Source organism: Leucopleurus acutus, assembly GCF_964270905.1.
Source record: "Leucopleurus acutus genome assembly, chromosome: 5".
NCBI lineage: Eukaryota > Metazoa > Chordata > Mammalia > Artiodactyla > Delphinidae > Leucopleurus > Leucopleurus acutus.
In genome coordinates, this window is record NC_139147.1 from 5,841,109 (window position 1) to 5,972,942 (window position 131,834).

The 131,834-nt window shown below is 41.6% G+C and overlaps 1 protein-coding gene and 1 pseudogene across 2 annotated transcripts; one reads left to right on the forward strand and one right to left on the reverse strand.

The window, feature by feature from the left end:
* Positions 1-47,015: 47,015 nt before the first annotated feature.
* On the reverse strand, positions 47,016-110,953 carry LOC309962183 (SH3 domain-binding glutamic acid-rich protein-like; the record flags this gene model as incomplete). The annotated part of the gene is made up of 8 exons (XM_082839821.1): positions 47,016-47,033; positions 51,086-51,253; positions 59,530-59,559; positions 67,820-67,912; positions 68,411-68,485; positions 88,004-88,084; positions 103,004-103,189; positions 110,909-110,953. 7 exons carry the CDS (start codon positions 110,951-110,953, stop codon positions 51,119-51,121), a joined length of 645 nt encoding a protein of 214 aa, XP_082695947.1. The 3' UTR covers positions 47,016-47,033; positions 51,086-51,118.
* Positions 54,951-56,284, forward strand: LOC309962247 (dihydrolipoyllysine-residue succinyltransferase component of 2-oxoglutarate dehydrogenase complex, mitochondrial-like; annotated as a pseudogene). Its single transcript has one exon. The product of its transcript is annotated as a dihydrolipoyllysine-residue succinyltransferase component of 2-oxoglutarate dehydrogenase complex, mitochondrial-like (transcript).
* Positions 110,954-131,834: the final 20,881 nt, after the last annotated feature.

Genomic DNA, 131,834 nt, shown 5'->3' on the forward strand with positions numbered 1-131,834 from the left:
CCCGGCTAGCCGTGGCGCACTAGCCCCCTTCAGGCTGTGTTCACACCCCCAACCCCAGTCCTCTCCCTGCGCTCCGACCGAAGCCCGAGCCTCAGCTCCCAGACCCGCCCGCCCCAGCGGGTGAGCAGACAAGCCTCTCGGGCTGGTGAGTGCTGGTCGGCACCAATCCTCTGTGCGGGAATCTCTCCGCTTTGCCCTCCGCACCTCTGTGGCTGTGCTCTCCTCCGCGGCCTCGAAGCTTCCCCCCTCCGCCAACCGCCGTCTCCGCCCGCGATCGGGCTTCCTAGCGTGTGGAAACCTTTCCTCCTTCACAGCTCCCTCCCACTGGTGCAGGTCCCGTCCCTATCCTTTTGTCTCTGTTTTTTCTTTTTTCTTTTGCCCTACCCAGGTACGTGGGGGGTTTCTTCCTTTTGGGAGGTCTGAGGTCTTCTGCCAGCGCTCAGTAGGTGTTCTGTAGGAGCTGTTCCACGTGTAGATATATTTCTGATGTATTTGTGGGTAGGAAGGTGATTTCCGCGTCTTACTCTTCTGCCATCTTGAAGGTCTCTCCCCAGGAAAAGTGTTTTGAACTGTACCTGCCTGGCACCTCGCAAGCCCTCAGGACATGGCAGCTCTGGTGGCCGGGTCACTGACCCACGAACACATCTCTAGGAGGTGGGGGGCTGAGCACCAAGACTGAAGCCTCCGAGTCCCCCCTTGAACGGCCTCCCTAGTCCTGCTATTCCAGGGCCCTTTGTGTGGTTGTTTGAGGCCGCACAGAAGCACTTCTGGTCTCCAAAAGAAAGTAAAAAGTGTTAGCATTTATTTATTGGTGAATGAATGAACAACACTGTGATGTGAAGGCTCTGTTATCCAGAATTTTTAATTGTTGATTTCATTGAGTGAAGCCTGGGAGAAAGAATTAATCATAGTCAGTGTGACTAACTCACTGTTATTTTTTGGAGGTAAAATTATTATTAACTATTATCAAATCTCCATGCCAATCATTACGCTAAATGTTTTATAAGCATTAACTTGTTTCTTTCTCTCACTACAGTTGTGTGAGGTAAGTGCTGTTTTATCCCCATTTTACAGATGAGGAGACTGAACCACAGAGAGGTCAAATAATTGGACCCCAGAAAACAGTCTCTGGCCAACTAGAAATAACCTAAAGTAATCATGTATGTGCATCACTTTTAACCTGATGTGAATGGAAGGCTGGCAGGAGTTAGCAGAGATTTGTTTCAAAAGAAGAAACCCCAGAATCCATCATTAGTGCCTGGGCTGCAAGCAGGATCAGAAACCTTTAAACAAGAGATAGGAAGCCAATTACCCTGCTTCCCTCTGAGGCAAAACATCCAGGAATAGGGTGGAGAGCAATAAGAAAAATTAATTAGAGACAAGGTAAAAACTGGAAAAGGAAGAGCCATGCGACAAATGATAAGACCCTCTTTAGTTGTCCAGGACCAGCCCTGCATTCCATTACCCATGGTTTTCCCATTTTTCTTCCTTTTTCATGGACTTAAGAACACGACTTTTAAGGTTCTCGTGGTTTGTGTGTCCTAGGGCAGCATTTACAAAAGTCCGTCCCCTGGGCGTTAAAAGTGTATTTTAAAAAATTGAAAACAGTGTCTAAAGTCTCATGTACTAACAACCTGGTCCATACAGTTTTTTAGTGCAGGACTTCTCAGAGCCTTTATGGTGAATTGTGAGTGTTCAAGAGGGGCATGAGGAATGCAGGCTTTTCCAAATGTATCTAATAATGTAACCCATTTTTCAAAGAGCCCGTTGTAGAACTGTTGTTCCAAGGTCCTCACTTTGGAGAATGATGTTCTAAAGCAAAATAAATCAAAGGGAAATAAATAATGGTGAGATACGTCCTTTCTGTCTATTACACGATGTCCATTTGACAACACATCCTTACAGCTGTGTCCCTGCCAGGGCCAGAAGCCAGCCTGAGCTCTCCGTTCCCCCACATTGTCTGGGAACCCCACCTGCCCAGCCCTGGACTGACTTAATCCACGCAGTGCTCGGCCAGAAACAGAGCAAGCAAAAATTTAGATAAAGATCTGTTGAGTAGAGAAAGGAGATTAAATAGAAATACGTACAAATAAAATGAGACAGCCCTATACAGTGAATCTAAAGGCAAGGCCCTTCCGTATACAAGCTCATAACCTTGGGCAAGCCTCTTACACGTTGTCAGACCTCAGGGCTGTCCAGATTCAGTAACAATGGGGCCTGGCATACGGTGACCCCAGCAAGTGCTAGATGAAAGAGGGAGGGAGGGAGGGAGGGAGGGAGGGAGGGAGTGAATGAGTGTAGGATGGGCTGAGTCCAGAGCAGAAGGTGTTAAAAAAAAAAAGGTAAAATTTTATTTAAATCTTTTATTGCTAACTAAAATTGTATGAAGGCTGGCCAAGACCCGTAGAGTTAAAACCAAAAGGACTATATGTTTTTCTGGCAGGAAAGCAGTGAACTCTCCACACCCCTGAAAGCAGGATCAATGTGGATGTGGAAGACACCCCTTTCAGTGCAGTGCACTGAGGTCTTGGAGCGTCTTGCGTGGAAAGCCAAGTTCAGAGATTCCCACATATTTAGTAAGCGAACTGCTTGTTTGGGGTTTTTTTTTTTTCCTGACATAAAAAAGACATCCTGCATTCCTGACATCTGTTGCCTGGGAAGGTAAACACTGTTTTAAAAGCCTCATAAATTTTAAATGATTTTGCACCTTCTGTTTCACAAGTGTCTCTACACATAGTTGAACAACAGAGAACACGTAGGAGGAAAACTTTTTCTGGGACATGCACGATGCTAATGGCACACACATGGGTTTAAACTCCCTTTACAAAGCTCTCTGCTCCTCAGGAGCTTGGAAACCCTAATGAGGGGAAAACATCCTGGCCTCTGAGTCAGAGTGACATGTTTAAAGTTATATCTGACCTCATAAAAGCTGTGTGATTGTGAGCAAGTTAAGAAAGCTCTCTGAGTGAGCCTTGGCTTCTGTATCTGGAAATCGGGGGTGATACTCATTCCCTTGTAGGCGTCCTCTGATGATGAACTCAGACAACGTAAGCCAAAGAGCTGGCATACAGCAGGCACTCAGCAAAGGCCTGTGTCCTCCGTCTCAACAGGGGAGTCACGTTTAAATTCACATCCAATAATAAAACCCCAAGAGAAGAGGCTCAATATGATTTTGAATATTTTATATCAAAGTAATTATTCGATAAATCAAGTTTTCTCTCTATACATTTGGAAATTATGCCTTCCCCTTTCTATTCTTTGGGTGGTTATCCTTAAAATTAGACTAGACATACATGGCAGATGCCCAAAATTAATCCACTCTCTCATCCCACCGGGCAGCGCAGACCTTACAATGTGGGGTCTCCAGCCCTCTTCCTGCTGTATCTCCCTGCCTTGTTGTCCTGCATTCTCATTCCCTTTATTTACAGCCCCAAACTAGTCATCATTATTTTTGTTATTTTATATAGTCCATGCTTTTTTATTTTTTGCTAATAGCTGTTCTCTTCAGTGAATTCAGTGGAGGTCTACTGGTTTCCGTCTGGTTTCCATTTTATTTGTCTGAAAATGCCCTTGCACACTCACGCTTTAATGATCCCCCCAGGTATAGAATTCTAAGTTGAAGCTATTTTCTCTCAGCTATTTGAAAATGTTCCTGTGTGGTGTGAGAGTTATAGGCACAGGCTCTGCCTGGCTTCGCCAACTACTAGCTGTAGGAACTTGGCACGTGACTCAGAGAGTCTGGGCCTAGCGTCCTCACTGGCAACACCCGGATAATATAGGTCCTACCTTGTAGGATTGTTGTAAAGACATAGTACATGTAAAACCCTGAGAACATAACAATGCCTGCCGTAGGGTTAGCTGTTCTTTTTATCATCACTTTACTGTCTTCTGACTTTTACTGCTGCTGTTGAGAAGTCTGATGACGTCTAATTTTTGTTCTTTTTATTTAGGTAACCTGACTTTGCTCCCTGCTTCCATGTAGGATCTTCGTTTTAGGTGTTTTACAATTTCGTTCCCATGTATCTGTCTGTTGTTTATTTTTATTTATTTAGGTCTCACCGAACTTCCCGAATCGAAGAACTTGTTTTCTTCCTTGAGATTGGAAAATTCTCAGCCATTATTTCTTTGAATATTACCTCTATCTCTTGCAAGCCCAACCTTGCATTTAGAAGGATCTTTTTTTATGTCATCCAGTATTTCTAGGGTTTTCTTTAATAGCAGGAAGGTTTTCCGTGTATGTGGATCACCTCATTGACAGAAAGAAAAGTCCTAATCTGTGCACTTTTCAAGTTCTTTAAATTTAGCATTAAATTCAAATATAATACCAAAGAACTCTTTAGAGCCCCAAATTACTTATTGAAATGGGAAAATCTGTATACACTGCATACAATGACATTATTCTTATAAGAGTGCTAAGCTGATCATTGAAAGCAAGGGAATGTTTGAACTTAAATTTCCTCTGACTGACGCTCAAAGGATGTTCAAAAACCTTATTGTGCCAACACCTTTTTCCCAAAAACTTATCTGCCTGCAGAGACCTCTTACCAAGGCCAGTGAGTAAAAGAAGATACACCATGCGTTTCTTTTTTCAGGTCACCAACCTGCCCATTTCTATTCTCTTGTCTGTGGGCTAATTAAGCATCATGATTTCATTCCATTAAACATACCAACATTAAATTTATATTTTTTCAGAATACTTGATAGCATTTTATATACTTGCCAGCTTTTTTTTCTTTTTGCCTAAATTCACACTCAAAATCAAATTTCCCTATTTCTTTTCTTTCAACTTAACTCTGCTGAGAAAAAGAGAATATGTTCATTTCTAAGTTAAATGTTTCGCTGCATAATTACATGCCTTCGGTTTTTCCATCTCCTGCGTTGGCATTCTTTAAGTCTAGACTTTGTTGAAATCATTAAATCATAAAATGGAGCTCCAAAAGGGCAGGGACTCGTTCTTATTCAGCCCTATATTCTCAGCCCTGTAGGATGCACTCAACAAATATCTGTTGAATGAATGAAAGAAACTTTAAGCTTTTTCAAATGAACTTCCCTCCCAAAGCTGGAATCCCTTTTAGTGGCATCAGAGTAATCCAAACTCTACCTAAATATCTCCAGTGGCAAAGAGCTCTCAACAGCATACAGAAATCTATTCCACTCACCCCTAGACCTGTCCCCCACTAGACCCAGTTGTTTGGTTGGTTTGGGCTTTTTTATTTGAGTCACTCTACTTCCTACACCTAGTCCATCTGGGTCCCAGTTGATTCTTCTGCAGTAATGCTTCCTAGGATTATACTTGATTCTGCATGATAACCTATCTTAAAAAACCTCTCCCTTGTCTTGTACTAGATTCTTAGAGTTGGACAGGATCTGAGGTTGGGTCAGTTTTTGGAATTTCCCCAGTGGCTTTGGATGCAATTAGTTCATGGGCCAGCACTAATTTGGTCACTATTCTGGCAACAAATTCTCCTCCAAATTTCTCCTCTCTTCAGTGAAACAGTCCTCATCCTTTTACCTGGGTCTGTAAAGTGATGTTCTCCAGTTGCCTTCGTCTGTATTCAGTCTAATCTGGACATTGCTTCAAAAACTATGTCACACATATAAATGGATTCAATACTCTATGTATGATCTGCCCACCACAGGCCATAATGAGACCAGATGGACACCATTTTTCTATCAGTGTGGACTGAGCTTTTCCATGGCCCCAAGTTTTGTCCCATTTTTAACTCATTGTCAGTTAATTCACAGCCCACTTTTTTCTCATAAGCATAGCACCTGTAGTTGGAAGGGGTGGGGGAGACAATAAACTCAATGCAGAAATTTATGTTCACTCTTTTAAAATCTTATATTGGCTTTTGTCAAATGTTCCAGGAATTGGAGAAATATTTTAATCTTGAATATCCAATAGGAATTTCCATTCAGCTTTTTGTGATTTGCAAATTTAATTCACATGCATTCTGTTTCTTCATTTATTCACTCAACAAACACTGATAACCCACCATGTGCAAGTCATTAGCTAAACCCTCATGTGGGACATGAATTTCTACAAGACACAATGACTGTTTGCAGGGACCCTGCACTCTAACAAACACATCTAAGTCTTCATTTGTATGACTGACAACAAAAGCCCCCCCGGGGCAGAGACCTGTGGCCCAAGATTACAACTCTTTACCTCCAGACTCTGTCCTTCATCAACGCTATTTGAAGACAGTCCTTCATCAGGTCAGAATCCACCTCCTGGACCTTAGCCCATATTTCCTTACTTCTCCACCGTATCAGAGAACATTTCTATAAGAAACTTCATCAAGTATTTTAAGGAGATGAAAACATGCATACAGTACTCCTAAATTCACTAATTAAAAGCAAGAAGAAAATGAGGCTAATGGTGATGGTTTTGTTCATCAGGAACCTCAGCTGGCACCCAGTGTTTGTTATCTCCCCTTGTACATATTCAGACGCCATCTGTTTCATGCACCATTCCCAAGGCTACCAGGGACTGACTTGAAGTTCACCAGTTCAGAGTCTCCATTTTCCCATTTTTCTGAAGGGACTCACATGAGTCCAGTGTCTGGAGCCCCTTCCCAGGACTGTGACTCCTCAAAGTTACCTGGTGGGAGCTTTGAGAAATTCTCTGGGATGTGACTGGTCTGAAGCTGTAGCATCTACTTGCCATTTAAATGCTCGACCAATTTTCTGACTATCTTTTCACTTCTCCTATGTCTACCTCCCTTTCTATGTTGTTCTATGCTTTCTAACCAGAAGACCCCCTTTGGAAGAGCATAGATTGAGTGAGTCTGTTGGCCTTCCTCCATCTAGGGACAAGAGCATCTTCCTCATAGAAAGGTCTTACACTTCTTGGTCACCTGACCCTCTTCTTACAGGTCCCTGCCAAAGAGTTTTATTCTATTTATATAGAGCACCTCCCCCTCCATCCTTTGTACATTATTTCATAAAGTTGATCTCAAAGACCTTCTTATGCAGCCTTTTGTCTTCTCTAGATGTCTTTCCCTTTAATATTATTTGTGAGTTCTAAATCATTATTTTATTTTTTTCCAAAGCTTCTATTCCTTACAGATGAATATCCCTTTTAAGAGTCTATAGTCACAGCCATAAAAAGAAATGAAATTGAGCTATTTGTAATGAGGTGGATAGACCTAGAGTCTGTCATACAGAATGAAGTAAGTCGGAAAGAGAGAGACAAATACCGTATGCTAACACATATATATGGAATTTAAGGGGAAAAAAGTGTTATGAAGAACCTAGGGGTAAGACAGGAATAAAGACACAGACCTACTAGAGAATGGACGTGAGGATATGGGGAGGGGGAAGGGTGAGCTGTGACAAAGCGAGAGAGTGGCATGGACATATATACACTACCAAACGTAAGGTAGATAGCTAGTGGGAAGCAGCCGCATAGCACAGGGAGATCAGCTCGGTGCTTTGTGATCGCCTGGAGGGGTGGGATAGGGAGGGTGGGAGGGAGGGAGAGGCAAGAGGGAAGAGATATGGGAACATATGTATATGTATAACTGATTCATTTTGTTGTAAAGCAGAAACTAACACACCATAGTAAAGCAATTATACTCCAATAAAGATGTTTAAAAAAAAAAAAGAATCTGTAGTCAGATCACTGAATCTTAACATCCTTTTAAAATAAATAGAAAAATCCAGAAAGTAGGGAAAGTTGTGTAGAAGCAAGAGATTAAGTCGAGAGGATGCCAAGAAAATAATTTGAGAAGTTTGTAGCTGATGAAAAAAGCTCACATTCAAAATTTCAAATACAAGAATGTCAAAAGTAGGAAGGCACTTTAGTTATTATCGGAACACAAAAGCGATATATGGGAATGAAAGCAAAGAAGCACATGATTTTTCCCATACTTGCACTAAAAACATCGAAAGTACACGTGCTTGCTGTAGAAGAACCCAGACATTCCAGAGCTGCACTGAGTTCTACTAATGCCATGATCACTACCCAGTTACAAACCACAGTAAACAATTCTGTATGTCTCTTCCTAAGATGTAGGATTTCTTTGAGACAGTCTTTATTGAACCTGAAGATTCAAATGAGGTTTCATGGCAGAGAGATCAGAAGCATCAGACTTAGTAATGTTTAGCAAGCAGGATGTTCTAAACCCAAACTGACAAAATCATTTCTAAATAAGTCATTCAGTCTTCAGGGCACCTACCCAAGGTGAAATTCTAAAGCAGCCACTCATAATGTTGCTGTAGAACTCACCCTCCCTGGAGGACAGAGGGTGGCAGCTTAGCCCCCAGCCAAATACACTTACTGAAGAGTTTGCATATTTTCCTATTTAAAAGGATGCCCCATTCCTCATACATAAATAAAATGAGACTATACAAACATATGTATCTTCATCTGTATCTGTATACATATGTACATATACATCCCTCTTTCTTGCCATCATACTTCTCTTGAACATGAGGTTTCCTAAATAGCTCTGAATCTGTCAGTCACCCCGTTTTAATGTTCTCAGGCTGCCATAACAAAGTATCCCAGATGGGGTGGCTTAACCAACAGAAATGTGTTGTCTCACATTTCTGGAGACTAGCGGTCTGAAATCAAGGTGTTGGCAGGGTTGGTTCCCTCTGAGGGCTGTGAGGAGAAGATCTGTTCCGGGCCTCTCTCCTTGGCTTGTTCATGGCTCTTTTCATGCTCACATGGCACTATCCCCATCTGCAAGCCTGTCTCCAAATTTCCCCTTTTTATAAGGACGCCAGTCATATTAGATTAGGGGCCACCATAATGACCTCATTTTAACTTGGTAAAAACCCGTCTCCAAAAACAGCCACTCTGTGAGGCACTAAGGGTCAGGACGTCACCATATGGTTAGGAGGGTTACACAATTCAGCCCGTAAAACACTCCCACCTCCAGCCTTTGCCCTGAAAGTCACTTTAATCTAAAAGAAGCAGCTCTTCAGCAACAAACAACAAAATCAGCTGAGAAGAACCAAGCCTCCAAAGACTATGCCCAGTTCTTGTAGAAATCCATGTTCTAGCTGGCTGAGTATCTATGGAAAACCAGCCTTTCCCAGGAGAGTAAGAAACACAGGAGACATAAGAAAGGAAAAAAAATATGAAAGGAAAGAAAAGTACAGCAGAGAAAAGTCCCCCAAGCAGGGTGAGCGTTGCAGAGGGAGCTGCTGATTATCTGTTTGTTTAGCCCATCCATGCAATCCCTCTCTGGGAAACAAAGTCAGCCGTGCCTGTGGCTGGAAGCCCCGGGCCCTGACAGCAGACAAGAAGGATTCCACACGCCCGCCATCCAGACCTGTACAGGCACTCGGGGTCGTTAGCTGCCATGTTTCACACCTACAAGGTCACAGTCGTAGCCGACCAACTAGATTGTTGTGTAGATCATTCATTGTCACTGAGATCCCTTCCACACTGTAGATGTGGGTGAGGGTGTTGCAGGATATGGGAGTGAATCTACATGCAACCCAAGCGTTGGTCCACTACCTGCCAACATGTATTTATTGAGCTCCTGCTCTGGACCAGGCACTGTGCTAAATATTGTATTTCAGTGTAACTGGGAGTCTAAGTGGAGATCGAGTATTGATGGGGTGTAGGACTCTGGTCCCTTCCACCCCACCCAGGCATCCATTTTCATAAGCTGTTTGGGGGTGGGGAATGGCATTGGAGTTAATGAAGGAGGGGAGAGATGGTGCTTGGGGCCTGGGGAAGAGGCTTGGAGGGAACCTGGAGAAGTTTGTGGGAGGATGTGGGGAACCCAGCCCCTCCCCTACTTGCCCTTCAGAAAGTAGGGTTGTAAGTCAAGGGCAAAGAGAATGTTTTGATTAAGACTTTGTGACTTTGGGGCTCAGGGACAATTTTCTCCTCCTTCCTGTGTGGACCCTGTAGCCACGGCCAGTTGGGGCCTGAGAAGGTCAGCAGAGCAGACTGCTCTTCCCTTAGGATCTTCTAAAATGGCAAATTTTCCCATACTTTGGTCAACAGTTTATTTTGCAGGTATTTACTGAACCAGTTTTTCTTTCATATCCTCAAAATATTTTGTTTCCATGAACAAAGTTCTGAGACTTGTAAATAATTGCAAATGTTTTGACTTAACTGTGAATTATTGAATCACATACATTCTTAAATTACTTAGGTAGCCATTACAAGAGAAGCATCTCTATGCTGAGTCTAGTCACTGGGGGAGTTTTTCAGTGATGCCCTTTGAGAGCTTATAACCACACCTGTTTAAGAAGGAACCGCAGGACTTCCCTGGTGGCACAGTGGTTAAGAATCCGCCTGCCAGTACTGGTGACATGGGTTCGATCACTGGTTCCAGGAAGATCCCAGATGCCACAGAGCAGCTAAACCCGTGTGCCACAACTACTCAAACCTGCATGCCTAGAGCCTGTGAGCCACAACTACTGAAACCTGTGCACCTAGAGCCCGCGCTCTGCAGCAAGAGAAGCCAGCGCAATGAGAAGCCCACGCACCGCAATGAGAAGTAGCCCCCGCTCACTGCAACTAGAGAAAGCCCGTGCTCAGCAACAAAGACCCAACACAGCCAAAAATAAATTAAAGAAAGAAAGAAAGAAATTTATTTAAAAAAAAAAAAGAAGGGACAGCTACATTGTAAAAGAAAGCATATTAAATTCTTGGTTTTGTTTTAATATTCACAATACTGTTTTAGAATTTGCCTCTCCACATTTTAAAAATCCATCTCTATCCCACTTAAATAGCCATGATCTACTCTGGGCTTGTAACCTGCAAGGGTATTTCAGGCTTAAGAACACCATATTGTCTTCTGTGCATTATTCCGATAAGGCTACTAAGTCATTAATTTTGCTTTTCTTCTCCAAGAAAAAGGCTATTTCCTAAAGTATAATTTCTCGAGCAGCAGTTTATGGTTCTCTTTCCTCCACCAGTATATAAAGGTTTCTGTTATGATTTGCATAAACTTGCCAAGTGAATTAAATCAGTGTGCAAAATGCAAATGTTACCATGCAAATGTAGAACCCTGTCTGAGTGTGAGGGAAACCCACCCACCCTCATGCCACAGAGCCAGGGAGCTGCCCAAACACAAGAGAAGTTTGGCTGATGGCATAAAACAGTCGTTTTATAATCCATTTATTGGGTTCCAGAACAGTTCATAATTCAATTTCCTGTAGTCTCAACTCAAGACTTTCTTTGTTAGTGGACTGATGCTCTGTGCCATCTGCAGATGGGCCAGCCACTCGCCCAAGGACTGGTTTCTATATGCTTCCAGCTATTCCCTGGTGAGTTCTTCTGATCTTTCACCCAAAATTAAAATAGACATGGCCATCAACTGGTTTTAAAGTTTGTACATATTTTTTCAGGATACATTTATAAACAATAAATATAAACCACACTTCAAAAAATTCTAAATTTAGCCAAAATCGTCATTCCTTCCTTTCTCACCAATATTTAAATTTCTTCTCCCCATCTTCTTCTCTCTCATCCCACCCCACAACCGTCCATCCTCTCCTCCTGGTCTGTAACATTTCCAAGATAGAAATGGAGAGCAAAGAAGCAGTGCTGAGAGGAGAGGCAAGCTACCGTCTTTAGCTCCTCTCCCTACAAGATGTGCACCTATGGTACCCAGCTTCTGAGGGACTTTGGAGGAACTCAGTTGCTTGAAAGGAAATTACAGCAATGTACTGAGGGAGCATTTTTCCTCACTCATCTTTGTCTTTTGTCAAATTCCAAGTGCTGTCTTCTTCCCTGAATCCCTGATTAGAGCTGTGAGATGCTCTCCCTAAGGAGAAGGCATTTATTCTTTCTGTGTCTTCCTTAGTTCCTTTTTTTATCCTTCCAGTTTTATGGACATATAGTTATATAATAATTATATAATCTTATAATCACTGTATTATATAATAATAATTATTATTATATAATAATTATATAATCATAATCACTGTATAAGATTAAGGTGTACAGCATAATGATTTGACTTACATACATCATGAAATGATGACCACAGTAAATTCAGTGAACATCCATCCTCTCATATGGATACAAAATTAAACAAAGAGAAAAAGATTTTTTTCCTTGTGTGAGAACTCTTAGGATTTCCTCTCTCAACACCTTTCATATATAACGTACAGCAGTATTACTTATATTTATCATGTTGTATGTTACATCCCTAGTAGTTAATTATAACTCAAAGTTTGTACCTCTTGACCACTGTCCCCCAACCCCCTCCCCCCAACCTCTGATAACCACAAATCTCATCTCTTTTTCTATGCATTTGTTTCTTTTTGAAGTATAACTGACCTGCAACACTATGTTAGTTCCTGTTACCCAACATAGTGATTTGATATTTTTATACATTTAAAAATGATCACCAAGATAACCTAAATGGGAAGGAAATCCAGAAAAGAGGGGATATATGTATACGTATAGCTGATTCACTTTGCTGTACAGTAGAAACTAATGCAACATTGTAAAGCAACTATACTCCAATAAAACTTTTTTAAGAAAAGAAAATTAACAAAAATGATCACCATGATAACCCTAGTTGCGATATATCACCATACGAAGATATTATAGTTATTGGCTATAGTCCCCACACTGTACATTTCATACTTGTGACTCATTTATTTTGTAACTGGAAGTTTATACCCCTTAATCTCCCTCACCTATTTCTCTCCTCCCCCAACCCCCCTCTCCTCTGGCAACCACTTGTTTGTTCTCCGTATCTATGACTGTCTTTCATTATGTTTGTTATTTGTTTTGTTTTCTAGATTCCACATATAAGTGAAATCATACAGTATTTGTCCTTCTCTGTCTGACTTATTGCACTTAACATAATATGCTCTAAATCCATCCATGTTGTTGCAAACGGCAGGGTTTCATTTTTTATAACATATATATTTTTATATATCACTATGTCACATCTTCTTTATCCATTCACTTATTGATGGGCACTTAGATTGCTTCCATATCTTGTCTATTGTAAATAGTGCTGCAATGAACATAGTGGTGCATATATCTTTTTGAATTAGTGTTTTCATTTTTTTCAGATAAATACGAAGAGTGGAATTGCTGGACCATATGGTAGTTTTAGTTTTAATTTTTTGAAGTCTCTCCCTACTGTTTTCCATAGTGGCTCCACCAATTTACATTCCCACCAAAGTGCACAAGAGCTCCCTTTTCTCCATATCCTCACCAACACTTGTTACTGGTTGTCTTTTTGATAATAGCCATTCTGACAGGTGTGAGGTGATATCTCATTGTGGTTTTGATTTGCATTTCCCTGATGATGAGTGACATTGAGCATATTTTCATGTGCCTGTTACCAAAATCTTCACATTATTTACTTTCAAGGAGCAAAATTGTATATTCTGCTGTTGTAAAACTTGAGAGTGCTTAGGAAACTGAGTACTTAGCAGACCACAGATTCAAGCAATGAAGGTCCATACAACAAGAGGAATGAACTATCTACAACAACATGCAAAAATGTAGATGAAATCTCACACACATAATGTTGAGAAAAGCCAGACAGCAAAGAAGACCTACAGTAAGTTTCTAATGACGCAAAATTTTTAAAAAAAAGGCAATATTAACCTCCAGTGTTAGAGGTCAGGAGAGCGGTCACCCTGGTGGCATGGGAGTGAATAGAAGGGGGCCTGAGGGGCACACCTGGGGTTCTGGTTATGCTCTCATTCTTAATCTGAGCTCATACATAGGTGTGCTTCGTCTATGAAAATTCATTGACTTGAGCACTTAGGATAACTTCTCTTCTCTGAATGTACATTATATGCCAATATTTTTTTTCAAGTGTGTGCCTTTTTTTGGTCCATTTCCTACTTTGGCCCTCACTAACACTTTTTTTCCTCAACTTTGAATTTCAACACAGATTTTCAGAGACAGAATCCAAGTCCCACTCTACCGTGAATGTAGTTCAGCATTTGTGCTATCTCATTGTCTGAGTACTAAGCTGCACAGATGGAGAGGTGAGCTCTAGGAAACCAGGCTTTAAAACAAAACACACAAAAAAATCTTTTAAAGAAAGCATATTCAACAGCAGCTGGATACCACAGGGCAAAAATGTCGATTTGCAGATTTAACCAAAATAAGTCACTAAACAAAGAAACAAGGGAGAAAAAACAATAAAAACATTTGGGGGAAAATCAGAATTGAGAGTTGATACAATATACAACCTCTGAGATCAAGTTTTCAACAAAAAATTACAAGATGTAAATAAAACAGTGACCCATACTCCAGAAAAACAAAAATTCAATCAACACTGTCACTGAGTGTTCCCAAATGTTGGGTTTAGCTGACAAAGACTCCAAAGTAGCTATTATAAATATATTCAAGGAACTAAAGAAAACCACGTGTAAAAACTTTAAAGGAAATTATGAGAACAATGAATCAGCAAATGGAGATTTTCAATAAGGAGATAGAAAAATTATAAATTCTGAGGGTGAAAACTCCAATAACTGAAATGAAACTTTCACCAAGAGGACTCAGCAACAGATCTGAGAGAGCAGAAGAAAGTTTCTATGGAGTTGAAGGTAGATCAATAGAAATTTCCAATCTGAAGAATAGAGAGAAAAACGATTAAGTAAAAATGAACAGAGCCTCAGAAACCTATGAAAAAACATGAAGTATAATATCTGCATGCAATGAGAGTCTCAGGGTGAATAGAGAAAAAGAAGCAGGAAAAAATTGAAGGAATAATGGCCAAAATTTATGAAAAAGCATTAATCTACCATCTTAATTCAGTCTGCTAAAGCAATTACCATAAACTGGGTAACTTAAACGTCAAGCATTTACTTCTCACAGTTCTGGAGGATAGCATCCAAATCAGTATGCCAGCAAGGTTGGGTTCTGATGAGATACAACTTCTTGTTGTATCCTCAGATGGCAGAAAAAGATCATGCTAGCTCTCTGGCCTCCTCTAATAAGGGCACTAATCACCTAATTACCTCCAAAAGACCATCCCACCTCCAAATACCATCACACTAGAAATTAGAATTCAAAATATGAATTCAGTCAATATTCAACAAATATACAGTCAATAACATCTATATGTCCAAGAAGTCCAATGAATACTGAATAGGATACATTCAAACACTGCATAGTCAAATTGTAGAAAGACAAAGAGAAAATCTTGAAAGTATCAAGAGAAAAACAATTCATGTACAGAGAGGCATCAGTATGATTGATGGGTATCTTTTCATCTGACAAGTGGAAACCAGAAAGCTGGAGAATGACATATTCAATGTGCTTAAAATTGAAAAAAAAAATTATCAATCAAGAATTCTACTTATTGTAGTAATCATTTTGCAATATATCGATACATCAAATCACCATGTACACTTAAAACTAATACAACTGTTAGATGTCAATTATATCTCAGTAAAACTGGTGGTGAACTCAGGGACATCAGCCCAGTGCTGTGTGACCATCTAGAGGAGTGGGATAGGGAGGGTAGGAGGGAGACGCAAGAGGGTGGAGATATGGGGATATATGTATATGTATAGCTGATTCACTTTGTTATAAAGCAGAAACTAACACACCATTGTAAAGCAATTATACTCTAATAGAGATGTTAAAAAAAAAAAACTGGTGGGGGGAAAAGAATTCTATATCCACCAAATCTGTTCTTTGAAAATGAAAGCAGCATAAAGATATTTCCAGATGAACGAAGAGTAGGAGAATTCGTTGCTAGCAAAACTTCATTACATGAAATACTAAAGGAAGTCCTTCAGGGTACCAGATGATTAAAAACAATCCAGGGAAAGAAATTAATAGTTCAGGAAATGGTAAATATGGAGGTTAAAGTCTATAAATATATTTTTTTCTCACTTATCCTCTTAACTTCTTCAATAGACATAGATTCTACAAAGCCATAACTCCAACACTGTATTGTTGGATTTCTAACATCTACAGATTGAATATTTAAGACAACAACAGTACAACTGGAGGACGGCATAAAAGAAGAGGGGAATGGAACTATATTGGAGCAAAATTTCTACATTTTTGCCAGAATTAAGTTAGTATTAGTCTGAAGTGGGTTATGATAAATTAACAGTCATTTATAATCCCTAGCTCAACCACGAAGATAAAAAACTCAAAAGAGATATAATTTTTTTACATCAGCAGGAATTTAAATATGTTTTAATATACTTATTTAAAACAAAAAGTCAATTTTTTAAAAAGAATAGAACATTTATATTCATAATATGATTCTAAGCATTGTAAGCAGCATTATTGTTTTCAGAACTTTTTTCTCATCTCAAGCAGTTTGGTTGGAAGGAACATCAGATCCAGTAAAAAGGTGGTTTAGAAACATGCCTGGGCCTCCCAGGCACTGAGGACATCCCAGGAGCCACTCCCTTTCTGAGACCCCAAGGATTTTGGTCTGTGCTCCTTTCCGCACGTCTGCCTCCTTCACCGTCCAGCTTCGGTGTTGGTTTATCAGCACATACAGAGCTCCCAGTGGTCACCAGACCCTGGGCTATGTGACCTTACAGACCTGGCTCTCCTGTCTGACCAGGTGCATTCCTTTTCTCAAATGGGCTCAGAAGAGGTTCTGGTTGGATGCTGGTAGGCAGTGGATAGGCAGGCACATGTCAACCCACGGGGATCATCTTTCCTTCTTGGTGGTGGGAGAGGCAGGGCAGGAGAATCTCAGCAAGGGCTCAGAAGGGGGCAGCAAAATGACTCATGTGGCTACACTACTTCCTTTTACTGAAAAAGGAGCATCACTTCACTTTTTTTCCCGTATGCTGACTTGTTTGATGGACACGTTTGGTTCCATGCATTCCTTTTTAGTCAGAAATCTTAACAAACGGTCAGAACCTAAGCAGTGGTTGGTGGCCCACAGAGGGGCCTCCCCTGGGAGGAGCAGTGAGTGTGAGCTGCAGCTGGGGGGCTGGGGGCGGGGCCCCAAGGAACCTGGAGGAGGGCAGACAGACCCTGGCAGTCGGCCTCAGCCCTAGATGCACAGCAGAAGCACTGGGGGAGCTGTTAGTTCCAGGAGATGCCAGGGCTGCATCCAAGATGGACTGAATGGAAATCTCTGGGCAGGGAGGTCCCAGGTTGACTTTAATGTGCTCCTAATGCTAAGAACCACCTCTGTAAAGGAAAACCTTGTCAAAATAGTGATGTCAGGAATTTTAAACGACCTCAGAAAAACTCAGGTGATATGGGGAGGAGTGTGTGAGAATATAGCCAGGGAAAGAAACATACTCCAAAGGATTGTATATCATATCCTGGACATTGTGAGCCTTGTGTTTCGGAGACTGAGTCCTCTGAAGGATGTGGATGTTTGTTTGTGGAGCAGGTCATTCATTTCTTTGGACTCAGACTGCACACTCTGTCTCTCCAGCAGGAGCTCGTTTCTCAGTTGACGTCCTTTCCCTTAGCTGGGCTCTGTCCCATCTCTGCTCAGTTCAGGGAATCAGGCAGGATGGTGAAGCTTCCACCCAGAACTGGGGACACCCTCCCTCTAGTCCCCTCCTTCCCAGGATCACCCCTCACTCTCCAGTGCCTGTAGTTTCACCAAACTCTGTCCTCTGACCCTTCAGGAAAGAAAGAACAGGGGGTTTTACTGGGGTTTTGTCTTCTCCACAGGGCTTGGCCTGCTGCCAGACTAAACGCCATGGAAATGGGGAGCTCGTCCCAGGCCACTCTCATCTTTCAAGGGTCAAGGCTGAATTGTGTGCTTTTTCTCATTCTCGTGTGTTGCTGTTGTGTTTTTGTCCAGAGTTTTACTTGTCATCTGTTGTGTGATCGGAATGAGGGGGGCAGGAACAAGCTGCGGTTCCAGGGCACCTGGCAGTGACTGACACAAATAAACTAAAAGACACACAGACATGAGTCACAGGGAACACAGGCCAGTGCCTGTTGAGGCTGTGGGTGTTGGAGGTGAAAGAGGTACAAGATCCAGGTTCCCTCCACCCCAAGGTGGAGGCAAGGATTCTGGGAGAGAACAGCATCTGAGGCTCCCGCTGGGGCCTGTTAAACCCGTTTTGGTGGATTATACAGACCAAGAGAGCCGTGCTCCTCTTCCGGGGCAGGGATGCCCCTAACACTGTGGACCAGATCAAGGGAGCAGGTAGGACAGCAGGCTCACAACCTGTGCCCCTTCCCTTCTCCTTGTAACTCTGTCCCTTACCAGCTCCCACATCCAAGCAACCTCCCAGCCCCCCTCAGGTCTAAGGTGGACACATTGGCAGTGTAGTCTACCTTCAAGAGAATGGACCCATGGGACTTCCCTGTGATCCGTGGTTAAGACTCTGTGCTTCCACTGCAGGGGGCACGGATTCAATCCCTGGCCAGAGAACTAAGATCTCTCATGTCCCGTGGTGCAACCAAAAAATAAAAAGAAACAAAGAAAGAAGGAAAAAGAAAGCACTGGGAAAATAATCTAGAAAGGAGTGGATATATGTATATGTGTAACTAATTCACTTTGCTGTGCAGCAGAAGCTAATACAACATTGTAAATCACCTATACGCCAATAAAAATTTTTAAAAAAGAAAGAAGATGGACCCAGGAAGCACTCACGCTGGCCCTAGAAGTGGCCTGGGACACTGGGGTTGAGGTGTGCTCAGTGGTGATGCCCCAAATTTCCCAAACTCAAGATGTAGAAGTTGAATCACCCACCAGCTACCCTGATTCAGAGATAGTTCCTGCTAAACCACCACATCTTCTGGAAACTGTCTTCTGGAAACCTCTGGATAAACAAATGGATGGGAATATGGGCACTAAACTTACACAGGAAAGAATCAAGTGATATTGAATCCAGTCCCAGTCCAACCCACCCTGTAGGTAAATAGGGGTAGGTCAGGGGCTGGAATGCAGGAAGCGGAAATGAACCAGTACTGCCCAGGTGCCACCCAGTGAGACAGCTGCTTTTCGAGGCGCCAGAAACTAATCCTTTAGTCCCTGGATTGCTGCACTCCAGGAAGTTACAACAGGTCACATCCTTGGCAATGGGCGATTTTGATTACTCACGTGACAGTAAGCCCAGAGTTGTATCTTTCCAGAGGACCCAGGAGGAGCTGCCTAGGGTTATGGAAGTGTCTGCAGCCATTCCTAAAGTGATATTTCCCACATTCTTTCATCCTTTGCCAGAGGTGGCAGAATCCATAAGCCCCTCGGTGAAGGTCTGGTGCTATTACCAGAAGCTATGCCAATGTGTGGTCATTATAGATGATGCTAAGCCACCATCTGTCTCTTATTCAAGAGAATATTCTTGAATATTATTCTACAGAGAGGATGTGCCACAATCTGACCAAGAGCCCAAACGATAAAGAGAGTGAGTCAGGTACCTTTCAATGTGCCTCTCAAGACCCGCTCCCCAGACTTCTCCGCCATGGCTTTCATGGGGATTGGGTTGACCGCACACACAGCCCTGGTGATCAACAAGCCCTGTGCTCTCTGGCTTCAAAGTTGATTCAGCAAAGGGGAGCCCCACAGGAGATTGGAGGGAGGAAGAGCAGTACTTTCTTGGCATTAATTCTCTTGACTGCCTCCTGCAAGGTGACTTGGTCACTGCTCTCCTTAAGGCAGGATTAATCATTCTAGGAGAGAGACTCTCCCCTTATTCATTCTTTGGATCACTTCCTCTTTCTCATTCTTTGGTCCTAGTGCAGTAACAGCTATTACACCTTCCTCCTGCTCTTACTACTGCACTCACCCTAATGGTTTCCCTATACCCTGCCTCCACACCATCGTACCTGGTGCTTTTATTAAGTCCTTCTTGGCTTTGCCCTGTGTGATGTACCTCCTGCAGGGACTCGGACTGATACTGATACCCTATCGTTATGATAAGATCCAGCTCTCTGTAACTGAGGGCCTGGACCCTCACATGGGCTTATTTAATGACTTGCTTTTAAGAAACACATATATCACCAATCATTTTCATTGTGTATGCTTTGCTGGAGTCTTTTCTCAGTTCTTTAGAGTTTTAAAGATGTCCTATATTGAACCTTTACGATATTCCAACTAAGCACCTAAACACTCCAAATACATTTTTCCTTTTTAGCTCACACAACTCCAATAAATAAAGCACATCGTCATCCATTTTATTAGTGAGGGCTCTAAGGCTCTTGTCAAAATCACCCAGTCAATAAGGATTATACTTATCTATGGGACGTTACCAAGAATCTTTGATCAAGATCTTTACTGATTTTGCATTATCATTTTGTGGAAAATTTTGCTGGAGATAAGCTTCTTCTCAAAATGGCTCGGCTTGTAATACTCTCAGATTTCCATCAACAACTGTCAGTTCTGTACCAGTTACTTGGAGTTCTCAGATGATTAGCATATTGAAAATGAGTCTACATTTACCTAAAGTTTTAAGATTATTTGCCTCAATTAATATAATGGACTAAATAGTGATGTAGTGAACCAAATGGACTAAATCCCCAAAATTCATGTCTACCTGGATCTTCAGAATGTTGTTTTATATGGAAATAGAGTCTTTGCAACTATAATTAAGTTAGAGATCTCAAGATGAGATGATTCTAGATTTAGAGTGGATCCTAAATCCAATGGCTAGTCTCCTTATCAGAGGAGGGGAGACACAGAGACATGGGGGTTTTAGGGTGACTACATGAAAATGCAGACAAAGATTAAGGTGATGTGGCCACAAGCCAGAGAATACTGGAAGCCACCAGAAGCTGGAAGAAGCCAAGAAGAATGCTCCCTAGAGCCCCTAATGACTCCTTGATTTTGGACTTCTGGCCCCCAGATCTATGAGAGAATTGAGAGAATACATTTTTGCTGCTTTAAATCACCAAGTTATCACCAACAAGTGATAACTTGTTGCCTAGGAAACTAATACAGTTAAATTAAATGTGGAGACATGAACCTTATTTGAATCATGGAAATATTTCATAAGCAAACAATCTGAAAGAATGATAAAAAATAATGCAAAATTGGAAAACTTTGGTGATTGTGGTTTGCTAACCTATCATTCCATGTCTGCAAGAGAGAGTCTGACCGAGTCGCTAACTGGACTAATGTCTCTGGATTTGTCTCAATTGACATCCCTTGGGTTTTCCCTGGAAAACCCAAGGAATGTCTACAAGGGAAATGGAAGATATTTAGGTTGCCACATACCCTGCACCTATTCTTTGGGATTTTCACCCAAGCAGCTGTCTCAGCAGAAAACTCAGGAGCTGGACCAAGCAGAGCTTACTCTATGAACTGGGACCAAAGGCCCACATCCCATGACATTCAGTAAATCAGGCAGAGCAAGATCTCATTCCCATAGGAGACATCTACGGAGGTGTGCCCCCACAGTGGGCTGCTAACCGCAGACCCAGAAGCATTCCTGGGAGCAGTAGGGTGGAGATATTTTGGTTAGACTTCCTGAAATTTCCTCAGGGTCACAAAGTAAGGAAAGCAGCCATTGTTCTACAATGACTCAGCTGCTTCTCCAACCTCAAGACCTTCAATAAATAAAGCACCGCCACCGCTCTAGCACAAGGTCAACCTCAAGAAAGGGTCCTCCTTGGCTAGTTAAAGACTGCTGGTCCCAGCAGCCATAAAAGATGATGGTAATTTAACTCCGTAACCCTTCTGAACTTCTGTGTGAAGAAAAAAGAAAAAAAATCCTAACCAAGACAAATGACAAATGATTAAGCTGTTCTCAATAAGCATGGTGTATATACACAAGAGCCTGTTCCTTCACTTTCCAAAGAGGTCTTACAAATCAGTAAAGAGCCACCCAATAGCAGAAAAAATGGAATTTAAATAGGTAGTTCACATAAAAGTATAGGAAAATAGTCTCAAACTGGCACATAATTACAGAAACTAAGACAAAAATAATAAAAATGATTTCCTTTCAATGTTGGCAAAAATTTAAAGGTTAGGTATGGGAAACAAGCATTCTTATACAGCATGGGCTGGAGTGTAAGTACAATATCTGGGGAGGAATTTGGCAATATGTATTTAAAATGTACAAACTAACACAGTTTAGATTCTTAAAATACTCTTTAAGAATTTAGCTTATGTGGGCTTCCCTGGTGGCGCAGTGGTTGAGAGTCCGCCTTCCGATGCAGGCGGGTTCATGCCCCGGTCCGGGAAGATCCCACATGCCGCGGAGCGGCTGGGCCCGTGAGCCATGGCCGCTGAGCCTGCGCGTCCGAAGGCTGTGCTCCGCAACGGAAGAGGCCACAACAGTGAGAGGCCCGCGTACCGCAAAAAAAAAAAAAAAGAATTTAGCTTATGCAAAGAAGACATACAGATGACCAATGGGTACATGGAAAGATGCTCAGCATCACTAATTATCAGAGAAATGCAAATCAAAACTACAATGAGGTACCACCTCACACCAGTTAGAATGGCCATCATTAAAAAGTCTATAAATAACAAATGCTGGAGAGAGTGTGGAGATAAGGGACCCCTCCTACACTGTTGGTGGGAATGTAAGTTGGTGCAGCCACTATGGAAAGCAGTATGAAGGTTCCTTAAAAAACTAAAAATAGAGTTGCCATATGATCCAGCAATCTCAATCCTAGGCATATATCCAGAGAAAACTATAATTCCAAAAGATACATTCACCCCAATGTTCATTGCAGCACTATTTACAATAGCCAAGACATGGAAGTAACCTAAATGTCCATCGACAGAGGAATAGATAAAGAAGATGTGGCACATATATACAGCGGAGTATCAGCCATCAAAAAGAATGAAGTAACGCCTTTTGCAGAAACATGGATGGACCTAGAGACTGTCATATGAGTGAAGTAAGTCAGACAGAGAAAGACAAATATCATATGCTATCGCTTATATGTGGATACAAATGAACAAAAAAATGGTACAAATGAACTTATTTACAAAACAGAAATAGGGTCACAGATGTAGAAAACAAACATATGGTTACCGGAGGAGAAGGCTGCGCGGGGGGAGGGATATATTGGGAGATTGGGATCAACATACACACACTACTATATACAAAATAGATAACTAATAAGGACCTACTATACAGCACAGGGAACTCTACTCAATACTTCATAAGGACCTATATGAGAAAAGAATCTTAAAAAGAGTGGATATATGTATATGTATAACTGATTCATTTTGCTGTACACCTGAAACTAACACAACATTGTAAATCAACTATACGCCAATAAAAATTTTAAAATAATATAAATTAGATAAACAACAAGGTCCTACTGTATAGCACAGGGAACTATATTCAATATCCCGTAATAAAACATAATGAAAAAGAATATGAAAAAGAATATGTATGTGTATATATATATATATATATATATATATATATATATATATATATCTGAATCACTATGCTGTACACCAGAAACTACCATAACATTGTAAATCAACTAGATGTCAATTAATTTTTTTAATTTAAAAATTAAAAAAGAGAATTTAGCCTATGGATAGTTGCATAAATATATAAAATGATGGCTCAAAAATGTTCATAATAGCACAATTTGATAGAGCAAATAAGTAGAAGCTACCCCCAAATTCTACAGTGTATGTCTGGTTAAGTCACTGTAGTAATATTATATGGTTTTTCAAAAAAATAAGAAAAATTTACATATGCTGATATGGAAAGATTGCCAGAATATTTTAAGTAGAAAGAAAAAAGTCAGAAAAGAAGGTAAATCCCATAATATACTATATTTACTATACTATACATAGTCTTCTTAACCCTTCTACAACTTGGTTTTTCACGTATAGAAAATATATATTTGAATTCCAGAAGAATATACAAAAACCATATTAATAGTTTTTATTCATTATGAATAAATTACTAATATTAGCCATTATTAAATGGTTACTTCTAAAGACTGGGAAAAGGATCAGCAAGACAAAGGGAATTTTGACTTTCTCTTCTGTTTGAACTTTTTTTTTTTACCATGAACGTGTATTCTATTCATAATTTTTTAAAACTGACGCTAATGTTGAAGGGGATCCCGATAGTGGAGGATTGCCTTGTAGGTCAAGGGCACTTGGTGCAAAGTTCTAGGCTTTGTTCCTATAAGTCCTTGTTTGTTGATATCCCAACATATTTTATACCCACACTTTGGAGACTTTACCCCTTCAAGAAAGTTCTTGACTTTCCTTGGGTTGTTACTCTACATGTGTACAGTTAATTTGGTCTTCTGGAGTGTGGTAGGGTTTGCCCCGCCCTGTAGCTTCTATTGCTGCCTTACTGAGAGCGACAGAGGCAGAGACAGAGACAGGGACAGAGAGAACTACCTCTCTACTCCCAGCCAGCTTTGCAGAGGTGTTGGGTCCTGCCACAGAGATCTCTGAAGGCTCTAGGAGCCAACAGCCTTTGGCAAGCTGGTTACTTTTCCCAAACATGTTGCCCAGGGGGACTCCATGAATTGTTGCAGCCCAAGGTGGTAGGGCAGGCAGAACGCTTGTGTCTACAGCCCAGAGTCCCACAAGTCCCTGCCCACCCGATGCCAGCCCCACAGGGAACTCACCTAATTTGCAGCTACAGGGGGAAGTTGCAGGGAAGCCCTTGCATTAAGGCAGTTAGAAGTCCCTACACCTAATAGGAAGCCCTTATGCCTAATTTGAGCTGAGGGCTTTGGAGGCACCATGAGTTATGCTGGACACTTGGAGTATATGCATATGATCAACACATCACCCCTGTGGGTTAGGTTCTAGTATTCTTCACAGCTCTCCTGATGAACCAAGGCTTCTCGAGGCCACACAGCCACAAAACAGAAGAGCCGGTAGGCCTGCCCTTCCCCCCCCCCCCAGAGCCATAGACTCATGACCTCACACACAGGCTCCTGGCAGATCCCATTCTTGGGACCTTATGAATTGAGGAACCAAAACCCAAGACACCTACTGGAAGACACAGTCCGACTTCCAACTGTTTTCATGTTTGAATTTAAGATCCACAGCATACTCTGCTGTCAGGGATTTGTACCCACAATTCAAGCCTCCAGGGATGGAAATGGGCTGGACCCTCGTCTATGATTCTTTGTCCTTAGAATTCCCCTTAGCGCTCCCTTTTCCTTGCTCTAGACCCCAGGCCAGCAGTTGTCCAAGGAGCACAGTGCATTTCTAACCCTTGCCTGTTGGAAAAAGAACTTCCTTCCTGTTACCAGGGCAGGATGTTGCACAAGGAGCAGAATGGTTTTCCAATCCCATAGTGAATCCTATGGTGAGCTGTCAAGTCCAGAAGTTGAAGCTAACGTCTTGAATAACTTCCAATCCAAGGCAAGAGATCGGCTAACTTTTACTGTACCCTTCCACCACCACATTCTCTACTGTATAATAGTTGCCAAAGAAATGTACACATGATCTGATGAATGTACCCATAATTGGTCCATTAAGCATGTACCAATTTTAGAAAGCAGTGCTGAACTCTTGCTGCCACAGAACTAAGCACATCACATCGATTATCTCGTTTAATGCTCACAATATTCTGAAGGGTAGTGTTATTTTTATCCCCATTTTAGAACTCAACAATCTGAAACATATAAAGAGCTCATACAACTCAACAACAAAAAACCAAACAAACAATTTAAAAAATGGCCAAGGGCTTCCCTGGTGGCGCAGTGGTTGAGAGTCCGCCTGCCGATGCAGGAGACGCGGGTTCGTACCCCGATCTGGGAAGATCCCACATGCCGCGGAGCGGCTGGGCCCGTGAGCCATGGCCGCTGAGCCTGCGCGTCCGGAGCCTGTGCTCCGCAACGGGAGAGGCCACAGCATTGAGAGGCCCGCGTACCGCAAAAAAAAAAAAAAAAATGGCCAAAAATCCTTGAATAGACATTTTTCCAAAGGAGACACACAGATGGCCAACAGGCACTTGAAAAGATGCTCAACATCACTGATTGTTGGGAAATGCAAATCAAAATCACAGTGAGGTATCACCTCACACCAGTCAAAATGGCTGTCATAAAAAAGACAACAAATAAGTGTTGGCAAGGATGTGGAGAAAAGGGAAACCTGCACTGTTGGTGGGAATGTAGATTGGTGCAGCCACTGTGGAAGCCATTATGGAGATTCCTCAAAAAATTAAGAATTGAACAAAAACACTAATTTGAAAAGATGTATGCACCTCCATGTTCATTGCAGCATTATTTACAATAGCCAAGGTATGGAAACAACTTAAGGGTCCATTGATGGATGAATGGATAAAGAGGATGTGGGGGATATATATATACACACACACACAATGGAAAACTATTCAGCCATAAAAAGGAATGAAATCTTGCTATTTGTGACAATGAAGATTGTCACAAAGGACCTCGGGGGTATTACGTTATGTGAAATAAGTCAGACAGAGAAAGACAGATACCGTATGATTTTACTCATACTTTTTTTACTCTAAAAAAAAATGAACAAACAAAACAAAAAAGAAACAAACTCATAGATACACAGAGCAGTTTGGTGGTTACCAAAGGGGAAGGAGATTGCAGGTGGGCGAAATGGGTGAAGGGTGTCAGTTGTATGGTGACGGATGACAGCTGGACTTATTGTGCTGATCACTGTGTAGTGTACACAGATGTCAAATTATAATGTTGTATACCTGAAAGATAATAATGTTATATACCAAGTTTGCCTCAATTTTTTAAAAAAAGAAATCACCTAAAAAGAGGTTAAGTAATTAATCCAAAATCTTACACATAGAAGATTAAAAAAACAAGATCAAACCACAAAGCCTAGGATTTACCGTTGTAACTTCCAACATAGCTGTTGTCATTGACCAAAATGAACTGGAATTCAGACACATTTTCACTGTCACTAAAACTTCCAAACTTAACAATTCTCTTTCTTTAAAATTCAAAATTAAACCTTTTTTCAGGCTCAATACTTCCCATCCCAAACATTTTATTAACTTGAGATCTATTTTTATCTTGAATTTGTAACACACTGATTATCTGTTAGTTGACAATAAACTCCCTAAACAATGAGACTAAAGTAGAGAACTTTGGGAATCACACATCATGAAAAAGGCGCTACTTTGTTTTTAATTTTTATCGGAGTATAGTTGATTTACGATGCTGTGTTAGTCTCAGGTGTACAGCAAAGTGAAAAAGGTGTTACTTTTAATCCTACTTCATTTCTGAGTGGGGAGCGAGCGGCAAAGCCAACTAAAGCAGCACCTAATGGAAGCATAATATTCTAATAGTGGAGGTTATTTTAAAGCAAACTCTGAGAGACGATGGCTTTCACAGGCTTTTCTAGACATTCGAGACAGCTTTGGCTACTGTGCAATTTGTACATAAAATGAAAAATAGTTAAAGAACACATTCAGACTCTGGACCATCAAATGCATTTATGTGGTAACATGTTGAATGAAGCAAAGATAACCTTTTAGGAGAGGAGCCCGAATCAGATGGGCACATTCATCGGGTTTGCTGGCATTTTTCATTCATCTTTTCATAAAATAATTAACGGTGCAACAATTAAGACACGTTTTTCCCTCACGGGTCCTCGGGCTGAAGGTCTGTCATGGCCACTGTCACAGCCTGTGCCTTTCCTGGGTCCACCTGAACACAGAAAAGACTTTGTTGTAGGAATTAGCCTTCCAGCCTGAGCCCCTTGAGCTCTGAGAGCCATTTCATGTGGCAATGCCGTTGCCACAGTTACCAGGCCCTCCTAGGGTGCTTTCCAGATTACAGATATTGCTTGAAAACAAATTGGCTTCTTGGTCTCCATTCACACAGTTTCCACTGTTTTATTCTTGGATGAAAAACCATCGTGACCTTCTGACATCAAAGAAAAATCCATCTCGGTTCCGGTACTCAAGAGCACTGTGAGCTTCATGTGTTTTTATCAACCATGGTGCACGTTGCTTGGTTTGACAAATGGAATTTATGCCTTTATGTAAACGTCCTTACGTTATGTCTATTTCACATCTTGGTGGGGTTTCCTGCCAGGGAATCCTGTGATGAGTTACTTCAATAAGCAAAAGAAAAAAAAAGAAAAACACTCCTCTTCAAACATGTATTACTGATATAATAAAGTAAGAATTGCAGTGACCAGCTAAAAACCATCGTTTATGGCTTGCAGGCATAAATTCTTTCCCAGTGGTCAGAATTACTTAAGGTGAAGCACGGATGGACCATGCTGGGCCCTAGAGGAAAGCAAAGATCTCCGGGACATTGTCTGCATCACTTCAGCAGCCGCAGCTCTAGGAGGGCTCTCTCAGAGAGAACGTGCCGGAAGCTGGCCGCACACACCAGCCAAGGTGAGGGCAGCACATGCCCATATGGGCACCAGGTCCCGACTGTCATTATGAAGTTAAGTCAACCCAATCTACGCTAGTATAAAACAATACCAGGGGCGTTATTACTGACCTTGGAATTTTTTTTAATTTATTTATTTTATTTATTTTACTTTTGGCTGCATTGGGTCTTCGTTGCTGTGCGCAGGCTTTCTCTAGTTGCAGCGAGCGGGGGCTACTCTTTGTTGCGGTGTGCGGTTTTCTCATCGCGGTGGCTTCTCTTGTTGCAGAGCACGGGCTTCAGTAGTTGTGGCTCGTGGGCTTCAGTAGTTGTGGCTCGCAAGCTCCAGGGCATAGGGTCAGTAGTTGTGGCGCACAGGCTTAAGTTGTTCCGCAGCATGTGGGATCTTCCCGGACCAGGGCTCTAACCTGTGTCCCCTGCATTGGCAGGCAGATTCTTAACAACTGCGCCACCAGGGAAGTCCCTGACCTTGGAATTTTACAAAACGTACAAGGCCTGAGTACCACTGAACCCATGCCAAGAGGGAAAGCTATGTGCTTTTTTTTGCACAATTAAGATTTACAGATAAGTGGATATCAAGGCACTGTGCTTCATGATAGTTTAAGAGCACCAGCTATGAAGTCAGGGAAATCTGGGGTCAAATTCCAGCCCCTTGCTAGCCCTGAGAACTTAGGTGAGCCACGTAATGTTTCTGAGTGTCAGTTTCCTCGTGGCAGAATGGGAATGATGACACCAGTTGTATGAGAAAATGTATTGAGATACTGTAGGTGAAATGTTTGATACAATACTCAAGACACAACATAGTAAACATTTGATAAGTGGTGGCTATAATAATAATAATGAGAAGAAAGAAGGCCGGGAGGAGGGGGGGAGGGGGCAGTGGAAGGAGGAGCCCTGGGCGGCAGGAAGAAGCGAGAAAGAGGAAGAAGTTTCAGAAAACGAGTATTTATAATGCTTACAATGTTTACAACATCTGTCATGTATACACAGGGATGGAGATGGTGAGTCATGGCCTTGAGACACGGAGTGATCTGGGTTCAAATCCTGACTCTGATGTGTATCTATTCATGACTCTGGAAACATCTCTATTTGTTTCACCTTCCCTGCAGACCATACAGATTCACTTTTCTGCTTAGAGTTTAACTAAATGAAAGAATCCACCCAACCACCCCCGACTTTAACAAGAACATTATTTAGAGGATAGAACAAGGATCCAGTTTTAAGAAACTCTCAGTTTTACCCACTTTCTCTGCAGAATAGTCATTCTGTCCCAATGTCCATTCTCCAGAGCATAGTTAAGGAGGAAGCCTCAGAGTCTGGGCTGTGACTCAGAATTCGTTGGGGCCACTTAAGCACCGTCCTCATAAAATTGGCCCCTCCAAGTGCCACCAAGCAACAAGGAGCAGTAAAATCAAGTATTGACCGGACTTCAAGGAATAGGAACTAGATGAGGTCATCTGCTGCCTTTTGCAACATTTGTTGGCTTCAGAACTGCGCCTGGGAGGCAGAGAGTAAAGGTTACCAAAGAAACAAGGCTTAGGGAAACAATGCTGTGCTGATTTTCATCTTTCGCTGAGACGTTTCCCCAGCATATTTCAAGCTAAGAAGCAGAGTTATTTCCCTGATTCCAGGAGCAGGGTAGCTGTGTCATTTTAGGAGTTTGGAGTGGCAGATCCAATTGTGTGTGTGCATGCATGCGTGCAAAGTGTGTGCGTGTGTGAGTGTGTGTGTGTGACCTAAGCATTTGAAATACAATTAACAGTTAGAAATTGTTAGACATCAAGTCTCAGTTTTCACACACAACAAACACTTTGATAAAAATACAAGCTGGCCAGAATAATAAAGTATGGTATACATTCTCAACTTCCAACAGAACAACTTGAACAAGTCTAAGGCAGCCCTGGCAATCACAGATCTCCATTATATAGAGTAATAATGTCTGGGTGTTGGCCAAAATTTTAGTGAAGAGCGCATAACTTAGTTCAATTATTTTACAGTGTGCCTGGAACTGATAACATATAAGCCCCTGTGAACATTACAACCACTTTAGGACACAGGTCCCTGGTACCTTCCAGGATCTGTTCAGCATCTTCACAGACTTAAGGTTCACATAGACTTGGCTTGTTCCATCTGGCTGTTATAATTGCTTTTCAGACCCAACTCCTCAATGCTTGGCCATCCCAACTGTTGGAAACCCCTTTATAGATGGCCTCCAATCACATTCCAGTATATACTTGACCCCCAAACCCTTCTGTATTCTCAAAGCAAGACACCTCAGGATTATCTTGGTTTCCAAGATCTAAGATCTAGTGCTATTTACCCTTCCGGTGTATTAACCATGACATTTTCTGTGTCCTGATGCTTTCGCATCCAGGATCTCGCTGACCCTTGAAAGACTGCCCCTCCCAGGGCTAGCCAATTCCTAGAGATAGTCAACAACTCACAAGCTCTCCAAATGCACAGCAACATGTCTAGAACCCACTCTCTGACCACTTCTTCTCACATTCTGGGCTACTATCCCCCTGTCCTAATCAGGGCCAGGTACCAGACAAGTAGGAAGTCCCTAGGCCCCAGAGTCCACTGGAATTATTCAAACTAGCCCATCCTAAGCCTGCTTGCCTGCCTAGGCTGTTCCTTTCCACAAGAACCACAGTCAAGCCTTTTGCCCATATTTCTCCCACTCCCTTTGCTTTCTGACCCACCCTGGTGCTTCCCCGTGTGCCCCCCCTCCCATGGCACAGAAGCACCCCCTCCTTTGGGAACTGTGAGTAACAAACTATCATTTCAATGGCAATCATTTCCTGATCAGTTGGCCTTAAGGAACCTCAAGTTTTCTATTAATACACTATAGGTTTTCCTGGGGGGAGAGAGAGTAAAAGATTGAACGTTAGTCGCTGGGTCCACACAGTTGTAGGCAAATTGACCCCAGAAAGGAGCCTTTAGTTACTCACTGAGAGAAGAGAGTCTTACGTCTTATAAAGTCATAAGTCTGTACTGAGGTTTTCAACCCAAACCTAGTTTCACTAAGTCATTTTCTTACGGTAACCTAACACGAAAGTGTCTCCATGTTTGCTCTCTTTTCCTCATCCAAGCAACAATCTTTTTATCATCTTTTGGAAAGGACATCTGTGCCAGCTTCAACGTATAGACAGTGGACCCTTGAACAACACAGGTTTGAACTGCATGGGTCCACTGATACATGGATTTTTTTCAGTAGTAAATACTACAGCACTACACAATCCAGGGTGGTTGAATCTGTAGATATGGAACCCCAGATACAGAGGACGGCCGTAAGTTATAGTCAGATTTTCAACTGTATGAAGGGTCATCGCCCCTAAACCCCACAGCTGATATTGTTCAAGGATCAACTATATAGTCACACTTATTGAATCAACTAGACAACACATATTTATTGAGCACCTACTGTATGCACTATTCTAGGCTCATGGGATACAACAGTGAACAATACAGACAAAAATCTCTAATCACATGGAGTTTATAACCCAGGGATGTAAGACAGACAATACACAGAATAAATGGTATAGTAAGTTGAGATTACCAGGAAAATAAATCAAGAAAGGGAGATAATGAGTATCAAAAGGACAGGGATTTCACTTTTTTTTTTTAATAACAGCTTTATTGTGATACAGTTCACCCTTTCAAACTGCCCAGTTCTGTGGTTTCTAGAGTATTCACAGAGTTGTGCAACCAAACCCACAATCTACTTTCAGGACATTTTCATACCCAGTCTCCCCACCAAAAAAAAAAAAAAAACATACCCATTAGCAGCCACTCACCTTTACCCCCTCTCCCCAGACCCTGGCAATCACAGATCTCCTTCCTGTCTCTGGATTTTCCTGTTCTGGACATTTCATATAAATGGAGTCCTACAATATGTGGCCTTCTGTGTCTGGCATCTTTCAATCACGTAATGTCTTTAAGGCTTATCTGTGTTGGAGCCTGTGTCAATCCTCCATTCCTTGCTGTGGGTGAATAATACTCCACAGTATGGAGAGACCACCATCTATTTATCTATTTGTCAGTTGATTGAACATCTGGGCTGTTTCCACTTTGTGGTTATTGTGAGTAATGCTGCTGTGAACATTTGTGTACAAGTTCTTACATGGACATATGTTTTCCTGTCTCTTGGGGATAGACCTATGAGTGGAATTGCTGGGCCATATGGTAACCCTATGTTTAATTTTGAGGGAGAGGGCTCCATTTTAAATGGAGTGGTCAGGGGAGGCCTTATTGATAAGATGACATTGAGCAGACATCTGAAGGTGGTGACCTAAGTGAGTCATACATGGAGACGGAGGGAGGACATGCCAGGAAGAGAACAGAAAGAGAGAAGGCAAGAGCACACGTGGTGTGTCCAAGCAATAGCCAAGTACACTTGTGTGGCTGAGATAGAACAAGAAGGAGACCACACATTGACCTACAGGGCCAACCACTGAGTTAGAAATATCACATTTAAGTACAACTTGTTAATACGTTTTTGAGCAAACGGGGCCACATAGTCCAGCCTCATGAACTGAATTTCTTGCCTCAATATATTCACAAGAGTTTCCTTGATTGACTGATTCCCATTTCATCCAGTGTCATCCATGATTCTGTGTTCTCCTGACACGTTTCATAAAGGAATATGCATAATGTTAAGAGCACAATGGTTATAGAACAAAGACTCAGTTACAGAGGTGTCTCTGGCTTCAGGGGTGGCATAGACAGGTACACCACTGCCCCAGCCGGGTAAAGAAAGTGAACTGGAAAGCCCATCACCAAGTTCTGGTAGTGCCCACCATTTCCCAGCCTTGGCAAAGCAAACCAAGTGAAAGTTCAGGAACAGCTGCATGATCACAGACCCCAGCAGGCTGCAACGGTGGTCACTACAGTTCCTCGATCACCTCTCCTTCTGTGCTGGTCAAACAGGAGAACTAAAGAGTGACCTGATGGACTTAACCACTCACTCCTCCTGGAAGTCTTGATTTCTGTGGCTATCACCCAGTTTCCCAGGACAGCCTTGGGTTATGATTTAATAGGGTGATCAGAGTTCTAAACAAATGGAGTGTGTGAACGGCTAGGGGAGGCTCACTGGACACAGAAGAGATGGGGGCAGGGGAGCTGTGGGCAGGTGATGCTGCACTGAGGAAATGATGTCTTGGCTAAGATCTGAACAAAAAGGTTTTTCTAGATATGAGCCAAAGCACTTGAGGAGAAAGAATAGCACAGACAGTGGCTCAGGAGGACCCTTTAAAAAAGCAATGAACTATGGCTCAAGTGTGATGGGGAATGCAGAGAGAAGACCAGCCCTGGAAAGCACAGCCTCATTGTAGAGTGTTTTTAGACACACAGAAGAGTCTGGACTTCATGCTAAAAGCAACAGGCAGGAAAGGGAGGATTTCAAGGAGGGAAGTGACATGATAAGGTTTGATGTGGCTGATGGTTATGGATTGAACATGAGCAAGACCAGAGGAAAGGCACTTAGATAAAATTCACAGTTCTCTCTATGACTTTGGACTGACTGAGTATACCACTTTGGGATGTCATAATATGCAGATTTGAATCCCACCTCTGCCACCAATTTTACTTAATATGAAGAGCATAAATACTCACTGACACAACAAATACACCCCAGTGAGCCAAATCTGACAAGATCAGACCAGTCCAAATTCAGCCACATGAACGCTGTAATTATTTTGAAAAAGACCCATGTTAAGAGGGTTGGTTTGCCTACCTATCCTTGCTGAGTCCTTCTTTTTACCTTAAAAATTATTTTAATTGAGTGAAAGCAACTATAACAGATATGTGTATATATGCATGTTATATGTATACAGAAACATACAATCATTGTAGTTTTTCTCTCCACTAAACTAACATGTCATCAAGATAATCTTTTGCTTTGAAAACTTCCCAATGGGGGATGGGTTTTCTTCTATGAATGAAACAGGGGTTTGAGCCAAATTTAAGTAGATCTTAAAGGACAGCTACTCTTAGCTGACATCGAGATTATACTGGTAAAAGGAAAGAGGACTCTGGGACCTCCATTGTATTACTATTTTTCATAAAACAAAGAAAACTTTATCTGGAATTGCATCTTTGAAAATAATCTCCCATCATCATCACTTACCAGAAAAAATCTTTCCTTTTCTTAGGTATATTTCTAGTTTCTTCCTTTGTCTTCCCCAAGATACATCCAATGAACTTTTAACCAAGAATAGGTGCTCACAAGGGAAGCACTCATGTGAAAATGGTCATAATCTTTTAGAAAACCTTATCTACCATCTATAGCCCTTTCTCCTTGGGTCTGTGTGTGGATGAAGGAAGAAGCGGTGGCTTCATGCACTGCCATCATGAGGACTGTGCATTTGAGCTGGAAGCTCCCTGCTCTCCATTTCTTGCTCAATGCTTCCATTTCTTTGGTGTTATTCTTTTCTGCACACACACACACACACACACACACACACACACACACCACAAAGCCTACCTTTCCATCTTATTTCTTGACACTTTTAGGACGAAAGCTTCTCTATAGTTTTTGCCCTTAAAGCTGTGCCTGTCACATAAGATGGCCAACAGGCACATGAAAGGATGCTCAACATCACTAATCATTAGAGAAATGCAAAGCAACACTACAGTGAGGTACCACCTCACACCGGTCAGAATGGCCAACATCAAAAAGTCTACAAATAACAAATGCTGGAGAGGGTGTGGAGTAAAGGGAACCCTCTTGCGCTGTTGGTATGTAAATTGAATGCAAATTGCTGCAGCTGCTATGGAGAACAGTATAGAGGTTCCTTAAAACACTAAAAATAGAGTTACCATATGATCCAGCAATCCCACTCCTGGGCACATATCCAGAAGAGATGAAAACTCTAATTCGAAAAAATACATACATCCCTATGTTCATAGCAGCACTATTCACAATAGCCAAGATATGGAAACAGCTTAAATGTCCATAAACAGATGAATGGATAAAGAAGATGTGGTACATCTATATAGTGAAATACTACTCAGCCATAAAAAAGAATGAAATAATGCTATTTGCAGCAACATGGATGGACCTAGAGATTATCATACTAAGTGAAGTAAGTCAGAAAGAGAAAGACAAATACCATACGATATCACTTATATGTGGAATCTAAAATCTGACACAAATTAATTTATGTACAAAACAGAAAAAGCCACATGGACATAGAGAACAGACTTGTGGCTGCCAAGGGGAGGGGAGGTGGGAGAGCGATGGATTGGAGTTTGGGATTAGCAGATGCCAACTATTATACATAGAATGGATAAACAACAAGGTATAGCACAATGAACTACATTTAATATCCTGTGATAAACCATAATGGAAAAGAATACAAAAAAATGTGTATATATATGTGTGTGTGTGTGTGTGTGTGTGTGTGTGTGTGTGTGTGTGTGTAACTGAGTCACTTTGCTGTACAGCAGAAATTAGCACAACATTGTAAATCAACTATACTTCAATAAAATAAAAATTTTTTTAAAAGCTGTGCCTGTCATTTCAATTCAGAAATACGGTCTTACCAAGGAAAAGAATGGCTGGGAAGAATAGGAATCTCGATATCTGTCATGAATGATTTAAAATCAAAGATTCAAACCCCAAGGAATTGGCAGGGTTTCTGCCCAGGAAGCCATATACTTCTTTGCTTTCAGTTGATTTTAGATGCAAGGCCCACAGTGATTGCCTGCTTCCCTCCAAATCTATAGGCGAAAAGAATAAAGACCAAAATGCAAAACTCAAGCATTATGTTTGTCTTTCATTTTTAAAGCCTGTTTTCTCTTTACTTTCTACTATTTTGAACCAATTAATCCTTAGCGAAAGAATCTCTGACCAAAAAATGAAGACAGAAAAGCATGGAGGCGAAATCAACTTCAACAAAGTTGGTCTGAAGCCATAATCATAAGCTCTTTTGGAATCCACAGCTGCAGCCTCAACTGTCTGAAAGGAGCGCTCACTGAGCGAATCCACAAGAACTCAATGGAAATACAGTGGCCAACACTTCGGGAACACCTGGTGTGAGGTCTTTGCACCCATTAACTCATTTCTCCCTCACAACAACTGTGAGGTAGATATTACCATAACCATTTTACAGATGAGAAAACTGAGGCATAGAGAAGTTGTGTGACTCTCCATAACTCACCAGAGATCACACCTGCTAGGAAGTAGCAGAACCAAGAATCAAAAGTGAAGCTGTCTAACCCCCAAATCAGGGCTTGTACTGCTGTGTTATAATGTCTGCTTGCGCTTTGGCACAGCCAGAAAAACTTGGAAATAGATTTTAACTAATTGTTTATACCTAAAGCACATGCATGCATCATGAAGGGATAAAACAACAGGTAGCTGGTTTTTTTAATAATGAAAAGTGGGGTAAAAATATGATTGACCCAATGCCTGTACATTTCTGTTTTGAAAATGACTTTTTAGCCAGGAGTTATGTTCTAACTTCTTAACAATTGCATGTCATGGGGCCAACCGGTGGGAATGGACAGTGGCCAAGACATTGGAACAGGGTCCTGGGGGCCCCCTGTGGAGACAGGCGCTAACCCTTTAGTTGCTGGATTGGGGGGCAGTGGAGAGGAGGGTGTCCCAGGAAGGGAGCCAGAGCAGTATGCTATTTACCTATGGCCGCAGAAGTGTTTCAACATCTTGTTCATCGACAGGAGCAAACCAGTGCATCCCAGCAAGGTCAGCCCCACTTCCAGCCCCCCCATCCTTATCCTGGCCCTGTGTGCCACACTGAACTCTGGTAGCAACTGCCCTCCTATATTTCACGCCCACTTGAAGGAGATGGATGGATATAAAATCTTGAACCCTGGATCCCACAAAGGTCTCGTTTTTCCCCCAAAAGATTCCCACGGCTCAAGAAAAAGGCTCCAGAATACAGAACAGCCAATGAACATGGTGGAAGCGTTATCTATTGTGAATCAACACGTGAAGAGCCAGATAAACGTCCACAAGATGGCGATGGAGAATTCGTTGAACAGCCAAACACTGATAACGTGGACACTGCAGGCAAAAATGTTAAACCCACCTGACGATTCTCTTATTTTTAACCGTATATCATTTACAACAGTAGATGATACAGCATCCCAGGGTTATGGGCTCACCCTTAGAGGCCATCACAGCAGGATCTGACTTGTGTCTGTGGCCAGAGAGGCTCTACTGATCCCACAGAGGCTCTCTGGAGAACTTAAAGATTTTCCCACAAATTAAACTGCCTTAGCTGTTTGAGGAGGGACCAAAAATAGTAGGAAGAAATAAACCTGCCCTTTGGAGTCAAAGAGGGTTTGAATCCTAGTTCTACAACTTCCTAGCTGTGTGCTCCAGGGCTGACCACTTAACTTTTCTGAGCCTCCATTTCCCCAGCTGGAAATAAAATTCTGTAAAAATAACACTTAGGTCTTACAGTCATTGGAAGGATTAAGTAAGGCAATCAATGAAAAATCCTTTAAAGAGTATCTGACACCTAGCAAACATTCATTAGGTATTAGTTCTCTTTTCTGACCAAGAAATTCACATAACACTTGGGCTCAAGGCGCTGTGCTCTGGGTCACAGAGGTGAATGACAGATGCCTTCTATAATGCATCTACAACCGAAACCTACAATCGAAACTCCCTTACTTGGTATTTCCTCAAGAGAAATAAAAAACATTTGTGTACAAAAAACACTTGTCTGTAAATGTGCATGGCGGCTTTCTTCAAAATAGCCAGAAACTGGAAAAGACTCAAATGTCCATCAACAAATGTATAAATAAACAAACTCTGGTAATCCCATACTCAGCAGTAGAAGGGTACAAACTGAAGTGAGAGGCAAGGGGGCAGGGCACAACCATCAAAAGGATGACAAAAGGACTTCCCTGGTGGTGCAGTGATTAAGAATCTGCCTGCCAATGCAGGGGACACAGGTTCAATCCCTGGTCTGGGAAGATCCGACATACCACAGAGCAACTAAGCCCGTGCGCCACAACTACTGAGCCTGCGCTCTAGAGCCTGCAAGCCACAACTACTGAGCCCAAGTGCCACAACTACTGAAGCCCATGCACCTAGAGCCCATGCTCTGTGGCAAGAGAAGCCACCACAATGAGAAGCCCGTGCACTGCAATGAAGAGTTGCCGCAACTAGAGAAAGCCCATGCACAGCAATGAAGACCCAACGCAGCCAAAAACAAAAAACAAAAAAGATGACATAGCCATAGGACATGACAAAAACTAGTCAGAACCAGCTAGGTCCAAGATGGCAGAAGTGTTGACTTCCAGGGGACATTGAGCCTCATACACTCACTGTAATACATTAAAATAAGCTAAATGACACACCCACCAGCACCACGACAGTTCTGAGACCAACCATCATAGATCAAAAAGTGGGCGGTGGCCCAATTCCTGGAAGTCTCTGCCCCTCCCCCAAAATAGCTGGAATACTCCTCCCACTCATTAGCCTATGAAGTTACCCAGCCCATAAAAAATAATCACCCCATATTTCGGGGCCTCTCGCCTTCTGAGATGGCCCACCCTCTGTCTGCGGAGGGTGTTTCTCTCTAAATAAATCCACTTCTTACCTATCACATTGTCTCTCACTGAATTCTTTCTGCAACAAGACATCAAGAACCTGAGCTTCATTAAGTCCTAAGACCAGGTGTGTGATCTTAATTAAAAGACGGTGGGACTTCCCTGGTGGTGCAGTGGTTAAGAATCCACCTGCCAATGCAGGGCACATGGGTTCAATCCCTGGTCCGGGAAGATCCCACATGCCGCAGAGCAACTAAGCCCGTGCACCACTACTACTGAGACTGCACCCTAGAGCCCACAAGCCACAACTACTGAGTCCGTGTGCCACAACTACTGAAGCCCTTGTGCCTAGAGCCCGTGCTCTGCAACAAAGAGAAGCCACTGCAATGAGAAGCCTGCGCACCACAACAAAGAGTGGCCCCCGTTCACCGCAACCAGAGAAAGCACGTGTGCAGCAACGAAGACCCAATGCAGCCAAAAATTAATTAATTAAGTAAAATAAAAAAAGAAAAGACCATGGGTTCAAGTCCCAGTCTGGCTTGCACGGTTTCTAAACTACTGATTCAAGCACCAACATGGATGAATCTCTGAAACATTTTAAGGAGGGAAAGAAACCAGACAAAAGAGAGTAAAGAGTTGTTTTACTCATGGATATGAAGTTCTAGAAAGGGAAATCTATAGTGTCAGAGAGCAGTGTCGTGGTTGCCTGGGGATGGGGTGGAAGGGAGGGATTAGCCGCGAAGGAGCACAAGGGAATTTGACCAGGTGATAGAAAGGTTCTGTATCTTGACAGGGGTGTTAGTTACATGGATATGCACATTTGTCAGAACTCATCAAACTGCACCCTTAAAATGGGTGCTGTGCTATAATATGAAATATTTCTGGTCTTTGTCTCCAATTCCTGGCACAAGGCTCCTAAAACCCTTGGAATTTCCTTAGTGATAAAAGTGGATCCAAAAGAGCCCCTTTGAATCATAAGGCGACTCACTGAGGAGTGGGGGGGGTGTCTAGATGGCTTCAGGATGGGAGTTGATGGACAAGAAAACCAACCACATGATTAGAAGGTTAGAACGTTCATCCCTTCCCATCCTACGTCCCAGGAAGCGAGAGGAGATGGAGATTGAATTCAGTCACCAGTGGCAATGGTTTACTCAACTGTGCCTACATAAGGAAACCTTAATTTTTCTATTTTATTTATTTATTTTTAATTTTATTGGAATATAGTTGATTTACAATGTTGTGTTTCAGGTGTACAGCAAAGTGATTCCATTATACATATACATTCTTTTTCAGATTCTTTCCTCATATAGGTTGTCACAGAATATTGAGCAGAGTTCCCTGTGCTGTACAGTAGGTCCTTGTTGGTTCTCTGTCTTATATATAGTAGTGTGTGTATGTTAAGATAAAACAAAAACAACAACTCAGATAAGTTTTGGGAAGCTTCCCGGTTGCTGAACACGGTGAGGTACTTGGAAGTGGTGCTGCCCTACTCCTTAGGGACAGAAGCTCCCGTACTCAGGACCCTTCTGGACCTAGCCCTATGTACAATTTACCGAATAAAGTTTGTGTGCCCAACACACAGTGAGGCCAAATAAACTGAAACATCGGAGTTTGGAGCAGAAAAAGTTTACTGCAGGGCCAAGCAAGGAGAACGCGCGCTCAAAAAAACCCCGAACCCCCGATGGCTTGGGGGGAAAAGTTTTTTTAGGCAAAATTTGGGGTGAGGGCTGCAGGGTGTGTGGCTGTTTTCTGATTGGCTGGTGAGGTAACAGGGCAGTGCTCCAAGAATCTTACCCTGGGCCTGAAGTTACTATCCTCCACCCGGGTGGGAGCTCTGGTTCTACAGAAGAACTCAAAGATATTGTTATTTATATTGTAGCCCTTGAGGGGGAGCCAGGACCCTGCCCCAAGGCTGCACTATTGCTCCTTCACTGCTCCTCCCTTGTCTCTGCATCCCCTCCCTTCCCTGATTAGCAACTGTTTGTATCTAACCCTTTGGAACTCAGGGAAGGTCAAGGAGGCTGAATGAAACCTATTTCCTACAAACAAGAAACAGGGGACACAGAAGGCTTTTGTGACCAGGACCCCCACAGGGTCCTGCTGGGTTTCATACCTGTGTATCTGGCTGTTCCTTTGTATCTTACATAATGGATTATAATTATATGTATAGTGGTTCCCTGAGTTTTATGAGTTATTCTAGCAAATCAAACCTGGGGATGGGGTGGAGAGGAGGGGCCTCTGGATCTGTAGTCCACCAGACAGAAATGCAGAAAGCCTGAGGACCCCATTTTCCGCTGCTGTCTGAAGTTGGGGCAGTCTTATGGGACTGAGCTAACCCCAAGAGACAGTGTCGGAATTGATTTGGAAGATATCCAGTTAGTGTCAGAAAATTGAAACATTGGCTAGTGTTGGAAAAACAGCACAGGTGCATATTATTGTGTAAATTAACCTCAATGAAGTTGACCTAAGAAGAAAAATCTACAACCAAGCAAAGTGTTTTCAAACTGTACTCTGAATTGAGTCCCCTTGGGGGTCAAGGTCCCTGTAATTACATTCAGAGCAGCTCTCCTTCCACCTGATTTTTATGTGGAGATCCGTTTAAACAAAGTGTTCCATGGCTTAAATATATATATATATATATATATATATATATATATATATATATATATATATATATATATATTTGAAAACCACTGGTTCCTTTGTAAAAGTCCATGAGGAGTGATCAACTTTACTGTCCCATACAGGCGCGGGAGAAAGAATTGGGTGTTTCCCAGGATCTAAATGCCTCCTGGCCAAGATTTCTTAAACCCAGCTTCACATCTGAGGAGCTTCTAAAAATACTTTGGTGCCTGACCCCACCAAGAATCTTCACAGTGAGTCGAAGATGCCATCATTGTACTAAAAACATTCCAGGAATTCAATCCAGGTGGATAACCACCAACAGGTGTGTTCAGAAACCACGCACAACTCCCATTTTCGTACCTAGATATTTTGCAGATAATCTCCACATACCATGGAAATCCTCCTGTAACCACTCTGAAACACCATCAGGTACATTTTTAGCGGATTTGACCTACCAGTATTTCAAGGTTTAAATCTCTCTGAATGTAGTTAAAAGCTGGAGAAAGTTATCTATAGAGATATCTATCTAAGGAGTAGCCCTTAGAGAAAAATAAAGCCAGGTTGCATTTCTCTGCTTTATTTTTGCAGGCTCAGGAGAAATTATTCTATGAGTGTGATGTTTTCTAGTAAGAGCTTTATTTTCCTCCCTAGATAACTTTTTGTTTCATTCCAGGGGTAGACCAAGAAGACAAACATTTTTTATAACAGACCACAGAGAAAAGTGACCTGCTACAAAACAAGCAAACTAAAATTCATGTCCTGGGACGAAGGTATACTTTACCTCATTAAGTCATTCTAGGAGCCTGAAGGAACCATCCCCTCAGCTACAACTACCGTGAGGGGTTGGCTGCTACGGGGGCATCACTGGACAGTGGTTGACAGGTCAGCCCCAGAGGACTTCTGGGCACTCCTTCAGTGTACCCAAGGACAACCAGACTGGAAAAGACAGATGACAATTTTTAGCTTTTCTCTCTGCAACCTAAGACTTGGGGTCTAAAGCCACCACCAGTCAATTTCTAGAGTATTGTCAGCTGACAGTGGTTCAAATCCCTCTAAAACTGGGGCTGGCATTTGTGGCCACAGTGAGCAGCCCAAGAACTTGAGAATGAGGGGAATGGAATTACCCTCTAATGTTTTTTTTTTCTGTTTGTTTTTTGGGGGTTTTTGTTTGTTTGTTTGTTCGGACGCTCGGATTGCAGGATCTTATTTACCCGACCAGGGATCGAACCCGGCCCCGGCCGTGAAAGTGCCGAGTCCTAACTACTGGACCACCAGGGAGCTCCCATTTTATCTTATTTTATTTTATTTCTTTGATGGCTTAGCTAAGAAATCAGCACACAGTGGATCACAGCCAACAAGTACGCGTCACCTTACTCCGGGGCCTGGCTCTGAGTCTAAAGACAGAACACGTGGACCAGAGGAGGCCGGGGAAGGAGGCGCTCTGTGGGCAAGGTCCCACTGCCCACCGCCCAGCCAGGCACTGTCCCAGGGGTGTGGCAGTGGTCAAGGGCAGAGAGGAAAGTGTTTGTTGGGAGGCTGGCCCTGGCCTTGGATCAGAACACACATAGACCTCCGTCTCAGCGTGGCCATTTTCAGGCTGTGTAACCTCACACGAGGACTGGACATCCCCGTGCCTCAGCTTCCTCATCCGTGAAATGGGTACCGTGTCCACCTCACCAGGTTACTGCAGGGATCACGTAGAGCCCTCGATACAGAGCCCGACTCACAGCGGGCACCCCATAAATGTCAGCAAGCAAAAGTACTGTGAAACACAATATCCAGCAGCCTGATTTTAATCCTAAGCGGTGAGTTTGCTTCCCGTGAGTCGGTGAGGAAAGGCGTCACCCTCCTGAGCTGACAAGATGCGTCTGCTGGACTTGACCGTGTTCCCCCCGCGTTCTTTCCTGACCCCCGCGCCCTCCGCGCTACTCACACCCACCTGGCGCAGCCCTTCCCTGACTTGAAGCTTCCACCCCTGAGAGCATTACTACATCTGTAAACAAGCTCCAGATGTCTGGTTCTGGAAGACCTGTCTGACCGACTGATGTGTTTTAGGGATTTCACAACTCATTTTTTTCTACTTACGAGAAAGTCCTTCCAAAACAAATAGTCAAAAAGCCGAGTATCTCAGGCACCAGTGAAAAGAAGGCTTTTGCAAGGACCATGAGTCTACTTCCAAACATCTGGAAATATGTTGTATTAGGATTAAAAGGCTTAAAACAGGAGAAGACAATCAGCCATTTGGCTAATCGGGGCTCTGTTTACACTTCAGTGAGGAGCTGGAGCCATTTACAGGCTAAAGGACAATCCTGTATCTTGATCAAAATTGTCGGTAGGCAATCAGTTGTTGACCGACTTTAGACTTCTATGTAACGCAAGGGTGTGAAATTCAAACATCAATGACTGGTTTTAACGGCTTTTAAGAATGCACAACGGGCTTCTCTGGTGGTGCAGTGGTCGAGAGTACGCCTGCCGATGCAGGGGACACGGGTTCGTGCCCCGGTCCGGGAGGATCCCACGTGCCGCGGAGCGGCTGGGCCCGTGAGCCATGGCCGCTGAGCCTGCGCGTCCGGAGCCTGTGCTCCGCAACGGGAGAGGCCACAGCAGTGAGAGGCCCGCGTACCGCAAAAAAAAAAAAAGAATGTACAACATTTTGCCCAAAATTAATTGTCTTGGATAAAAACATTATAAACAATATACTGATTAATTGACCAACGGGTTTGGAGGCGTTTTGTTTGTTTTTCTTCTGTCTGGTGGACAAATACTTTATGCCCACCTTCTTTTGTGTGTGTGTTTGTGTGTGTGTGTTTTTTTTGTTTTGCTATGTTTTGTTTTTGCTTTAATCCAATAACTTTATTCCTTGGCATGTATTATAAGAAAATACTCCATTATCAAATGCTTTACATACAGAGACGTTTGTCATAAAATTATTTGTAAGTGTAATGATGTATGCCCACCTTCTGACCTCAACAGTACCCTAAACAGCACACGTAGCCAGCGGCGCTCCGGGACAGCAATGCTGTATCAAGGAGCTTGTCTTTTATCACCACCTAGTGGTCATTCTCTATTATTACAACTCACTAGGGTCGCCTTACCCTCACCACCCTTGCACAGGTTTGACACTTACGTTGTTTTTTAAAGAAAACTTTTCTAAATATTCCTCAAGGAACTTTGCAGGCAAAACATTCCACTCCCTTTCTACACCTCTCACATTTTAATCTAGAAAAGTCGATGACAACGATAAACCCTCCTTATTGCATATCTTGTATCCTTGTAACAAAGGAATATTACAGCCCAAAGAAATGCAAGGAAACCCCAAAGAGGAAAAGTGGAGAAGGAAGTATTTACTGTTCAGTGGTTTAAAAATGCACTCAAATTTTTGTGTACTTGCTTTTCAAGTTAAAGAATAAAAAACTTTGGATGTTCAGGCCCTCTGTAGACTAATCAACTCTTTGAAACTCTATTAGCTTCAGATCATCATAGAATTGCTCCATGTCTCTGGTCTTTTCTCTTTTTTTGCAGACGGATTTTGCTTATTCACTTGGGTTTTTCTTTTGAGTTATTCTTTTTTGCATATTTATAATGCTGTTTAGTTTCTAGAAACTTCCTATATTGATAAAGCAAGTGGATTTTTTAAAACTATATTTTGATATCACACAGCCCCTATTTGGCACTGTGCCACTGGACCCACTAGCCACTGGAGGTTATAGGTGAAACCAAATCTGAAAGAGAACTGATACTAGCTACATGGTATTATTGACCTAAGTGATTTTTGCATTTTAATAGTATTTAATAGAAAATGAAATGTGAATGACTAAAGAATATTTACGAGAATACTAATTTCCTAACTACAGGAAGACAACATAAGAAAAAATTAATTCAATTTAAATAAGTGGTCTACTCTGCTTATTATTAGCACAAATATTTATCTTCATTTAAAAATATGAGAAATAGGAGGGAAATTGGCACCTGGCTAAATAAATCTATCTCTATCCTACTCTACCACAAGAGCTAAAAGTCAGCCCAAGCAACAGCAAAAACTTAAAGCCTATTTGGGTGTGGAGGTGCTATAAAATTTTGATGCTTTTTAGACGGGACATAATTTAATGCAACGAAGTACAAAATAGGAACTAATTTTTAATTATATGAATTTCCATCCCACTGCAGTCTCTCACCCTATTTTTTTTTTTTTTTTTTTTTCAGTACGCGGGCCTCTCACTGCTGTGGCCTCTCCCGTTGTGGAGCACAGGCTCCGGACGCGCAGGCTCAGCGGCCGTGGCTCACGGGCCCAGCCGCTCCGCGGCATGTGGGATCTTCCCGGACCGGGGCACGAACCCGTGTCCCCTGCATCGGCAGGCGGACTCTCAACCACTGCGCCACCAGGGAAGCCCCTCTCACCTTATTTTTAACTAGGGAGAAATGTCTTCAAAGTAGTCTACTTCAACAATTTGGAATAAAATCATCTTCATTCTCCTCAAAATGCCTCTTTTTGTTACTAAGGTAACAAGAAAAGAGCTGTTTGCCAGAGATCCTGTGAGCCACACGACTTCTGCCACCAGAGACTACATTCCCCAAAGACACCAACAGGCTTAGCTGCAAAATCAATAGGCAGATTCAGAAGGAGGAAAAGCTCATGGCCACTCCAATCCGATGGCCATCATTGTCCTTAATTAGGAAAACAGCAGGGGAAGGGCCCTTCTGAGAGTACAGAAGCAACATTGGCTGCAAGAAAAAGACACGGAGCAGCACATTCACGGGTAGGGGAGAGATGTCAGAAACTTCTTACCATAAAGAAAAACATAGCTATCAGACACTGAGATGGGACAGGTGAGCAGAGAATCACTTCAAACCTACCTGGTGAACAAGTCATGGGGCCGGACCCGCTCTTGCTGAACAGACACTCAGCATCAAGAGGCAAAATTACAGTCACGGGCTTTGCACGTAGCAGCCATGACTGCAAATCAATCAACGCCAACGCGAGAGAAGCAGAAGCAGCCACTCCCTCCAGCATAGAAACGAGCAAAGGGCACTGGGTGGAGAATTTATTTGTCTGCATCCTGACCCCTACACATGTGGACAGCAGTGACATTTAAACAAGGCTTCAGAGACTGTGTATGCAGCGGTGTGTAATATAAATACGACATAACAAGACATGACATTTGAAAACATGGACCGAATAATCAGTGCAACAAAAAGGATCAATCTCAATGGAGACAGAAAAGTTCTGCTGAGCATTCAGGCTCTGCAAGAGACAGATTGAGTTCAGGTTATACACAGAGAGACTAGAAATGAAGAAATCTCCTCCTTAGGACAAGATATTTGCTATTCATCTTTATTAGTATGATTGCTCTCTATAAATCTCTTCATTTTCAAAGCTAATTCTGAGAAAAGTAGCATAAGGCACATACAAAGAAATACTTTTGTCACATCACAAAGAGAAGTTCTATATTTTGAAATTTTTCCAGGGTATTAGAAGGTCTATTCATGCAGAGCAAAAAATTAAGCAAAGGCCACAAATGTCAGGCCCATGAAGGTGTGCATGTGCTATCTTCACATTTGATTTCATGTTGATATGATTAAGCAGGTATATGCATGGACATCTAACCGTGTCGGATCATACAATTCCTCGGTGAACCCTGGATGTACTGACAGACGTGTGCTAGCTTCAGGCCAAAGCATTTTGTTGAATTTGGTTTGTGGGAAGAGAGTTGAAATGGTGCTTCGTGGCTTGGGTTTCCTAAAAGAAAGGGAAAATATTAGGGAGAAGACTGTTAACGAGAGACAGAGAATGTTTATCAAAAACTAAACTCTTCAACAGGCAGTCAAGGGAAGTATTGCTTTTTATTCTAGAAACCACTACTCATCAAGTGCAAAGAAAGGAAATTAATTTTTTCTCATGGAAAACCAAATGATGTTTATATCCTTTCTCTGTGCTAAACTATCAAACATAGAAGGAAGTTGATATCTTCCACAGACGTAGAGAACAAACTTATGGTTACCAAGGAGAGAAGGAGGGGCTGGGACTAATTGGGAGACTGGAATTGACATATATACACCGCTATGTATAAAATAGTTAACTAATGAGAACCTACGGTATAGCACAGGGAACCCTACTCAATGACCTGTGGTGACCTAAATGGGAAGGAAATTCAAAAAAGAGTGGATATATGTATACGCATAGCTGATTCACTTTGCTGTACAGCAGAAACTAACACAACATTGTAAAGCAACTATACTCCAATAAAAATTGATAAAAAATTTTAAATGCAAAAGGAATTGAGAATGATGAACAGGGAAGTGTTAAGTAAATACTAAGCAGATATTATCGTAAAAGGGATGTAGACATTGTCTCCTAATACTGGTAGGGATGTCTGTGGGCCATTTCTCTTATAATTTTGAAATTAAATAGTCATAAAATACCATTGCTTCAGGCAAGAAAATGTAAGAATGTAAAAATAAAGACATAAGAGCCTTTGGAAATAAATTGGATTTCAACATTAAAAAAAAAAGAAGGAAGTTGACACCTTCAATTATAGTTTCCCCACCGCATTTTCATGGAAAATGGAGAGGTGAATTTACAACTTAGTCCTGGGGGAGGAAATTGAAATGGGCCACAGCTAGACTGGAGGACAGTATTAAGCAGCAGCCTGTAAGGAGACAGAACTCAGTCTCAGACTATACACTGTTTCTCCTGGGGCATCAATTTAGCATCAATTTCAAACACAGGAAATGAGAAATGTTTCATAGTTCCATTCATTGCCCAGTCCTAGAATACAGTCCTAGAATCTGCCTGGCAGATCCATGAGCTATGAGATGGGTTTGTCTTTAGACACTGAATGGTCTGCCCAGTGAAATGCCTTATTGCACAGCCATGTTGCATTTTCAAGAAGGACATTGGATCTCTCCGGGGGTCGGGAGTGGGTTTTAGGAAGCTGTCTGATTCCCTCCTTCAGTGTCAGGCATTTTGACCTCATGACAAATATAGTAATTCCAAACTAGAAGCCATCAGAGAAACAGTCAAAATGGGCTGGCCACAGCGATATATGCCTTTTTTTTCCCCCATAATCAGCCTATCAAGCCATCTGGCTACATGAAGGATCCCCTCTCAGCTGTGTCATTTCACATTCAACATTTTTTTATAATTACATTAAAATTGAATAATTTTAAAAGAACTTTACAAACGGAGTGAATGGAAATGAATTTAAACAGTATTTATGAGTCTTTTACTGTTGGGGGAGTTGGTATAATGATAAATATTGGCATATTTTCCTTTCCCATCATTCTTCAGATAAAATTTCTAAAAGTAAAACTCGCCAGTTTTCTTTTTTGCCAAAACTGAGCCCCTATTCATTCCTTAGAAATGGGATTAGGGACACTAATCAGACTGACAACAGACTGCTCAATAGTAATTTTTTATTTTCTTTTATTTAGAAGAAAATAAAAAATAAAGAAAGGAAATGGGATCACTTCCAAAAGGACAATCATTGGCCCTAAAATAGATGTCTATGTGTCCACAACATGAAAGAAACCACCTGGGAAAACATCAAAGGATGGGCTGGATTTGCTTTGTAATTTGAATAAAGGAGTGATGAAACTTTCCTGGTCCGATAATAAAATGTGATGGCTACTCCCACCAGCTCCAAGATTTCCTAAAAAATATATTCATTTTTAATAGTAGTATTTTATGTATAAGTGTAAGTAAATTAAGAGGGGAGATTCTAATATTCAAATCGGTCTTTGGTACATAGAGCAGAGCTGTTTGTTAGCCGATATTTACAAGCACTGGGGATTTCTTTTTCTTTATCCAGCGGAAGCCTTTTGTCCACCCTTCACTAGGCAGGCTCCAAGTGTGACCGCAGACCTTAACTGAAGACCTGCTGTGTGTCCAGCGCTCACTCCATCATCCTCCTCTTCTTCCTGCTCCCCTGATATCAACAGCCCCCAAATCTATCTTACATGTTTCAGCGGAGGCATAATATGGACAGAAAGGAGACTAAAATTTTTTTAATTTAAATTAACAAGAACACTTATGGCACCAGAGCAAACTGTAAGCCTCACTGCCCTAGAGAATAAACAGCTGCCTTGGTTGCAAGGTCAAATAAAAAAGGTCAATAAAAACTAAAATAAATAAATAAATTAAATTAAATTAAAAAATAAAATAAAAAAGGTCAATAAAAACATAACATTTACATGGGCATTTGCTAACTGTCTGTTAAACCAGATATTTTTATAGCTCTTCATGATCTTTTGATGTTTTCATACCTACCGTCTTATCTGTATGGCCCACAATATTTGAGCATTTCCCCTGTGATCTCAATATCCACTATCATTATCTTATTAATATATTTATGTGGCACTCACCAGACTATTAAGAAATACATAATTCTTTTTTAATGGTCAGTATAAGTTTAAAATTACAAGGCAGCACTATGGAGAACAGTATGGAGGTTCCTTAAAAAAGTAAAAATAGAACTACCATACAACCCAGCAATCCCACTACTGGGCATATACCCTGAGAATACCATAATTCAAAAAGAGTCATGTACCACAATGTTCATTGCAGCTCTATTTACAATAGACAGGAAATGGAAGCAACCCAAGTGTCCATCGACTGATAAATGGATAAAGAAGGTGTGGCACATATATACAATGGAATATTACTCAGCAATAAAAGAAACGAAATTGAGTTATTTGTAGTGAGGTGGATGGATCTAGAGTCTGTCATGCAGAGTGAAGCAAGTCAGAAAGAGAAAAACAAATACCGTATGCTAACACATATATATGGAATCTAAAAAAAAAAAAAAGGTTATGAAGAACCTAGGGGCAGGACAGGAATAAACACGCAGATGTAGAGAATGGACTTGAGGACACAGGGAGGGGGAAGGGTAAGCTGGGACGAAGTGAGAGAGTGGCATGGACATATATACATTACCAAATATAAAATAGATAGCTAGTGGGAAGCAGCCGCATAGCACAGGGGGATCAGCTCAGTGCTTTGTGACCACCTAGAGGGGTGGGACAGGGAGGGTGGGAGGGAGATGCAAGAGGGAGGAGATATGAGGATATATGTATATGCATAGCTGATTCACTTTGTTATAAAGCAGAAACTAACACACCATTGTAAAGCAATTATATTCCAATAAAGATGTTAAAAAAAAATTACAAGGCAGCAAGTGTACCTGTCAAAGTTACCTCAAGTGACTTCACCATATTCCAAAGTGTTTCCACATGAGTGTTTGGGCTAATATTGAATAAACAAATATTTTGATATAAATCAATGAATATAATTGAATAAATGTAATATCAAGCACTTATCGTTGAATCTCTAGTAGCAATATCTTTTTTCATGAGCAGCCAGCTCTGTGGTATTTTTAGGTTGTAATTTATTGCCATCGTCATGAACATCGATTGTAAACTCTTCTATGGGTACGTAAGTATGTTGGTCAGTAAAGGAGTCCATGTGATAGAACGCCGATACCACAACACGTCCTGTGCTTTCACCTAAATAAAGAGGAAGAGGAGGGAGCAAGGACAAAACAAACTCTTCCTCACCTCAAAGTTATGCTTTTTCCTAGAAATCATACCAACCACAGGCCTTTCTCGCCCTAGCGCCCAAGAAACGGGTCCGGTAGAGTTCACCAGCCCTGCGGCTCCAGGAAGGGGCAGCCCAGGGCCTCGGGAAGACAGACGAATAGATCGAATTGAAATCCACTTCTATCACCAAGTGAAATGTGCTCTACATGGCAGACTGTAATAAACAGACCTTCAACCCCAGAGCGATGTGGCTACCTGGACAAGTGGAAGAAAAAAGCATGAAAAGGCCTAAGAATCTTCTTCCTCTTCTCCTTCTTCCTCTTCTCCTTCTTCTTCTTCTGGCCCCTCCTCTTCTCCTTTCTCAGCTTCCTCTTCCTCCGCTTCCCCTTCTGCTCCCTCCGCAGTTATTTCTTCCGTCTTATTCTAACAAAAATTACATTATTATTGAAAAGTGTAAGGTCAACAGATACAGTAAGGAAAAGAGTGCAAAACATCAGACTAGAGTTGAGGGCCTCCTACACACCCCACCTGACACACACGCGCACACACACACACACACACACACACACACACACACACACACGCAAAGACATCATCTTCCTAAACACAGACTCCACAGGCTGGGATGGTTCTGCAGGGCAAAGCATTCATTCTAACAGGTTTCATGACTCCCCTTAAGCATATAGTCTTTACTCATATTAACAGACTGCTCTCATCTTGTTGCCTTTAAAAATTCAGAAGGCAGGTGGAAGAATAAAATACAAAAAGAATCTCAGCAGATAGAATTTTGTCAGAAAAGATGAAGGTTTTAAATGTATACGCTGGTTATATTTGTTATAGCAAGCTAATTTCTTGAAGCCAAAGTTATCAGTAACCTACATATATAATCTGAAACTACTTTCAAATTAATAATACATTTGTCTTATTTTTATATATAAAAATGGGATTTTAAATAATGGAAGCTTATCTAGTAAGAGAGAAACTAAAGAAATTATTATTGGAAAGATATATAGAAAATGAAAAGTCACTGTATGGAATAGGCTAAAAATAACTTTTAGGTCTAAGAATAGGGATTAGTTTGATAAAATAATATTAAAAATAATGAAGCAGATCTATATTTACCATCCCCCCAAAAACATATAGATTAATTACATGAACAAAAGTAGATTACAGAGCGTATTCATCCAAGTTTGATAAATATGTGTATGCGTATGTAGCTAGTGGTTGTCTCTGGGTAACGGGGTTATAAGATATTTTTATTTTCTGTTTTTATCTGTATTTTCTAAATTTTCTATAGCGATTATGAATTTTTTGTAATTTCAAAAATCAACAGAAGTTTTGGGAAGGAGTTTCTTCTGACATTTGGGACCTTATTTAATGTTGATGATCTTCCACTGAAATACCTAGACAATACATGTGACCTTTGGTAAATATTCTCTCTGTCCTTGAGTTTTCATTTTTAATTTAGCCCTCTGATTAGCATTTTTAAATGATTAACCCAAAAATGTTCAAAAACATATTCTTAAAAGTCTTGATTACAATAAAGGTCACTGAGATTTAGCTAACATGAGAGGATGGAATAGAAGTAGAGAGAATCCGAGAATGTCACTTTGGACCTGCCCCCAGAATCCACTAACATCCTCGGAAAAGATTCATCCTCACTTTCACATGATGCCATCCTTGTTAGGGGTTAAAGTGAAAACTCCCCAACACCCAGCTAATAAAGTGCAGATTCCACAGGCAAGCGGCAGGGTGAGAATCTCAGTCCTGCTTCACTGTGACACATGTACCTCTTCCCCATTGTCAGCAAAAGGGGAAACAGCATGCTGACCTTGCCATGCTCAATTAATGAAAATTGTCATAAAGTTCCTCACCATGGGGTCCTCCCCCAGTGCCTGTGAGGAAGCAAAACAAAATTTCTCAAACAAAAAAGAGACCATTCTTTGAAGCTTTCACGATAAAACCAGTAGAATTTGAGTGTTTCAACAAGCAGGGAAAGAATGGGAAAGGAGAGGATTCATTTGTGAAAACTTAGATCGCCTTAAAGACTGTCCTCGGTCTTGGCAACCTGCTCTTTCTCTTTGCTCGTTTTCTATTACTCATTTCCATCACCAAAAGAAACTTAAAAGCTCTTTTTCTTTCAACCAACTGCAAGTTCTTAATGTAAAATAAATATGATTGTGTTGGAGATCAGACAGACTTTTTATCATGAGCATCAGAACAGTAGGAGTTCTTGTCTTGACCTCTACTTGGCAACACATGGGTCACCTAGAACCTATGTTCTAATCCAGTGGTTCTCAGCCTTGACGGAGCATCAGAATCGCCTGAAGGGCTTCTCAAAGCAATCTGCTGCCGGGCTCCACCTCAGGATTTCTGATTCAGTAGTTGGGGGCCAACCCTGAAAATGTGTATTTGTAGAGGTTCCCAGGTGAGGCTGCTGCTGCTCTGGGAACCCCACTTTGAGAACCTCTGCTGTAGTCTGTATTCTTTCTCTTAAATCACACTGGTTGATTAAGGCACTGTGAGCCCTGGCAACTAGCAGGTTTGGCATCACCACCCACCAAAGTCTTCACTTACCAGGGTGGGTTATGTTTGTTCCCATGCTGGTGTATCCAAGTTAGTCTTATTGTAATTACACAATTTAAATAAGTATCATGGAAGTCAATGAAATATGAGCATGAAAAGAACTTTTTTCCCTGGGGCTTCCCTGCTGGCACAGTGGTTGACAGCCCGCCTGCCGATGCAGGGGACACGGGTTCGTGCCCCGGTCCGGGAAGATCCCACATGCCGCGGAGCGGCTGGGCCCATGAGCCATGGCCGCTAAGCCTGCCCGTCTGGAGCCTGTGCTCCGCAACGGAAGAGGCCACAGCAGTGAGAGGCCCGCGTACCGCAAAAAAAAAAAAAAAGAAAAGAAAAAGAAAAGAACTTTTTTCCCTATGTAAAATTAATGGAGTACTTTGAAAAGACCCATATATGTAAGTCACCTTAAAAACTTGTCATCAAATGATGTGTCATAAAGCTCGGGTGGCAGGGGGGAATCTGAAATCCAAAGAGCTTTATGCATTTAGAGTACTTTGTGAGTGGCTTTAAATTTCTGCTCTATTTTTAAAGAAATCAAAACTGGAATTTCTAGACAGACCAATGAGTATGTTCGTTAGAAAGACAGTGGGTAGTTCTAATCATGGGACTATTATTTAAAGAAAAGACCTTTGTCCTACATCCAAAAAATTGGCAGTAAATATACATTTACATATTTCAAGTTAAAATAAATGTTTAAGGCCTCTACATTTTTATGATTTATGACTTTAATTGAATTATTCAGCTGGTCAACTAGCCTCCAGTTCCAAACATGGGATATGAGGTCTTCCTGGGAATGTTCGTTATTATTTAAGCATAGACCCTATAAACAAACATGTCAGCCAGCCCCCACATAGCTTAAATTGCATGTTACAGAGGATAAATTTTATCCCTTTAAATTTTATCCTTAATAACACTAATACTGTTTTCTAATTTTTCTTTTAATGTTTTAAATGTACTTTTAAATCTTATATCCTCAGTACTCAATTTTTTCATACTTCTTATTTTGTGCAATTCTTAATCTTTTATCTTTGTGAAACTTGATTCCCTTATATTTCAGTTCCTCTTATTCTACCTTTATTCATTAAGACATGTCTTTCTTAAATTCTTTATCTTAAACTGTATATGTTTCTTTTACATTCCTAATTTTAATTCTTTTTATAATCTTTTTCTTTCTTGTTGTTGTTGTTTCCTCTCACGGGCATAGGAAGGAGAGCAAAGAGGAAGGCTCTGTCCCAAACAGGCGGAGGCTCTTATTATCTCTCTGTTTGTCTCCATGCGCTCTGTCATCCCCTTGGATCCTGGCTCCCCACGATGAAGATTCTCCACCTCAGCTCTACAGGCAAGCTGAAGGCATGGTCAGCCCTGGAGGGTCTTATCCATGGGCTGACAGAGGCAGGCTTCTGAAGGTTCAAACACACCATGGGTGATTCTAACACACACCACCAGATGAGAACCACTGTTCTACTATAACCTCAAGTTGGGGAGGCAGGTTAAAAATCCTTCTCAAGGCTCTGCCATCGCCGCCGCTGCTGCCGCCGCGATGCTGTCCCGGTCCCGCTGCCTGTCCCGGGCGTTCAGCGGCTCGCTCTCTGCCTTCCAGAAGGGGAACTGCCCTCTAGGGAGACGTTCCCTGCCTGGGATCTCCTTATGTCAGGGCCCAGGTTACTCTGACAACAGGAAGATTGTCATTTACAGCAGTAGTGTCTTCAGGGCTCGCTTTTTCGGAGCTACAGCTGTGTGCGAGGACGATGTACTTGCAGAATCTGTCACGGAAGGGAACGTCAGGTGGGAGAAAGCTTCACCTTGCAGAAGGTGAAGTGGTTTGTGAGACTGAAACTGACAAGACATCTGTGCAGGTTCCATCACCAGCAAATGGCACGATTGAAGCTCTTTTGGTACCTGATGGGGGGAAGTAGAAGGAGGCACTCCTCTTTTCACACTCAGGAAAACTGGCACTGCTGCTGCTAAGGCCAAGCCAGCCGGAGCTCCTGCTGCCACAGCCCGAAAAGCAGAACCTGCGGCATCGGCAGTTCCTCCTCCCCCTGCAGCATCCAACCCACTCAGATGCCACCAGTGCCCTCCCTCACAACCTCTCACTAGCAAACCAGTGTCTGCCGTAAAACCCACGGCTGCCCCTCCAGTAGCTGAGCCAGGAGCTGGCACAGGTCTGCGTCCAGAACATCGGGAGAAAATGGATAGGATGCGGCAGCGCATTGCTCAGCATCTAAAGGAGGCTCAGAACACCTGAGCAGCGCTTACCACTTTCAGTGAGATTGACATGAGTAACACCCAGGAGATGAGGGCTCGGCACAAAGATGCTTTTCTGAAGAAACATAACCTCACACTAGGCTTCATGTCGGCACTCGTGAAGGCCTCGGCCTGTGCCTGGAAGCAGCAGCCTGTTGTAAATGCAGCGATCGACGATACAACCGAAGAAGTGGTGTATAGGGATTATATTGACATCAGCGTTGCAGCGGCCACCCCTCGGGGTCTGGTGTTTCCCATCATCAGGAATGTGGAAACTAGGAATTATGCCGATATTGAGCGAACCATCAGTGAACTGGGAGAGAAAGCCCGGAAGAATGAACTTGCCATCGAAGATACGGATGGTGGTACCTTCACCGTCAGCAACGGAGGCGTTTTGGCTCGCTCTTTGGAACGCCCATCATCAACCCCCCTCAGTCTGCCATCCTGGGCATGCACGCCATCTTTGATAGACCAGTGGTCGTGGGAGGCAAGTTGGAGATGCAGCCCATAATGTACGTGACCCTGACGTATGATCACCGGCTGATGGATGGCAGAGAGGCCGTGACTTTCCTCCGCAAAATCAAGGCAGCGGTAGAGGATCCCAGAGACCTCCTATTGGACCTGTAGGAGGAAGCCATGTGCCCTACACATCAACCATGCAGGAGCTGAAAACCAGCCTTCTCCCTGTCCCCTCACGGGCCCCGGGTTAGCCTGGTGACAGACAGGCATATGCTGTTGTTCTGAAGCAAGGAAACCAGGGCACTATGTATCCAGCAGTCACAGCTCTCTCCTTGGTGTTCCTGCCGGGCTCTCTCCCTCTCTGCACCCTTCTCTTGCATTCGAATATCTGATTTCCTCAGGCTTGAGGGAGAGAGGAGCCTTAACGGATGCTCATTAATATTCCTGCCTTTCCTCCATTAGCTCTCCGCAGAGATAATTTTGCTTCTCCCCCATCCAGTATACCACAGGGAAACTGCCGGGGACCACGTGATTAAGTTTCTATCTCTTGAAAGTCTGTCCTCCAGAGACGCCTAGGAGGGTGCTGTGCCTCCCAAGCTCGGAGCAGCCTCTGTCCTGGCTGTGCACGTCCTTACTCGGTTCCACCCGTGTGGAGGTATTGACCAGAGGCCAGGAGGTGCTGCTTTGCTTCTTAAATGGCATCTTCATTCTCAGCTGTCACTGACTTCAAGCTGCCTCTTCTACCTTTTCCAGGAAGCACAGGCTGGGGGATCTGGAGGGGCAGGGGATGGGTAGGCAGTGTTGAGGGGGAGGACAGATTCTGAGGTCAGAGGTTATCAATGAGACTGGAGCAGAGCCCAGGCCTGCCCTCACACTCTCCATCATAGCTCTGTACCAGGAAGACCTATTTTGGCACAAGCACGCCCAGCCGTCGTGGTGCCGACCTTTCCAGACCGCTGGGACCCTTCTACCACATTGTTCTCAACTAGAGCAGATCCTAGCACATCTTGGCAGGGAGACAGTGTGTCCCAACCAAGGGCTGGATGGCACCTGGCAGAGATTGGAGTGAAGGAGGCTTCCTGTGGACTGGCTCACATTGTCTTGAGCTTTTAAATTCCATTGGTTTAAGCCTGTGAGCTGAAGAAGCAGTTCTGTTCCTTCCTTTATCATGGCCCTTAGGGGGCAGAGCCTTAGCTCTTCCGCCACAGAACACAGGTCTGGGAGAGGATGGATTGTGGTGGAAACCAGCCCAAGATGCCAGTACACAGTGGGGAAACGGCCGATGTCAACTCTGAGGTACTGCCTTGGGTCTGGGCACAATCATTGGCGTTCTTCGGAGCATGGTTAAATGCACACATCCTGTCATGAAAGCTACTGGGCTTCATCGCTTCGTATCCAACTGCATCCAGTCCTGAGGCTGCTGACACTTGACACGGGGAGCCATTTATTTAGTGCAGGATGTCCATATGCATTTTGAGCAAAGAAGCAAGGCTTCGGGGTTGGGGTAGGGGGAAGGGGTGGGAGCCAGTACTGATTGCCTGCAGCATCTCCTATGTCTTCATATTCAGAATTTGTAACTAAAATATTTAAAGAAGCTGATTTTAAATGCAAATTAAAGGGCAAATGTTCCCAAACAGGGTTAAAAAAAAAAAAGAATTCTTCTCAAGTCGCTACTGCTCCCCTTGTGGGAAGGGATGAATTAGGAGTTCAGGATCGATATATACACACTACTAGGTAAAAACCAGATAACCAGCAAGGACCTACTGTATAGCAAGGAAACTATACTCAATAGTTCATAATAACCTATAAGGGAAAAGAATCTGAAAAAGAAAATATATATATATATTCTATATATAGAATATATTGAATATAAATATGGATATATATTATATATAGAATATAGATATGGATATATATTTTTTCTATATATAGAATATAGATATGGATATATATTTTCTATGTATAGAATACATAGAATATATATATAGATATATATATTCTATGTCTGGAATACATAGAATATATATGCATATATATATTCTATGTACAGAATACATAGGATATATATGGATATATATTCTATATATAGAATATGTAGAATATATATATTCTATGTGTAGAATATATATGGATATATATATTCTATATATAGAATATATAGAATGTATGGATATATATATTATATAGAATATATAGAATGTATAGAATATATAGAATATATGGATATATATATTATATAGAATATATAGAATGTATAGAATATATAGAATGTATATATGGACATATATATTCTCTGTATAGAATATATATGGATATATAGAGAATACATATATATATATATATATATATATATATATCACTTTGTTGTGCACCTGAAACTAACACAACATTGTAAATCAACTCTACTCCAAAAAAAAAAAAAAGCCCCCCATACACACATACAAATAATAATGCTCCCCCTGGGTAGATCCCCACTAGAAATTCTGGAACCATGTGGTTACCTAATGTCAAATATCTTCCAGATGCTAAGCGATGAGCTGCATGTTTAAACCTCATGGTGTCTAAGATACACACCTGTGGTGCAAGACCTAAAATTAAGACTCAGTACTATCTGCTGCCTTAACGTCTGGTAAAATCGGGAAGACTTCAAATGGCCTGACCACTGGTTCACCTCCCCTTCTGCTCCCACAGATTGGGCCTCCCACCCGAGCAGCCCTCCTTATCAAGGGACCAGACACAGTGCCTGCATCTGGTTATCCCCCAGAACTATGCAAACAGGCCAATCACATCCTCCACGTGGACCAGGGGACACCCCACCCTCTTGATACTACAAAGCCTACCTCCCACTGCCCCCAATTGTTCACTCTGGTCCCACGTGACCCCCCCCCCCCAGTGGGGCCCTGCATGCATGGATAGCCTCATCCCTTGGGCTTGGAGAACATGTGACTACTAAGGCACTGCCCATCTCACCTGTCCAGTGGCAGGTGTTGTGCCATTCCTGTAACCAGAGGGAAAGAATCCCTCCCTCACCAACAAAGTGAATAGGAGGCAATCAAACAACACCAGTAAGCACCATGCAAGCTGCATAAAGTGTGTGCTACTCAAGGGGGTGAGAAGAAAAAATGGAGAAGAGCTCTCCACTGAAGGACTTGGCCCAGCCTGGCCAGACTTCACTGACGACACCTTCATCACAGGAGGCTCAGAAAGCCACACCCTGTTTCACTTTGATAAATGTATCTCCATCTTATTTTATTTCTCTTCTTGGCAGGCTAAAGGAGGACTTTCTGGGAGTGTGCGTTGCATCCGCTTCTCTGTGTCATGGAGAACAAGGAGAATGTAGCTAAAGCTGCAACTCTCTCACCTAAAAGATGCTTTTGTTAAGCACAACACGACTGTGAAATATGCTACCGTACCTCTTCTGTTGCTGTCTCTCCCTCTTCTTCCTTAAGTCCACAAACAGAAATGAAAGAAAAATATAAATTCGCATAAGTTTTTAAGTTGAATCTAAAAATTAAGCACACTGTATAGCCAATATTTTGTAATACTGTAAATGAAAAGTAACCTTTAAAAATTGTATAAAAATAAAAAAATTAAAACACATAAAAATTTTTTTAATTTAAAAAATAAATGAAAATTAAGCAAACTATAATAAAATGCATGTTTATCAAAACAAAAGACATCTATTTATTGAGAAAACATATCAATAGCAAAGATATGATAACTGAGCAATGCCTACGTAGTTCATGCATTAGATTTCAATATTATGAAATTAAAGACATATTTTCATCACTCTTACTCCTGAGAAAATATAACTAATTAGTAATACTGCTTAATTATATGTTTGATCCTGTATCTATATCCAAAGCATATTGCAGACCTATAGAGCTATCAGGGAAAATTCAAACCATATATGTAAGCAATTAGAAAATTTGAACAAAATTATGGTTTTTTGGCTTTTATGTCCTTATAACCATGCCTTTAATTAAGTTTTGAACCAATTAATAAAAACAGATCAAAACCTTTTTCACCATCAGAACAAAATGATAACATTTCTGAACGATGTAATATTTAAACATGGATTTCTGGTTAAGAAAGAAACTTTAAAGTAAGAAAGGGTGAGGCCATCCTGGGCTCAAACAGGTCTCCACTCTGCCAACCCACTGGAATTTCTATTTTCCCCGATCAAAGTGGGAGAACCAGGCGATATCTCCTAAAATTGCAAAGAAATAAGAACCCATCCCTGAGCTCATGGAATTTTGGGCTGAGGGAGTTGAAAGCAATCTCATATTTGCTTATAACCTCTTACCCAGTCCCTTCTATGGACAGATGAGGAGACCGAGACCATAGAGTTAAGTAATTTGCCCAGAATCAGAGCACAAGTAAGTAACATGATCAGGACTCACTTCAAGATTCCTGGTTCCTAATTTAGTCTCTTTCCTACTCTACCACACTGCCTCTCAAGATTCTCGTGGAAGGCAAGTGGTGGAGGAGCTACCACACTGCCACCTTCTCTGGCCCAGCCTCACGTTTTTGGCCAGTTCCAGAACAATACTCTCAGATTTCTGAGACTGGCAAAGAAAATACAAAATGTGAAAACCTGATCCAGCCAGCCAAGACTGAGTCAGCCCAAGACGTTCCCCAGCACTGGGAATCTCCAAATCAATTCTGGCAACACAGCAAGTTTTAAAGCTAAAATAAAGTCCAGGAAAAGAGAGTCCTTCACTTGTTGCAAAATCCGGGTGTTGGTTTTTCGGCGATGTGTTGATTGCACCTCTTTAATATTGTCTCATTCTGCCCATGCCTTGTCCTTCCTTTGCCAGGACCGCCATCTTCTCTCACCAGGGTTACATCACCTCTAGTCTTCCTTATCTCCAACCTGTTCTCCACACAGTAGCCAGAGATACCACTCTAGAAGACAACCCACCTTACCATGCTGCCCTCGTGTTTGAAAACTTTCCATCTTTTCAAGATAAATCCATAATCCTTAGAATGGTTGAAAGGCCACCATGATCTGGCCCCTGCTCACCTCTCTAGCCTCATGATTCTTTATTTCAGCTAACACTCACATACAACTTTCTCACATCAGCGACACCTTCCAGGACACTGCTTAAAACAATCTTTTCAAGGAAGACTTTCCTGACCCATAAGCCTGAGTTAGGGGACTCCCTTATTTGCTACCATAATCATCATTTATTTATCTGTCTCCCTAACTAGCCTGTGTACTCCTTGGGGCACAACTTGTGTCTTTATTCATTTTTGGATCTCCGGGACCCAGCCACTGTCTGGAACCAAGGTATAAGCTCAATAAATGTGTTAAGTGACTAGATAAATGAACCTATAAAGTCTCCTATTAACTCTTTAGATCTCAAAGAACATTCATTTTCTTCTTATCCACATGAGATCAAATTAAAATTCACTATATGCAACACAGAATTGTTAGCTATGTAGAGTTTTACACTTCTCTAAATCCCATTATTTTTATTAATTGTGTACAGCTGAAACAAATGAATTAACAAAAAACACACTATTAAAAATGGGATTATCCTTAGAGCTAGGCTAGAGAGCAGTAGGGGTTCTTACAGGAATAAGTGCTAATCTCAACTTTTACAGGTTAGCTAGCAGCAATTACCGAGGGACCTAGGGCTTTATCAGTATCTGAATTGACCTTAATTTCTTGAAAGAGACATTAAAGAGAGAAAGTAACTGCTCAGAGAATTTATAGCAATACTTAGCCTCAAAAGGTCAGGTAAGCTTTGAAGAACCTTGGCTATGACCATCACCAGCTCCACCAGAATAGAAGCTCATTTTCAGTCCCTGGACTGCCTCGCATATGGCAGCATTCAGTCTGTCAATAAAATGTTGAATGAAGGTATTTATGTATGTCACTCATGCCTCAAATCTTTCTTAGGAGGAGGTGGGATATATTAATAAAATAAACTTAAACATCCATCCTTAGCTCACAGAATTATAAAGTGTCAGAATTAGGTAGATCCTTAAAAGTCATCTATATACAACGCTTGAATTGATTTTTATGGTTGGCAAATAATTGTATTGGCAAAAGGTTATTTTTAAGATAATTATAATCACATGGTCAATTAAGTTGAGATTCTGCAGGATCTTAGGATAGGGTATGAATCATTCACTTGACGAAGCTACAACTTAAAATCATTTTACCTTGTTGTTCTTCTAATAAAGCTAATCAGAGGAAGCCTTCAAAGTCTTAGAACCTCACCAACAGTTATTTCTGTTGGGAACCTGGCCAGGGAGGCAGGCTGCTGATGCGGCACGTGGCCAGGACTAAGGACAGGTGTCAGCCACGGTGAGTGTCAGGCAGTGGCTGGTTAGGACAAGTGGCTGGTGTGGAAGGAGGGTGGGGGCCAGTCCAGAGGGACCTAAGGAGGGCAGCCAGCCTCAGAGCGGCTGAAGGTCAGGGGCAAGAGCAGGGTTCTCTCCATCTGCAGACAGTACAGGGACACAGCCTTAGACTCACGAGCTTGTGGAGGACCTAAACCAATGCCCACCCCTTGGTTGAGCAACTATCCTCAAGATAGATTTTGGAGGAAGCAAAGTGGGAAAGATTTATAGACCATAATCCTGTAGTCAGTCAAGCCAAGGTCTTAGAAGATTTTGGAGAGGACCATTGAGTTAGCAGAGAATACCATGTAAAATACTTTGACCTCGATGGAAACCAAACACCAAGATGAACAAGCTGCGTCTTCTCCATTTCCAGGGTTTCATAATGTTCTCATGACACCCCCAGTCTGTAGTCCCCTTCTCAGTGTGCCCAGAAGCTGAGGTGGCCTGCTTTCCTCCTTTACTCCTCTGGTACTGTTCACAAGTCCCCCTCTCCTCTTTATCCCCTCATCCCTCCCTGGGTCAGCAGGGAAGGGGACCATGAAGTCCCCTCTCTACAGGGGGACGGAAGCTACAGGTGACATCTTCTTAGGCAGGAATGAATGATCTTTTCAGTGTGCACCATCTTGCCTCCCAAACGCTGCCCCAACCTGTCAGCAAGTAGGAAATATACACCTCGGCATCTTGTGTGTAAGAACCCCAGAGGCTTGGGCTGGTGGTCAGGGGAAGTCCATCTCGCTAAAGGAGATAACAGTTTCTGTCCTGATCTCTTTTTATCAAATCAACGTGATATTCTTCGGTAAATATTTTCCCCATTAAAATGGCATCCTTTGAACATTTGCAAGTGTGTACTGAGTAAACATGTGCAATAGTTGAGATCAGATGGACACAACTCAGACACTCACTTAGCTGGTCTGTCACTCGTTTTAACACTGCCAGCTGCTGGAGGGAGCTGTTACCACTGCACACTTGAAAATGGTTCTTAACACACAGAGGAATGACTTTTAACACACAAATGAGAGGTTTGAAAAAAATGGCCAACCCTGAATAAGGTCTGCAAGTCTACTTAACAGAGATGCACCAATGTCATACTCCTGGTTTCCATCTCCTACTGCAGCCATCTGAGATGTCATCATTAGCGGAAGCCCGGCAAAGGGCACACAGGACTCTGTACTATGTCCCTGTGAGTCTGTAATCATTTCAGAATAAGAGGTTAAAATACATTTGTGTTCCTTGTCATGAATAGTATGGCTGTATATACCAGAATAAGAATTCTCATTTTGTTCTCCCTACTACCCAAAATTAGAGGGAGGGAATAGAGTTACTGTCATTCCCCACACTCCAAGAAGACAGCCACATACTTGTTCTGGTTCTCCGCCTCTAGGGAAGAAGTTATAAGCCTTGCTTATCAAAATCCTGGGCTGAAAGAGGCGAGGAAGCTAGATAATCCCTGGAAAAATGAGCTTGGAGCTTAGGGCTTGCAGCTGAGGAGATGAAGCAGATTGAAGACAGAAGGAGGTGGGTGTTCCAGGAGGTGCTACCCAGGCCCTGCTTGATGTAGACGCTGAACCAGCGACCACTGGGGCATCTGGGTAGCACCTGGGCACGATGTACGAGGAAGCATACGACTGGTCACTGTGAGAAGCATGGCCACATCCAGCCAGGGCAGAGGGCCTGAACCAAGCTGAGGAACCAGCGTCAACAGCTGCCAATAGGCAGCAGGAAACCCATGTCAGAAAGTCACCACCACAAAGAACCAGGGCCCTCTCCCCTCCAGTCACCACTGAAGACCCCATGATGACTCTAAGTCCCCAAGAAGGAGTGAGTCTCCGAAACGCTTCACCCAGATTGAATCTCCTGCCAGCCAGGAGGTGGGGGCATAAAGCAGATATTATGGTGTCTAGAGAAATTAGTGATGCTGACGGTCCACGGCCAGAAGTGTTATGAACCAAATCTGAACCCGCAAAGATTATGTTATTTATATCCCTCACGGAATGTTGGTTAGAGAAGGAAGCACAGGAAGCTGCTGTTTAGATGCAATGGGCTGGAGGAGCAAACGGTACAAATCCATGAGATTTCCCCAAGGTGGTTTCAACAGAGCCAGAGATTTTATCTAAAAGCCTTGGATTTATCTGAGAAGAATCTACTGGATGTGACTGGTACTTTAAAAATTCACTTTAACAATTTATTGGGCTGGCCAGAAAGTTCGTCCGGCTTTTTCCCATAACATCTTAGGGAAAAACCCAAAGGAACCTTTTGGCCAACCTAGTACAATAGCCAACACATGGAAACAACCTAAATGTCCATCTGCAGATGAATGGATAAAGACGATGTGGTACATATATACAATGGAATATTACTCGGCCATAAAAAAGAATGAAATAATGCCATTTGCAGCAACATGGATGGACCTAGGGACTATCATACTAAGGGAAGTAAGTCAGAAAGAGAAAGACAAATATCATATGATATCACTTATACGTGGAATTTAAAATACAACACAAACGAACTTCTCTACAATCAAAAACAGACTCACAAGTATAGAGAACAGACTTGTGGTTGCCAAAGGGAAGGGGTGGTGGAGGAGGGAAGGATTGGGAATGTGGGGTTAGCACATGCCAACTATTATATAGAGAATGGATGAACAAGAAGGTCCTACTATACAGCATAGGAAACTATGTTCAATATCCTGTGATAAACCATAATGGAAAAGAATATGAAAAAGGATATATATATAATATGTATAACTGAATCACTGTGCTATACGGCAGAAATTAAACACAACATTGTGAATCAACTATACTTCAATAAAATTTTAAAAATAATAAAATAAAAAATCATGTTAAAGAGGTAAAACACATGATCTAATTGGCCTTTCTGATCATCACAAATAAGCCCATGTAAGCCTGGGTGAACAGCCGGGAAAGATGTGATGTCAAATAGCCAAGACGGCCTTCCCATCTTAACCTTGAAAAACAACCCCCAAACCAGAAAAAGACAGAAGGTTCTTGAAGCACAGAATCCAAGCATCCCAAATATCAGATAGTTTTTGTCTCTTTCTTAAATGTCAATCGAGTTTCCTATATATTCAGTCCCAAAGCTAATCACGTTATGTCATTTTTAATGTTCACTGACCAATCATAGTTTTTTCCTTACTTAACTGAATTACAGCAAGTCAAAGAGCACGTACCACTTGTCAAACGGGAAAAAGTCAAAATCTCTCTTTATGTAGAATAAATATTATTAGAGAGTTGATCATTAATGTTAATACTATATTCATCTAAAATAAAAATGTCTTCTATGTAGTCATTTCTTCATCTCAGCCCAAGCAAAAATAACACAGCCATGTTTTTAATTCCTATTAGGATTCACAAGACTATAATTTACTTTGTAAAGGGCTCACAATTTTTAAAAATATTAGCAAAGAGAATCCCCAAGCTGGATGGCTCATTACTTCACTGAACTAACCAGCCCAGAGGCTGAGACGCTGAAGCCAACCCTGCCCCTGCTGTAGAAGTCAGGGTCTGATTTTAAAAATGCTGTCTTCCTCTTGGTCTCGTGGGAGAAAGGGATTGGGGTGTAATGTTTTTACCTTTGTCTCTCTGTCTTAAAAGGAGCAAACTGAATTTCAACATGTAAATCAATAATGTTGTACCAGTGCATTAGGCAATCCATGGCAAGTTCAAATTATAAAATGTTTTTAAAGATGTTTATAAATTACAGGATAATTAAATTGTCACTCTGTTTCACCTTAAATTGTTTCTGAATTATACAGGCTGCTATGAAAGCCCATCTAACTTCTAGATCAAGACTGAAGATTTCATCTTTCTTCAAAACAGAAACGTCAAAGGGTCTTAAATCATCAACATTTTGAAATAGCAGTATTCAAACATAAGGGAATTTACTGCCTTGGTTCCTCCCAAATTTAAATTCCTTATGATAAAGACAAGCTGATGCCACCCCCATTTTCCACAACGGGGCTGTCAGTCTTGGCCCCTTTCCTAGTCACATTCGATCTGCTGGGAACAAGAATCCAGTGATCTTAAAAGCTGTCCACATCTCTCCTGGAATCAATAAATAGGTACAAATGCAAACCATCGGGGTTTGGTAAATAGTCTTTGCTACAATTGGCCCAAGGCAGAAGCCCACTGAAATTCTCCCAAGAGGAGGCTCCGCCCATTCAGGCTCCCTCGGTGGCTCCAGGGTTTCCCCTTTGCCTGGCTTCCCAACCACATTTTCAGAATTCCTTGAATAAGTAGCCCATCTGATCCACCATTATCTTAGCTTGGTGCTTCCAGAACCACAGTCTCCCCTCGGCCCTTTACCCTGCGGCCCCTGCATTGGAACGCTTTAGAATTAGCTCACGGGCCTTGCATCAGCGGGGCCCCGAGAGTCCCCTGATTGGCTTTGAATTGGTGTCAGTTTCCCTCCCCCGGGGACCCTATTATCCTCAGCTCCCAATGGCTTCCCACAAATCTTCTTGGTGGAATATGCCAACTACAAATGGGCATTTGCCATCTGCCTCTACAAGGATTAAATCATGAGCTGTTGCAGTTGCTGACCTTCAACACCCCTTGAAAGGAGTTCGGGGTGGAGATCAGGAACGAGGCACTCTGTGCTCTGGGAAAAACTCGCAGAACAGGTCTTCAGATAGTTAGATGCTTCCAGGAGAAGATTTTATGAGCCCAATTCTTGCATCTCCTCGTATCTAGAAAAGCACTAAAATCCTTCATGGTGACGTCTGCTCCTCGTGACTAGCAGTAACCTTCACGAGACGAGCAGAACCTTCTGCAAAAAATATGCTCTTGGTTGCGTGGACTCCCTTTTATCAAAATCACATATGTACTGACGTTTCCCGCTACCCCTTAGGAGCAGTTTCTCAGAGCTCTCTGAGGTGCTATCTCCCGGGCTATAGTCCTCATTCTGCCCCAAACAAAACTTAACTCACGACGTTCACGTTGTACATTTTTTTTAAGTCGACAAGTGTGAGAGGAGTCCATCACTACACATGACCAAGGCATAAGGTCCCTTGCTTTAGAAAGAACATGAACCCAACCTAACCGTAACAACACAAAGACAAATCATTAAGGCCTTGCGTAGCCTGTCACTCCAGGCCTGGGTTCAGGGTCCTTCCTCTGGCTTCCTTTCAGCCCTCTACTCACCTTGAACACAGCAGTTAACACATTAAGTGAAAATTACCTGCTGCCTCCTGGCTAAACCCTCAGTTCCTTACTTTCACGCCCACTCTCGTGTGCCCAGAAAGAGTCCTGGCACCTGGCAGAGCTAAATAAATGCTTGTTGAACAGAACTGAATCCAGTGAAACTACAGTGAAAACAGCAAACACTCACATTCTTCTCTGGGGATCCAGTGAGGTCGCCCGCATCTTCACTGCCTTCTTTTTGTGCCTCGTGTTGTCCACTTTCTTCAGCCTTCTCTGTTCCCTGGTCATAAAGGAAACCCATGGTATCACTAACCTTGGATAAGCTTCTAAGGCGACACCAGACCACACGTGCTGTGGTTTCCTTATTTAGATACACAATACATAAACAAAGCAAACGTGGACGTCTGTGTATTAGTCACTTAACCCCTAGAGTATGGGATCACCAACCCTCGACATTGCTGATTGGATCTGTCGGTGTAAGTCCATAGACCCGACTCATGTGCATGGTAGAGTAATAAAGACCCTAATAGGAGTTAATTCACCCATTTAAGTCTTGTGAAGAGAACTCCAAAGGATTCCATATTTAGGGAATATTTATTTTCTATTGCTTTTGTGGAAAGAAGCTTTATAATTTTAGAGATTAAAAAAGAAAGATAGATGATAGATAGATAGATAGATGAGGTAGACAGATAGACAAACAGATATGAAAAGACTAGAACCTAGTAGACATTCTGAGTAAACGGGTCTCCAGGAGATGGTTCAAGATACCAGCTCTTACCTCTGTGTTGCTCTGTGCTTCTCCTGCCACATCACCATTGGGAAGGGAAGATGCTTCCTTGGGCGATTTTGTCACCTGCATCATAGAAATTGAGAATGTCTGAGAATTTTCTTGAGGAGAAATAGCTTGCATTTCGATACCATTTAACTATCCAAATTATATTTGTCTTCATTTTATCTTCACTACGACACTGTAACCTAATTCCATAGGTCAGTCACCACCACTCACACCTTAGAGGCAAGAAAATAAAGGCAAAATATGTCACGTTGCAAGTTAGGGGCGGGGCTAGAATACACCTCCTACTTTATGTTCTCTTGACTTAACCAGTGGTTCCCAGTCTCTTAAAATATTAGGTTATTTTTCTCATCAGAAGGAAAAAAATTGTAACTATGTGAGGTGAGGGATGTTAACTTACTGTGAAGATCATTTCACACCACCTACATATATTAAATCATTACGTTGTACCCCTTAAACTCATACAATGTTATATTTCAATTATATCAGTAAAAATGGGGTGGGGGTAGGATTCGGTGATTTTTATTACAAAGGCACTTCAAGCTCACAGGAAAAAATTAAGCCATATACACAATTTCCAGTTCCAAGCTTCTATGATACTCAATATTAAAAATTTTATATGTACCTACCTCTACCTTAATACATACATAGAGGCTATTTTTGTTTCATTTTTGTGGTTTTTTAAACAGATATGGGAACATACTATGCACAATTTGATGTTTTAGCTTAGTACATCATGTACCTTTGTCCAGATTAATTCATATGGTTGTAACTCACTGTTATTAACATCTGCTTAATATTAAATATATAACAACTTATTCAAATATTTCCCAGTTTATGGTTTTTCAGAAAGTTCACACGTTTGTGCCTGTACAAACAATGCTACATTAAAATGAATAAAATGGTGGGGAGGATTAATTTCTTCCTAAAAAAAAGAAATTGTAGCAATTTACATTCCCATCGTAATATGTGCCTGGCCCCTTTTCCTTTATCTCCATGAGCAATGAAGATGATTGCACTTTTTAATCTTTGCCAACCTGTTGGGAGAAAATGGAATTTCATTTTTGTTTGTTTTGTTTTGTTTGCGGTACACGGGCCTCTCACTGTTGTGGCCTCTCCCGTTGCGGAGCACAGGCTCCTGACGCGCAGGCTCAGCGGCCATGGCTCACAGGCCCAGCCGCTCCGCGGCATGTGGGATCTTCCCGGACCAGGTCACGAACCCATGTCCCCTGCATCGGCAGGTGGACTCTCAACCACTGCGCCACCAGGGAAGCCCTCATTTTTGTTTTAATTTACATTTTCCTCATTACTGGAAAGGAAAGGCATATTTTTCATGAGTTTTAGCCACTTACATTTGCTATTCAGATAAATGCCTTCATATGTTTTGCCCATTTTTACGAGTTGTTTGTGTTTTATTATCAATTTTTATAGGTTCTTTATACAATAGAAATATTAGTCCTTTGTCAGGTTACAAGGTTTTTTCTCCAGTCTATAACTTTTTACAAATTTTGTTGGGTTTTTTTTGTTTTGTTTTGTCGCCCTTTATATACACAAATTTATCTAAGTTTTATTCTCTGAAATGTATTTCTATTATTTTGTATTAATTATTAACATCTAGAGACATAATCCACCTGGAATCTAATTTTGTATATGCTATAAAGTAGGGCTCTGTTTTCTTTCAGATAGATGACAAATTATGCCCGTACCATTATTTTTCCCTTGAATTGAGATGTTATTTTTGTCGTTTATAAAGTTCTATGTATGCATTTGGATCTGTTAACGCACTAGTCTATATATAAATGTATAAACATATCCATGGATGTATTTATCAGTTCCCATGCCAATATACAGCTTTTATCACTGTAGTTTTTAACATAAATTTCAATATTCAGAAAGGCAAGACTTTGCTACACAAAATCTCCTTTTTCAAGATTTTCTTGGCTCTTCTCAGACATGTATTATTCCAATTCATTTTAAGATCATTTTTCCTAGTGTCATAAAATATTAAATAGGCTTTTCATTGAAATAGCACTAAATGTATTTATTTAGGAATTATCACTTCTTATTGTTAGGTCATCCTACTCAGGGCATCATAGGTCTCTCCATTGCTTTAATATTTGTTGGTGTCTTTCAGATAAATCTATTCCTAAACACTTTAGAGATTTTTATCACCATTGTGAGTGAGATATGATTTTTATATTTTAACTTCCTATCCATTATAGTTGATATAAATAAAAGCTACTAATTTTTGCATTTTTTTAATCCAGAAACTTAATTAACTATAATACTAATTCTAATGGATTTTATTGGAGTTTGTTGAGATTTCTAGGCATACAATTACATCATACACAAATAAAGATAATTTTTATATTTCATATATGCTACATATATATGAGATATTTCATTTTCTTACTTTTTTGTAATAACTACAGCTTCTAAAACAATGTTTAATAATATGGTGATGACAGGCATGCCTATCTTTCTTCTGATTTTAATGCTTCAGTATTTCATGGTTCATTAGGATACAGTTTTCTTTTGATAATTGGTTTTTATAATATTTACTCAGTTTCCTTCTACTTATATTTTAATCCATGTTTATTTTAACTAGGAATGTCTGATGAATCATATCAAATATCTTCTTGGTATTTATGGACACAATCTTACAGTTTTTCTCCATCAATAAGTTCATGTAATGAACTACTTTGATAGAAAAAATTCTGCTCTAATTTGGTGTATTACCTTTAATTCATTGCTGGATACAGTTTGCTAATATATTATTTAGACTTCCCTTCTGAATTCGTAACAGAAATTGATCTAGGTATAACTGAAAGTTTTCTAAGTAATATATCAACTGGCCAGGGATTCATCTATTTCATATGTCTGTTCAAGTTATATATAGTCAAATTACATATAAATGTATTCAAGTTGTATATATTCAAATTATATATAAATTGTATTCATATATGCACACACAGAGGCACACAGACACATACTTTCTCTTTTGTATTAAATTAAACTTGTTTTTTCTTTTTATTGATTCACTGCCTACTCTTTTTTTTTCTATTTTCCTAATTTTATAAGTTGAATATTTATTTTACTAAGTTTTTACCTTTCTCCTTTAATTATAAGAATATTTAAAGTTAACAATTTTCCTCTGTATAGAGATTTGGCTGTATATTGGGGTGTATGAAATAATATCTTTTGCTTATTATTTGATGACTTGTAATATCAGTTTTGTTTTCCCTTGGATATGGAGTTATTTGAAATGGCATATATTTATTTCTTAAGTTTTTATGATATTTCTCTTCCAGATTGTAATTCTATACTTGGGATAAAAATGTATCCTGTAAAATCATCCCTTTTTGAAATTTATGAAAGTTTCCTTTGTGACCAAGAATGTAATAGATTTGAAAATTGTTTAATAAGTGTAAGAGAAGAATACATTCTATTAATATCTATCTAATATATTCTTATTCTTGTGTGTATACATATATCTATACATATCTATTAAATTGTTTGCTGTCACAGAAGACCCCAAGTAACCAAAATAATCTTAAGAAGGAAAGACAAAACTGGAAGTATTATGCTCCCTAGTTTCAAACTATACTACAAAGCTACAAAATCAAAACTGTATGGTACTGGCACAAAAACAGACATACAGATTGATAGAAGAGAATAGGGACACTGAAAATAAACCCACACATTTAGGGTCACTTAACCTATGACAAAGGAGGCAAGAATACACAATAAGGAAAAAAATAGTGTCTTCAATAAATGGTGTTGGGAAAACTGGAAAGCTACATGGAAAAGAATCAAACTGGACTACTTTCTCATACCATATACAAAAATAAACTCAGGGCTTCCCTGGTGGCACAGTGGTTGAGAGTCCGCCTGCCAATGCAGGGGACACAGGTTCGTGCCCCGGTCCAGGAAGATCCCACATGCCGCGGAGCAGCTAGGCCCGTGAGCCATGGCTGCTGAGCCTGCGCGTCCGGAGCCTGTGCTCTACAACAGTGAGAGGCCAGCGTACCGCAAAAAATAAATAAATAAATAAAATAAATAAATAAACTCAAAATAGATTAAAGACTTAAATGTAAGACCTGAAACCATAAAACTTCTAGAAGAAATCATAAGCAGTATGCTCTTTGACATCAGTCTTAGCAATATTTTTTTGGATCTGTCTCCTCAGACAAGGGAAACAAAAGTAAAATAAATAAACTGAACCACATCAAACTAAAAGACTTTTGCACAGCAAAGGAAACTATCAACAAAACAAAAAGGCTGCCTACCGAATTAAAGAAAATATTGCAAATACTACATCTGATAAGGGATTAATATCCAAATATACAAAGAACTCATATAGGGAATTCAGTGGTTAGGACTCCACTCTTCCACTGCAGGGGGCATGGGGTCGATCCCTGGTCGGGGAACTATTGATAAGATCCCACAACCCACATGGCACGGCCAAAAAATAAAAATTTAAAAAACCCATGGGCTTCCCTGGTGGCTCAGTGGTTAAGAATCCGCCTGCCAATGCAGGGGACATGGGTTCGAGCCCTGGTCTGGGAAGATCCCACATTCCGCAGAGCAATGAAGCCCGTGTGTCACAACTACTGAGCCCATATGCCACAACTACTGAAGCCCACACACCACAATGAAGAGTAGCCCCCGCTTGACACAACCAGGGAAAAGCTCACATGCAGCAACGAAGACCCAACACAGCCAAAAATAAAATAAATTAAATTAAATTAATTTATTTCTTTAAAAAGTTAAAAAAAAAATAAAACTCATATAACTCAACATAAAAAAATGTTAAATGGGCAGAGGACCTGAATAGACATTTTTCCAAAGAAGACATACAGATGGGCAACAGGCACATAAAAAGATGTTCAACATCACTAATCATCATGGAAATGAAAATCAAAACCACAATGAGATATCACCTCTTACATGTCAGAATGGCTATTATCAAAAAGACAACAAATAACAAGCATTGGTGAGGATATGGAGAAAAGAGAATCCTCATGCACTGTTGATAAAAATGTAGATTGGTGCAACTACTAGAGGAGACATTATGGAGATTCCTCAAAAAATGAAAGGTAGAACTGCCACACAATCCATCTACTGCACTCCTGGGTATTTATCTGAAGAAAATGAAAACACTAATCTGAAAAAATCTATGCCCCAATGTTCATCGCAACATTATTTACAATAGCCAAGGTATGGTAGCCACCTCAGTGCCCATCAATAGACGAGTGGATAAAGAAGATGTGGCATATATATATATGGAATATTACACAGCCTTATAAAAGAATGGAATTTGCAACAACATGGATGGACCTAGAGGGTATTATGCTAAGTGAAATAAGTCAGAAAGAGAAAGACAAATACTGTACGATTTCACTTAAATGTGGAATCTAAACAAAGCAAATGAACAAACATAATCAAACAGAAACAGAGTCATAAATACAGAGTGGTTCCAGAGTGGAAGGAGATGGAGGGAGGAAAGAAATAGGTGAGGGAGATTAAGAGATACAAACTTTCAGTTACAAAATAAATGTCACTGTTATGAAATGTACAATATGGGGAATACAGTCAATAATTCTGTAATATCTTTGTATGGTGACAGATGGTAACTAGACTTATGGTGGCCATTTTGAAATGTACAGAAATATTAAATCATTATGTTGTATACCGGGAACTAACATAGTGTTGTCGGTCAGTTATACTTCAAAAACAAACAAACTCATAGAAAAAAGTCTGTGGTTACCAGAGGCAGCGTGTGGGGAGAGGGGAATTGGATGAGGTAGACAAAAGGTACAAATTTCCAGTTACAAGATAAATAAGTACCAGGGATGTACTGTACAACATGATAAATATAATTACCACTGCTCTGTGTTATATACGAAAGCTGTCAAGAGAGCAAATCCTAAGAGTTCTCACACAAGGAAAAAAATTTGTTTTCTAATTCTTTCATTTTGTGTCTGTACAGGATGATGGATGGTCACTAAACTTCATTTCATGATATATGTAAGTCAAATCATTATGCTGTATACCTTAAACTGCAGTGTTGTATATATACAGTGCTGCAGTTATATCTCAATAAAGCTAGAAGAAAAATTTTTAAACTTTTAAAAATAAAGTTGGCTGATTACATTTGTTTTTTTTGCTGTAAATTGTGCCTGATATGTAATAAGTACAATATATTTATTGAAAGGTATGTTTTTAACAAGTTTTCATTGTATGTCTAGGAGTTTCTGATTTATGAATTTGACTGCCATGTAGTATGATCCATAAAGATCCATGACTACTATATTTTCTTTATAGATTTTTACAATTTCTCATAATACCTCTTTTACCTAGTTAATGCTTTTGGTCTTGAATTCCTCTATATCTAATATTATTAATGTCACTCCAGCTTTCTTTTTGTTTGTTTATGCCCTTCATTTCCAGTTTTCTTTGAATTACTCTTTTATTGTTATAAATAACATATGTCTCAATCTATGTTAAAATCTAATACCACTGACAACTCCAATTCCAGTGTAGGCAAGTAATATCCTATAAACTCTCTAACAAATAATGACTATAGGGCTTCCCTGGTGGCACAGTGGTTGAGAGTCTGCCTGCCAATGCAGGGGACACGGGTTCGTGCCCCGGTCCGGGAAGATCTCACATGTCGCGGAGTGGCTGGGCCCGTGAGCCATGGCCGCTGAGCCTGCGGGTCCAGAGCCTGTGCTCCGCAACGGGAGAGGCCACAACAGTGAGAGGCCCACATACTGCAAAAAAAAAAAAAAAAAAAACAAATAATGACTATAAACTCTGGGTGAATTTTTTAAATAAATTTTCTTTAAAACAGAAGTAAAGGAAAAACGAGAGGAAAATGAACCAAAGTAAGAAGATTCAAGAGGAAGTTGACTTAAAAGATGAGAATGACTTGCACACTCAGGTTCACAGCTGCATTATTCACAACAGCCAAGAGGTGGAAACAATTCAAATATCATCAGTGGATGAATGGATGAGCATACATACAATGGAATACTATTCAGCCTTAAAAAAGGAAAGGAAATCCTGACACATGCTACAACATAGATGAACCCTGAGTACATTATGCTAAGTGAAAGAAGCCAGTCACAAAAATACAATACTGTTTGATTTCACTTATATGAGGAATCGAAAATCGAAAAATTCATAGAAACAGAAAGTAAAATAGTGGTTACCAGGGACTGGGAATAGGGAGAAATGAGGAGTTGTACGAGTATAGAGTTTCAGTTTTACAAAATGAAAAAGTTCTGGAGATCTTTTGCACAACAATGTAAATATACTTAACACTACTGAACAGTAAGGTTTTTGAAAAATGGTTTAAAAAAAAGTGAGAATTGCACTGGGTGAGTTGCTGTTCTCAGAGCTTAAGCCTGAGAAAAAGCAAATCTTGTGAGAGACATAAAACCACAACAGTAAACCCACAGGTTTTTTGCCTGAAAAATCCAAAAAAACAGAATTCGGGGCACCCACAGCCCCTAGAAAATGAGGACAGAATCCTGGACAGGTGAGAGGCAGATGGAGGGAGCCTCAAATTCTGTTTATAAACTCTGTCAAAATCTCCAGCTGAGCCCAGAACAATGTGTGTATGGGACTGGTTTCAGCTAAAGCAAAAAGAGCTCAACTCAGATTTAAGCTGCTACTAGAAACATAGAGTTTGCAGTTTGAGTACGACAAAGTAAATGCCTACTGAAACAAACAAACAAAAAATCAACATTTTTCAGAGGAATGTAACAAAATACAGTCTGCACAACACAACCTTCACTATCTCCAAGTATCCAAAACACTTGAAGTATAAAGAACAGGAAAATGTGACCCATCCTCAAAAGAAAAAACAATAAATAGAGACCAATCCAGAAAGAAGCCAGATGTTGGAATTAGCAGACAAAACTTTAAAGCAGCTATTATAACTGTGCTCAAAGATGTAAAGGAAAATATGTATACGATGCTGAAACAATTAGAAATCTCAGCAGAGAAATAAAAACTATAAAAATCAAACAAGTGGGACATTCTATAACAGAAAAAATACAATATCTGAAATTTAAAACTCACTGGACTGGATGCAGAATGAAGATGACAGAAGAAAAAATAAGTGAACTTAAAGGTAGGTCAACAGAAATTATCCAATTTGAAGACCAGAGAGAAACAAGATTTTTAAAAAATAAAAAAAGCTTCAGGGAAATATGGGATAATGACGAAAGACTTATCATATGTAATTAGAGTGTCAGAAGGGGAGATGAAAAAAATGGGACAGAAATAATATCTGAAAATATAATGGCTGAAAACTTCCTAAATGTGGTAGAAGACATACATATTTACAGATTCCAGAATCTCAGCAAATCCCCATAAGGATAAACAGAAAGAAAACTATGCCCAGGTACACCATAATCAAATAGCTGAAAACCAAAGATGAAGAGAAAATCTTGAAAGCTACCACAGAAAAATGACATATTACATACAGGGAACAAGGATTCAAGTAATCTTCATGTCTCATTAGAAACAATGAAGACCAGAAGACAGAAAGAAACAACATATTTAAAGTGTCAAAAAATTGTCTAAGTAAATGTAAAAGGTTAGATTTACTCTTTTAAAAAAAAAATACATAGGATTGTTCAATGCAAAAATTATAATACTGTATAGTTGAGGTGATGATATACAAAAATGTAATATACATGATACATACAGCATAAAGGATGGGGGATGGTAAATGGATATATATGATTGCAATGTTTGTTCATATTATAAAGTGTTATAAGATTAACTATAGACCATGAAATGTTAAGAATGTACACTACAATCACTAGAGCAACCAAAAATAATTTTGGATTACAAAAAAAAATGGAAGAAGTATCGCTAAAAAGCCAAAAAATAAATTAAAAGGGAATTCTAAAGTACATCCAAATAACCCAAAACGAAGCAAAAGCACATAGAATAGAGGAATAAAAGGAGAGGGGACAAATAAAAAACAAGTAATAAAATGATAAATCTAAACACAATTAATTCAACGATTACTTAAATATTAATAAACTAAATGGTCCAGTTGACAACAGAGATTGTCAGAATGAATAAAAAAATGCACAAGATCCAATTCTATGTTGTCTACATGGGTAAGTTGAAAGTAAATGGATGGAAAAAGATATACCATGCAAACAGTAAGCATAAGAAGGCTGGAACATCTTTTTAAAACAGCTTTTTTTTTTAATCATTATATACAGATAAAAAGACAAAGAGTATTACCAGGGATTTTAAAAAGATATTTGATAATAATAAAAGGGTCAATTCATTAGAAAGTCATAATCATAAATATGATTGTGCTTTTAAAACGTATGAAGCATAAATTAGCCAGATTAAAGGGAAGAACAGACAATTCACATAACTGGAGATCCAACACCCCTTTCTCATCAACTGTACAGCAACTATTCAAGAATCCAGTCTGGGAAATTTCAGCCTCTCCAAATTTTTTAGAGTTGGTTTGATTCTTTCTACCATATTAATTCATTAGAGCTCGTCTGTCTTCTCTCATGTTTTTCCTTCCCTTCATTTTGCTGACTTAAGTTTGTCTCCATTCTGTTTTCCTCAGCTCTGCCCCCATTCTGCTAATCTAGATGTTCTGAAATGCTTTTCTCTTTCACTATTGCTTACCTTTCTGTTCATAAAACTCACAGTGCTCTCTTAATAAATCACAGTTACATAATATGAACGATCCCCAACAAAAGGATTTACCTCCCCTGCCCCCCACTGAGCCCAGACCTTCAGAACATTGGTATTTCCCTGCTTTTCTCCATATCCCCAAACCAGAATGGATATTCTCACATATGTCATTGTTCCCATATGGCCTTCCACAACTCCTGGCTATTTCTGAGGTTGTTTAAAATTCCTGACGTCACTATTTTGACAAGGTTTTCCTTTACAGAAGTGGTTCTCAGCTTTGGGAGCACATTAAAGTCCCCTGGGGCCTCCTCGCCCAGAGATTTCCATTCAGCCCATCTTGGCTACGGCCCTGGCATCTCCTGGTACTAACAGCTCCCCTGGTGCTTCTGCTGTGCATCTAGGGCTGAGGCCGACTGCCAGGGTCTGCCTGCTCCAGGTTTCTCGGGGGCCTGCCCCGCCCCCAACCCAGCTCACACTCACCGCTTCTCCCAGGGAAGACCCCTCTGTGGGCCACCGCCGGGACTGAGGGCAGGATGGAGGTGGGGTGAGAGGGGTTCAGCTGCCAGGTTGCTCCAAATCACTGCCCAGGGCCCCTCCTGCAGTGCGAATGCCCCATCTGGGCCTGCAGGGCCCTGAGAGCTGAGCCCACGTTGGCCAACACCAGGGCTCGGTTCCTCCTTCAAAGCAGCCCTTTCTGCTTTCCATCTTGCAGGGACTCTTGCCTAGTTTCTGGTCCTCAGACAGCACCCTCTGGTTTTCCTGCCCAGTCAGGAGACGAGGGGCTGGAGGGGAGGCTGCAGCATCACCTTCAAGTGGAGGGTCCTCTGCTCTCTCTTAGTCATGAGTTCTCTTCTCCTGCTCGTCACGCTTTTTTTTTCTCCTCACGCTTTTTATTTATTTATTTTTGCAGTAGGTCCTTGTTGGTTATCCATTTTATTTTTTTTTTAATTTTTTTTTACTGTGCTAAAACTCACATAATCTAAAACATACTATTTTAACCATATTTAACTGTACATTTCAGTGGCACTAAGTACATTCACATTGTTGTGCAACTCTCACCATCAACCATCTCCCAAATTTTTCACCTTCCTAAACTGAAACTCTGTCCCCATTAAACACTAATTCCCATTCCCTCTCCCCACCCTCCCCACCCCCTGGCCCCTGGCATCTACCGATGTACTTCCTGACTATGAATTTGACTATTCTAGGTACCTCGTATAAGTGGAATCCAACAGTATTTGTCTGCACCTAATGTATACTGGAACGCATTTTAACACATATATTACATTTTAATATATTTCCGGCAAACAGATTGTACCTTCCTTTTTTGCCCCTGTGCTATTCAGTAGGCCCTCACCAGCCCTCTACTTCATACATAGGAGTGTACATACGTCAATCCCAATCTCCCAATCCATCCCACCTCCCCCACTTGGTGTCCATACGTTAGTTCTCTACATCTGTGTCTCTATTTCTGCTTTGCAAATAGGTTCATCTGTACCATTTTTCTAAATTCCACATATATGTGTTAATACACGATATTTGTTTTTCTCTTCCTGACTTACTTCCCTCTGTATGACAGTCTCTAAGTCCATCCATGTCTCTGCAAATGGCACAATTTCATTCCTTTTTATGGCTGAGTAATATTCCATTGTATATATGTACCACATCTTCTTTATCCATTCCATTCCTCTGTTGATGGACGGTTATCCATTTTAAATACAGTAGTGTGTACATGTCAATCCCAAACTCCCAATCTATCCCTCCCCCCGACAATTCTCCCTAGTAACCATAAGTTCATTCTCTAAGTCTGTGAGTTTCTTTCTATTTTGTAAATAAGTTCAGTTGTATCATTTTTTTTAGATTCCACATATAAGCAATAGCATACGACATTTATCTTTCTCTGTCTTACTTAACTTCACCTAGTATGATAATCTTCGCTCTTTCTGGAACTACTCTTGTTCATGTCCTAGGTCTCCTGTGGCTGACTTCCAGGCTCTGGCTTTCCCAAACGATTTCTATTTCTTTGCATTTTATTTTGTGTTGGAGGTATTTCCTCCTGTTGAACTTGAACCACACGTGGGTCTCAATGGCATCCACTCCACCACTCATCTTGCAGTTTTAAATTAGGAAATTTCAGAATGTCTGTTTCTGCTCCAAATTCATGTCTTGTACAGTCCTCATCAAATGTTTCTGTCTCCCTCTCCTTCTTCCTTTCACTCTCCTTCCTTTGAAGGCACCTGGATCCTCTGTTCAGTCTGGTTTTCCTCCTTCAGGTTACTGGGAAACCCTGCACTTATTGAAATATTTTTGCCGTGACTCAAAATTGCTTTCAACGGAAGCTCACTAGTCACACCAGAAAATGAGGATCAAAACTTTTAATCACACGTCATTTGGGGCCCCAAATTACATTATCCAGACATAGTATCTGCATCTTCTTCACCAGACTTGGATGCATCCTAAGAGAGAATCCATCTTCTGCTAGAGGATGCGACCATGACCCCATCAGACAATTGGAACCCTCTTGAGCAATGTCAGTGTCACTGTGGGAAATGTCAGAACATCCTGGGGTGGCTGCTGTGACGACGGTCCCCACTGGGATGTTCAGATTCTGACACTGAATAGTCACACCCTGACAGCATTCTGTAAACGTGCTGCTTTGTCATTGTGATGACTGTACGTACCTCTACCAGTTACGGGAAAATCTATTTACATATATACATATATATAACTGGATATTTTCCATTGGTGTCTTACTAATACTCCCCTGACTAAAATAACATATAGAAGACGTTGGTCCTAGTGGTTCCTTGCATGATATTTGACAATGATGGTATAGGTTATCAATCCTAACTTTAGTTATTTGCTTTAAATGTTAACTCGATCATCTTTTACTTCTTTAATTGCAATCTAGCATGATCCAGGGTAGTAATTTTCAATTAGAGATTCCCATCATATACTGTAGTGGAATAACTGAGGACGTGGAAAGGAGACGTGACCCATGAGCCCTCCCGCCCCAGCAAACTGGGGGCTGGCGAATAAGCCAGAACTGCAAACAGTCCTGATTGCTTTGAGCGCCCCCCTCCCCCCCCCCCCCCCGGCAAACCGGGGGCCTGCGAAGAAGCATTGAGTGCTTTGGGCACTGATCCATGAGATGTCCTCAGTACAATCAGAGTGGTGGGAACGCAAGGAAATGCCCTTGTGCTACTTCAGTATAATCAGAATAATGGTGGGAACTTTGCGCTGCTTTTGCGCTCAAGGACGAAGCACGGCAGGTGCTCACGAAAGCCAATTATTGCTTGTATAATTAATAAAAACATAGGTCGCTGCTTTGGCACTTCTGAAATGTTAAGACCTAGATAATGCTTTAATAAAAGCTACCACAGCAGGACAGACGGCGCTGTTCTGCCCGAGCGAGCGGCAGCCCTCTACTGCTGTGCTTCGGCACAATTCATCTCGTGTGATGAGCTTACTTTCGGCCCTGTCATAAGATAAACCACAACAATATACTCATGTAGTTTTACTAATATATAGTTGTTCAGGATCTACTCCAGACCGACTGAATCTCATGACTTGATATTCTTGATATATTCCTACCATATATGGTAAGAATATGCTTGTCATTCATAGCATATTGCATGGTACGTATGCTTGGTATATTCACAGTATAGTTCTCTGGATAATTTTGTTGTATCAAGATTTTTCCTCTATTCATCCATTTTTATAAATAAGATCGAATGATTGCTGTTGTCTTTGAAAATAGACTTAGTGACTACATTTATATTTTGCCTAAAACTTTTTTGGAGTGACTTTATTACTTCATTTTGCATGCCACAGAAACAGCCTATAATTTTTTTTTTTTTTTTTTTTTTTTTGCAGTAAGCGGGCCTCTCACTGTTGTGGCCTTTCCCGTTGCGGAGCTCAGGCTCAGCGGCCATGGCTCATGGGTCCAGCCGCTCCGCAGCATGTGGGATCTTCCCGGACCGGGGCACGAACCCGTGTCCCCTGCATTGGCAGGCGGACTCTCAACCACTGCGCCACCAGGGAAGCCCACAACCTATAATTTTTTAACCTATCACTAAGTACTTTTTGAGGTAACATTGATTTATAACACTGTATAAGTTTCGTGTATACATTACATTTCTACTTCTGTATATCCTACAACGTGCTCACCACCAAAAAGTTAGTTTCCATCCATCACTATACAGTTGATCACCTTTACCCGTATCGCCCTCTCCCTCACCCATCCCCTCTGGTGACCACTACTCTGTTCTCTGTAACTATGTGTTTGGTTCTGTTTGTTCATTTATTTTGTTTGTTTGTTTGTTTGTTCATTAGATTTTTATGTTGCACATATTGAGTGAAATCATACAGTATTTGTCTTTTTCCATCTAATTTATTTCACTTCTCATAATACCTTCAAGGTCCATCCACGTTGTCACAAATGGCAAGATTTCATCTTTTTATGGCTGAATAGTATTCCAGTGTGTGAGTGCGTGTGTGTGTGTGTGTGTGTGTGTGTGTGTATCACATCTTCTTTATCCATTCATCTATTGATGGGCACCTAGGTTGCTTCCATATCTCAGCTATTGTAAATAATGCCACAATAAACATCAAGGTGCATATATCTTTTAGAATTTGAATTCCTTTTTGAGGAATCGCCATACTGTCTTCCATAGTGGCTTCACCAACTTACATTCCCACCAACAGTGTATAAGGGTTCCCTTTTCTCCAAATCCTCCTCAACACTTTTCACTTGTCTTTTTGTTGACAGCCCTACCGACAGGTGTGAAGTGATATCTCTTTGTGGTTTTGATTCCCATTTCCCTGATGATTAGTGATGCTGAACATCTTTTCACGCAACTGTTGGCCATCTGTATGTCTTCTTTGGAAAAATGTCTATTCAGGTTCTCTGCCCATTTTTAACTGGGTTTATTGTTTCTCTGATGTCAAATTATATGAGTTCTTTGTATATTTTGGATATTAATCCCTTGTCACATATACTGTTTGCAAATATCTTCTCCCACTCAGTAGGTGGGAGAAGAAGTAGACTTTTTGTTTTGTTGATCTCTTCCTTTGCTGTGCAAAAGCTTTTTAGTTTGATGTCATTCAGTTTTTTTATTTTTGCTTTTGTTCCCCTTGCCTGAGGAGAAAGATCCAAAAAAATACTGCTAGACCAATGTCAAACAGTGTACTACCTACGTTTTCTTCTAGAAGTTTCACGGTTTCAGGTCTTACATTCAAGTCTCTAATCCATTTTAAGTTAACTTTGGTGTATGGTGTGAGATGGTTGTCTGATTTCAATTTTTTTACATCTTACTGTCCAATCGTCCCAATAACATTTAATGAAGAGTCTATCCTTTCACAATTTTATGTTCTTTGCTCTTCTGTCTTTTCTTTCCCTGAGAGTTTCGGATTAGCAGATGCAAACTATTACATTTAGAATGGATAGCGCAGGGAACTATATCCAATATCTGGGGATAAACCGTAATGGAAAAGAATATTAAAAAAGAATGTCTATATGTGTATAGCTGAGTCACTTTGCTGTACAGCAGAGATTGCCACCACACTGTAAATCAGCTATACTTCAATAAGAAAACTAAAATAAAATAATGATGCTCATTGAAGCAGATATGACCAGATGCCTGTGAAGAACTGAGGTTGATTTTATGGAGGCAATGCTCACTTACAAAGCTCTCTTGGCCTGGTACTTGGCCTGGTACAGCCTGCCTAAGAAAACTGTTCTACAAGCAATAATGCTGCTTGTAATGCTTAATATCATTTTATAAGCATACATTTTCTCCATAATAGTCAAGAGTATCTATTTTTAGCTTGAACAAGATTGATTTCCTTGCTGACACTTCTCCACCATATTGTTTGCTACAAAACGATACTGTGACAAATAATATCGCTTCCATAAATCGTCAAGTGTCTGTCTTCCTAAAGGACACTTGAAGGACTTTGCCCCAAGTACACACCCACACCTATAAACCCGAGCAATGCTGACAGCACCAAAGGTTCTAGCATGGACTGTGCTGCTAATTAGTGGAGTATCTTTGTGCAAATCACCTAAACTTCTTGGGCTTCGAGTTCCTCCTTTGTAAAGAGAAGGCTCTGAACTGGATGTTAAGTCCCTCTAGGCTGAGCTCTATAATTCCATGGCCACCCCTTTCTTCTACTTAGCCAAAAAGAATTTCATGCAATAGGACAAAACCTAAACACAAACCAGGGTGAGATCTAAAATCTGAGATTAGGTCATATTTTTAATGGGACAAGGTGACACAGAGCAGAGGGTGAGATAGAATTACATATATTAGGGTGGCTGTGTCTCAAAACGTAATGAAAAAAGCAATTTGCAGAAAATTCCAAAAAAATATGATACCAATTAAGCATTAAAAATACAAAACAACACATGTACTGCTTGTGGAGATGAATACATAGTTTTAGATATAGTCTTAAAATACCCATGATGTTAGTGGCCCCTAAGGAGCGAGGGAAACAAGGATGGGGAGAGAAACAAAGTGAGCTCATTGTTTCTCTGTAATGTGTGAGTTCTTTAACTAAAGCAAATATGATATCACCTTCACTTTGGCGAGGCATATCTATGAATATTTGCTAAATGAGTCCTTAACTTAGAGGTTGTTAAACAGGAGTGTGCATCAGAATCAACCAAAGAGCTTTTTAAAAATGAAGGTCGGGCTTCCCTGGTGGCGCAGTGGTTGAGAGTCCGCCTGCCAATGCGGGGGACATGGATTCGTGCCCCGGTCCAGGAAGATCCCACATGCCGCGGAGCGGCTGGGCCCGTGAGCCATGGCCGTTGAGCCTGCGCATCTGGAGCCTGTGCTCCACAATGGGAGAGGCCACAACAGTGAGAGGCCCACGTACCGCAAAAAAAAAAAAAAAAGGTGGTCCCTGACCCTCTCCCCTTATAATTCAGGGTCAGTAGGTCTGAAGCAGAACTCAAGCATCTTAATTTTTTAAAAACTGTCCCAGTGATTCTTCTGCAGAGCAGCCTATAATACAATACTAATATTTAAGATAAAATTAAACAAAAGATACAAATGGTCATAACAGCATTATTCATAATAGTCCCAAAGTGGAAACAACCCAAATGTCTGTCAACTGATGAATCAATAAATAAAATATGGTCTATTCATACAATGGAATATCATTCTGCCATAAAAAGAAAAGAAGTACTGACACATACTACTACATAGATGAACCTTGACAGCATTATGCTAAGTGAAAGAACCAGAAGCAAAGAACAAAATATTGTATGATTAGTCCAGGAGGTCCAGCAGTCAAATAAGAGGAATTTCAAAAATAGCAAAGAAAAGAAAATGGAAACTAATGGGGAAAGAATGACCACAGAAAGAGTACCTCCAACATCTTCCAGAACTGAACGACATGACTTTCCAGATTGAAAAAAGGCCCAGCAAGTGCCCAGCACAAACAAGGAAGAAAAGACCATCCCAAGCAGCTCATCATACACCTTCAAAGCAAAAGAGAGGAACCTAAAGTCTCCCAGGAATGAGAAAAACAAAAACAGACACAAATACAGGGTCAGTAGACAGACTGGCACCAGGTTTCTCAACAACAGTCCCGGAAACTACTAAGAATATGGACCCGCAGCTTTCCAGTCCTGAGCAGAAGTGATGTCTGGCCTGGAGCTCTGCACCTTAGCACACAGAAAAGTCATCCATGAGTGGTGAAGGCAGGACCTACCATTTTCTGTAATAATCCTTGACCTTTTCAAAATTATACACATATTAATTGGATAAAAATTAAATTTTAATATTCAGAAAACAGTCTTTTCAAGAGAAATGAAGATACGCATTGAGGTACAAAGATGCACTTAAGATAAAAACTCATCACGGTACGGTCCCTCTTCAGAGCACAACAGAACCAGAAACCAAATTGTAAAATAGAATCTGATGGTCCTAAAATCAAGGAGGTTAAACCCTCTCATTGCTGATTCAATCCATCAGCAATTCTTACCAATTCTTCCTCCAAAACAGATGCTAAAATCATCCACTTCTGTACTGTTCTATCCCCACCACCCTAGTCCACGCCACCATGACATCTCATCCGTTTTACTACAGTAATTTGTACCACTTCAATCCATTCATCCCATTGTAGCCAAAAAGAGTTCTAGACAAGGAAATAAAATTACTCCTCTGCTTAAAACCTTTACAATGTCTTAACAGCCCCTAAGATAGACTCCAGAGCACTGCTGTGGCCCATGGGCTGCCCACCTGCTGCTCCCACCTCCCATGGTGCCCCTTCCCTCTTCACTTCGGCAACTCAGGACTCAGGGCAGTCATGGCAGGTCTTAGGAGTCTCCAAGCCCTTTCCTGCCTCAGGGCCTTTGCATTTGCTCTTACCTTTGCCTGGAACACTCTTCCCTCCACCCTTCCTGTCCTTCTTCAAGACCCAAGTGACCTGAGTGTCCCCACTCATAGATAGCTATGTTAAGATAGCTCTTAAACATAATAGCTAAACTAACGTGACCCAGTTAACAAACTCCTATACCAAATAAAAAATATCAAATTGCATATAATAGCTTTTAGCACTTTTTTAAATGGTTAATAACGTGTATGAGATATGTTGCATTTAAGTTGACCAAAGCCAGAAAGGTATTTCATTAAAAGGGAAATATCTTTATTTCTCTGTATAGAACCATTATCCCCTTATAGAATATTAACCAACTGTAAAATCTACATGTTACCATTTGGAGAAGGAATTCGTGTTACACCTGCATGTGTTAACCTAAGCACTAAGATACCTCAGGTGTCATTACCTGAAGAATGTGGACACATGGAAGACAGCACATCCACATGCCTCTGAGATACACCCATCTCTATAAGGTAGGATTTTTAGTTGTGTCTCCTATGGTGAGAATTAATTAGGACTCAATCATCACAAATCTCTTTTGAAATGAAGCTGGGCATAAACAGATTAGTTAAGAAATAAATGAATTAGACAAATGTGTGCTTGTCTTGTATCTATGGAGAGTCTTGTATGAGATGCTTGGTAGAGGTGAGGAATGCAGTGAAGGTAAGGAATAAAACCAGGTGATCTCTGGGGCTTCCCTGGTGGCGCAGTGGTAGAGAGTCCGCCTGCTGATGCAGGGGACACGGGTTCGTGGCCCAGTCCGGGAAGATCCCACATGCCGCGGAGCGGCTGGGCCCGTGAACCATGGCCGCTGAGCCTGCGCGTCCGGAGCCTGTGCTCCGCAACGGGAGAGGCCACAGCAGTGAGAGGCCCGCGTACCGCAAAAAAAAAACAGGTGATCTCCACCAGACATTCAAATTCATGGTATTTGCTTTATTAGCATAATTCTTCATTTAATTGATATAATTATACATAATCAAAGATGAAACAACACCAGAGGGGAAAAGAAACCTGATGAAATTTATCTTGTTCTTGAGTCTAGATCTTACTTTTTCCCTCCTCATCAGAAAAAAAAAGCAAAATTCAATTCATTTTCAATAGAAATAATTAATATAGGAGTACATATCATTATAAAATTAACTAACATAAGCTGTCATGAGAAATTCATAACAAAATAATTTCATAGACACAACCTGAGAATTTATACTTTTACATATTTAATTAACACACTTAAGATTATTGAATGCAATGATATTTCTTAGGTATTGTAAAGCTTACTATAACAAGGTGTAAACAGAGCAAAAATAATAAAAGCATAGTTTTGAAACACGTTTTAGTAGAAACCATGCATTATCTATGCATAAGACTTCACCAGAATAAGAAGTGTATTAAAATCATGTTAATTTAAAGATCATCACTTATTAAACAGTGTTGGTGCTGATTTTATCCTCACTTCTTATGACCTATATTGGACCCCAAGGGGGTGTTCAAGCTTACCTTTGAGCCTGGAGGGGGAGCCAAGCCAAGGAAGGAATAAATAATATTCTCTTCTTTTGCAGAGAAGAAAGAGTCAAAATCCTTGAAGCAAAGAAAAAGAATGATTAAACCCAGTGCACACTTGTGAGCCAGTATATTGACCTAAGTTAATATTTTTTATTTATTAGTCATTAAGTGAGGCGCTAACACAAAATGTTATCCCCATTTGCTTTACGAAAATGATCAAGCCCAAATTTAGGAAATTGAAGCATGAAGTTTACACTTGTTTTTACACACCTTCATTGTGCCTATTACAGTACAGTGAGAACACACACACACACACACACACACACACACAAATTGTTCCTGCTCAGGAATTGCTGACAACACGCAAACATACATACTGAGGAAGAACCTAGGGGCAGGACAGGAATAAAGCAGACGTTGAGAATGGACTTGAGGACACGGGGACAGGGAAGGGTAAGCTGGGACGAAGTGAGAGAGTGGCATGGACATATATACACTACCAAATGTAAAATAGATAGCTGGTGGGAAACAGCCCCATAGTGCAGGGAGATCAGCTCAGTGCTTTGTGACCACCTAGAGGGGTGGGATAGGGAAGGTGAGAGGGAGACGCAACAAGGAGGAGATATGGGGATATATGTATATATATAGCTGATTCACTTTGTTATAAAGCAGAAATTAACACACCATTGTAAAGCAATTATACTCCAATAAAGATGTGAAAAAGAAACATACATAGTGGAAGGCTTCTCTAAAAGTTTCACATCTTCAGCTGTTTCCTTATAATTTGACCCTATGGATTTGGACCCTAATCAGGGTCCAAACAACACAGGACTAAAACAATTAAACCAACACAGGATTTCTCTGCTGTTATTATAGTAGCTTCTAAGGGCCCAGACCTGTCTCAGGTCCTTCTGATATCAGGAGCCACAAGATTACAGAGAGTTTAGAAAGTTGCTTGTTGGGCTTCCCTGGTGGCTCAGTGGTTGAGAGTCCGCCTGCTGATGCAGGGGACACAGGTTCGTGCCCCGGTCCGGGAGAATCCCACATGCCACAGAGCGGCTGGGCCCGTGAGCCATGGCCACTAAGCCTGCACGTCTGGAGCCTGTGCTCCGCAACGGGAGAGGCCACAACAGTGAGAAGGCCCGCGTACCGCAAAAATAAATAAATAAATAAACAGAAAGGCGCTTGTTTTGCCAAAATGGGAAAAACTGCACAGCGATCTGAAACCTGCTAGCTGACAGAAACCGGAAGCTCAGTGAAACTCCACCCCTATGCCAGACCACATCCAGGCCAGTGCTTCACCAGGTGGGTCCAGCCCTAAACCAACTCTCCAGTAGTGTAGTTGTCAATAACTCGGAAGAGTTTCACTTTTTATCATTAAACGTAAAAGATACTCCCTGGCCACTTTCTTACTGCCAATCTTTGTCATTGGGGCTGTGATGTAATTTCAACAGTGTTGCCAAAAGGCTCAGATGGTACAGGGTTAGTCTGGCCTGAACTGAACAGGACACTCAAACCAACGTGGTCATGTTATTGCCTACCCTCCTCTTACATGTGTTAAGAGCATAAAACCAAAGACAGGCCACCTATATTGGGAAGAAAATGTTATGTACTTCTCATGTGTTTATCTTAGCCTAAGATTTATTTTCCTACCTGTAGCCCTGATTCTCTCAGTGATTAATTTTCTTCTTTCGTACTGAAGGTGTTTTTGTAAACTGCCTCAAATCTTAGCTGAGGGAAATATAGCATGGTAAGTGATTCTTTGGTATCAGAAATTCTCACTAATTCCCAGAGCACATACTTACTAGGTGGTTGTTAAAGATTACATGATAGAATTCATTAGTAGTATAGCACTAGTAAGTAGGTAAAAAGTAATAAAGTAAATTTATGCCAGTTTCTTAAAATTCCATAGATAAATATCTGACGATCTCTAGTTGTCAACTCTAGAAGCTTTCAAGTCAAGATAAGTTTTCTTATAATTGAACAGATTGTGTTTTGCTTCAACTTAAGTCCATATAGCTTCTTCAGAATTTCAGAGGACTGCAGAACAGTTTGTTCATATTTTTTACTTGATGTTAACAAATAGATATAGAAAATAATGAGTATGAAATGGTTTTTCAGCTTCCAGTTATGTTAGTGTGGCAGATTAGATGCCCTAAAACACCATCTCGAAAAAGAAATTTTTAAGCCAGATTAAGAAAAAAAGTATAAATTCATTGCTAAGCTGGTACCGGAAAAAAAAAAGTATAGCCAAGTGAGATCAAGAATCCTAAGAATAAGCACACAACAAGGCCACCATCCACGTTGAGAGTTTCTTACAAAACCAGGAAATCTTTATCTTCCACTCTGATGCCACAGAGAGAAAAGAGGCAAGTGGATAAAGCCTGGGCCTCCTTAAGGTGGGGAGTTCTATAAAACACACACACATAAAGATACACACACATACATACACACACAGAGATATACATTTGCACATATAGACACATACATATACATGTGCACATACATACACGTATATACATAGATGTATAGATACACATACAGACACATATATATACATATGCACATGCATACACACATATACATAGATACACACATACATGCACATATATACATATATACACAGACACACACACCAGAACCCCACTGAGGGCTCTACCCTCAATGTAAATATAAATGAGAAAAAACTTTGCCATGAAAAATAGAATGGAAGAAAATTTCCCTGATTCAACTTTGGTGCTCAGTGAAAGAGAAAACATTCTCTGAGAATTTATAACTACAAGCCAAAATTCATGAGAGTTTTTGATCCAAATTCCCACAACATGTGTTGTCCAGAAAATCTTCAAAGGAAATCAAGTTAAAAGGGTTCTAACTTTTATAGATCTCCCAGGAAACTAGCAGAAACAAATTCCAGCCTCAAAGAGTATCTGAATATAGCATTTTTTTTAATGAGCAATTCAGAGTCAAAAATCACAAAATAAATACGGAAATAAAAATATACCATGTGTGAAAGCCAGCAGAAATAATGGAAAGCAGAATCAGACACTGGAATTATCAGGCAGAAAATATCAAATATCTATATTTAATATACATAAAGAAATGAAAGAAAAGCTTGAAAACACAAGAAATAAACTAGAAAGAACAATTAAGCAAATTTGGAAAGAACCAGAAAGTCCTCCTAACAATGAAAATGTGGATTAAAAAGCTAATTAGACCAAATCAGAAGAAAACAATTTAGCTAACTGGGAGATTCAACCAAAGACATTATCTGGAGAGGGGGGAAAAAGGATGAAAAATTTGGAAGAAATATTATTATAGGAAGACAGAATGAGAAGGTCTAACACACATCTTATAGGAGAAGCTAACAGAGACAATGGGGGAAAGCCATACTCAAACATATATGGCTAATAATCTTCTAGACTTGCTGAAGATACCAATCCTTAGACTCAGGAAGCCCAAAAATAATACTAAACTGGATAAATAAGAAGAACTCTAGAGAATTCCCTGGTGGTCCAGTGGTTAGGACTTGGCGCTTTCACTGCCATGTGGCAAAAAAAAAAAACAAAAAAAAACCCTCTAAATCTAGACACATCCTAGAGAAAGATTATAATGCAGCCCATGGAGGGAGGGGTAGAAGGGAGGGGAAAAGGAAAACGTTTCCCCTGCAAAGTATGGCATTAGATTGACAACTGGCTTCTCAATAGCAATGCAGAAGTCAGAAGAAAGTAAAATAATTTCAACATGCTTACAAAAAAATAACCCTCGACTCAGAATTCTAGACTTAGTGAAACTATTTTTCATACATGAGTGAAATAAAGACACTTGTCTGGAAAAATGTCTTTTTTAAACAAAAAAAATTTAGAGGATTTACCACCAACAGACCCTCACTTAAAGAAACTCTTATAGGACGCATTTAGGCAGAAGGAAAATGATTCCAGGTGGATTATCTAAGATGCAAGAAGAAATAATGAGCAAAGATATTAATAAATATGTGAGCAAATCTAAATCTAAACAAACCTTGACTATAAAAACAAGTAGAAATGTTGTGAGGTGGTATAATGGCCAACAAATTAAAATACTAAAATAACCAAACACATGTAAATAGGGAAAGAGTGATTAGGGTTAAAGTAAAGATACAATCTTACCTAATTTAAATTAAGTATGGTTGTTAAAATAACTAAAGTAACCACTAAGAGAACAGATAGCTTATATTAAGTAAATGGAGAAATATAATTAGGAAAAAAGACTTTAGTCAAAATAAAGTCAAGAAAAGATAAAAAAAAGAAAGAAACTGCAAAAGTTGGAAAAATAAAAAGTACATAACAAAATAATAGAAGTTATTCCAAATATATCCAAATCTCAATGCATGGGTCAAAAAAGAAATCATATTATGGACTACAAATGTTTTAGAAACAACAATGAAAATATTGCATATCAAAATACATGGAATGAGCTAAAGAAGTACACAGAGGGCAATTTATAGCCTTAAATACCTACATTAGAAAAGAAAAAAGCTTTAAAAGTAGTGAGTCAAGCATTAAAGTTGGGGGAAAAAAGAAACCAAAGAGTATGGAAGGAAAAAATAAAGATGAGCAGAGATTTAGCAAATAGGAAAAAAATTATAGATAGATAGAGATGTATATAGATAGAGATCAGTAAGAATCAATAAGACAAAAAAAATTGAAAAAAAAATTGAAAGTTGCTAAGAGACTAGATCATATAAGTTCTCATCACAAGGAAAAAATGGTAACTATATGAAGTGATAGATGTTAATGAAATTTATTGTGGTAATCATTTTGCAGTATATACATATACCAAATCATTGTGTTGCACACCTAAAACTAATATAATGTTATATGTCAATTACATCTCAATTTTTAAAAAAGAAATAAGGGTAAATTTTTTAATAATTATTTTAATTTTTTAAAATCACCAGTTATTTCATCCAATTGTTTCATCCACATTTATTAAAAAGTCCATTCTTTCCCCATCTATCTGCCATGCCAGCACTGTCTTAACCAGTTGTGTATTGTGTGGGACTCTATTTCTGGACATTAGGTCTACCTGTCTATTTATCCTTCAATATCACACTGTCTTCATGATCAGAGCTTTATAATGAGACTTGCTTATTTTCTGCTTCTTCTTGCTATTCTTAGACCTTTCCTTGTTCATTTTAGGTAAATTATCTTGCTTGGCTCTACAAAAATTCTTTCTGGGATTTTGATTGAAAAAGTATTGAATCTATAGATCAATTTGGGAAGAATTAGGATCTTTAAGATACTACCTTTTTATAGAGATGGTCAACCCAAGGATATGTTCTATAGCATCATTTATTTAAGTCTTCCGTAACATTTAAATTTTCTCCAGACATCTCTTGTTAGATTCTTTTGGAGGGACTTCACATTTTTTATGCTCTTCTTAATTATGTGTGTGTATATATATATATATATATAATGCTTGTCCTTTTTCCATCATAAGGAAAAGGCAAAAACTCAATAGAAAAATGTTCTAAATATATACAGAAGAGGACACACAAACATGAAGAGCTACGCAATCTCTTTACTAACAGCCACAGTTAAAGGATGCCACCTGTGGGGCCTACCCCGAGCTGCCACAGGGAGCCAGAGCAGATGGTTTAGAACATTTTTTAAATGGGAGAGGGGTTGAAATAGAGTTGATGGATTATTTTGTTAAGGAGGAAAATATTTTTAAATTGTCAGCCACTGTCACCATCTTTTTTCATAAAATTGAAAAATATATTTTACCAAAAAAAAAGTGGTAAAAATGTGCAACTCGCAAAGGTTCTACTCCACTTGACCCCAGTCCTGACTCCCAGGACCTAGAGGGAAGGTCAGATCAAGACAACAACAAAAACCTTCTTAGAGTGACTGGAAATGTGGGGGCGATCTCACCAGTGCTTCAAACATCCACAATTCTGTCTTCCCTCTCCTGGAATCACTGCCATCATTAGTTTCAAAGTGTGACCATCCCTCAGCTCAGCTTTAAAAAACTCTTTGTATTGTCTGTTAGAGCTAAACATACTGAGAGTGATGACCTAGGTCATGAAGGTGGAGCCCTCGTGAATGGAATTAGTGCCCTTTATGAGGAGATCCCCCAGAGCTCCCTCACCCCTTCCATCACGTGAGGACAAAGCAAGAAGGCACCAGCTGTGAAACAGGTGGCCCTTATCAGAACTCAACCACGCTGACACCTTGATCTTGGATTCCCCAGCCTCCAGAACTATGAGAAATAAATTTCTCTTGTTCATAAGCCACTAAGTCTGTGACATTTCGTTATAGCAGCTCAGACAGACTAAGACACACACAAGTGTCTACTCTGAAGCAATGAAAATGAATAAACTAGGAACAACAACAATCAACATGGTTGTATCTTTGAAATATGTTGGTGAAAGAAGCAACTCAAAGAATACAGATAGTATGAGTCCATTTATATAAAGCTCAAAAATAGGCAAAACAAAACAATGTATTCCTTGGATGTGTATACATGGGAGATGGGAGAAAAGGAAAGGAACGGTAAACCCAAAATTCACTACCCTGGCTCCCTCTTGTGCAAAAAGAGCTGGACATGATCAGGGAGAAGCATGCAGTGTGCTTTTAAATTTCTGGAGATATCACGCTACTCAAACCGATGGTGTGCACATGGTTGTTCATTTTTATTATCCCTCTTGAAACGACATATTTTTTATCATCTACGGCACATTTCATAATAAAATTTTAATAACATAAAATAGCTTGTTCAAGACTTGTGGTTGCCAGGGAGGAGGGGGTGGGGGAGGGAAGGACTGGGAGGTTGGGATTAGCAGATGCAAACGATTATACAGAGGATGGATAAACGACAAGGGCCTACTGTAGAGCACAGGGAACTAGATTCAATATCCCGTGATAAACTATAATGGAAAAGAATATGAAAAGAATATATATGTATAACTGAGTCACTTTGCTGTAGAGCAGAAATTAACACAACATTGTAAATAAGTTATACTTCAATAAACTTTTTTTTTTAAAGGCAAGGAGGGCTTCCCTGGTGATGCAGTGGTTGAGAGTCCGCCTGCCGATGCAGGGGACACGGGTTCATGCCCGGTCTGGGAAGATCCCACATGCCGCAGAGCGGCTGGGCCCGTGAGCCATGGCCGCTGAGCCTGCGTGTCCGGAGCCTGTGCTCCGCAACGGGAGAGGCTACAACAGTGAGAGGCCCGCGTACCGCAAAAAAAAAAAAAAAAAAAAAGGCAAGGAAAAATTGCCCATAATGGCAAAACAAAAAGTAACTTTTATTAACGTGTTGGTATATGTACTGTCAAAGTTATATATAAGATAGATATAATTTTATATATATATATATGGACTTCCCTGGTGGTGCAGTGGTTGAGAGTCTGCCTGTGAGCCATGGCCACTGAGCCTGCGCGTCCGGAGCCTGTGCTCCGCATGGGAGAGGCCACAACAGTGAGAGGCCCGCGTACCGCAAACAAACAAACAAACAAAAAGATATAATAAAATTGTGATCATACTGAAAAAGAAATTTTAATTAAAAAATAAAATAAAATACCCTGTTCAGTAACATCAGTGTGTTGAGAACGCCCTCCCCCTGCCCTAATTGGACGGGCATCCTGTCCTCCCTTGCAGTCCTGAGTCCCCACAGATACTTGCCTCTCAGCTGAATGGTCAAGGTCCCCTTTGGCTGCTGCGTCCAGGCCCAGGCAGGCACCCCAGCCCTCACCTAGGCAAAAATGCACAGACTCCGACTTGGTATCAACAGACAAGTTGGCTACTTCCTGTTAGTGTTTTTCTGCCAGGCGGGTGACCTGGCCTCCACTGTGCTGCTTCCCGGTGGTGTGCCCTTTCTATCAACAGTTGTCTGCCATGCCCTCACGATAACATCTTCATCTATTCTGCCCAGAGCAACAGGGGTTCAGGCTGGCAGGGACACGATGGTACTCAGAACTACCTGTGACATCCAGCCCTCTCACTGCCCTGGTGCAGAGAAAGCCACTGCTTGCCCTTGAGGTCCCCTCTCCCTGCTGCCGTCATCAGGTACGGCATATAGGTGACCATTCAAGGATCCAGAGTCCAGTGATTCAACTTAAATGGTAGCATTATTCTGACTGTCCACATTTCAATCGTGTGGAAAGACACATCGACCATCCAGATTTATGCCATTTTATTTTTTTAAAGCAGGTTTATCACTTTCTTTTTTTATTTAATTTTTATTTTATATTGGAATATAGTTGATTTACAATGTTGTGTTAGTTTCAGGTGTGCAGCAAAGTGATTCAGTTATATATACACATCTATCCATTCTTTTTCAGATTCTTTTCCCATATAGGTTATTATAGAATATTGAGTAGATTTATGCCATTTTAAACCTGACATATCCTTCATAACCTTTGAGTCTCCTTTCAAAATCAGAACCTACAATACAAATAGTCATTTTTACCTACTTTCTGAAAACAAAGTCCTTTGCCTCATTAATGAACTTTTGTTAAGAATATCCACAGACTGCAGAAAAGCAAATTTAGCAAAGTTGCTAGTAAGAAAAATGTCTAATACCTCTCTGAAGGCAGAACTGAAAAGAATTAAAAAGAGTTAAACATAAAATAATTTGTATGCTTACTCATTAGAGCCATACTTGTAATAGGAAAATACATCTTAAAAATAGAAGCCTTTTTTCTTACTTGGAAATTCTTTTCTTCTTCTTCTACAATTAAAATGAAAAGCATTGCTAGATCACAGCAAAACAGAATAAAAAATGCCTTTGAGGTTTTATTTTTATAGCAGAAAATAACTGCAGAACTTTTACCCTGGAAGTTAACATAGATTGAAAGAAAATGCTTCAATATTGTTTCTACCGTAACTTGACTTGATTGAAAAGCACAGCTAAAATAAGCAAAAGTAAGAGGTTTTAAATCCTACTTTCACTGGAAAAGTACTAGAAGAAAACATGAGATGATTCCTTTGATGATTTTAGAGTGCAGAACAATTTTCTAAACAAGACAGGAACCATTTTTTTAAAAAAGGTTAATAGATCTGTCTGCACAAAAAAATTTAAGTCCTGCATTCCAAAAAAATCACTTTAAAAAGTCAAGAGACAAATAAGAAACATGGGAAAATATTTGCAACATGGTAGTGACAGGGCTACTTTCCTTCAAAAGTAAAGACTCTTACAAACCAGTAAACGTTACCTGGAACCAAATAGAAAAATAGTAAGTCATAGAAAAAAACACAGAGAGCTTATAAACAGAGAAAAAGATGTTCAGCCTCACCCATTAAGACAGAAATCCAAGTCAAAGCAATGAGAACGCATTTTTCACGTAGATTGGCAAAGATCCAAAAGTGTGCATATAGAGTGCTGTCAAAGTCACAGGGAAACAGCCACACTCAAATTACATTTGAAAATGTAAATTGGTGCAACTACAGTCCAGGTTTAATATCTATTGAAGGGTGAGAAGCGTATATGGTGTAAGTCAGCACACCTTCTAGGAATTTATCCTATACATATACTCAGACTGAATACAAAGCACTGTACCCATAAAGAGGTTTCCTGCAGCATCGTTTATAGCTGAGAAAGACTGGAAACAACCTGAATGTTCCCCATTAGAGGACTGTGCCAATAAATTATGTCACATCCAATGGAATGTTGTGCAGCCATTAAAATAAACAGTATATGATCCAGCAATCCCATTCCTGGGCATATATCTGGAGAAACACATGGCTTGAAAAGATACATGCACCCCAATGTTCATTGCAGCACAGTTTACAGTAGCCAAGACATGGAAGCAACCTAAATGTCCACTGACAAATGAATAGATAAAGAAGATGTGGTACACATATACAATGGAATATTACTCAGCCATTAAAAAGAATGAAATAATGCCATTTGAAAAATGACAAATACTGAATCGATCAATCAATAAATAATAAAATTTAAAAATTTAAAATGATATAAATGAACTTATTTATAAACAGAAATAGACTCAAAGACATAAAAAACAAACTTATGGTTACCAAAGGGGACAGGGAGGAAGGGATTAAAAAAAAAAAAAAGAAATAGTGCCATTTGCAGCAACATGGATAGACCTGGAGATTATCATACTAAGTGAAGTAAGTCAGACAGAGAAAGACAAATATCATATGCTATCACTTATATTTGGAATCTTAAAAACTGATACAAATGAACTTATTGACAAAGTAGAAACAAACTCACAGCCCTAGAGAATGAACTTATGGTTACCAGGTGGGAAGGATAGGGGAGAGGGATAGATTGGGAGTTTGGGGTTGACATGTACACGCTGCTATATTTAAAACGGATAACCAGGGACTTCCCTGGGGGCTCAGGGGTTAAGAATCCACCTGCCAATGCAGGGGACAACGGTTCGAGCCCTGGTCCGGGAAGATCCCACATGTCGCGGAGCAACTAAGCCCGTGCGCCACAACTACTGAGCCTGCGCTCTAGAGCCCACGAGCCACAACTACTGAAGCCCGCGTGCCACAACTACTGAAGCCCACACGCCTAGAGCCCGCGCTCCACAACAAGAGAAGCCATCGCAATGAGAAGCCCACACACCGCAACCAAGAGTAGCCCCCGCTCGCCGCAACTAGAGAAAGCCCACAGCAATGAAGACCCAACGCAGCCAAAAAATTAATTAATTAAAAAAAAACAAAAACGGATAACCAACAGGGACCTACTGTATAGCACAGGGAACTCTGCTCAATATTCTGCAGTAACCTAAACGGGAAAAGAATTTGAAAAAGAATAGATACACGCATATGTATAACTGGATCACTTTGCTGTACACCTGAAACTAACACAACATTGTTAATCAACTGTACTCCAATATAAAATGAAACTTTTTAAAAAAAGAGTATGTGCAGCTATGCAATGATCTCTGAGATGTGGTTATTAAGTGAAAAGAACAAAGTGTATAGAGTACACCCCCTCTTTTAAGTGATATGCAATTGTTAATGCACATAGAAAATTCCTGGAAGGCCAAACAAGAAATTGCCAGCATTGGTTGGTCCAGAGCAGGACCGGCTACATAATTTGCAGGCCCCGGTGCAAAATAAAAACAATGCTTCCCTTGTTCAAAAATCATTGTGAATTTCAAGACAGCACCAGTAGAGCGTGAAACCAAGCTGAGAGCTCTCTTGAGCAGGGTCTGGTGTGACTTCCCAGATGGCAGATCCATGAAGCTGGCCCACCTGAGAGGAAGGAACTAGAGGGGGATGAAATGGGAGGGAGAAGAATCTTCACTGCAGGCAACTTTGGAAGCATTTTAATTTTTCCGTGTGCACATCTATCAATTTTTCAATTGTTAAAAAATTTTATGAAAAATAAAAATTGCTCATCACCACTACCTCCCCCGAAAAAACTTATTCTGCCTTTCTTTATCCAAGAAGAGTTGCAGTTCTTAAAAATTCAGCTCAGGGATTTCCCTGGTGGTGCACTGGTTAAGAATCTGCCTGCCAATGCAGGGGACACAGGTTAGAGTCTTGGTCCGGGAAGATTCCACATGCCACAGAGCAACTAAGCCCGTGCACCACAACTACCGAGCCTGCGCTCTAGAGCCCATGAGCCACAACTACTGAACCCTGCATGCCACAACTACTGAAGCCCCTGCGCCTAGAACCCGCGCTCCACAAGAGAAGCTACCGCAATGAGAAGCCCGCCCACCACAACCAAGAGTAGCCCTGGCTCACCACAACTAGAGAAAGCCCACGTGCGGCAACAGGGACCCAATGCAGCCAAAATTATAAATAAATAAACAAACAAACATAAGGTCAAATTCAAAAAACAAAAATTCAGGGCTTCCCTGGTGGCATAGTTGTTGAGAGTCCGCCTGCCGATGCAGGGGACACGGGATCATGCCCCGGTCCGGGAAGATCCCACATGCCACGGAGCAGCTAGGCCCGTGAGCCATGGCTGCTGAGCCTGTGCGTCCAGAGCCTGTGCTCTGCAACGTGAGAGGCCACACAGTGAGAGGCCCGTGTACCGCAAAAAAAAAAAAAAATTCAGCTCAGGGTTGAGGGATGTCTGGAGGCCAGGAGGTCTGGACTGGGCGGGGAGAGGAGTGTGGGGTGCAGGGGAGGGACTTTTCCTCACAGAGCAAGTGCTCTCTACACTCTGGGAAGCTCCAACTTCAATCCCAGGAGAGCTGGACTGGACCATATGTTCTACTAAATAACTGCTTGCCACATTAAGACTGTTTGAAGACACTCCCACATTCACAGGACTTTGAGCTAAGCCTCTGAGGAATCCTAACACAGCCATGTAAATTCACACAGCCTGTACTGTCCCCTATAAAGTCATGTCCACCCAGGACCTCAGACAGTGACCTCATTTGGAGATAAAGGTATTTACAGAGGTAGTTAGTTATGATGAGGCCGTGTTGTACTAGGATGGACCCTATTCCAATGAATTTTTGTCCTTATAAGAAGGCCATGTGGGGACTTCCCTGATGGCGCAGTGGTTAAGAATCCACCTGCCAGTGCAGGGGACACGGGTTTGAGCCCTGGTCTGGGAAGATCTCACATGCTGCAGAGCCACTAAGCCCCTGCGCCACAACTACTGAGCCTGCACTCTAGAACCTGTGAGCCACAACTACTGAACCCATGTGCCACAACTACTGAAACCCACACACCTAGAGCCTGTGCTCTGCAAGAAGAGAAGCCACCACAATGAGAAGCCCTGCCACAAAGAATAGCCCCCACTCGCTGCAACTTGAGAAAGCCCATGCACAGCAATGAAGACCCAACACAGCCAAAAATAAATTATTTATTTTAGAAAAAGAAGGCCATGTGAAGACACAAAGAGACCTGCAGGAAGACCATGTAAAGATAGAGGCAGAGATGGGCATAATATGTCAACAAGCCAAAGGCTGCCAGAGATTGTTGTCAGCCACCAGAAGCCAGGAGAAAGGCAGGGAACAGATTTTCCCTCAGAGCCTACAGAAGAAACCAACACTATTGACACCTTGATTTCAAACTTTGGCCTCCAGAACTGTGAGAGAATAAATTTTTGTTATTTTAAGACACTGTAATATCTCGGGCTGCCATAACAAAATACCATAGATTGGGTGGCTTAAATATCAGAAATGCATCCTGGGTGCAGCATAGTTGGGTTCTGCTCTCTTCCTGACTTACAGAGAGTTGCCTCTGGCTGTTTGTTCACATGGTGAAGAGAAACCGTTCTCTCTCTCTCTTCCTCTTCCTGTAAGGGCACTAATCCCATCATGGGGACCCCACCCTCAGCACCTCATCTAACCCTAATCACCTCCCAAAGGTCCCATCTCCAAACACCATCACATTGGGCATTAGGACTTCAACATACGAATTTGGGGGGGACACAAACACACAGTCCATAAGAACCATCAGGTTTGTGGTGTTTTGTTACATCAGCCCTAGGAAACTAATGCAAACCCCCAACAACGAAACAATTCATGATTCAAATAAAAGGCCCGAAAGCTTTTCTGTAAATGGGCAGATCATAAATATTTCTGGCTTTGTGGGTCATATGGTCTCTGTTGCAACTGCTCAACTCTGCCATCATGCAAAATTAGCTATAGGCACTAGGTAAGTGAATTAGTGCAGATGTGTCCAATAAAATTTTACCAAAACAGGCAGCTGCAGGCCTTGGCCCTCTGGCTATAGTTTGATGACACCTGCTTTAGGTGAGAAACGTAACAGTAAAGAGAAGCTAAGCTAAAGGACCAACAGTTTTGTGCAGCAAGAAGAGAAGACGTGAGTGAAGATTCCTACACCAGGCTCTAGCCTTCAGAAGTAGTCAGCTCTGGGACTTCCCTGATGGCACAGTGGTTAAGAATCCACCTGCCAATGCAGGGGACATGTGTTTGAGCCCTGGTCCAGGAAGATCCCACATGCCACGGAACAACTAAGCCCATGCACCACAACTACTGAGCCTGCCCTCTAGAGCCCGCGAGCCACAACTACTGAAGCCTGCGCACCTAGAGCCCGTGCTCTGCAACGAGAAGCCACCGCAATGAGATGCCCATGCACAGCAACTAAGAGTAGCCCCCGCTCACCACAACTAGAGAAAGCCCACGCGCAGCAATGAAGACCCAATGCAGCCAAAAATTAATTAATTAATTAGAAAAAAACGAAGTAGTCCGCTCTGGGCCATTGATTCCCTCTGCCTTCCAGAACCCTGATTGCTGCGTCTGAAAAACGGCCTAGAAGATTTAGAGGACCCCTAAGGTAACTCCAGTTTCATGCTCCAAAGCCCTTTGAGTTTTTAAATGTTTCCTTTCAACAATTTGATTTACTAAGCAGAATCTATAAACTCTGAGGAAAAAGTGATTTTATGGTAAAATGGACTACTAAATGTATAAAATAAAATTGTTATTATAATGAAATGTCCAGAACAGATTTTGTTTTTTGTGTTTGGGTGGTTTATGAACAACAGCTATTGATTTCTCAGAGTTCTGGAAGTCCAAGATCAAGGCAGCAGCAGATTCAGTGTCTGGTGAGCCCCCTTCTTGGTTGATAAATGGCCATCTTCTTGCTGTGTCCTCACAAGGAGGAAGGGTGTCCAGACCAGTTTTTAAACTGTTTAGATACACTTACACCAAACTCTACTTTTGCAAATTATTCTTTACAAAATTGAAAACATACCCAGTGTCCCTGTGGAAGCATGTATGTGTACCCTGCAAGGTTGACCAGAATTTCTTTCCAACTAAATGTGTATTTTGCTTGAACAAGTGACCTCGATTCTTCAAAACAAAATAAGGAAGCTAAAAGAATCCCAAGAACTTCTGAATCATTATTTTATTGTTTCCATCATTTTGTAAGTCTTAACTATTATTGATCCTTCACCATGGATCTACCATCCAGGTACTGAATGGTAGAAATAGATCATGACCTGAAAAATGTCAAAAAATTCAAATGCTGCCTCGAAATCGATCTGCTTTAAATGACTTCTGATAAACACACATGCAGAAGACTTTTCCAAAAAACCAAACCTCACCCCACAGTACTGCTCTTCGTTGAATATCTGTGGGGGCAGAGGAATCCCATTTTGAGGTTTCTTCTCTCCAGGAACGTTCTCTCTCATCCACCTCCGATTGTCTTCATCTCCAGCAATATCGAACTCCTTAAAATCAATTTTATTAGCTTCCAAAAAGCCCACTACTTCTTGCTGTTTCTTCCTAATCTGGTCAAGAGTAGAGAGATTACTATTAGACAGTTTGTAAAAAACCATTTTATTTATATTTACATAACTTAAGCCCTTCTTTCAAGTGTACCATACAACACAAATAATATCGCTAAATATTTAAACAAGGAAATCCATAAAATCATAGCTCTTCATTCCATAGGATCAACAGGGTCATCATTTAAATTCTGAAATCTTAATCTCATCAATGTTTAAATCATTGATGTATAATTGACGTAATAAAAATGGCAATGCTCTCATCATAGCTTTTATTTGAAGCCTTCAAAATACTTTTAATTCTCTGCTAAGCTTTAATGCCAAAAAATAAGTAAGAATTGTTTACAAAGAAAAAGATGATAGAGAGAAGGAAAAAAAGACAATTTACTATGAAACTCAAATACCAAGTATACCCACGTTAAAAGGCACTTTACTCACAGTTATGAAAATAGGAACAAGTCACATTGAACAAAAGCAGTTTTAGAAATAATACAGGAAACTGAAAAGCCCACATGGAGATTATTAGAAGAGAAAGAGAGAAAAAAAGCTAGAAAAGCTGGTGGATATTTCTCCCAGAATATTGATGAGAAATGCAGTAAAATAACCCTGTTCTCCTTTCGCACTCACACCCAGCTCTTCACCTGAGATCAGAGTGCCAGCCACACCTAACAGAGAACATCCTAGGGCCCTTTTCTCTACCCTTGGTTCATGTACAAGGACTGTATCTACCAAATGCCATTTCTTTGTGAATGTGGCCATCTTGAAGGCTTAGAACTCTTTCCCCAGAAACAATTACAGTTTTCTCGCTTCAAAGAATTCACTCCCAGAATGAATGATGCCCTCTTTTATTTTTTTTATAAATTTATCTATTTATTTATTTATTTTTGGCTGTGTTGGGTCTTCATTGCTGTGCACAGGCTTTCTCTAGTTGCAGTGAAGGGGGCTACTCTTCATTGCAGTGCACGGGCTTCTCATTGCAGTGGCTTCTCTTGTTGCAGAGCACAGGCTCTAGGCACATGGGCTCAGTAGTTGTGGCACGTGGGCTCAGTAGTTGTGGCTTGCGGGCTTTTGAGGGTAGGCTCAGTAGTTGTGGCACACGGGCTTAGTTGCTCCACAGCATGTGAGATCTTCCCGGACCAGGGCTCAAACCCGTGTCCCCTGCATTGGCAGGCGGATTCTTAATCACTCAGGCAGATTTACTTTTAATTAAATATTCAAAAGGCAATATCCTTTATTCTGTCCAAACCCCTGTCTTCCTTCCCCCTCAAATACCCTCCCGGGAGCCTCAGCCTGGCTGAGGTCCACTCCCTCACCAGCGTTATTTCCATCTCTATTAATCATGCCTCAGGACTTAACTGAATCACTGTGCTGTACACTTGAAACTAACACAACATTGTAAATTAACTATACTTCAATTTAAAAAAAGAATTTTAAAAGAAAATCATGCCTCAGGACCCGAGGTGGGTTGGAAAAGGATTTCATTTTGTTGCACAGTTTCTACACAGATGAACATTTCCCGAAGTCTTGACTTACGTTTCTTCTGCTGGAAAGTCAAAGAAAGATGGAGAAAACAGGAGAGGAAGATTTGTTTATTATGTAAAAATAGAACTACCATATGACCCAGCAATCCCACTACTGGGCATATACCCTGAGAAAACCATAAACTCTTCAAAAAGAGTCATATACCACAATGTTCATTGCAGCTCTATTTACAATAGGCAAGACATGGAAGCAACCTAAGTGCCCATCGACAGATGAATGGATAAAGAAGATGTGGCACATATATACAATGGAATATTACTCAGCCATAAAAAGAAACGAAGTTGAGTTATTTGTAGTGAGGTGGATGGACCTAGAGTCTGTCATACAGAGTAAAGTAAGTCAGAAAGAGAAAAACAAATACCAGATGCTAAGACATATATAGGGAATCTAAAAAAAAAAAAAAGAAAATGGTCATGAAGAACCTAGGGGCAAGACAGGAATAAAGACGCAGACCTACTAGAGAATGGACTTGAGGACACGGGGAGGGGGAAGGGTAAGCTGGGACGAAGTGAGAGAGTGGCAGGGACATATATACACTACCAAAGTTTGCGGTCCAACAAATGTTTAATTTATATGCATCAGTTAATTCAATTGCTAAATGTTTTCCTATAATATCTTTTTAGAATTAGAAATATAAAAATGGGGCAGCTCAGAGCTAACTGGGGTGCTTTGATAAACAGAATATATTCCAGAATTTCTATGCTACCAGTCTCTACAAAAGAAGTTTTCCTCTCTTTGACCATTTCATTGAAAGTAACAGTTACAGTGAATAAGTATTCTTAAATTTCAGGACTCCAGACACTTTTACTCCATACATTTTGCCTTATAAGATTGAGATTTGTGAAATTATTCCTCCTCTCATTATTATGTTTGCTTACCAAACGTAAGATAGATAGCTAGTGGGAAGCAGCCTCATAGCACAGGGAGATCAGCTCGGTGCTTTGTGACTACCTAGAGGGGTGGGATAGGGAGGGTGGGAGGGAGACGCCAGAGGGAAGAGATATGGGGACATATGTATACGTATAGCTGATTCACTTTATTATACAGCAGAAACTAACACAACATTGTAGAGCAATTATACTCCAATAAAGATGTAAAAAAAAAAAGAATCTGTTTATGATGATTTCTCTCAAGAAAAGCAATTACGTCTACAGGAAATTGACTGAGTGTTGGCTGCATGGTATTGTGCTACATTTTATTTCTCAGCACTGCCCCCAAATAAAGAAAAGGAAAATAAAATCTGCCCCTCCGGACTCTCCAAACACCAGCAGCTTAAACTCAGTCAAGAGCATGGCTCTCCTGGCTGTTTGGAGCTCTTGGCTTCTGCCTGGGTCTGGAGAAGTGTCTTAGGATGAACCCAGAGGAGGGAGAGGGGGAGCAGGGAGTGCACGAGCTCACCTGGCTGGCACGTGGCCTTTGCCCGCACTCTGATGCCCACGTGAGCAGGGCGCAACCCCCGGACCCCGCCCCCCCGTGGTCATTGTTCAAGGGTCCCTACTAGATGCCGCTCCCACCACAAAGTACAGCCTTTCTCCGTGTGGCCTCCTGAGCTGACCCTAGGGACACAGCATCAGTCCCCAAAGGTCACCCCCCCTTTATGGTTTCAAGGGTAGGGGTGTGCACAGCACCCCAGTAGCCCTCACCACAGATACACTCCCCCCTGCACCTCTCACCCACTCTCCCCTCTCCAGGGCGCCATGGCCATTGCTGGTCCCACAGGCTGCACTGTCCTTCTGGGCAGCCCCTCTGGAGGATCCAGGGTCCTTGGGGTGTGTGTCACTTGGAGGCTTTGGGACCTCAGTGGAGGCTGAGAGAGTTCTGTTTTCATATCCTGTTACATTGGGAATTCCCTGGCGAACCAGTGCTTAGGACCCCGTGCTTTCACTTCCTATCCTGTTATGTGGACTCACAAGAATGTGCCGTTCTCCTAGAGAACAGACCTGTGGTGGCCCAGGGGGAGGGGGTGGGGGAGGGGCGGACTGGGAGCTTGGGATCAGCAGACGCAAACTGTTACATAGAGAATGGATCAACAAAGTCCTCCTGTAGAGCACGGGGAACTATATTCAGTATCCTGTGATAAACCATCATGGAAAAGAATCTGAAAACTGAATCACTTTGCTGTACAGCAGAAATTAACACAACACTAAATCAACTATACCTCAATAAAACAATAAAAAAAAAATCCTTCTCTGTCCTGAAGTCACCAGCCACTGTTGGTGACTGTGCTGCATAAGAGTGATCTTTGGGTCTCTCGCTTGGCATGTTCCGTTTATTGTCTTGTACAGTGAGGAACCTTTCCGAACAAGCTCACCGTATTGTAGTAATAAGCACGGTGCATTTGAGTGAGAGGTGACCTGCATTTCCATCCTGGCCGGGAAGGTTGCTATCAGAGCACAAGTTCTGCCCGTCCATTGCCTCATCTGCAAAATGGATAGAACGCCGCCTTCATCCTGGGTGCTGGTGAGAATTAAGAAAGCGTGGAAAAGCATTTTGCACCACAAGTCGAGAAGCTGTGCAGTCGGGCACCCTGGCCTGACGCGTCCTGACTGCCATGCCAGGCAAGAATTCTGATCACCATTTTTTTCTTTCTTTTTTTTTTTTTTTGCGGTATGCGGGCCTCTCGCTGTTGTGGCCTCTCCCGCTGCGGAGCACAGACTCCGGACGCGCAGGCTCAGCGGCCACGGCTCACGGGCCCAGCCGCTCCGCGGCACGTGGGATCCTCCCGGACCGGGGCACGAACCCGCATCCCCTGCATCGGCAGGCGGACCCCCAACCACTGCGCTGCCAGGGAAGCCCCTGATCACCATTTTAAGATAACAAAGCTGAGGTGCCAGTGAATTAAAGAATTTTCCAAAGTTCACATCCACATCCATCTAATTCAAGAGCCATGTTTTTCCCTCTATATTTACAGTCAATCAAGACTGGAAAAAGGATTGCGAAATCCGGGGGCCACCATTAGGGTCTGTCCTTAAAGATGGTGGTCCAGGGGCTGTGCATCTTGAAAACAGGGAGGACCGTCCTCTCTCCCTTTGTCCCCCAACCCCTGTGGCGATGGCCTTCAGGAGGAGAGGAGGGTCATCCACGAAGGTACAACAACTTCCTCCCCTACTCCCAGGGTCTCTTCACCCAAATCTGTGTGTAAAGTGGTAAAACATGGAACCACGCTTTGGCATCAGCTGTTAAAATAGAGATGTGATATACAGCTGCATGCCTAAACCTCATCAAGAGATTACAATTGGCTTTTTCCTTTTTCATTTATTTCATTCATCCAACAGAAGTCATAATGCCCTCTTTGATGAGGTCACAGGCAAGAACCTGTTTTTAAAGTATACAGACTGAAGAAGTAAGTAGCAAAGACCAACTGCCACACAGCGTAAGTACTGGCAGCTGCTCTGGGGTCGTCCTGCAAAGAAGCTTCTGGGTGAGATTCCCCAGCCAGGAAAAATCATTAGCACTGACACCGTGGGAAAAATCAGTTCTCATTCTTTAGGATAAGACAGAAATTCTTCCATTTATGTGGCTTGAGACAGTTCTTCTGAAACATCGTCACAGATGCAGATCTTCTAATATTAACTAATAAATATAACTACAAAAATATTGATTAATATTAACTAACATTAACTAATAACCAATAGTTATAATAATTATAATACTAATGAACCATAGCTGATAACTATAACATTAACTAATAATAATAGGACTTCCCTGGTGGCACAGTGGTTAAGAGTCTGCCTCTCAATGCAGGGGACACAGGTTCGAGCCCTGGTCCAGGAAGATCCCACATGCGGCGGAGCAACTAGGCCCGTGCACCACAACTACTGAGCCTGTGCTCTAGAGCCCGTGGGCCACAACTACTGAAGCCCGTGCACCTAGAGCCGGTGCCCTGCAAAAAGAGAAGCCACCGCAATGGGAAGCCCGTGCACCGCAACGAAGAGACGTCCCCGCTCGCCACAACTAGAGAAAAGCCCGTGCGCAGCAACGAAGACCCAACGCAGCCATAAATAAATAAATAAATTTTAAAAAACTAATAATGATAATATTTATTAAGCACTTGACACCCTGCTGGGCACCCTTTGCTTATTTCCTAAGTCCTCATGACAACACTATGAGATGAGTACTATTCTTACCCTCATTTTACAGATAAGGAAACTGAGGCTTAGCAAGGGGCAATAACTTTCCCAAGGTCACACAGTCCCAAGTGGCACCAAAACATTTGCTTCCGGCAGCAGAATGAACTTGGATTTTCTAAGATCCTGGAATAAACAGTACCCCTCCAGATCCCCCCAGGTTAACTAAATCATGTTCCCAAACTTCAAGAATGTAGGACATCAGATAATCCTAAGAAATCCATCAGTTTTTTCACTGTCTCCTGAAGGATGCATGGGGCCACTCAGACCTGATCTATGGAACATGTAGAAGATTGGCAGGTTAGTGGTAAAATTTTCCAGCAATGAGTGTGTCAACAGCATATTTGAAGCCCACAAAAGCCATTTTCTACAAAAAAAAATTTTTTTAATCTAAACAATCCAAAAATGTGCTTTTTGTAGATCAACTAAAAGTTTCTGAGGTCATCAACAGCCACAAAAGATTTTGCAGTTTTGCATTTGGAATTGTTCCTCATCGTTTTCTGTTAAAAGATGTTCGAGAGATCACTAAAGAGTTGCCCACCAGTTGTGCTCAGAAGGAGTGACCAGGCTCTTTTCTCGTGTTTTCCTCTCGTCCTCTCTGGAAACCGCGTGAACTTTCAGGGCTGGAGGGGGCGAGGCGGGGCCAAGGCGAGGGCAACGCGGGTGGCAAGGCGGGGGCAACGCGGGTGGCAACGCGGGGGCAACGCGGGTGGCTGCCATTAGGACAGTTCCCTGGGCCAACCATTTGTCTAGGGTATCATCCCTGGCTGAGGGACCACTGAAACCCAAGATGCAACCCGAGAAGTTCCAGGAATCAGATATAAAAGGAAACAGCCCCTTTGCTGGTCTTCAACTCTCAGGATTAATAAAACTCTGTTTCTCTCCACAGTCTCCTAGATGATAAAATGCTGGTCGAAATGTCGGTCCCAGATAGACACTGCAGGTTCAAGCCTAAAATCAAAGCCTGAATCATTTCCAAGGATAAACGAGTCCCTCCCTTACTCCTATTTCTTAAGGCACAGAATGAAAGCTGGACTTAGAGAGATCGACGTGTGGTTCCCAGCCTGGTCCCAAGGAAATCAGACAAAGCAATGCTTTCGAGGTCGGCTTTTAGTACCTGTTTTTGGTCTGTCTGGATTCCTAGTGAATTTAAACCTTTAGCCTTAGAGATGTTTGTTCTTGTCACTGTGACATTATTATCCTCAAATAATAGCATTACACATGCTAACTTGACACTTTCATTAGGATTACATTGCATACACAAGTTATTACACCCAGGAGTCATTTTAGTAATCTGGCCCATCATACGCTCCAAATATTGTTACACAAAGTGTCATTTATTTGCAATTTTAAATTAGTCTGTCTTGCAGAAGGAATGGCAGAAACATTCCACCAAAAAAAAAAGCCTCCCATTCTATCATATATGAGACACAACATGACACAAATCACATGTTAAAAGTTCTAGTATCGGGAACTTCTCTGGTGGCGCAGTGGTTAGGAGTCTGCCTGCCGGTGCAGGGGACACGAGTTCGAGCCCTGGTCCGGGAAGATCCCACATGCCGTGGAGCAGCTAAGCCCATGCGCCACAACTACTGAGCCCGCGCTCTGGAGCCTGTGCGCCACAACTACTGAGCCCATGTGCTGCAACTACTGAAGCCCGCGCACCTAGAGCCCGTGCTCCTCAACAAGAGAAGCCACCGCAACGAGAAGCCCACGCACCGCAACGAAGAGTAGCCCCCGCTCGCCGCAACTAGACCCACGTGCAGAAACGAAGACCCAACGTGGCCATAAAAAAAAAAAAAAAAAAGTTCTAGTATCAAACACACCCACTGCCTTGAATCCCCTTCCACACACAGCTGTCCCAGATCACACACACTTCTTCAACACCATTCAAACCAAGGCAGAAAGCAAAGGGCTCACAGGCTTACTTACACACGCCCCAAAAAGACATGTAAAGCCAGCACTGGGCCATACCCCCTCCTTCTACTTCCAAGTCTGAGTTATTCAGAAAATAGGACAGGAAGAAAGCCCCCAAATTCCATCAGACACCTACCGCTATGGACCCAGATGATGTGGCAACAAACACTTTGATAACCATTTTGAGGGTTGCAAAGAGGACTCCCCCCAACACACCCCTGCGAGGGAACGCGGAGTCAGACAAATCCTGACAGTGACACAGACAAGTGCCAGGTGGGGAATGGCGAGGGGCCCAAGGCTGTCCGAGCTCACGCCTCTCAGCTCCACTGAAGCCCTGCCTCTCCCACGAGCGGCCCAGGCACCTCGGGCTCTCCCCGCCATTGGCCAGGGAATATTTGGGGATCTGTCAGGAAAACAGCTGATTGGTTGATATAAGCAGCCGCTGGACTCTTTCCCTAATCACTTTGAAAGCCCGACAACAGTCCCTAAAAGGCAAGGCTGCGCTCCGCACCAATCAGAGACCTGCGGGGAGATGCCTCGGGCAGCGGGAGGTGGAGCGCCGGGTAGCGGAGGAGGAGAGAAGAGGAGGGAGGCGCTCCCCAGAGCTGGAAAAGCCCGAACAACACCAGCTCGGTGCCGGAGGGGGACTTGTTTACAGGGTTTTTGGCAGGCACACAGCACGGGTCAGAACAGCCACAGAAGCCTTTACCTAAATAAAGAGCGGCTTCCTTACTTTAAAATTTTCTGGCAGATTCAAAAAAACTCAATGCCCTTCAACTGGAGTCAGCTTTAATTAATCTCCACTTTAATTCTGTGATGCATATGTCATGCTTTATTATATTTTGCTTCAGATAAATTTCACTGAGCAAGAAAACTCAAGGGAGCACAGTGGGTGAAATTTACTCAAGAAATTAAGTTTGTCATTAATACAAATGACAGGCCATCTGGATCAGCAATAAGGGTCTGTTACTAAAGAGTGTTTTTAAAGGGTGCATGATTTTTATTCTTACACCGCTCGGCAATGGCACCTAATGTACAAAGCGTGTATTTTAATCAGAGAAGGCGGCATGCTAATTAAACAATACTTAATAATTGTCACTATCATTTATGAACACTCACCTTTTACCACATTCAAGTCTACTCTGAGGAATACCTGGAAACTTAGTGAAACCTTCAAACACAATTCCTATGGATAGAATTAAAAAGTAAAAATAATCATTGTTTTGCATTGAAAAAAAAAATTCAATGAACTGTCATACAGTAGATTCCTTTAGGAGTGGCCTGTTCCCAGTTTTCCCCCTTTACCACCTGTTTCTCCTGAAGAACAGAGGCTGACAAGCTGAGGACCGTGTCAGGTTTCGCTGACATCCCCAACCCAGCAGGGAGGGCTGGCTTTCAAGCAAATTGCTTCCACTGTTTTAGAGACTTTGGGGGGAAGAAATGAATGATCTGTTTGTAACAGGCTCTCTCTCTGTGTCTTATTTGTATAGATAATTTGAATTGTATTAAACGTTAGAGACATTAAAAATCTACTAAGAAGCCCAAATGGTAGCCACTCCACTCTCCTGGTGGGTTTCAAAGTCAAGATCAAGGTCTTTAGGGGCAAAGGCAGGAGGGTATATTTAGTCTTCTTAAGATGGCTGAGTCTCTCTCTTAGTTTAAGTCCCTGACTGCTCATGAAGGTCGTGGCTGTAAGATCCTGGGACCGGGGAGGGATCTTTTGGGTTTTGACCTCCAGCCCCCTCACCAGAGCCCAGAAGGTCTGGAGGCCTGCTCCCCTTCCCCTCAGGTAGGTGCCCTCCACGAAAGGTCACCCTGACCCTAGAATATAGCTCAGCTTCATTTAGATCAGGATGAATGGTTGAGATGACCCCGCAACAATTTAACTTAGGGCATGCAAAGTTTACTCCCCAAATTAGGTGAAGATGACTCATGGTTCCCCAAATTTAAGTAACAAGCATTATAAATTTTATTTATTTTTTAACATCTTTATTGGAGTATAATTGCTTTGCAATGGTGTGTTAATTTCTGCTTTATATTTATTCACAAAGTGAATCAGCTATACATATACATATATCTCCCTATCCCCTCCCTCTTGCCTCTCCCTCCCACCCTCCCTATCCAACCCCTCTTGAGTGGTCACAAAGCACGGAGCTGATCTCCCCATGCCATGCAGCTGCTTCCCACTAGCTATCTATTTTACATTTGGTAGTGTATATATGTCCATGCCACTCTCTCACTTCGTCCCAGTAAATTTTATTTTAAAGCCCACCAAAATTTTATTTTAAAGCCCACCATCATTTTTGCTTTTCTTCTTTGCTGTATTTTCCAAAATTTCTACAGTGAGTATATACTATTTTTGTCATACGAAATATTTTTTCAAACACCTTAGTCTTAAATCCACCACATGAGCATACTATTTTGCTGCAAATATTATTTAAGAAAGTAATAAGCTCTGTGTATTTCTTAATGCCTTTGTAAGTTAGTGACATAAACTGTGGCTCATGTGCCCTAGAGAATATACATCTGCTGATCATATAGTATAACTGAGGAAGACCCTATGGGGCCTCCCTGGACAGACCCCTCCCCCCATATCCTCTTCCTGCCTCTTGTCTGTAGAAAAGCTATAGTTATCTCAGGCCTCCCCTGAGTCACAAAAGCCTGGCTCAAGAATTAATGATTGAAAGGATGTGAACATGTAGTGACAAAAGTGTCAGTTGGGCCAGGAGAACTGGTAACAATTTAAACAGTAAGTCAGCCATGTGGCAGCCACAGAACCTTTAGTTCCTCCCTGAAGGACATGGATAAAAGTATTTGATGCACATTCCTGAGCTGCTTTACAGGTACTAAAGCCTCCACCAAACGGAAGAAGCTAACTGCATGATGATGGTGAGCACGTAGCCCCCAGAGCAACTGGGGCCTGAGGATTGATGATGCTAACTCCTATGACACCATCCTGGTGACTGGTTCCCTCACCATCAACTAATCAGATACTTGTGCACAAGATGATCACCCACCCTACAGCACCCCCCTCCCTCACTTTACCCTTGAAAACACTTTCCTGAAACCCATCAGGAAGTTCTGGGTTTTTGACCATCAGTTGCCCACACTCCTTGTTTGGTGCCTACAATAAGTCCTGCACATTCCTTCACACCTGCATACCACAACCCAGTAGATTGTCAGTAGATTGGCTTTACTGCACACAAGGCCAGAGGACCCAATATTGGTAACAACAGGGCAAAACCTACCTCAATCTTGACACCCCCTCCAGCTGCCTGCCCGAGGGAGAAACAAATTTCCTACTTGAAATAATAGCTAACAATTTTGAGGTGTTTGCCAAGCCAGACCTGCTCTAAGGGCTTTGCATAAACCACTCCCTTAAACCACACAACAGCCCTAAAACCGGGTCCTATTACTATCCATCCTCACCGGTGAGGACTTAGAATGGGAGATGAGGGAATTCCCTGGCAGTCCAGTGGTTAAGGTTCGGCACTTTCACTGCCGAGGGCCCAGGTTCGATCCCTGGTCAGGGAACTAAGATCCCACAAACCTCGAGGTATGGCAAAAAAAAAAAAAAAATGAAGAAGAAAGGGAGATGATAGGAAAGGTAACGGTGTATCCAGGATTTGAACCCAACCCCATTTATGTCCACACCACACAAGAAAAACTCCTGATTTCCTACCCTCAAATTCCCAGTGCTCCTTTATTTCACTATGAATTACTTTTAGAAGCTTATCCTTTTAATAATGACCATGAAAATGTACAAATCAGAAATTTGAAAACTCCAGCTGACACATCTTTTGTTACAGCGACATCAGTGAGCTTCAAGATAATTAACAGGAATACAAAACATTCCAAATGAGTCTTAAAAGAAAGTTCAATGAATCTCTGACTTTGAAAATTCAATTCAGAAATAAGTTGTCTACGGCTTCCATGGTGGTGCAGTGGTTGAGAGTCCGCCTGCCAATACAGAGGACACGGGTTCGTGTCCCAGTCCGGGAAGATCCCACATGCCGCAGAGCGGCTGGGCCCGTGAGCCATGGCCGCTAAGCCTGCACGTGCGGAGCCTGTGCTCTGCAACAGGAGAGGCCACAACAGTGAGAGGCCCGTGTACCGCAAAAAAAAAAAAAAAAAAAAAAAAAGAAATAAGTTGTCTAATCGAATGAAGATGCAAGAGGCTAATTATTTCAGATCTCTAATCCTTGATGTTAAAGTCAAATAACAGTACTTTTAGATCTGACCTAATTTTTAACAGAATTTACTCTTTTTTTAAACTTTATTGAGGTACAGTTCACAAATAAATTGTAAGATATTTAAAGTGTACATTGTGATGATTTGATATGTGTATACATTGAGAAAGGACGATTTGACATAATTTTAGTGATAAAAGTATGAGGTACTAGCTCCAAACTTTGCAGAGATCCTCGAGGGATCTTATAATAAATGATACCAGATGCTATGTTTGGTTTATTTATATAATTTTACAGGTAAAATAAAATGAGAAATAAAGGCTGATTTTTATTCTTTTTAAATTTTTATTATTTATTTATATTTTTTATTTTCCTTATTTATATTATTTATTTATATTTTTATTATTATAACAGTGGTGACCACCATAGTAGCAGTAGTGGGTAGAATATTGTCCCGCCAAAATTCATGTTCCCCCCAAACCTCAGAATGTGATCTTATTTGGAAACAGGGTCTTTGCAGATGAAATCGATTAAGGATCTTGAAATGAAATCATCCTGGATTTCAGGTGGGCCCTAAATCCAGTAACTGATATCCTTATAAGAAGGGGAGAAAACACACAGAGAGACACAGAGAAAAACACTATGTGAAGACAGAGGCAGAGATTGGAGTGATGTGGCCACAAGCCAAGGAACACCAGGAGCCACCAGGAGATGGAAGAGGCAGGAAGGATCCTCCCCAGGAGACTTCAGAGGGAACACGGCCATGCTGACACCTTGATTTTGGACTTCGGTCTCCAGACCCATGAAAGAATAAATTTCTGCTGTCTTAAGCCATCAGTTCTCTGGTAATTTGTTACAGCAGGCTTAGGAAACTCATACAGAGCTATAAAGGCCTATGTTAATATGTAGCATGATGGAGGTGACCACCATAATTACTAAAAGGCAGTTCTTCAGCTTCGTACAGTAAGGGCCTCTCCCCCTTTCATAACACACAAACAGGAAAGAAGTACTTCTTTCCAAGGCAGAAACAAAGGTGATAGACTGGAAAGAGCTAGGAAAAAAGAGAGGGAGAGACCATTCAGATGGGAAAGGACGTTCTGAGGAGCCTTCATCTTTCAGGTTCCTCCAGTCCTGAGAACCAGGGTTGGGATGTTCTCTTAATAATAAACAGCCACTTTTGGACTTCCCTGGTGGCGCAGTGGTTAAGAATCCGCCTGCCGATGCAGGGGACACAGGTTCGAGCCCTGGTCCGGGAAGATCCCACATGCCACGGAGCAACTAAGCCCATGTGCCACAACTACTGAGCCCTCACGCTACAACTACTGAAGCCTGCGCGCCTAGAGCCTGTGCTCCGCAACAAGAGAAGCCACCGCTATGAGAAGCCCGCACACTGCAACGAAGAGTAGCCCCTGCTTGCTGCAACTAGAGAAAGCCTGCATGCAACGAAGACCCAGCGCAGCCAAAAATAAATAATAAATTTGTTTAAAATAATCATAATAATAAACAGCCACTTTTGTTACTGTCTTGGGAGCATCAGCAGCAATGAACCAGCCATCTTTCCATGAATGACAAGTCTAGGGCAACACTTGTCTAATGTATGTCTACTTGGAGATGGTGCCCAGCTCACCCACAACAAAAACCACTACCCACCTTATATGAATAACTCACCACCCAAGGTTGTAGAAACACATAACGCAGCAAAATTAAGAGTGGGCACTCTAGGGCTTCCCTGGTGGCGCAGTGGTTGAGAGTCCACCTGCCGATGCAGGGGACACGGGTTCATGCCCCGGTCCGGGAAGATCCCACATGCCGTGGAGCAGCTGGGCCCGTGAGCCATGGCCGCTGAGCCTGCACGTCCGGAGCCTGTGCTCCGCAACAGAGAGGCCACAACAGTGAGAGGCCTGTGTACCGCAAAAAAAAAAAAAAAAAAAAAAAGAGTGGGCACTCTAACAGGATAGGGAGGAGCAGGTGGTGATGGGACAGGAAAGCCTTGTCTGGCACCAACCCCTAAAAAGCCAGAATTAAATGGGGTTGGCTTGAATCCCACTTCTGGGCATATGCCCAAACAAAACTATAATTGGAAAAGATACATACACCCCTATGTTCATAGCAGCACTGTTTACAATAGCCAAGACATGGAAGCAACCTAAATGTCTATCGACAGATGAATGGATAAAGAAGATGTGGTACATATACACAATGGAATATTACTCAGCCATGAAAAAGAATGAAATAATGTCATTTGCAGCAACATGGATAGACCTAGAGATTACCACATTAAGTGAAGTAAGTCAGACAGAGGAGACCAATACCATATGCTATCACTTATATGTGGAATCTAAAATAAGATACAAATCAACATACCTAGGAAACAAAAACAGACTCACAGATATAGAGAACAGACTTGTGGTTGCCAAGTGGGAGGGGGGTAGGGGAAGGAAGGAATGGGAGTTTGGGATTAGCAGATGCAAACTATTATATACAGAATGGAAAAACAACAAGGTCTTACTGTATAGCGCAGGGAACTATGTTCAATACACTTTGATAAGCCATAATGGAAAAGAATATGAAGAGGAATATATATGTGTGTGTGTGTGTGTATATATATATATATATATATAAAACTGAGTCATTTTTCTGTACAGAAGAAATTAACACAACATTGTAAATCAACTATGCTTCAATAAAATTTAAAAAAAAAAAGAAAAAACAGGGTCTGCTTGGAGATGCCCACTGCCTCCTATTACATAAAAACAAAATGAAAAAACCATAAAGGGAAATGTGATAAATTTGAGCTACACAAATACAAGATACAGTATAAACAAAATTCAAAGGTAACTGACAAACTGAAGGAAATATCTGCAGCATATACCATAGTCCGAGTTTTAGAGAATGTCAAAAGTTCTAACAAATCAATTTTTACAAAGATGAATGCCAACTGAAAAAGTGGGCAAAAGGCAAATCACAAAATAAGTACAAATGGTCACTGAAAGTACGACAAAAATGCCTATCCTTCCTAGTAATCAAAGTTGTGAAAAACTCAAAGTAAGGTGTCACTTTTTGACATGGGCATACTTTTTTTTTAATTTTTAAAATTTATTTATTTTACATGGGCATATAACATGGGCATACTTTTTTTACATGCCCATATAACATGGGCATACTTTTTTTTAATTTTTAAAATTTATTTATTTTATTTATTTATTTTTGGCTGCATTGGGTCTTCATTGCTGTACACAGGCTTTCTCTGGTTGTGGCGAGCGGGGGCTACTCTGTTGCAGCGCGTGGGCTTCTCATTGCGGTGGCTTCTCTTGTTGTGGAGCATGGGCTCTAGGTGTGTGTAGCTGTGGCACATGGGCTCAGTAGTTGAGGCGCACGGGCTTAGGTGCTACGCGGCATGTGGGATCTTCCCGGACCAGGGCTTAAACCCGTGTCCCCTGCATCGGCAGGCGGACTCTCAACCACTGAGCCACCAGGGAAGCCCCTACATGGACATACATTTTTAAAAGAAATAAGATTATCCGCAAATGTGGATTAAGGATTGGAGACATTTGCCTGGAAGGCAAACTTTCGTATACCTTCAGAAAGCCTCAAAGTGGGTCTATCCTTTGATCCTTCAACTTCACATGTAGGAATTTATCCTAAGAAAACAGTCGGGGTGACCCCTAGGATTCATCTACAAGGACACTCAACAGGGCATTGATACAATGGGAGGGTGAGGAGGAGGGAAGAGGAAAAAAAGAAATAATGTTATTGTTCGTTAATTATGCCTACGCATCACTGAAAACTCCTATGCAATCACTAAGAATAACCTATAGGGCTTCCCTGGTGGCGCAGTGGTTGGGAGTCTGACTGCCGATGCAGGGGACACGGGTTCAAGCCCTGGTCTGGGAAGATCCCGCGTGCCGCGGAGCAACTGGGCCCGTGAGCCATGGCCGCTGAGCTTGCGCGTTCGGAGCCTGTGCTCTGCAACGAGAGGCCGCGGTAGTGAGAGGCCCGCGCACCGCGATGAAGAGTGGCCCCCGCTCGCCGCAACTAGAGAAAGCCCTCACACAGAAACGAAGACGCAACACGGCCATAAATAAATAATTTTTTTTTTACAAAATCACCTATAATTTTTATAGGTGATTTTTACTTTTTCTTGGTACTTTCCTGTACATGGTAACTTCTCTACACCAAACATGCATTGCTTTGTGATCAGATTTTCTTCCACCAAGAAATCCATCTTTATAAAGGTTAACAGAAGCGCTCTGCGCTTAGTCCACGGCCCTCCCAGGCTGGGAACCGGACATGTGCATCGGACTCAGATTCAAAACACCCGGTGCGCGGGCGAGAGCTACCCGGCGCGGGAAGGAACCGCGGGGTCAGCTCGCTCGGCCCGAGCGCGCCCAGGGCGTAGGCGGGATCCTGGGCGCCGAGGAGGGGCGGCTGGAAGCTTGTTTGCGAAAGTCTATGCAGCCAGCTAAGTTCACCCTCACGGAAGAGTAAGGTGAGGCAGGCCTTACAACCCGACCCTGGACACCTGGCCCGGGACAGAGGCGCGGTGCCGGGTGCGCGTGCGCGCAGGCCTCGCGGCCCCGCCTCTCGTTCCTCCCCTCCTGCCCGGCCAGTCCCAGAAAGCCCCGCGCGCCGGTTTCCAGGGCGACGCGACAGAGCCAGGAGGCTGCGAGGTTGGCGCTGCAGCGGCAGCCGCGCGGAGCAGGTAACAGACCCGCTGCCGCCGCGCCCCACAGCCGAAAGTCTCCGCCCTGCCCCAGCCGAGCCTGTTGCTAAACTTTCCGAGTCTTCCGGTGTCGCCCGGTTCCTCAGTCCTGGCCCCTGCCCAGCTCGGGCCTCGCTACTTGGCTCTGGAGTTGGTAACGTAGGCGGGCCATCAGGCCGCTTCCTCCTGCAAAGCGCAGCCTGGTGAAGAGCGGCCCTCGGCGTCCTTCTTCCCAGTTTAAACACTGTGACTGCGCCCACGCAACACACTCACAAGCCCACGCTGGCCCGGGGACCCGCGGACCCGCCCGCACGCGGACTGGCCGCTGGAGGCATTCGGGCAGGGGGCGGTGCCGAGCTGGCCCGGGTATGGCCCGGGGGAGGGGCCCGGCCAGTCACCTTACCCCGCCTTCCAGCCCCGCCTTCTTCCTGCCCCGCCAGGCTGGGGCCGATTTCACCAACTTGCGGGCTTTCGCCGACATTTTGCGTTTATATCTGAATCTGTTACCTTAATTGCTTTGTTTTTTCCTTCTAACCTTAGCGCTGACATTTCCCTAATCCCCATCCCTGGGAAATCTGAATCCTTTGCAGGGTCGTCTGTGTTTTTGTCCCTCACCCGCTCAACTCAGCCTTGGAGCCCTCTGTCCACAATTTCCCGGTGGTGCTTTAACATTTCCTTGCCACACGTGTGCCAGCGGTTAAGTTTTCAGGCCAGTTTTTCACTGCCACCCATGACCTCGAACTTTTTTTTTTTAATCTAGCCTCACTTCCTAGGTGAGTTCATCCAGTCTCATAGGCTCAAAACCCATCTAAATGCGAGTGAACCCCACATGTGTATCTCCAGTCCTGACCCTCCTCTGAACTTCAGACGCATGTCTGCCTGCCCATATGTCTGCTTAGATGTCTAAGGCATCTCCAGCACAGCAAGTCCAGAACATTCCCGCAAACCTGCTCCTCCCGTGCTTTTAGCCACCCCAGTTACTGGAAGCCATTCTCCCAAGTTGTCTGGGCATTAGTGTCCTCCTTGACTCCTGTTTCTCTCCCTCCCCACATTCGGTCTGTCAACACATCCTTCAGAACGTATCCAACGCCCACTGTCAGCACCCTGGTCCAGGCCTGGATTATTTCAGTAGCCTCCTAATTGGTCTCCCCGCCTTGAGTATAGACAGCCTTATGCTGTTTTCTTTTTCTGTGTTATTTCATGTACGTTTTTCTTTGAAGTATATGAATTTTATAGTTTCCATAGATAAAAATACAACATTTTTAGTATGCATTTTTGCGAGTTTTAAACAAAGTAGACGAACCTACGTAAGCACCTTACGATTAAGCTAAAAATTGAAAGATACCCTTTAGCTTTCTGAGATATATGACAGTGTCTCTGGATAGATCTATGGCAAGAACTTTAAAACTGACTTTACGGAAGAATGAAAGAATTCTTCCAAGTGAGAAAAAAAGTCACGTAGGAATTTACGCTCTGTCTGTTCTGTATTCTTTCTTTTTTGGTTTTTTAGAGAAGCACCAAAAGAGGCAAATTGAAATGAAGACAAGTGAGCATTCCTACGCTGATCACTTTGATAGTAAGTACCTGGGCGCTGATACTCCAGTCAGGCACAGAGTGAGGCAGTGATTGATATGACAGGTCCCTGCCCTCAGGGAGCTAATGGCCCCAGACACCTGTCCCCTTGCCAGTTGCAAACCCCCAGCCTCCGTTGTCTCTTTTTCCATCTAGTGAAACCCTGACGGACCAAAGTATAATGGTAGGGCAGCTGCAACTTGCAGAGGGTCTATAGGATGTTCCGCTCTCCAGCCTCCCCTTGTCCTGTCACTTCATAGAGGCTCTTAAAGCCACCTGAGGGGAATCTCCTCCGTCTTCAGCTGCCACAACTGCAACCCCCCTGTGGTTTGGATCTCACCCCCTCCCACTTGCTGTCACTCTCGGCTGTCCATTCTCTCACCTGTGTCATCACCTCTTCCATCTTGACTGGCGCTTTCTCTCGGCTTTTAAACATGCTCAAGGGCTTCCCTGGTGGCGCAGTGGTTGGGAGTCCGCCTGCCGATGCAGGGGACGCGGGTTCGTGCCTCAGTCCGGGAAGATCCCACATGCCGCGGAGCGGCTGGGCCCGTGAGCCGTGGCCGCTGAGCCTGCGCGTCCGGAGCCTGTGCCCCGCAACGGGAGAGGCCGCAACAGTGAGAGGCCCGCGTACCGCAAAAAAAACAAAACATGCTCAAGACCTCCCATCACAAAAGGAACAGAAACAAACTCCCTTGACCTCAGCTCTCTTTCATTTTCCAGTTATTGCTCAATTTCTCATCCCCCTTGACAGGCAGACTTTGGTAAAGGATTGCCATATTCAGTGTGTGCATTCCCTGCCTCTCATTCCTCGACCCACTCCAGTCTGCCCTGCACTCACACCGCTCATCAGACGTTGCCGGCCACGCCTTGTTCAGTCTCTCAGCAGCACGTAAGTTTGACACTGCTGCTCCCCTCCCACTCGCGAAGCACTGTCTTCCCTGGGCTTCTGCACCCTCAGCCACGCCCAGCCTTCTGATCCTCCGGCTCCCATAGGTCCAGCTGCTGGGCCGCAGTGCCTCTTAATACCTCTCAGACCCCTGCAACTCAACACGCGCGAGATCTGGCAGTCTCCCACCACCCCACCCACTGGGACCCCGTGACCTTTTCCCTCACCCCAGAATCCAGTGGGTCACCAAGCCCTGGTGACATTGTCCCCTGTGCATCTTTCACATCATCACGGGCCCCTTGGTCCAAGCTCCCGCCTTCCTTCGTCCCGCCTCCTGCATCCGCTGCTCTCTGACTCTTCCCTCTTCTGTTCTCCCCCGCTGCAGCCAGAGTCACCTCTTCGGGAGGCAGCGCAGATCATCCCTTCCCCAGCCTCTCTCTCTTTTGCTTACTGCTAGCTGGCTGTTCCTCTTGGATGAAAGATCCAGACCATAAACATGCCTTCCAGTGACCCTGCAGCTGTTCACCCCCCTGACCTCTGGAGCCCCATCTGGAACCGCTGGCCCTTGTCACGGGGCCCAGCCACAGGGGCCTCCTCTACGCGCCAGCCCTGGCACTGCCTTCTCTGTGCTGTTCTTCCTTCCCACCCTCCATTCCTCTTTGCCCAGTCAATTCCCACTGACCCTGCATATCTCAACTTAGAATGTACCGCTCTAGGGAAACTCCCAGGTCACTGTCTAGATCGGGCTTCTTTGCCATATATCCTCACAGAGTTGTAGCTCTTTCCTTTAAAACACTTAGAACAGTCACTGTTGTGATTATTTTATTACCGACGTGTTAGCTCCACGAAAACAGACACGTTTCTGTGTTCATTATACCCTCCACACCTCACACAGCTCCTGGCACATGGTACGCACTCAAATGTGTGTTGAAAGAATGAATGAAACGGACATTCGAATGTGTAACATCAAATGTGGGATATTTTCGTAGAATTTTATTAAAATAGAGTGAAAATTCTAGTAAAAAGGAATCAGGTCAACACTGTAAATTAAAAAGAAATGGGGCAGTGGCCGGGAGGGGGCGCTAAAAGTTCACGCGTCTGTGCATGTAGCCCTAGAGTGTGGGCTCTTCCTGTAGCCCATGCAGGAGCTGCATTTGCCGCCACCTGGTGGGAGCAGAGAGGCACAGCTTCTAACCCTGAAGGCGCTGCCTTGGGAAGCTGAGTCTGGGGATGAATTTGAGCTCTTTGTCAAAAATCAATTAAATATATAAAATTGTTAAATAACCAAAACCTACATAACTTGTCTATAACCATCCAAAGCTTGAATGGCACAATTCCATGTTATCCAATAAAGCCTGAGATTTCTGATGTATATAGGTATATTTAATTATGGACTTTCATGCCGGACTAAACCTTAAACGTCATTGAAAACAAAATTTCGTACATTAAACCATTGAGGCCAGGCAGCTAGCTAGTACTGGCAGAGCTGGAACTATAACTCAGACGTCTCGCCACACAAGCCTTTTTCCTTCTGTAGCATACATCCTCTCTTCTTAATTCCAGTGTTCATTCTTTTCTTTTTTCGGCTGCGTTGGGTCTTCGTTGCTGCGCGTGGGCTTTCTCTAGTTGTGGAGAGCAGGGGCTACTCTTCGTTGCAGTGCACGGGCTTCTCATTGCGGTGGCTTCTCTTGTTGCGGAGCACGTGCTTTAGGCATGCGGGCTTCAGTACTTGTGGCTCATGGGCTTCAGTAGTTGTGGCTCGCAGGCTCTAGAGCACGGGCTCAGTAGTTATGGCTCACGGGCTTAGCTGCTCCATGGCATGTGGGATCTTCCCAGACCAGGGATCGAACCCATGTCCCCTGCATTGGCAGGCAGATTCTTAACCACTGCGCCACCAGGGATGTCCCCCAGTGTTCATTCTTAAACTTCCTTTCTTCAATATTAGAGCAACCACATTTCTGAAGCCAAAAATTGGGACACATCATCTTAAAAGTGGACACAGTGTTAGAAATCGTGTTCTTGAAAGCCTTGAGGTATGTGATCATCTTGCCTATATTTATAACTATTTTTATAAGCTAAGGGAAGAGCTTTTCTGGTATTTAACATTCTGCTGAACTTTAAGTCAAAGAGTTCAGGCCTTTTGTTTTGTAGGAAGACCCTCAACCTGGGTCTGGTCGGTGTCTCCCCCTGACCTGACTCAGGCCTGATCCTGGCAGGGAGACCACAGGGATGACCCTGTGCTCTTCTCAGTTTCCGGGAGGCACATGAGGTCCACCTGTCCCACTGGTGGTGCGGGCCTTGCTGACCTGGTGATGGTCAAGGTGTCTGCCAGGTTTCTCCACAAAGCCACCCTCTTTCCTTTTGTATTTGATTAGTGTTATCCCGGATCCTGTTCTTTATCGGACTTATGTTCACTGGCCTTTAGCATCCACTGACAAGTCCTGCCTGCTTCAACTACCTCTCTGATAGCCATCAAACAGTCGTTGACCCTTTCAGCCAGTCCTTGTACATTTATTAGCTGTCATTCTACCATAAGGAAGAGCTTTCTCTTCCTTTCTCTGTTTATTTATTCATTTGTATTAGTATGGACTCATGGATTCCCATCTTATTTAATAGGTTGTCATCTTATTTCAGCCTTACTTATTTTGATGCTCAAATTGTCCTAGATTTGATCAGTGAAAACTTCAAGTTGGCTTCTGTGTCCTTTTTCACATACCAGCCTTATCTTGTACTTTGCCTGCCCCAAGCCTGGAATCGTCCATTTCTCTGAGGAACCCTAATTCCCTTTAGTAGAGAATGGTATTTAGTGGAGAACGATGCTGAGCGTGCTTATTGTTACCGGGGTGTCATTGCTTCTAGGCCTTCAGCAGAGTTAGGAAAATTACCCCCCCACACACACACGTGCACACACACACACACACACATGCATGCACATACATGCATATAGACTGGTAACTAGCTATCCTCGTGTGTGTGTGTGTGTGTGTATATATATATATATAGTATATATAAAATATATGTGTATATATATATATTAGCCCAATATTCCCTATTCTATTCGAACACCTCAGAGTTATTTCTAGACGTCCCCCTTTCTATGTAAGTAAAACCCTTTCAGGCAGAAATAAACTTGTCTTCTATGATTCTAAATATATTTATTTATTTCCTCAATTATCTTGTTTGCTCTGTGTAATTAATTTCCTGATCTTGCCACTACCTGTCACCTTTTGTCACACACCCCCACACTTCTCCTCCCCACCCATCCCTCTCAGCCTCCGGGCATGCCTCCACCGAAGCCCCTGCGCAAGGGCCAGCCTTCTTGCTCTTTAAAATCCCCGTCCTGAGTGCTTGATAAGGGAGTTCGCTCGTTTCTCCAGCTAGTTTTTCTGAAACCATCCCACCAGCTCCCCAGAGTTGGTGATCTTTCTCCTAGGTGTAGTCCAGACAAGGTATAGCAAGATGGTTTTGAGAGCGTTATTTCCCCAAAGCACGTGAAGTCATCCTCTTCATTGACTTCTTGAAGTTGATAATAGTATGTTTCATTTACATTTTAATAACCTGCTTTTAGTCTCATTTTGATTTATGATGTTTTTCATGATAACTTCTATTAGTCTCCTGTTGCTGCTCTAACAAATACCACAAACTCTGGCTTAAAACAACACAGATTTATTCTCTTATAGTTCTGGAGGTCAGAAGTCTGAAGTGAGTCTCATAAGGCTAAAAATTAAGATATCAGCAGGGTTGGTCCCTTCCAGGGATTCCAGGGGAGAATCCATTCCCTTGCCTCTTAACAGCTTCTAGAACAGCCAGTATTTGGCCTGTGACCCCCTTCCAACACCCTCAAAGCCAGCAGGAAAACATCTGTCTCTGCCTCTTCCTCCCTCATCCCACTGCTATCTTCTGACTGACTCCCCCTGTGTACCTCTTATAAAGGTTTTTGTAATTGTATCAGGCCAACATGGATAAACCAGGATAATTCAGGATAATCTCCCCACCTCAATCAATATCCTTCAAGTGGTCATCTGCAAAGTTCCTTTTGCTCTATGCAGTTATCACATTGTGTTCACAGGTCCTGGGGATTCACAGTTTCTAGGGATTAAGATGTGGACATCCTTCAGGGCAGGGGACAGTATTCAGCCTAACACAGTACCAAATGTGGCCTAAATCTTTTTTTTTTTTTTTTTTTTTGCGTTACGCGGGCCTCTCACTGTTTTGGCCTCTCCCGTTGCGGAGCACAGGCTCCGGATGCGCAGGCTCAGCGGCCATGGCTCACGGGCCCAGCCACTCTGCGGCATGTGGGATCTTCCCGGACCGGGGCACGAACCCGTGTCCCCTGCATCGGCAGGCGGACTCTCAACCACTGCGCCACCAGGGAAGCCCTGTGGCCTAAATCTTAAAACTAGGATTTTAACTCCTTTCTTTATGGCAGGTGATGAGCAACATGTAGAAAATGATTAGGAACATGACTTGGAGATCTTTGCATATCCACACATACAGAGATATATTTCAGTCTTTTATTTATTTTTTTTTTTGCGGTACGCGGGCCTCTCACTGCTGTGGCCTCTCCCGTTGCGGAGCACAGGCTCCGGACGCACAGGCTCAGCTGCCATGGCTCACGGGCCCAGCCGCTCCGCGGCATGTGGGATCTTCCTGGACCAGGGCACGAACCCGTGTCCCCTGCATCGGCAGGCGGACTCTCAACCACTGCGCCACCAGGGAAGCCCCAGTCTTTTATTTTTTTAACAACCATGCAGTATCAGCATTCCTATTAATCATGGGTACAATAACAACATTCCATCCAATTTTTTAATTTTTGCCATTCTGATAGGTGAAACTGGAATCTAATTCTTTTGATTGGCATTTTATTAATTAAGAGCAAGTTTGAAAAACATTTTATATATATTTTTGGTTGTCTATGTTGCTGCAATGTGCTTGTTCTGTAATGTGTTCATACCCTTTGCCCATTTTACTTATGGAGTATCATAAGAGTTCTTTGTAAGTTAAGGAATTAGCTCTTTGTCATATGTGTTGAAAATAGTTTTCTCAGTTTCTGAAGAAACTTTTAACATTAAAAAGGTTCTGAAGAACCTTTTAACATTATGATTTTTTTTTGTTATAGAGAAGTTTTAAATTTTTATATATGCATCCAAAATAGGAGCACTTAAATACATAACAGAAAAAAAGGGAGAAATTGACAGCAGCACAATAATAATAGGGGACGTTAACACTCCACTTACATTGATGGACAGATCATCCAGACAGAAAATCAATAAGGAAGTTCTGGCTTTAAATGACATATTAGAACACATATATATATAGATAGATAGATAGATTTTTTTGGGGGGGTGCTTTTTCCATCCAAAAGCAGCAGAATACACATTCTTTTTATGTGCACATGGGACATTCTTCAGGACATTACATACTAGGCTACAAAACAAGTCTCGGTAAATTTAAGAATATTGAAATATATCAAGCATCTTTTCTGACTGCAATGCTATGAGACTAGAAATCAACTGCAGGGAGAAAAAAAAAAGACAGCAAAAAAAACAAACACATGGAGGCTAAATAATATGCTACTAAACAACCAATGGATCACTGAAGAAATCAAATCAGATATTAAAAAAATACCTGGAGACAAATGAAAGCAAGAACACAAGGATTCAAAATCCATGGGATGCAGCAAAAGCATTTCTAAGAGGGAAGCTTATAGCAGTACAAGCTTACCTCAGGAAACAAGAAAATCTCATATAAACAACCTAACCTTACATCTAAAGGAACTAGAGAAAGAAGAACAAACAAGACCCAAAGTTAGTAGAAGGAAAGAAATCATTAAGATCAGAGCAGAAATAAATAGAGACCAAAAAACAATAGAAAAGATCAATGAAACTAAGAGCTGGTTCTCTGAAAAGATACACAAAATTGATAAAACTTTAGCCAGACTCATCAAAAAAAAAAAAAAAGAGGGCCCAAATCAATAAAATCAGAAATGAAAAAGAAGTTACAACTGACACCACAGAAAAACAAAGGATCATAAAAGATTACTACGACCAACTATATTCCAATAAAATGTACAACCTAGAAGAAATGGACAAATTCCTAGAAACGTACAGTTTCCCAAGACCGAACCAGGAAGAAATAGAAAATATGAACAGACCAATTACAATTTCATTAGTAATGAAATTGAATCAGAAATAATAATAATATTTTTAAAAGTTTCAACAAACTAAAGTCCAGGACCAGATGGCTTCACAGGTGAATTCTACCAAACATTAGAGAAGAGTTAACACCTATCCTTCTCAAACTATTCCAAAAAAATTGCAGAGGAAGGAATGTTTCTGAACTCATTTTACAAGGCCAGCATCACCCTGATACCAAAACCAAACAAAGATATCACCAAAAAAAAAAAAATTATAGGCCAATATCACTGATGAACATAGATGCAAAAATGCTCAACAAAATATTAGCAAACCAAATCCAACAATACATTAAAAGGGTCATACACCATTATCAAGCAGGATTTATCCCAGGGATGCAAGGATGATTCAATATCTGCAAATCAATCAATCAATGTGATACACCACATTAACAAATTGAAGAATAAATACCATATGACCATCTCAGTAGATGCAGAAAAAGCTTTTGACAAAAGCTAACATCAATTTATGATCACCAAAAAAAAACCCTTCAGAGAGTGAGTATAGAGACCCAACATAATAAATGCTATATACGACATAATAAATGCTATATATATATATATACAGTTCACAGCTAACATCATACTCAATGATGAAAAGCTGAAAGCGTTTCCCCTAAGATCAGGAACCAGACAAGGATGCCCACTCTCACCACTTTTATTCAACATAGGGTTGGAAGTCCTAACCACAGCAATCGGACAAGAAAAAGAAATAAAAGGAATCCAAATTGGAAAGGAAGCAGTAAAACTGTCACTGTTTGCAGATGACATGATACTATACATAGAAAATCCTTAAGACGCCACCAAAAAACTCCTGGAACTCATCAATCAATAAAGTTGAAGGATACAAAATTAATATAGAGAAATCTGTTGCATTTCTATACACTAACAACAAGCTATCAGAAAGAGAAGGAAACAGTCCCATTTGCCATCACATTAAAAAGAATAAAATACCTAGGAATAAACCTACCTAAGGATGTAGAAGACCTGTACTTGGAAAACTATAAGACACCAATTAAATATACTGAAGATGACACAAACAGATGGAAAGATATACTGTGTTCATGGATTGGAAGAATTAGTATTGTCAAAATAACCATCCTACCAAAGGCAATCTACAGATTCAATGCAATCCCTAGCAAAATACCAAGGACACTTTTCACAGAACTAGAACAAATAATTTTAAAATTTGTATGGAGGCACAAAAGACCCCAAATACCCAAAACAATCTTGAGAAAGAACAGAGCTGGTGGTATCACACTCCCTGACTTCAGACTATACTACAAAGCTACATTAATCAAAACATTATGGTACTGGCACAAAAACAGCCACATAGATCAATGGAACAGAATAGAGAGCCCAGAAACAAAACCATGCACTTATGGTCAACTAATCTAACACAGAGGAGGCAAGAACATACCATGGAGAAAAGACAGCCTCTTCAATAAGTAGTGCTGGGAAAACTGGACTGCTCCATGTAGAAGAATGAAATTAGAGCATATTCTAACACCATATACAAGAATAAACTCAAGGATACACTAATATGTATAAAACAGATAAGTAATAATAACCTGCTGTATAAAAAAATAAATAAAATTTAATAAATAAATAAACTCAAGGAACTTCCCTGGTGGTCCAGTGGTAAAGAACCTGCCTTCCAATGCAGGAGACGTGGGTTTGATCCCTGGTTAGGGAACTAAGATCCCACATGCCACGGGGCAACTAAGCCCAGGCACCACAACTACTGAGCCCACACAACTCAACTAGAGAAACTGCGTGCTACAAACTACAGAGCCCACGTGCTCTCGAGCCTGCGCGCCACAACTATAGAAGAGAAAACCCGCATGCCACACCTAGAGAGAAGCCTGTATGCTGCAACGAAAGATCCTGCACACCTCAATAAAGATCCCGTGTGCCAAAACTAAGACCCAACACAGCCAAATAAATAAATAAATAACAAATAAATCTTTTAATAAATAATAAAAATAAACTCAAAATGGATTAAAGACCTAAATGCAAGACTGGAAACCATAAAACTCCTAGAAGAAAACATAGGTGGGATGCTTTTCTTTTTTTGACTGCACCATGCAGCATGTGAGATCTTAGTTCCTGGACCAGGGATCGAATCTATGCCCCCCTGTAGGAAGTGCACAGTCTTAACTACTGGACCACCAAGAAGTCCAGGTGGGACACTCTGACATAAATTGTAGCAATATTTTTTTTGATCTGTCTCCTAAGGCAAAGGAAACAAAAACAAGAATAAACAAGCAGGACCTAATTAAACTTAAAAGCTTATGCACAGCCAGGGAAGCCACTGACAAAACAAGAAGACAACCTACGGACTGGGAGAAAATGTATGCAAATGATATAACCTATAAGGGGTTAATATCCAAAAATATATAAACAGCTCATACAACTCAATGTCAGAAAAACAAACAACCCCATTAAAAAATGGGCAAAAGATCTGAATAGACATTTCTTCAAAGGAGATATACAAATGGCCAAAAGGCACATGAAAGATGCTCAACATCATTAATCATCTGAGAAATGCAAATCGAAACCAAAATGAGATATCACCTGAAGCCTGTTAAAATGACTATGATCAAAAAGACCATAAATAACAAATGTTGGGGAGGATATGGAGGAAAGGGAGCCCTTGTGCACGGCTGATAAAAATGCAGGTTGGTGCAGCCACTGTGGAAAGCAGTATGGAATTTCCTCGAAAAACAAAAAATAGAACTACCACATGACCCAGCAATTCTACTCCTGGGTATGTATCTGAAGAGAATGAAGACATCAATTCAAAAACATATATGCACCACAATGTTCATAGCAGCATTATGTACAATAGCCAAGAGTTGGATGCAACTTAAGTGTCCATTACCAAATGAATGGATAAAGAAGATGTGTGTATACACACACACACACACACACACACACACACACACATATACATGGAATACTACTTAGTCATAAAAAAGAATGAAATATTGCCATTTGCAACAACATGGATGGACTTGGAGGTTTTTATGCTAAGTAAAAATAGACAGAGAAAGACAAACATTGTATGGTATCACTTATATGTGGAATCTAAAAAATAAAATAAACTAGTAAATGTAACAAAAAAGAAACAGACTCACAGATATAGAGAACAAACTAGTGGTTATGAGTGAGGAGAGGGAGTGGAGAAGGGACAAGAGAAGGGTAGGTGATAAGTACAAATTATCATGTATAAAATAAATAACCTACAAGGCTATATTGTACAGCACAGGGAATATAGCCAAAAATTTATAGTAACTATAAATGAAGTATAACCTTTAAAAATTGTGAGAATCACTATGTTGTACACATGAAACATATAATATTGTAAATCAACTATACCTGAATAAAAAAACTTTTTAAAAATTTTATGCAGCCATTTTTACTAATTGTTTCCTTTGTGGTTTGTGAGCTTTATTTCTTACACTCCATGTTTTCTTTTAAGATTTGTTTTCAACATTTACATTTTTAATTCATCTA